Source organism: Pristiophorus japonicus, unplaced genomic scaffold (genome assembly GCF_044704955.1).
Source record: "Pristiophorus japonicus isolate sPriJap1 unplaced genomic scaffold, sPriJap1.hap1 HAP1_SCAFFOLD_622, whole genome shotgun sequence".
In the NCBI taxonomy this organism is placed as follows: Eukaryota; Metazoa; Chordata; class Chondrichthyes; family Pristiophoridae; genus Pristiophorus; species Pristiophorus japonicus.
In genome coordinates this window covers 115428-259606 of record NW_027254534.1, presented here as the reverse complement: position 1 = coordinate 259606, position 144179 = coordinate 115428, and the positions used below count along the sequence as shown (strand labels likewise).

The 144179-nt window shown below is 45.7% G+C and overlaps 2 protein-coding genes and 1 pseudogene across 3 annotated transcripts; 2 read left to right on the top strand and 1 right to left on the bottom strand.

Moving 5' to 3' along the window:
* The first annotated feature begins 41335 nt into the window (after positions 1 to 41335).
* LOC139255710 (zinc finger protein 420-like) lies at positions 41336 to 137782 on the top strand (annotated as a pseudogene).
* On the bottom strand, positions 69566 to 92896 carry LOC139255702 (zinc finger protein 239-like). Of its 2 annotated transcripts, none has more exons than XM_070873971.1 (2): positions 92709 to 92896; positions 69566 to 71577 (listed from the first exon to the last, which is right to left on the bottom strand). In XM_070873971.1, the coding sequence occupies exon 2, from the start codon at positions 71291 to 71293 to the stop codon at positions 70709 to 70711; it is 585 nt and encodes a 194-aa protein (XP_070730072.1). In that variant the 5' UTR covers positions 71294 to 71577; positions 92709 to 92896; the 3' UTR covers positions 69566 to 70708. The 2 variants fall into 2 exon arrangements, 1 of the variants encoding a protein (XP_070730072.1); XR_011592065.1 differs by lacking the exon at positions 69566 to 71577 and adding an exon at positions 72068 to 74040.
* A 4411-nt stretch (positions 137783 to 142193) lies between the features above and the next one.
* LOC139255707 (histone H4-like) lies at positions 142194 to 142505 on the top strand. The gene has a single exon (XM_070873976.1). It carries the CDS (start codon positions 142194 to 142196, stop codon positions 142503 to 142505), a length of 312 nt encoding a protein of 103 aa, XP_070730077.1.
* The last annotated feature ends 1674 nt before the right edge of the window (positions 142506 to 144179 follow it).

Sequence of the window (144179 nt, the reverse complement as noted above, 5' to 3'; positions counted from 1 at the left end):
TATTCTCTCCCTGGATCATAAAACTACTGAACTCGGTCTTTCCCTCCTGAGGTCTACAGGCTCTAAAACTGAAGCTTGCTGTCCCTCAGTCCCTACTCCTTGATTTACCTCCCCTTCGCTCCTCCCCTTTCCCCCTTGGTTGTATTCCACACTCTGGGCCCTGGCCCTTCCCTGGGGATTCTCAGTATGAACAGGGGGATGTGTGTTGAGACAGGATGTCCCAGCTCTCCACCTTTAAAGGGACAAGGAAAGGACCAGCTGGGCTGAATGGCCCTGCTTTATGACATCACTGCAGTGCCTAGCAACTAACCTCCCTGAGCCCTGCTCATTATGGGCTGGGTTTAGCTCAGTGCTGTTACAGGAAGGGAAACGGGAGCAGGATTCGACCTGTGTGGAGCCTTGGATTAATGGGGAGAGGTACACGATGAATTTATACCTTATTGAGTGAGAAATGTCATTCTCCCGGACACTCCCTGTCCCTCAGTATCTGTGTCGGGGAGAGACCGATGGGTTCACTCTGTATTTAACCCGTACTGTGTCCGACTGGAGAGTGTTTGATGCTGGCACGAGCTGCTCAGCTCGATGAGCACAACATTTAACCCAAAGGTGATCAGATAAACCCCAAAGATGATCAGATAAACCATCAGCTTCTCCCCTGGACACAGGTCCTGAAGGACAGGGAGTGTCTCTGATAATTTGGCCAGTGTCCTTGATCAAATTTAAACACCTCGCTCACATATTCTTTTTCTTTTATTCGTTCATGAAATGTTGTCATTGCCTCTCACCTCTCATTCATTCTTAAATCCAGAGCATACAGGCCTAGTCTGCTCAATCCTCATAGGATAACCTCCCCATCCCAGGAATCAGTCTGGTGAACCTTCATTGCACTCCCTCTGTGGCAAGTTTATCCTTCCTTGGGTAAGGAGACCAAAACTGTACACAATACTCCAGATGCAGTCTCAACAGGGTCCGATATAATTGCAATAAGATGTCCTTACTCTTGTACTTAAATCCTTTTGTAATAAAGGCCAACATATCCCTGTCTGGGTTCAGTTCTACACTCACTGGTTCCCCTCCCTCTCCTCCCCTGAAGGTGCTGACTCTGTCTGGGTTCAGTTCTACACTCCCTGGTTCCCCTCCCTCTCCTCCCCTGAAGGTGCTGACTCTGGCTGGGTTCAGTTCTACACTCACTGGTTGCCCTCCTTAAAGACGTCTTTACTCTTGTACTGCAATTATATAGGGCCCTGGTGAGACCACACCTGGAGTATTGTGTGCAGTTTAGGTCTCTTTACCTAAGGAAGGATAAACTTGCCATAGAGGGAATGCAACGAAGGTTCACCAGACTGATACCTGGGATGGGGGGATTGTCCTATGAGGGGCGATTGAATAGATTAGGCCTATATTCTCTAGAGTTTAGAAGAATGAGAGGTGATCTCATTGAAACATACAAAATTCTTAAAGGGCTTGACAGGGTTGATGCAGGGAGGATGTTTCCTCTGGCTGGGGAATCTAGAACCAGGGGTCACAGTCTCAGAATAAGGGGTCTGCCATTTAGGACTGAGATGAGGAGAAACATCTTAACTCAGTTGGTGGTGAATCTTTGGAATTCTCTACCCCAAAGGGCTGTAGATGCTCAATTGTTGAGTATTTTCAAGACAGACATCGATAGATTTTTGGACACCGGGGAATCAAGGGATATGGGGATAGTGCAGGAAAGTGGAGTTGAGGTAGAAGATCAGCCCTGAACTTATTTAATTGCGCAGCAGGCTCGAGGGACTGATTGGCCCACTCCTGCTTTTATTTCTCATACTGAAATCCTCTTGTAATAAAGGCCAACATACTATTTCCTTTCCTAATTGTTTGCTGTACCTGCAAGTTACCGTTCAGTGATTCGTTTACAGTGACACCCAGGTCCCTCTGAACACCAACATTTCCCAATTTCTCATCATTTTTCTATTTTTCCTACCAAAGTGGATAACTTCACATTTCCCTACATTATATTCCATTTTACATGTTCTTGTCCACTCACTTAGCCTGTCTATATCTCCTTGCAGCCTATTTGCATCCTCCTCACAATTTACATTCCCACCTAGTTTTATATCATTAGCAAGCATGGAAAAATTACATTTGGTCCCGTCATCCAAAACATTGATATAGATTGTAATTAGCTGAGGCCCAAGCACCAATCCTTCTGGTACCCCACTAGTTAAAGCCTGCCAACCCAAAAATAACCCGTTTCTTTCTACTTTCTGTTTTCTGTCCGTTAACCAATCCTAAATCCATGTCCAATCCCATGAGCCCTAATTTTGTTTAATAACCTCTTGTGTGGCACCTTATCGAATGCCTTCTGAAACTCCAAATACACCACATCCACTGGTTCCCCCTTTATCTATTCCACCAGTTACAACCTCAGAAAACGCTCACAGATTTATCAAATACGATTTCCCTTTCATAAATCCATGTTGACTCTGCCCAGTCCTATTATCACTTCCTAAGTGCCCTGTTACCATATCCTGAATAATAAATTCTAGCATTTTCCCTACTACTGATGTCAGGCTAACTGGTCTGTAGTTCCCATATTTTCTCTCTTCCTCCTTTCTTAAATAGTGGGGTTACATTGGCTACTGATGTCAGGACTAACCCTACAGCATGGGTTAGATACAGAGTAAATCTCCCTCTACCCTGTCCCAAACACTCCAGGCAGGTGTACCACATTTCCTCCATTGCAAATAGTAACTACACTTCAAAAGTACTTCATTGTTTCTAAAGTACTTTGAGAGGACCTGAAGGTGGTTCCTGCCTTCTTCACAGCACGGATTAGACACAGAGTAAAGCTTCCTCTATGTGGTTCCATTTAAAAACTCCCAGGGCAGGTACAGCCCGGGTTAGACACAGAGTAAAGTCCCCTCTACACTGTCCCATCAAACACACCCAGGACAGGTACAGCACAGGTTAGATACAGAGTAAAGTCCCCTCTACACTGTCCCATCAAACACACCCAGGACAGGTACAGCCCGGGTTAGATACACAGAGTAAAGTCCCCTCTACACTGTCCCATCAAACACACCCAGGGCTGGTGAACCACATTTCCTATATTACAATAGTAACTACACGTCAAAAGTTCTTCATTGATTGTGAAGCACTTTGAGAGGATCTGAAGGCAGGAAAGTCATTATAGAAATGCAAGTTCCTGCCGCCTTCACAGCATGGGTTAGATACAGAATAAAGCTCCCTCTATATTGTCCCATCAAAGAGTCACTGGGCAGGTACAGCATGGGTTAAATACAATGTAATTTCTCCCTCTACACTGTCCCATCAAACATTACCAGGGCAGGTTCAGCACAGGTTAGGTACGGAGTACATCTCCTTCTACACTGTCTTAAACAATCCCAGGGCAGGTACGGCAAGGGTTAGATACAGTGTAAAGTTCCGTCTACACTGCCCCAACATAGAAAATAGGTGCAGGAGTAGGCCACCGGCCCTTCAAGCCTGCACCACCATTCAATAAGATCATGGCTGATCATTCCTTCTGTACCCTGTTCCTGCTTTCTCTCCATACCCCTCTACACTGTCCCATCAAACACTCCCAGGACAGGTACAGCACAGATTAGATACAGAGTAAAGCTCCCTCTACGCTATCCCATCAAACACTCCCAGGCCAGGTATAGTACAAGTTAGGTACAGAGTAAAACTCCCTCTTGAATGTCCCATCAATCACTCCCAGGACAGGTTTAGCATGGTTCAGATTCAGAGTATATCTCCCTCTAGGAGGTAACCAGGAGGGTCGATGGGGGCAGTGTGTATGATGTTGTGTATATGGATTTTAGCAAAGCTTTTGATAAGGTCCCACGTGGCAGACTGGTCACAAAAGTAAAAGCCCATGGGGTCCAGCACAAAGTGGCAAGTTGGATCCAAAATTGGCTCAGAGGCAGGAAGCAAAGGGTAATGGTTGATGGGTGTTTTTGTGACTGGAAGGATGATTCCAGTGGGGTTCCGCAGGACTCTGTACTAGGTCGCTTGCTTTTTGTGATATACATTAATGATCTAGATTTGAATATAGGGGGTATGATTAAGAAGTTTGCAGAAGATACTAAAATCGGCTGTGTGGTTCATAATGAAGAAGAAAGCTGCGTAATGCAGCAAGGTATCAAACAAATTTTGCAGATGGAGTATAATGTGGATAAATGTGAGGTTATCCACTTTGGTGGTAAAAACAGAGAGACAGACTATTATCTGAATGGTGACAGATTAGGAAAAGGGGAGGTGCAACGAGATCTGGGTGTCATGGTACATCAGTCATTGAAGGTTGGCATGCAGGTACAGCAGGCGGTTAAGAAAGCAATGGTATGTTAGCCTTCATAGTGAGGGGATTTGAGTACAGGGGCAGGGAGGTGTTGCTACAGTTGTACAGGGCCTTGGTGAGGCCACATCTGGAGTATTGTGTACAGTTTTGGTCTCCTAACTTGAGGAAGGACATTCTTACTATTGAGGGAGTGCAGCGAAGGTTCACCAGACTGATTCCCGGGATGGCGGGACTGACATATCAAGAAAGACTGGATCAACTGGGCTTGTATTCACTGGAGTTCAGAAGAATGAGAGGGGATCTCATAGAAACGTTTAAAATTCTGACGGGGTTAGACAGGTTAGATGCAGGAAGAATGTTCCCAATGTTGGGGAAGTCCAGAACCAGGGGTCACAGTCTAAGGATAAGGGGTAAGCCATTTAGGACTGAGATAAGGAGAAAATTCTTCACCCAGAGAGTGGTGAACCTGTGGAATTCTCTACCACAGAAAGTTGTTGAGGCCAATTCACTAAATATATTCAAAAAGGAGTTAGATATAGTCCTTACTACTAGGGGGATCAAGGGGTATGGCGAGAAAGCAGGAATGGGGTACTACGGTTGCATGTTCAGCCATGAACTCATTGAATGGCGGTGCAGGCTCGAAGGGCCGAATGGCCTACTCCTGCACCTATTTTCTGTGTTTCTATGTTTCTACGCTATACCATCAAACAATCCCAGGGCAGGGAAAGTACGGGTTAGATACAGAGTAAAGCTCCCTCTACACTGTCCCATCAAACACTCCCAGGGCAGGTACAGCACAGGTTACAGGTTAAAGCTCCCTCTACGCTGTCCCACTCTATATTCCAAGGCCGGTACAGCACACCAGTAAGACAAAAGACCTCCACCAGCCTGTCCTCGCCGCACAGCACTGCCCCCCAGACATCAAGATCTACGACGCGGCCCTGGACAACGTGGACAACGTCCCTTATCTCGGGAGCCTCCTATCAACAAGAGCAGACATTGACGACGAGATCCAGCACCGCCTCCAGTACAGCCTTCGGCCGCCTGAGGAAAAGAGTGTTTGAAGACCACGCCCTCAAAACTGTCACCAAGCTCATGGTCTACAAGGCCCTCCTGTATGGCTCAGAGACATGGACCATGTACAGTAGACACCTCAAGTCGCTGGAGAAATACCACCAACGATGTCTCCGCAAGATCCTGCAAATCCCCTGGGAGGACAGACGCACAAACATTAGCCTTCTCGTCCAGGCCAACATCCCCAGCATTGAAGCACTGACCACACTTGATCAGCTCCACTGGGCAGGCCACCTAGTTCGCATGCCAGACACTAGATTCCCAAAGCAAGCGCTCTACTCGGAACTCGCCCATGGCAAACGAACCAATGGCGGGCAGAGGAAAGGTTACAAGGACACCCTCAAAGTCTCCCTGATAAAGTGCGATATCCCCACTGACACCTGGGTTTCCCTGACCAAAGACCACCCGAAGTGCATCCGGGAGGGTGTTGAGCTCCTCAAGTTTCGTAGCCGAGAGCATGCAGAAACCAAGCGCAGGCAGCGGAAGGAGTGTGCGGCAAACCAGGCTCCCTGCCCACTCTTCCCCTCAGCCACTGGCTGTCCCGCCTGTGACGGAGACTGTGGTTCTCTTATTGGACTGTACAGCCACCTAAGAACCCATGCTAAGAGTGGAAGCAAGTCTTCCTCGATTCCGAGGGACTGCCTATGATGATGATGATGACAGCACAAATTAAATACACAGTAAATCTCCCTCTACATTGCCCATTAAACAGTCCCAGGGCAGGTACAGCACGGGTTAGATCATCATGTCATCATCACAGGCAGTCCCTCAGAGTCGAGGATGAACTGCTTCCACACTAAAAATGAGTTCTCAGGTGACTGAAGCGTCCAATGCGGGACCTACAGTCTCTGTCACAGATGGGGCAGAGGGTGTTTGGGTGGTTGGGGTGCCTGGGTTGCCCTGCGCTCCTTCCAGTGTCGACACTTGGCTTCAGCTTGCTCTCGGCGAAGAAACTCGAGGTGTTCAGCTCCTTCCTGGATGCCAGGTACAGCGTGGGTTAGATACAGAGTAAAGCTCCCTCTACACTGTCCCATCAAACACTCCCAGGGCAGGTACAGCACGGGTTAGATACAGAGTAAAGCTCCCTCTACACTGTCCCATCAAACACTCCGAGGGCAGATACAGCATAATTTAGATAAAGGGTAAATCTCTCTCTAAACAGCCCAGTGAAGCGCTCCCGGGGGTTCCAACAGACATTCCCAGGCCAGGCACAACCTGAGTTAGATACAGAGTAAAGCACCCTCTACACTGTCCCATCCAACACTCCCAGGTACAGCAAGTGATCAGGAAGGCAAATGGAATGTTGGTCTTTATTGCAAAGGGGATAGAGTATAAAAGTAAGGAAGTCCTGCTACAACTGTACAGGGCGTTGGTAAGACCACTGATAATACTGCGTACAGTTTTGGTCTCTTTATTTAAGGAGGGATATACTTGCATTGGAGGCAGTTCAGAGAAGGCTAACAAGGTTGATTCCTGAGATGAAGGGGTTATATGAAGAAAGATTGAGCATGTTGAGCCTACACGCATTGGAGTTTAGAAGAATGAGAGGTGATCTTTTTGAAACGTGTAAGATTCTGAGAGTGGTCGACAGGGTAGAGCAGAGAGGATGTTTCCCCTCGTGGGGGAATCTAGAACTAGGGGGCGTAGTTTCAGAATAAGTGGTCGCCCTTTTAAGACGGAGATGAGGAGGAATTTCTTCTCTGAAGGTTGTAAATCTATGGTTAGAATTGAGGAATAAGAGAGATTCGAGTGGTGGGAGAAAACACAAGGTGTCTCTTTATACAGAGGGTATCCTTCTTACACATGATTCAGGTTCAAGGGCTGGAAGTGAACACAGGGAAGGGAACAAGCAACGGGACAATGGGAAGAAACCATAACTATCCCAAAGGTGGGACTAATCTCCCCAAACGGTCAGTCTGGACAGTTAGAAACTGCTCCTAGTGACTGTGTGCCTGCAGGACTCGGCTTCACTCCAGTGTTTAAAGGCACAGAGCGCTGGCCTCACACCCAGGGAGCAATGTGTGGGAATTCCAGGGGCAGTGCGGACACACCCGGAAATACCCCGGAGCAGTGAAAGCCCACTGGGCCCCAGCACATGCTCAGGGGAAAACCCCGGGAAAGGGCAAATTTAAACAGGTTTGCAGGCATGAAGCTCTATTCACACGTGGAAGGTGGGAGAGATTACAGAGAATTTACAGCACAGAAAGAGGCCATTCGGCCCATCTGGTCTATGCCAGTGTTTATGCTCCACACAAGCCTCCTCCCACCCCACTTCATCTAACCCTATCAGTATAACCTTTTATTCCTTTCTCCCTCTTGTGTTTATCTAGCTTCCCTTTAAACTATGCATCGATGCTACTCGCCTCAACTCCTCCACATTCTTAGCACTCTCTGGGTAAAGACATTTCTCCCGAGTGATAGGGGATTCGATTGTAAGGGGAATAGATAGGCGTTTCTGCGGCCGCAACCGAGACTCCAGGATGGTATGTTGCCTCCCTGGTGCAAGGGTCAAGGATGTCTCGGAGCGGGTGCAGGACATTCTGAAAAGGAAGGGTGAACAGCCAGTTGTCGTGGTGCAGATTGGTACCAACGATATAGGTAAAAAAAGGGATGAGGTCCTACGAGATGAATTTAAGGAGCTAGGAGCTAAATTAAAACGTAGGACCTCAAAAGTAGTAATCTCGGGATTGCTACCAGTGCCATGTGCTAGTCATAGTAGGAATCGCAGGACAGCTCAGATGAATACGTGGCTTGAGCAGTGGTGCAGCAGGGAGGGATTCAAATTCCTGGGACATTGGAACCGGTTCTAGGGGAGGTGGGACCAGTACAAACTGGACGGTCTGCACCTAGGCAGGACCGGAACCAATGTCCTAGGGGGAGTGTTTGCTAGTGCTGTTGGGGAGGAGTTAAACTAATATGGCAGGGGAATGGGAACCAATGCAGGGAGACAGAGGGAAACAAAAGCAAAAGACAGAAAGGAGATGAGTAAAAGTGGAGGGCAGAGAAACCCAAGGCAAAAAACAAATAGGGCCACTGAATATAAAGGGGCTGCAGGAGGGGTCAAAACTAAAAATCATGGATTAAAAACTAGTATTAAAACACTCTACCTAAACGCACGCAGCATTCGAAATAAAGTAAATGAGTTGACGGCACAAATCATTACAAATGGGTATGATTTGGTGGCCATTACAGAAACGTGGTTGCAGGGTGACCAAGACTGGGAATTAAACATACAGGGGTATCTAACAATTCAGAAAGATAGACAAGAAGAGAAAGGAAGTGGGGTAGCTCTGTTAATAAAGGATGATATCAGGGCAGTTGTGAGAGACGATATTGGCTCTAATGAACAAAATGTTGAATCATTGTGGGTGGAGATTAGGGATAGTAAGGGGAAAAAGTCACTGGTGGGCGTAGTTTATAGGCCCCCAAATAATAACTTCACGGTGGGGCGGGCAATAATCAAGGGAATAATGGAGGCATGTGAAAAAGGAACGGCAGTAGTCATGGGGGATTTTAACCTACATATCGATTGGTCAAATCAAATCGCACGGGGTAGCCTGGAGGAGGAATTCATAGAATGCATACGGGATTGTTTCTTAGAACAGTATGTTACAGAACCTACAAGGGAGCAAGCTATCTTAGATCTGGTTCTGTGTAATGAGACAGGAATAATAAACGATCTCCTAGTAAAAGATCCTCTCGGAATGAGTGACCACAGTATGGTTGAATTTGTAATGCAGATTGAGGATGAGGAAATAGTGTCTCAAACGAGCGTACTATGCTTAAACAAAGGGGACGACAGTGGGATGAGAGCAGAGTTGGCTAAAGTAGACTGGAAACACAGACTAAACGGTGGCACAATTGAGGAACAGTAGAGGACTTTTAAGGAGCTCTTTCATAGTGCTCAACAAAAATATATTCCAGTGAAAAGGAAGGACGGTAAGAGAAGGGATAACCAGCTGTGAATAACCAAGGAAATAAAGGAGAGTATCAAATTAAAAACCAATGCGTATAGAGTGGCCAAGGTTAGTGGGAAACTGGAAGATTGGGAACATTTTAAACGACAGCAAAGAATGACTAAGAAAGCAATAAAGAAAGAAAAGATAGATTACGAAAATAAACTTGCGCAAAACATAAAAACAGATAGTAAAAGCTTTTACAGATATATAAAACGGAAAAGAGTGACGAAAGTAAATGTTGGTCCCTTAGAAGATGAGAAGGGGGATTTAATAATGGGAAATGTGGAAATGGCTGAGACCTTAAACAATTATTTTGCTTCGGTCTTCACAGTGGAAGACACAAAAACCATGCCAAAAATTGCTGGTCACAGGAATGTGGGAAGGGAGGACCTTGAGACAACCACTATCACTAGGCGGGTAGTGCTGGACAGGCTAATGGGACTCAAGGTAGACAAGTCCCCTGGTCCTGATGAAATGCATCCCAGGTTATTAAAAGAGATGGCGGAAGTTATAGCAGATGCATTGGTTACAATCTACCAAAATTCTCTGGACTCTGGGGAGGTACCAGCGGATTGGAGAGCAGCTAATGTAACGCCTCTGTTTAAAAAATGGGGCAGGCAAAAGGCAGGTAACTATAGGCCGGTTAGTTTAACATCTGTAGTGGGGAAAATGCTTGAAACTATCATTAAGGAAGAAATAGTGGGACATCTGGATAGGAATAGTGCAATCAAGCAGACACAGCATGGATTCATGAAAGGGAAATCGTGTTTAACTAACTTACTGGAATTCTTTGAGGATATAACGAGCATGGTGGATAGAGGTGTACCGATGGATGTGGTGTATTTAGTTTTCCAAAAGGCATTTGATAAGGTGCCACACAAAAGGTTACTGCAGAAGATAAAGGTACGCGGAGTCAGAGGAAATGTATTAGCATGGATAGAGAATTGGCTGGCGAACAGAAAGCAGAGAGTCAGGTCCTTTTCCGATTGGAAATCAGTGGTTAGTGGTGTGCCGCAGGGATCAGTACTGGGACCACAACTGTTTACGATATACATAGATGACCTAGAAGAGGGGACAGAGTGTAGTGCAACAAAATTTGCAGATGACACAAAGATTCGTGGAAAAGCGGGTTGTGTAGAGGACACAGAGGCTGCAAAGAGATTTAGATAAGTTAAGCGAATGGGCTAAGGTTTGGCAGATGGAATACAATGTTGGAAAGTGTGAGGTCATCCACCTTGGGGAAAAAAAACAGTAAAAGGGAATATTATTTGAATGGGGAGAAATTACAACATGCTGCGGTGCAGAGGGACCTGGGGGTCCTTGTGCATGAATCCCAAAAAGTTAGTTTGCAGGTGCAGCAGGTAATCAGAAAGGTGAATGGAATGTTGGCCTTCATTGCGAGAGGGATGGAGTACAAAAGCAGGGATGTCCTGCTGCAACTGTATAGGGTATTGGTGAGGCTGTACCTGGAGTACTGCATGCAGTTTTGGTCACCTTACTTAAGGAAGGATATACTGGCTTTGGAGGGGGTACAGAGATGATTCACTCGGCTGATTCCGGAGATGAGGGGATTACCTTATGATGATAGATTGAGTAGACTGGGTCTTTACTCGTTGGAGTTCAGAAGGATGAGGGGTGATCTTATAGAAACATTTAAAATAATGAAAGGGATTGACAAGATAGAGGCAGAGAGGTTGTTTCCACTGGTCGTGGAGACTAGAACTAGGGGGCACAGCCTCAAAATACCGGGGAGCCAATTTAAAACTGAGTTGAGAAGGAATTTCTTCTCCCAGAGGGTTGTGAATCTATGGAATTCTCTGCCCAAGGAAGCAGTTGAGGCTAGCTCATTGAATGTATTCAAATCACAGATAGATAGACTTTTAACCAATAAGGGAATTAAGGGTTGCGGGGAGCGGGCGGGTAAGTGGAGCTGAGTCCACGGCCAGATCAGCCATGATCTTGTTGAATGGTGGAGCAGGCTCGAGGGGCTAGATGGCCTACTCCTGTTCCTAATTCTTATGTTCTTATTATGATCTTATGAGTTCCCTATTGGATTTATTCGTGACTATCTTATATTTATGACCCCTAGTTTTGGATTCCCCCACAAGTGGAAACATCTTCTCTACGTCTACCCTATCGAACCGCTTCATAATCTTAAAGATCTCCATCAGGTCACCCCTCAGCCGTCTCCCAGCTTGTTCAGGCTTTCCTGATTATAATCTCTCGGTTCCGGTATCATCCTTGTGAATCTTTTGTTGCACTTTCCCCACTGCCTCTCTTGCCTTTTTGTGATACGGAGACCAGAGCTGTGCACAGTGTATCTGCGCAGTGCCCTTTTAAAATCTCCCGAGAGCTGAGTTTGCCTCCAGGTGTTATCGAATTAGTCACTTTGTTTCCGGTGTGCTTGGGCAGATTGAGTGGATAAAACAGTGTTTGGCCTGTCGGTATTGCCGAGATTTTACAATGAACTGCAGGTGGAAGGAATGCGTCACAAGGCGAGCTTCTGCTTGTCAGGGGAGGGTTAACTCGAACTAGCAACTCACTAAAAGAAGCAGCGAAAGGGATGTGGGGCACATGCAAAGTCCAGTAACTGAAAGTGATTAACAGACTGGGTTTTGTGTTTAGTGATCCCGGGCGTGTTACCCATACCTTCCCTGGATACCAAAGCTCTGGAAGGTATGGGAAGCTAGGATTTGTCCATAAGAGTAACCGAAGGTATCAAAACTGAAATCGTCTAGAGCTAGAAAGGAGAAAATGCCCAAAAATGGAACCGACAGTAAGAGGACATTAATTAGTCTCCTCTTATCTCGTGTTTAAAGGAAAGCTGATTTATTTGCCATTTGAACAGAATATTAAACTAGCCCAGCTATAAAAGTTATTAACATCAGCAGAAACAAACTCCAACTGCCAGAATGAACATGGTTCAGTCCTGGATGTGGTTAACAGCAGAATCCAACCCCTGTAGTCACCTGTGAACTGCTGTATTAGAAGGCGGGATGATCGAGTGAATCCCTTCGCACACACTGAGCAGGTGAACGGCCTCTTCCCAGCGTGAACTCGCTGGTGGTTCCGCAGATCTTGTGACCTTTTAAAGTTCTTTTCACAGTCAGAACATTTAAACGGTCTATTATCACGGTGAACTCGCCTGTGTTCAGTGAGGTGGAATGACTGAGTGAATCCCTTCCGACACACACAGCAGGTGAACAGCCTCTCCCCAGTGTGAACTCACTGGTGTCAGCATCATCATAGGCGGTTCCTCAAAACAAGGATGACTTGCTTCCATGCCAAAAACAGGATGAGTTCACAGGTGTTTCAATGAAGCACCCGAACTACATCCTCAAGGGTGGAAGATGCCTGTGCGTGGATTTTTTTAACGTATGGTGGCTGTTACACACCAGCCACAACATGGGCTTGACAGAGTGACTAGGATTACCCAAGACGACTGGAGACCAGCTCTGCTGCACGGACCTCGTGTGTGCACGTATCGCAGTGTGGGCTGGCCCGCGCTGCCCCTGGCCCCGAACTCACCTCTCCCCTGGGCCCCGCTAACATCCCTCTACAGTCTCTCGCCGCTCCTTCGCCCCGACCTCACCGCTCCTGCTGTATCTGCCCACGCTGCAATCACTGACCTGGACCTTGATGACATCACTCTTCGCTGCCATCGCCCTCCTGTACCAGCTCGCGCTGCTCCCTGGAGTTGTATGCCTCCACTGGTGTACAATGAGGGTTGATGACTGCCTGAAGCTCTTCCCACAGTGCGAGCACCTGAATGATCTTTTATCAGTGTGAATAAGCTGGTGTTTACTCAGCTCATCTGAGCATTTAAAAGCTCTTTCCCCAGTGTGAACTCGCTTGTGTTTCCCCAGTGTGGATAACTGAGTAAAGCTCTTCTCACAGTCAGAGCATTTAAAAAGTCTCTTACCAGTGTGAAATCGCTGGTGTTCAGTGAGGTGGATAACTGAGTGAATCCCTTCTCACACACAGGGCAGGTGAACGGCCTCTTCCCAGTGTGAGTGTGTTGGTGTGCAAGCAGATTATTTCTGCTTTTAAAGCTCTTCTCACAGTGACAGCATTTAAAAAGTCTCTTATCAGTGTGAACTCGCTGGTGTTCAGTGAGGTGAAATGGCCGAGTGAATCCCTTCTCACACACTGGGCAGGTGAACAGCCTCTCCCCAGTGTGACTGCGTCAATGAATTTCCAGATCAGATGGATAATTGAATCCCTTCCCACATTCCCACGGATAAGGGGTAAGCCATTTAGGACCGAGATGAGGAGAAACTTCTTCACCCAGAGAGTGATGAACCTATGGAATTCTCTACCACAGAAAGTTGTTGAGGCCAATTCACTAAATATATTCAAAAAGGAGTTAGATGTCGTCCTTACTACTAGGGGGATCAAGGGGTATGGCGAGAAAGCAGGAATGGGGTACTGAAGTTGCATGTTCAGCCATGAACTCATTGAATGGCGGTGCAGGCTAGAAAGGCCGAATGGCCTACTGCACCTATTTTCTATGTTTCTATGTTTCTCCGTGGTGCGTGTGTCCTTGTGTCTCTCCAGGTTGGACGATCAGTTGAAGCCTCGTCCACACACAGAACAAGTGTATAGTGTCTCCCCGCTGTGAATGGAACAATGTTTTTTCAGGCTGTGCAACTAGTTAAAGCTCTTTCCACAGTCAATGCACTGGAAAACTCTCACTCAGGTGTGTGTGTGTGTCTCGGTGCTTTATCAGTCACACTGATGTTTGAAATCTTTTCCCACAGACAGAACAGACAATCAATTGTCCTTTCACATTCAAAGGCCGATGATATTCAGGTCCTGGTGAATCGAGTGACTGTCAGATGTTGATGTGATGTTTGGGTTAAGATTCCCGTCTAAATAGAAACATAGAAAATAGGTGCAGGAGTAGGCCATTCGGCCTTTCTAGCCTGCACCGCCATTCAATGAGTTCATGGCTGAACATGCAACTTCAGTACCCCATTCCTGCTTTCTCACCATACCCCTTGATCCTCTTAGTAGTAAGGACTACATCTAACTCTTTTTTGAATATATTTAGTGAATTGGCCTCAACAACTTTCTGTGGTAGAGAATTCCACAGGTTCACCACTCTCTGGGTGAAGAAATTCCTCCTCATCTCGGTCCTAAATGGCTTACCCCTTATCCTTAGACTGTGACCCCTGATTCTAGACTTCCTTAACATTGGGAACATTCTTCCTGCATCTAACCTGTCTAAACCCATCAGAATTTTAAACGTTTCTATGAGGTCCCCTCTCATTCTTCTGAACTCCAGTGAATATAAGCCCAGTTGATCCAGTCTTTCTTGATATGTCAGTCCCGCCATCCCGGGAATCAGTCTGGTGAACCTTCGCTGCACTCCCTCAATAGCAAGAATGTCCTTCCTCAGGTTAGGAGACCAAAACTGTACACAATACTCCAGGTGTGGCCTCACCAAGGCCCTGTCCAACTGTAGCAACACCTCCCTGCCCCTGAACTCAAATCCCCTCGCTATGAAGACCAACATGCCATTTGCTTTCTTAACTGCCTGCTGTACCTGCATGCCAACCTTCAATGACTGATGTACCATGACACCCAGGTCTCGTTGCACCTCCCCTTTTCCTAATCTGTCACCATTCAGATAATGGTCTGTCTCTCTGTTTTTACCACCAAAGTGGATAACCTCACATTTATCCACATTATACTTCATCTGCCATGCATTTGCCCACTCACCTAACCCATCCAAGTCGCTCTGCAGCCTCATAGCATCCTCCTCGCAGCTCACACTGCCACCCAACTTAGTGTCATCCGCAAATTTGGAGATACTACATTTAATCCCCTCGTCTAAATCATTAATGTACAATGTAAACAGCTGGGGCCCCAGCACAGAACCTTGCGCTACCCCACTAGTCACTGCCTGCCATTCTGAAAAGTACCCATTTACTCCTACTCTTTGCTTCCTGTCTGACAACCAGTTCTCAATCCATGTCAGCACACTACCCCCAATCCCTTGTGCTTTAACTTTGCACATTAATCTTTTGTGTGGGACCTTGTCAAAAGCCTTCTGAAAGTCCAAATATACCACATCAACTGGTTCTCCTTTGTCCACTCTACTGGAAACATCCTCAAAAAATTCCAGAAGATTTGTCAAGCATGATTACCCTTTCACAAATCCATGTTGACTTGGACCTATCATGTCACCTCTTTCCAAATGCGCTGCTATGACATCCTTAATAATTGATTCCATCATCTTACCCACTACCGATGTCAGGCTTACCCGGTCTATAATTCCCTGTTTTCTCTCTCCCTCCTTTTTTAAAAAGTGGGGTTACATTGGCTACCCTCCACTCGATAGGAACTTATCCAGAGTCAATGGAATGTTGGAAAATGACTGTCAATGCATCCGCTATTTCCAAGGCCACCTCTTTAAGTACTCTGGGATGCAGTCCATCAGGCCCTGGGGATTTATCGGCCTTCAATCCCATTAATTTCCCCAACACAATTTCCCGATTAATAAGGATTTCCCTCAGTTCCTCCTTACTAGACCCTCTGACTCCTCTTGTATCCGGAAGGTTGTTAGTGTCCTCCTTAGTGAATACCGAACCAAAGTACTTGTTCAATTGGTCCGCCATTTCTTTGTTCCCCGTTATGACTTCCCCTGATTCTGACTGCAGGGGACCTACATTTGTCTTTACTAACCTTTTTCTCTTTACATATCTATAGAAACTTTTGCAATCCGTCTTAATGTTCCCTGCAAGCTTCTTCTCGTACTCCATTTTCCCTGCCCTAATCCAATCCTTTGTCCTCCTCTGCTGAGTTCTAAATTTCTCCCAGTCTCCGGGTTCACTGCTATTTCTGGCCAATTTGTATGCCACTTCCTTGGCTTTAATACTATCCCTGATTTCCCTTGATAGCCACGGTTGATCCACCTTCCCTTATTTATTTTTACGACAGACAGGAATGTATAATTGTTGTAGTTCATCCATGCGGTCTCTAAATGTCTGCCATTGCCCATCCACAGTCAACCCCTTAAGTATCATTCGCCAATCAATCCTAGCTAATTCACGCCTCATACCTTCAAAGTTACCCTTTTTTAAGTTCTGGACCATGGTCTCTGAATTAACTGTTTCATTCTCCATCCTAATGCAGAATTCCATCATATTATGGTCACTCTTCCCCAAGGGGCGTCGCACAATGGTATTGCTAATTAATCCTCTCTCATTACACAACACCCAGTCTAAGATGGCCTCCCCTCCAGTTGGTTCCTCGACATATTGGTCTAGAAAACCATCCCTTATGCACTCCAGGAAATCCTCCTCCACTGTCTTGCTTCCAGTTTGGTTAGCCCAATCTATGCGCATATTAAAGTCACCCATTATAACTGCTGCACCCTTATTGCATGCACCCCTAATTTCCTGTTTGATGTCCTCCCCAACATTACTACTATTGTTTGGAGGTCTGTACACAACTCCCACTAACGTTTTTTTCCCTTTGGTGTTCTGCAGTTCTACCCATATAGATTCCACATCATCCAAGCTAATGTCCATAGTAACTACTGCATTAATCTCTTCTTTAACCAGCAATGCTACCCCACCTCCTTTTCCTTTTATTCTATCCTTCCTGAATGTTGAATACCCCTGGATGTTGAGTTCCCAGCCCTGATCATCCTGGAGCCACGTCTCCGTAATCCCAAATCCTCTCCTAACACCCTGTAAAAGGATTCTACAAAAATCAGCACTTTAAGTACAGGACAGAAATTCAGAACAGACAATTCTAGTTGCTATGGAACATTCTTTCCTCTCTTGTTCCCCTCAAGCTGTAAATCCCTGTCTCCCACACTCTCCCTCCTCCCTGTGCTGAAATCCAGACCCATCGCACATCTCCAACATTTCTTTCCTCCACTCCCAGCTTTCTCTCTCCCTCTGCTCTGGTTGGGTTCAGTTTTACACCCGCTGTGTGCAGAGTGAGAATAAAATCGATCAGTCAATGATTTTCTCTCCTGGTCACTGGGACCCTGAAGCCCCGCCCACTCTACTGCTCCTGCACCAAGATGGCCACGCATGCACCGTGCTGCACAGGGAATCATTCTATCTTTTCTCCACCAAGATGCCGGCGCGTAACCCGGGCCTTTCACCAAGAAAAGGCCTCACAGCCGCCGTCTGGCAGAACACAGATCGGGCCGCTGGATCACATTTGAGCCCTTAGGCCGTTCTCCGGCTTTATAAACTGCGGCGCGGCCTACCCGCAGTTTATTAATCTCCCAACCCTGCTCCCGCCAACCTTCTCTATTATAAATAAAAACAGGAAATACTCAGCAGGTCAGGCAGCATCTGTGGAGAGAAAATCAGATTTAATAGACAGATCTTGTCTAACCAACTTCTTAAACCTTCTTTTTAGATAATCCAAGTTAAATGGGGCATATCCCAAATTAAATGGAGCATTGTATCTGGACATCCAAAGGCCTTTGATAAAGTATTGCTTGAGAGACTTCTTTACAAACTAAGGTCAGTAGTTTTCACGGTGAAACATCATCTTGATTAATTACTGTCGATGTGAAGCTAGGTTGCAAAGGGAGAATACTGAGTGGGTTACCCCAGGGGTCCATGCTGGAAATCCCTCCCGGTCTTGGTCGACAAAAGTGACCTGGACTCATAATCATAATATAAAAGTTAAATTTGGAGACGACACCAAGCTAGGAAAGAATGTGAATTCAGATGAGGCAACTAGGATCTTACAAAGGAAGTTTTCAAAGAGTGAAATGGCAGATGAAACTCTATAGAAAAAGCTCATCAGGGAAAAATAGAAATGTGTGTGAAAGAACTCGACAAGTGGGAAGGGTGTTAGTTGAGTCACCACTCATCAATCCTAAAAGGTGTGGCTCATCAATAAACAAAGGAAGCAGCATGTTGGATCATATTGTCAAATCAGTTCAATTCCAATACCCAGAGGTAATGACGAAGCTGCCTGGTCACATTGCACTTGGTATGCTGCATGTAGTCCTGGTCACTGGGATATTCTGGGAGACATCCAGGTCTTACCGGCAATCCAGACGAAAGCAACAAGCTCCGATCCATGGTGTTAGAGGGAAGAGTTATGATGTACACAAGAGTGTAATCAGTCAAATACTGACATCGAGCCAAAGAAGGACAGGTGACCAAAAGCTTGGTCAAAGATCTAAGGGCCTCGGCAATTGAAGATACAGCCGGAAATGGTGGAGCGAGGGAAGTGGGAGTTGCACAAGAGGCCGGAGTTAGAGGAGCGCAGGGTCCCAGAGGGTTGCAAGGCTGGAGGATGAGAATTTTAAAGGCTGAAGCCACCAAAATAGAAAGCAGTCTCCCCAGAGAATGTGACTCACTATTAATAGGAAGGATGTTACTTTAACTACTAAAGGTGCAGAAAGGTGTGACATTGTCCATGTGTCAGTCTGTGGCTCAGTTGGTAGCACCCTCGCCGGAGTCAGAAGGGTTGTTGGTTTAAGTCCCACTCCAGAGATGTCAGCACAAAAATCTAGGCTGATACTCTTGTGCAATACTGAGGGAGCGCTGCACTGTCGGAGGTGCCGATAAGACGTTAAACTGAGGTCCCATGTGCTTGCTCAGGTGGATGTAAAAGATCTACTTCGAAGAAGAGCAGGTGAGTTATCAGAACATAAGAAATAAGAGCAGGAGTAGGCCGTATGGCCCCTCGGGCCTGCCCCACCATTCAACAAGATCATGTCTGATCCGATCATGGACTCGGCTCCACTTCCCTGCCCGCTCTCCATAACCCCTTATTCCCTTAACATTTAAGAAATTGTCTATTTCTGTCTTAAATTTATTCAATGTTCCAGCTTCCACAGCTCTCTGAGGCAGCGAATTCCACAGATCCACAACCCTCTGAGAGAAGAAATTTCTCCTCATTTCAGTTTTAAATGGGCGACCCCTTATTCTAAGATCATGCCCTCTAGTTCTAGTCTCCCCTATCAGTGGAAACATCCTCTCTGCACCCACCTTGTCAAGCCCCCTCATAATCTTATATGTTTCGATAAGATCACCTCTCATTCTTCTCAATTCCAGTGAGTAGAGACTCGACCTACTCAACCTTTCCTCATAAATCAACCCCCACATCTCTGGAATTAACCTAGTGAATCTTCTCTGAACTGCGTCCAAAGCAAGTATATCCCTGTGTCCTGGCCAAAACTTTGATTAGCCTGCTCCTATTTGTTATGTTTTTATGTTCTTATTCATCCATCAATCAAATCACTAAATAAACATTATCTGGCCATCATCACATTGCTGTTAATGGGATCTTGCTGTGCATAAAATGATTGCCGCGTTTCTTACATTACAACTGTGACTACACTTCAAAAAGTACTTCCTTGGCTGTAAAGCATTTGGGACGTCCAAATGGCCATGAAAGGTGCTCTATAAATGCAAGTCTTTTCTTCTCTAAATATCACAAACAGATGCATAGTGAGGGAAACCAATCTCTGTACCTTAAATTAACAGCAACATGGGACGAGGGAAATGAATGACCTTTAAACGCCTGGTCCACTTGGCATTGAGTGTCTGAAACTCAGAATAGGGACTCCAGGGAAACACAATGCAGAAAATGACGGATGCTCTTACCCAGAGTGCTCCGTACATTGGAATACGCCCTATCTCCATCAGCAGGGGGGCAACACGCAGGCGCGGGAAGGGCTGGTCCCCGGGGACCGCCTTCCTGCAGGGAGCATGCCTGGTGTGGCTCCGGGAGACTGAGCGGAGCGAACACGGCCTCAGCAACACCAAGTGCAGGTCTCAGACCCCGAGTCAGAGCCGGCGGACGTGTGGCCAGGGCCCCGATACCAGGAAACTCTGGGACAGCGAGAGCCTCCCCCACACAAGGACAACAACAACTTGCATTTATACAGCAGGCCCAGCAATTCCGGGCCGCCACTATCGGGGTGGGCGCTGGATGTGGAAGTTGGTCCCGGGCCTCCTGTGTGGGTCTGTTTGAGCTGGAGTGGGGATGGAGGAGAAGCTGCTGGGTTTAACCCCCAGTATTTCTGGGCCCAGTGGGACCAACAATTCCCCATGTGGGACTGTCGGGGTGTTGGGTTCTGGGGGAGATTAGATTGTTAAACAGACACTGTCCACACAATATAAAAGAGTATTGTTTTCGGAACAAGTATTTCTGTCGAGACCTTTAGTCCATTTTACATATATACAGATTTTTTTAATTCATTCGATGTGGGCATTGCTAGCAAGGCCAGCATATATTGCCAATTCCCAGTTTCCCGTTGAGAAGGTGATGGTGAGCCACCACCTCGAACCGCTGCAGTCCATGTGCTGAACGTGCTCCCACAATGAATTTTTCGAGGAGGGTAGGTGAGGGCAGTGCGTATAATATAGTGTATATGCATTTTAGCAAAGCTTTTGATAAGGTCCCACATGGCAGACTGGTCACGAAAGTAATAGCCCATGAGATCCAGGCAGACTGGTCACGAAAGTAATTGCCCATGGAATCCAGGGCGAAGTGGCAAGTTACGTCCAAAATTGGCTCAGAGGCAAGAAGCAAAGGATTATGGTTGATGGGTGTTTTTTTGACTGGACGGCTGTATCCAGTGGCGTTCCGCAGGGCTCAGTGCTGGGTCCCTTGCTTTTTATGGTATATATCAATGACTTGCACTTGAATGTTGGAGGTATGATTAAGAAGTTTGCAGATGACACAAAAATAGGCTGTGTGGTTGATAATGAAGAAGAAAGCTGAGGATTGCAGGAAGATATCAATGTACTGGTCGGGTGGGCGGAACAGGGACCAATGGAATTCAATCCAGATACATGTGAGGTAACGCATTTGGGGAGGTCTAACAAGGCAAGGGGATACACATTAAATGGTACGACACTGAAAAGTGTAAAGGAACAAAGGGACCTTGGAGTGCATGTCCACAGATTCCTGAAGGGAGCAGGCCAGGTAGATAAGGTGGTTAAAAAGGCATATGGAATACTTGCCTTTATTAGTCGAGGCATGGAATACAAGAACAAGGAGGTTATGCTTGAACTGTATAAAACACTGGTTAGGCTGCAGGTGAAGTACTGTGTGCAGTTCTGGTCACCACATTACAGGAAAGATGTAATTGCACTGGAAAGGTGCAGAGGAGATTTACAAGAATGTTGCCTGGACTGGAGAAATTTAGCTATGAGGAAAGATTGGAGATGCTGGGTCTGTTTTCTTTGGAACAAAGGAGGCTGAGGGGAGACCTGATTGAGGTGTATAAAATTAGGAGGGGCCTGGATAAAGTCAATAGGAAGGACCTGTTTCTCTTGGCAGAGAGGTCAACAACCAGGGGGCATAGATTTAAAGTAATTGGGGGGAGGTATAGAGGAGATACGAGAGCAAATTTCTTTACTGGGGTGGGGTGGGGGTGGTCTGGAACTCACTGCCTGAAAGGGTGGTAGAGGCAGAAACCTCACCACATTTAAAAAATAATTGGATGTGCACTTAAAGTGCCGTAACCTACAGGGCTATGGACCAAGAGTTGAAAGTGGGATTAGGCTGGATAGCTCTTGTTTGGCCAGCACGGACATGATGGGCCGAAATGGCCTCCTTCCCTGCTGTAAATTTCTATGATTCTATGAATGTCAGGAAAGGAGTTCCAGGACTTTCACCCAGTGAAGGAAAAACGATATATATCCATGTCAGGGTGATGTGAGACAGAGAGGGGAACTTGGTGGTGATGGTTTTTCCATGCACCTGCTGCCCTGGTCCATCCATCTGGAGGTTGCAGGTTTTGGAGGTTCTGTCAAAGTTCTGGTAAAGTTGCAGATGTATAAAATCCCTCAATGTTGCCCCGCCCACCTCACTCTCCCCTCCCATGGAGACCAGAGTCTTGTGTAGACCCAGATCGGGTGGTAGGTTCCCTTCCCTGAAGGACATTAGTGACCAATAGGGTATTAATGGCAATACAGCAGCTTTCATGGTCACTTTTTATTGATGCCAGCCGCACAAATAACCAGATTAGTTCAGCTCAATTTCACAACCTGCCTTTGTGTTTTTCTCTCTCACCCTCCCCTTTTCCTGTTTGTAATTCATTTTACAGTGTGTTAAAATGGGAGGATTTGTAGACTGGAAGCTCAAACCAAACATCACATCAAGATCTAATGGAGTCATTTGATTATTCAGGACCAGAATATCATCGGCATTTGAATATGGAAGCAGAAAGCACCGTTCACAGTGGGGGAAAACTGTACGTGTGTTCTGTGTGTGGACAAGGCTTCAGCCGATCTTTCAATCTCGAAATACACAAGCGCAGTCACACCACGGAGAGGCCGTTCACCTGCTCTGTGTGTGGGAAGGTATTCACTCAGTCATCCCAACTGCTGATACATCAGCGAGTTCACACTGGGGAGAGGCCGTTCACCTGCTCCATGTGTGGGAAGGGGTTCACTCAGTCATCCACCCTGCTGACACACCAGCGAGTTCACACTGGGGAGAGGCCGTTCACCTGCTCTGAGTGTGGAAAGGGATTCACTCAGTCTTCCACCCTGCTGAGACACCAGCGAGTTCATATTGGGGAGAGGCCGTTCACCTGCTCCAAGTGTGAGAAGGGATTCTCTAACTCATTCAACCTGCTAGTGCACCAGCGAGTTCACACTGATGAGAGGCCGTTCACCTGCTCTATGTGTGGGAAGGGATTCGCTCAGTCATTCACCTTGCTGAGACACCAGCGAGTTCACAAGTGATGCAAGGTTTGGATTCTGCTGTTATTGCTGCTGTTAATCACATCCCGGACTGAATCGTGTTCATTCTGGCAGTTGGAGTTCTTTTCTGCTGATGTTAATAACCCCTATAACTGGGCTGGAGTTTAGTATTTTGATATTTCAAATAACACAGTGTGGATATTTGATGTCTCCAAGATAAGAGGAGACTAATTGATGTCCTGTTACCGACTGCTCCATTTTTGGGCCTTTTCGAAGATCTCCTTAACCGATACTGTCTTTGACTCGAGTGTCCTCGACTCCATCCCGCAGCATGCTACCCCCCACCATCTCAGCAAAACCCCAGCCCTGCACGTGGTAGAAAAGGCCATGCACCAGCTCAAGGACAACAAGGCAACAGGAGCGGATGGAATCCCCAAGCGGCACTAAAGTATGGTGGAGAGGCACTATTGGCATGAATGCATGACTTCATCTCTCAAATCTGGAAGGAGGAGAGCATGCCGGGAGATCTTGGAGATGCAGTAATCGTGACCATCTTTAAAAAAAGGGGACAAGTCCGACTGCGGCAACTACTGAGGAATCTCCCTTTTATCAGCCACTGGGAAAGTTATCGCTAGAGTCCTCCTCAACCATCTTCTTCCTGTGGCTGAGGAGCTCCTCCCGGAGTCACAATGTGGATTTCATCCATTATGGAGTACAATGGACATGATCTTTATGGCGCGACAGCTGCAAGAAAAATGCAGGAAACAGCACCAACCTTTGTACATGTCCTTCTTTGACCTTACAAAAGCCTTTGACACTGTCAACTGCGAGGGACTATGGAGTGTCCTCCGTTTCGGCTGCCCCCAAAAGTTTGTCACCATCCTCCGCCTGCTCCACGACGACATGCAAACCGTGATCCTGACCAATGGATCCATTACAGACCCAATCCACGTCCAGACTGGGGGTCAAGTAGGGCTGTGACATTATGCCAACCCTCTTCTCAATCTTTCTCGTTGTCATGCTCCACCTCACACTCAACAAGCTCCCCGTTGGAGTGGAACTAAGCTACAGAACCAGTGGGAATCTGTTCAACCATCAGTGTCTCCAGGCCAGATCCCAGACCTTCCCAACCTCTGTCGTCGAACTATAGTACACGGACGATGCTTGCGTCTGGGCACATTCAGAGACTGAACGCCAAGTCATAGTCAACATCTTCACTGAGGCATACGACAGCATGGGCCTTACACTAAACATCTGTAAGACAAAGGTCCTCCACCAACCTGACCCCGCCACACAGCACTGCCCCCCAGCCATCAAGATCCACGGCGCGGATAACGTGGACCACTTTCCATACCTCGGGAGCCTATTATCAGCAAGGGCAGACATCAACGACGCGGTTCAACACCGCCTCCAGTGCGCCAGTGCAGCCTTCGGCCGCCTGAGAGAGTGTTCAAAGATCAGGCCTTCAAATCTGCCACCAAGCTCATGGTCTACAGGGCTGTAGTGATATCCGCCCTCCTGTATGGCTCAGCGACGTGGACCATATACAGTAGACACCTCAAATCACTGGAGAAATACCACCAAGTATGTCTCCGCAAGATCCTGCAAATCCCCTGTGAGGACAGATGCACCAACGTCAGCGTCCTCGATCAGGCCAACATTCCCAGCATCGAAGCACTAACCACACTCGACCAGCTCCGTTGGGTGGGCCACGTTGTTCGCATGCCTGACACAAGACTCCCAAAGCAAGCGCTCTACTCGGAACTCCTACACGGCAAGTGAGTCCCAGGTGGGCAGAGGAAATGTTTCAAGGGTACCCTCAAAGCCTCCTTGATAAAATGCAACATCCCCACCGACACCTGGGAGTCGCTGGCCAAAGACCACCCAAGGTGGAGGAAGAGCATCCGGGAGGGCGCTGAGTACCTCGAGTCTCATCACTGAGAGCATGCAGAAAGCAAACACAGGCAGCGGAAAGAGTGTGTGGCAAACCAGTCCCACCCACCCTTTCCTTCAACGACTGTCTGTCCCACCTGTGACAGAGACTGTAATTCCCATATTGGACTGTTCAGTCACCTAAGAACTCGCTTTTAGAGTGGAAGCAAGTCTTCCTCGATTTTGAGGGATTGCCTATGGGAGTGATGATGACCCTGTACAGTTATAGCAGGACTTCTCTTATACGCTATCCCTCTTGCAATAAAGGCAAAGATTCCATTTGCCTTCCTGATTACTTGCTGTACCTGCATACTAACTTTTTGTGTTTCATGCACAAGGACCCCCAGGTCCCTCTGTACTGAAGCACCTTGCAATTTTTCTCCATTTAAATTATAATTTGCTTTTCTATTTTTTCTGACAAAGTGGATAACCTCACATTTTCCTACATTATACTCCATCTGTCAATTTTTGCTCACTCACTTAGCCTGTCTATATCCCTTTGCTGATTTTTTGTGTCACAATTTGCTTTCCCACCCATCTTTGTGTCATCAGCAAACTTGGTAACATTACATTCGGTCCCTTCCTCCAAGTCATTAATATAGATTGTAAATAGTTGAGGTCCCAGCACCGATCCCTGTGGCACTCCACTAGTCACTGTTTGCCAACCGGAAAATGACCCATTTATCCTGATTCTCTGTTTTCTGTTAGTTAGCCAATCCTCTATCCATGCTAATATATTACCCCCAACCTGGTGAACTTTTATTTTGTGCAGTAACCTTTTATGTGGCACCTATCAATGCCTTCTGGAAATCCAAATACACCACATCCACTGGTTCTCCCTTATCCACCCTGCTCGCTACATCCTTGAAAAACTCCAGCAAATTTGTCAAACATGATTTCCCTTTCATAAAACCATGCTGACTCTGCTTGATTGAATGATGCTTTTCCAAATGTCCTGCTGCTGCTTTCTTAATAACAGACTCCAGCATTTTCCCAACGACAGATTTTAGGCTTACCAGTCTATAGTTTCTTGCTTTCTGTCTGCCTCCTTTTTTAAACAGGGGTGTTATATTTGTGGTTTTCCAATCCGCTGGGACCTCCCCAGAATCTAGGGAATTTTAGTAAATTACAACCAATGCATCCACTATCTCTGCAGCCACTTCTTTAAGGACCCTAGGATGCAAGCCATCAGGTCCAGGGGATTTGTCCGCTTTTAATCCCATTATTTTACTGAGTACTACTTCTTCAGTGATAGTGATTGTATTAAGTTCCTCCCTCCCTATAGCCCCTTGATTATCCACTATTGGGATGCTTCTAGTGTCTTGTACGTGAAGACCGATACAAAATATTTGTTCAAAATGTCTGCCATTTCCTTGTTCCCCATTATTAATTCCCCAGTCTCATCCTCTCGGGGACCAATGTTTACTGCTCATTTATCACATTGCTGATTGTTGGATATTGTGCCCAATATGGCTGCCGCATTTCCTACATTACAACAGTGACTACAGTTCAAAGAATTTCATTGGCTGTACAGCACTTTGGAACCTCTGAGGTGGTGAAAGGCGCTATAGAAATGCAACACTTTCCTTCCTTCTTATTGATGGATGAGATTTTTTTGGAATGATGTTCGAATGATGCATTTCCATGCCTAAGAAGGAGAAATATGACACACATGGAGAGAAACACACACACAGCAATGTGCTCCACACACAAATAATGGATTTGAAATGTTACTAATCAACAAAAGGGGCAGTCAGGTTTTTCACAAGGCAGTGAAATAAATGAGTTTGCGATGGTTGAGAGAATGGTGTTAATCGGGATGTGTGAATAAGTCCCTTTCCTTCCTCTAATGGTACCACAGAACCTTAGTAGTTCACTGCACAGAAAGAGGCCAATAGGCACATCATCCGTGCTGGATCTGTGCTGGAAGAAACTAAAGCTAATTGCACTGGTCCACTCTCTCCGAATAGCTCTGTATCATCCTTGCCTTGAATATATTGTTCCAATGGTTCCTTAAAAGATGCAATGGTCTATGTCACAAAACTGCAACCTAACTCACCTAACCTCTCTCCTCTCTCTGTCTCAGACAGTATCTAACTCACTTCATCTCTCCTCTCTCTCTCTCTAACTCACTTAAATCCTTCTATTTTCTGATCTCCCTCTTTGGGAGAAATAACAGTTTTACTTCCCCTCATTTCTCCCAGTGATAAACCCTCAGTCAGTCTCCCTCTTTAGTGAACGTGTGAAAACTCAAATATTCTTTAAAATGAGAATTGGGAACAGTCATATTGAAATGCTAAGTTCTTGGTGCTGTCAGGGTGAGGCCTGTGTGTGGGTCCTGGTGCTGTCAGGATGAAGCCTGTGTGTGGGTCTTGGTGCTGTCAGGGTAAAGCCTGTGTGTGGGTCTTGGTGCTGTCAGGGTGAGGCCTGTGTGTGGGTCCTGGTGCTGTCAGGGTGAAGCATGTGTGTGGGTCTTGGTGCTGTCAGGGTGAGGCCTGTGTGTGGGTCTTGGTGCTGTCAGGGTAAGGCCTGTGTGTGGGTCTTGGTGCTGTCAGGGTGAGGCCTGTGTGTGGGTCTTGGTGCTGTCAGGGTGAGGCCTGTGTGTGAGTCTTGGTGCTGTCAGGGTGAGGTCTGTGTGTGGGTCCTGGTGCTGTCAGGGTGAAGCCTGTGTATGGGTCTTGGTGCTGTCAGGGTGAAACCTGTGTGTGGGTCTTGGTGCTGTCAGGGTGAGGCCTGTGTGTGGGTCCTGGTGCTGTCAGGGTGAGGTCTGTGTGTGGGTCCTGGTGCTGTCAGGGTGAGGCCTGTGTGTGAGTCTTGGTGCTGTCAGGGTGAGGTCTGTGTGTGGGACCTGGTGCTGTCAGGGGGAGGCCTGTGTGTGGGTCCTGGTGCTGTCAGGGTGAGGCCTGTGTGTGGGTCCTGGTGCTGTCAGGGTGAGGTCTGTGTGTGGGTCCTGGTGCTGTCAGGGTGAGGCCTGTGTGTGAGTCTTGGTGCTGTCAGGGTGAGACCTGTGTGTGGGTCCTGGTGCTGTCAGGGTGAGGCCTGTGTGTGGGTCCTGGTGCTGTCAGGGTGAGACTGCCCTCACAGACAGGAAGCCTGTTCATGGCGATAACATCAAACTGACGCCTGCTATTTCATTCTCAGGCAACACAACTTCCTGCTGCCGGCTCCAAACTGCATCTATTTATGAAGCCCAGAAAGATGAAAAAGAATGAAATAAAGAGATTTAAAAGTGAAGGAAACACAAGGTGATGAGAGACAGAAAATAAATCCAGGGGCCACAATCTGCTGGAAACATCTGAGAAGGCGGCCTGTATCTGGCCACACATTGCGGTGACATTTGCAAATGAGTTTGTTGTTTGTGTTTGGAGTCTCCATTCCCGGACAGGACTGGCGCTGTGTGTGGATCAATCACTCAGCTCCCTCTGCTCTCTGAAGCCGGGAGATGGGAGTTTGCTCCCTGTCAGTTTATATGAGGATATTTATTTTACGCAGCAAGTTGTGATCTGGATTGCGCTGCCAGAAAGGGTGGTGGAAGCAGATTCAATAATAACTTTCAAAAGAGAATTGTATATATACTTGACTGAAAAATAACTGACAGTGCTATGGGGAATGATCAGGGCAGTGGGGTAATTGGATCGTCCTTTCACAGAACCAGTACAGGCAGGATGGGCCCAATGGCCTCCTTCTGTGATGTATCATTCTGTCTCTCAACACCTTGTGTCACCTTCCCTTTTAAGTCTCTTTCCCTATTTCACTCTCTTTCATCTTTCTGGGCTTCATAAATAGAGGCAGAGACTACAACATTGGACAGAATACTCCAGCTGGGCCTAACCTGTGAATTATAAAGCTTTAGCAATAACGTCCTTGCTTCAGTATGAAAACAGTGGGCAAAATAAACAGGTATTTACTCCCAGTAGAGTTTCTGTCCCTTCTGGAGAAGGCAATGAACCGTCTATTTTAACACCAGAACCTCCCTTTGTTGCAGTGACACTAAAAACCCAGGGAGTAATTTCCACCTTCACTCCCGGGCAGTAATCCTGCCCCAGGATCAATGACCTGTAATCTGCTAAAGGGTCCGGGGCCTTACTTAGGGCCTGAACAGGGCTCACGGCAACTTTCAGCTTTCAGTCCGCTTCAGCCCCTTTATTCTTACACCAGACCTCGCTTCTGTTGTTATAACTTCCCCATGTTATTCTTCAACCAGATCCCATTTCCACTCCTGGTTAGTTTTACACCAACCACACATCTATTGTATAGGAACAGGAAGAGCCTGTTCAGCCCATCGAGCCTGTTCCGTCAATCAATAAGATCATAGCTGATCTGTTTCATAACTCCATCTATCCTCCTTGGCTTCATATCCCTTAATCCCTTGGCTAGCAAAAATCTATCACTCTCAGATTTAAAATGATTGATTGAGTATCTATGGCTTTCTGTGAGGGAGTTGCACGCTTCTACTATATCATCATAGGCAGTCCCTCGGAATCGAGGAAGACTTACTTCCACTCTTAAAATGAGTCCTTAGGTGGCTGAACAGTCCAATACGAGAACCACAGTCCCTGTCACAGGTGGGACAGATAGCCGGTGAGGGAAAGGGTGGGTGGGACTGGTTTGCCGCACGCTCTTTCCGCTGCCTGCGCTTGTTTTCTGAATGCTCTCGGTGATGAGACTCAAGGTGCTCAGCGCCCTCCTGGATGCACTTCCTCCACTTAGGGTGGTCTTGGGCCAGGGATTCCCAGGTGTCAGTGGGGATGTTGACTTTATCAGGGAGGCTTTGAGGGGGTCCTTGTAACGTTTCCTTTGCCCACCTTTGGCTCGTTTGCCGTGGAGGAGTTCAGAGGTAGAACGCTTGCTTTGGGAGTCTCGTGTCTGGCATGCGGACGATGTGGCCTGCCCAGCAGAGCTGATCAAGTGTGGTCAGTGCATCAATGCTGGGGATGTTGGCCTGGTCGAGGACGCTAATGTTGGTGCGTCTGTCCTCCCAGTGGATTTGTAGGATCTTGCGGAGACATCGTTGGTGGTATTTCTCCAGCGACTTGAAGCTTCTACCACCCTTGGTATGAATAAGTGTTCCCTAACTTCTCCCCTGAATGACCAGGCTCTGATTTTAAGGCTATGTCCCCTTGTTCTAGACTTTCCCACCAACAGAAAAGGTTTCTCTCTTTCTGCCCTATCAATTCCTTTCAAAATGCTAAAAATCTCCGTCAAACCACCTTCTATATTCCAGAGAATACAAGCCAACCACACATCTATAGTTATTGGACAAACAGAAAGACTTGCATTTGTACAACACCTATCATAACCTCCGCACCTTTACAACTATTTTTGTTGTAAACATTAATCAAGTGACCCCTGATTAAAGGGGGGTAGGCACTAAAACCGACAAAATAAACCAATTGAACTTTGGATGGAAACTTAAATCAAATTAAAATTTGGTTGCCGGGGGTGATGATGCACTCCAGTGCCCACCTCTCATGGAAGCTGTAAGCATACCCGTGGACACCGCATGCTCCATCTCCAGGGACACCCTGGCTCGGATCTAACCACGGAAGAGAGGCTGAACGACCACCCGCTGCCTGGACCGGTTGATGGCCACCTTGGCCATGCCCAGCAGCAGTCCTATGAGGAGGCCCTCCGACCTACCCACTCCCCTCCGCACAGGGTGCCCAAAGATCAGGAATGTGGGACTGAAGTGCAACCAGAATTTGAGGAGCAGCCCCTTCAAATATTGGAAGAGGGGCTGCAACCTCACACATTGTACATTAACATGGAATGTCCGCACATTTATAGCCAGTGAAGTGAAGTCACTGTTGTAATGTAGAAACTTAGCAGATATTTTTTTTCCACAGTAAGATCATACAAAGGGCAATGTGAGATGACAAGATAATCAGTTTTTAGTTAATTTGGGTGCAGGGGAAATGTGGACGCAGACGGGGCCTTGGTTCAATACCTCATCGGAAAGACGACACTAGTGCAGCACTCCCTCAGCACTCAGGGAGTGTCGGCCTAGGTTATGGGCTCGGGTCTCTGGATGGGAATTGAACCCACGATCCTCTGACCCAGGGGCGAGAGTGCTACCACTGAGCCAAGGCTGACACAATCTGTTCCCTGTTCCCATTACACTAGACCGTGCCTGTGTTATTACACTAACCCCACCCATTCATACTGCAGTGGGCCTTCACTCTGTTATTAGACATTGGGTAAAGCATTTGCAGTTATAACAATAGGCCCTGATTTGCACGCACTATTAGATGAAACCCAATCTTTGTTCTGTTGCACTAGATACTGCCTGTGTGACCATCACACTAGATCCAGCATTGTGTTCAGTATAATACTCGAGTCTGCCTGTTATTCATCATAGGCGGTCCCTCGAACGAGGGTGACTTGCTTCCACAAGAGTTCACAGATGTTTGAATGAAGGACCCGATATTCCAGTCCTGAACTCCAATTGAAGGGTGGGATATGCCTGTGCATGGATTTTTTTAATGTGTGGTGACCATTGCACATCAGCTACCACACAGGCTTAACAGAGCTAAGCCTTTACACTAGACACGGCTTCTGCTTTGATTGTAAAATAACCTGCCCCTGTTATTCCAGTTCTAGTACATGCCTCTATTATTATAACTATTGTTATGTTCAGAATAATTCCACAAGACAGTATACTGTAAGCTCAAACTGGTGTGACCTTAGTCTCTAATAAAACTCCAGAGTGCCAAAGCAGCATGGCAGACAACCTTTTATACATGAGGTGTGCAGGTAATCCTTGGGTCTCCGACAGGTGCACCCTCTGGTGGCAAGTCTTACACAATTATAAAGTTTACATACATAACAATTATAGATCTTGTTTCAGTTGTATTCAATAGAGTAGGTTTCTGGTATTGCTAAAGCAGACCCGGCTTTTGTTAGTGTTTCATCTCTTTCTTTTATTATTGCACAAAATATTGTTTCTTTTATTATTACACCAAGACTGGTTTCTTCTTATTTTATGCCGAGCCCAGTCTCAGTTATTACTGCACTAGACCATTCCCAAAAATGTTGGAAGTAGTTGGGGAGGAAACAGTGAAGTTAGCAGTCAAGAAAAGAAAACTGGAGACAGAAATAGAGAAAATACTCTGGAGAGTAGCAAGTGTTTCATTCCTTTCTAAACAAAGGACATAATAAGTCAGAGAATTACAGATTTATTAACCTCACATCAGGTATAGGTACATTTTCATTTCTACCATCACTTGCACCAATCATCCCACACTGGAGGTAAATAAGAACATATGAACATAAGAAATAGGAGCAGGAGTAGGCCATACAGCCCCTCGAGCCTGCTCCGCCATTTAATACGATCATGGCTGATCCGATCATGGACTCCGGTTCACTTCCCTGCCCGCTCTCCATAACCCCTTATTCCCTTATCATTTAAGAAACTCTCTAATTCTGTTTTAAGTTTCTTCAATGTCCCAGCTTCCACAGCTCTCTGAGGCAGCGAATTCTACAGATCCACAACCCTCCGAGAGAAGAAATTTCTCCTCATCTCAGTTTTAAATGGGGGGACCCTTATTCTAAGATCATGCCCCCTAGTTCTAGTCTCCCCTGTCAGTGGAAACATCCTCTCTGCATCCACCTTGTCAAGCCCCCTCATAATCTTATATGTTTCGATAAGATCAGCTCTCATTCTTCTGAATTCCAATGAGCAGAGGCCCAACTTACTCAACCATCCCTCATAAGTCAACCCCCTCATCTCCGAAATCAACCTTGTGAAGCTTCTCCTTCTGCCTCCAAATCAAATATATCCTTTCGTAAATATGGAAACCAAAACTGCACGCAGTATTCCAGGTGTGGCCTCACCAATACCCTGTACAACTGCAGCAAGACTTCCCTGCTTTTATACTCCATCCCCTTTGCAATAAAGGCCAAGATTCCACTGGCCTTCCTGATCACTTGCTCTACCTGGATAATAACCTTTTGTGTTTAATGCACAAGTATCCCCAGGTCCCGCTGTACTGCGGCACTTTGCAATCTTTCTCCATTTAAATAATAATTTGCTCTTTGATTTTTTTCTGCCAAAGTGCATGACCTCACACTTTCCAACATTATACTCCATCTGCCAAATTTTTGCCCACTCACTTAGCCTGTCTATGTCCTTTTGCAGATTTTTTGTGTCCTCCTCACACATTGCTTTTTCTCCCATCTTTGTATCATCAGCAAACTTGGCTACGTTACACTTGGTCCTTTCTTCCAAGTCGTCAATATAGATTGTAAATAGTTGGGGTCCCAGCACTGATCCCTATGGCACCCCACTGGTTACTGCTTGCCAACCCGAGAATGAACCATTTATCCCTACTCTCTATTTTCTGTTCATTAGCCAATCCTCTATCCATGCTAATATATTACTCCCAACCCTCTGAACTTTTATCTTGTGGCACCTTGTTAAATGCCTTCTGGAAGTCCAAATATACCACATCCATTGGTTCCCCTAACAGACTCGAGGGACTGAATGGCTTCCTCCTGTTCCTTATGTAACAGGCTCGAGGGACTGAATGGCCTCCCCCTGTTCCTTATGTTACAGGCTCGAGGGACTGAATGGCCTCCCCCTGTTCCTTATGTAACAGACTCGAGGGACTGAATGGCCTCCTACTGTTCTAATGTAACAGGCTTGAGAGACTGAATGGCTTCCTCCTGTTCATTATGTAACAAGCTCGAGGGACTGAATGGCCTCCCCCTGTTCCACTGTAACAGGCTCGAGGACTGAATGGTCTCCCCCTGTTCCTTATGTAACAGACTCAAGGGACTGAATGGCCTCCCCCTGTTCCTTATGTAACAGACTCGAGGGACTGAATGGCCTCCTACTGTTCTAATGCAACAGGCTCGAGAGACTGAATGGCCTCCCCCTGTTCCTTATGTAACAGACTCAAGGGACTGAATGGCCTCCCCTTGTTCCTTATGTAACAGACTCGAGGGACTGAATGGCCTCCTACTGTTCTAATGCAACAGGCTCGAGAGACTGAATGGCCTCCCCCTGTTCCACTGTAACAGGCTCGAGGGACTAAACAGCCTCCCCCTGTTCCTTATGTAACAGGGTCGAGGGACTGAATGGCCTCCACCTGTTCCTTATGTAACAGGCTCGAAGGTCTGAATGGCCTCCTCCTGTTCCTTATGTAATAGGCTCGAGGGACTGATTGGCCTCCTCCTGTTCCTCATGTAACAGGCTCGAGGGACTGAATGGCCTCCTACTGTTCCAATATAACAGGCTCGAGGGACTGAATAACCTCCTGTTCCTTATGTAACAGACTCGAAGGAATGATTTGCTTCCAGGTTCCATGTGCTGAAAGTCCTCCTCAAGTTCCCAGATCCAGGGACTGTTCTTCCCCGTTGTTTTGGAAATAGCATCGGGCAGTAAACAGAAGCTCAATGCTTCTTGCCCGCCAGCTCTCTGATCGGGCTCCTCGCGCTGATTATGTTTTCTCATCTCGCTCAAACGTCCCAAAATGTTGCTTTCTTTTCCATCACCTCTAGAGTTATTAGCCAAGTTTGCATCGAGCAAATCGTGATCTCACCAGTAACAGCACTTTCCCGACAGTTATCCACGAGGCTGCTTCTGACATTTTCTTCTGTGTAAATGTTAACCACCGTAAGTAACTGAAAAGCTTCATTTCTACAGCAACAACAAACACTTGCATTTATGACAGATACAGAATGAATCCCTCACTCACTCATCATCATCATAGGCAGTCCCTCGGAATTGAGGAAGACTTGCTTCCATTCCTGAAGTGAGTTCTTTGGTGGCTGAACAGTCGAAACGAGAGCCACAGACTGTCACGGGTGGGACAGACAGTCGTTGAGGGAAGGGGTGGGTGGGACTGGTTTGCCGCACGCTCCTTCTGCTGCCTGCGCTTGACCTCTTCACGCTCTCGGCGTTGAGACTTGAAGTGCTCTACGCCCTCCCGATGAACTTTTTCCACTTAGGGTGATCTTTGGCCAGGGACTCCCAGGTGTCAGTGATGATGTCACACGTTATCAGGGAGGCTTTGAGGGTGTGCTTGTATTGTTTCCGCTGCCCACCTTTGGCTCATTTGCCGTGAAGGAGCTCCGTATGGAGCACTTGTTTTGGGAGTCCCGTGTCTGGCATGTGAACTATGTGGCCTGCCCAGCGAAGCTGATCGAGTGTGGTCAGTGCTTCAATGCTGGGGATGTTAGCCTGGACGAGGACACTGATGTTGGTGCATCTAGCCTCCCAGGGGATTTGCAGGATCTTGTGGCAACATCGTTGATGATATATCTCCAGCGACTTGATGTGTCTTCTGTACATCGTCCATGACTCTGAGCCATACAGGAGGGCAGGTATTACTACAGCCCAGTAGACCATGAGCTTGGTGGTAGGTTTGAGGGCTTGGTCTTCGAACACTCTTTTCCTCAGGTGGCCGAAGGCTGCACTGGCGCACTGGAGACGGTGTTGAATCTCCACATCAATGTCTGCTTTTGTTAATGAGAGGCTCCTGAGGTATGGGAAATGGTCTACGTTATCAAGATCCACTTAGATCCACTCACTCACTGTACCCCTGACTGACAGATACAGAATAAAACCCACACTCACATACCAGAAACTGACAGGTACAGAATAAATCCCGCACTCACTTACCCCAGAATGAGAGATACAGAATAAAACCCACACACTCATACCAGAAACTAACAGGTACAGAGGAAACACACACTCACTTACCCCAGAATGAGAGATACAGAATGAATTCCACATTCACATTGCACAAACTGACATATAAAGGTAAAAATCCACACTTGGATACCAGAAACTGACACCCCACACATCTGCCATAAACTGACAGGTACAGAAAAAAAACACAATCACATCCCAGAAACTGACAGGTTCATATTAATTCTGACACTCACACAGCAGTAACTGACAAGTACAGAATAAAACCCATATTCACATAGCAGAAACTGACAGGTACAGAATGCAATCCACACTTAGATACCAGAAAGTGACCGATTCAGATTAAAAATACAGTCACATATCAGAAACTGACAGGTGCCGATTAAACCCCATACTCCCATACCGGAATCTGACAGGTACAGAATAAAATCCATACTCCGATCCGAAAAACTGACAGATACTGGTCAATATCCAACACTCATACCAGAAGTTGATAATCTAGTTTAAAGTACACACTGATGTACCAGAAACTGACAGGTACAGAATAAAACCCACACTCACATATCAAAACTTGACAGGTACAAAATAAATCCCAACTCACATAGCAAAGACTGACAGGTACAGAATAAATCTCACATTCACTTCACAAAAACTGACAGGTAGAGTATGAAACCTGCACCCACGTATCTGAACAATAATATGCAAGTAAAACCCATACACTCCTGTCGGAAATACACATGCCAGAGACTGACGGAATGAGTAAAACAGTTTAGGCACTCGTACTCCAGTGTCAGGCTCACACAATCGTTTTTTCAGTTATTCGGATGATAACTAACATGTTCTCAATGTGGTCCATTTAATTAGTGATAAAAGCAACTTGTGAAACAATCCCATTTTTGCTAATTTAATTTGTGACAAAAAGATGGTCTGAGCATGCGCTAAATACACGCTGCTCCTCCCCTCCCCACACAGTGTTTAAACCGACGGGAAGGGCCCATGCGAGCTCCCCTCCCCCAGCTCTGTCAGTGGCTGTCGTTTCCTCTGTGCTGGGCTGATGATCGTTTAACTCATCAGGGAGTGCAGATATCCTGGGCCCGAGTAAGGGAGCAAACAGCAGCCTCCTTACAGCAGCTCATCGCATTAGCACTGTGTCCACAGATGGGCTTTGTGTCGGGGTAAGTTCAGCGGCAGTCAGGGGCTGTCTGTAAGAGGTGGAATGGAGCAGGAACTAGTTCTGGAACATGGAGTGAGTGGGGGAAGGGGGAGCCCATTCTCGGGCTGTGTGTGTACGGTGTAAGGTAACAGAGAAAGTAAATCACCTCGCTCTTTCAAATCATTGCTGCTTTCTTTCCCCAAATCAGTAATGAATATTCCTGATTCAGTTCCAATTTCACAGTGTCTGTTCTTGGACATTGAACAGTGGAAACACAGCCTGAGAGTGAGGATGTGAGGAGTTTCACAAAGTGCATCTATTGCAGGCACCAGAAGAGGAATGTGATAGGAGATATTTCAAAAATGGGTTATTTTGTTTTGGTGCGTTGAATTCTCCAGAATCATGTTGCTGGTGATCGAGAGATACATTGTCGCCCCCTCAGATACATCAGGATTCGGTCACTGTGACTTTCTGTTAATGACACAGGCCCTTAACTCGGTTCCAATAGACAGAGAATAATTGTTGTACAGCCCAGGTACCTGTGGTTATATTCCAGGGAGCAATTCAGAATTTTACATGTAATCCCATGGGAGTGGGAGATATAAACCTGGACTGTGCCAATCGGGTGTTCCCATTCATGGACCAGTGCTGGGTTTGGGTTGTGTCTGGATGCTGATAACTTACTATAGAACCGTCCTACACACCTGATGTGGTGAATCTGAGTGTCGCTGTACTGCAGTGAGGTCAGACAATGTCACTGTTTGTATCACGGATTCCTCTCTCCAGATACTTTATTATACACAAATACATTAATTATAACTTTATTTTTATATTCTCTCCATCACCTGTCCATATCATAACTAATAGTGTTCTCCTATTATTATTCTCAGAGCAAAATACTTCACCAAGCCAGAATAAATGTGATCTTTCCTCAACCCGGAACACAAGGAACAGTGCAGGCAGCTCCTTCTCACACACAGTAAGTACATTATCACTCACAGAGCGCAGAGATACAGAACTGATCTCAATCATATTGTCACAAGCAGCAGAAGCTGTCAGTCCCACATTAATCCAAATTTCCAGAGTTACATTATGAATCCCACAGTCACTTGGAGCAGTACAATAATGTGTTGTTTCAAAGTCCAATCATATTGCACTGAAAGGCAGATCCAATTTCACTCCCTTACTCACACACATGAACAGATAGACACTGACACAGTGTCAATCCATATTGATGTCTGTACACTGACTCTCAAACCCAACAGCTCACATACAAGAGCAGAGAAACGGAGGTAATGAACTGAACCAAACCTCCTTCTGAGACAGTCATCGATAATCGCAAACTATCATCTGCCTACAGCAGGTGGAGAAGGAACCAAATCCAACAGTCACACAGAGCAAGAATAGCTCAGTACAAGAGATTGTCAATTACATAATCAATCCCACATTCACATCACCAGTCTAACAGATACATAATCAATCCCACACTCACACACATCACCAGTCTAACAGATACATAATCAATCCCACACTCACACACATCACCAGTCTAACAGATACATAATCAATCTCACACTCTCAAACAGTACCAGTCTAACAAATACATAATCAATCCCACACTCTCACACATCACCAGTCTAACAGATACATAATCAATCTCACACTCACACACAGTACCAGAGACTAAGAGAAACATAATGATTCATACACTCAGACACATTGAATGACAGATTGAGAGAGAATCACAATCACCTCCAGTACCTGAGATTGACTGACTGACTGATAGTGAAATCCACATTCCCATACCAGGCCCTTACAGCTACAGACAAATACTCACACTCACATTCCAAAGCCCGATAGATAGAGTAATACCCACACTCACATATCAGAAAATGACAGGGACTGTGTAAATCTGACACTCACATACCAGAGAATGAAAGATACAGAATGAAACCCACACTCCTTACCAGTAATTGACAGCTACAGAATGAAAACCTCTCTTCCATACTATAAACTTACAGGTATAAAGGAAAAGCCACACTCGCTAACCAGAGACTGACAGATACAGAATAAATACTACACTCACTGGTGGGGGTAGTCTACAGACCCCCTAACACTAGCTACACTGTTGGATGGAGTATAAATCAAGAAATAATGGAGGCTTGTAAAAAAGGAACGGGAATAATCATGGGCAATTTTAATCTTCATATTGATTGAACAAATCAAATAGGCCAAGGTAGCCTTGAGGAAGAATCCATCGTGTGTATCCAGGATAGTTTCCTTGAACAGTACGTTGCGGAACCAACCAGGGAGCAGGCTTAGATCTGGTACTGTGTAATGAGAACATAAAAACATAAGAAGTAGGAGCAGGAGTAGGCCATTTAGTCAGCACATGTCTGATCTGATCATAGACTCACCTCCACTTCCCTGCCCGCTCCTCATAACCCTTTATTCCCTTATCGCTCAAATATCTGTCTATCTCCGCCTTAAATATATTTAATGACCCAGCCACCACAGGTTTCTGGGGCAGAGAATTCCACAGATTTACAACCACCTGAGAGAATAAATTCCTCCTCATCTCAGTTTTAAATGGGCGACCCCTTATTCTGAGACTATGTCCCAAAGTTCTAGTTTCCCCCTATGAGTGGAAATATCTTCATTGCATCTACCTTGTTGAGCCCCCTCATTATCTTTTATATTTCAATATGACCGCCTCTCATTCTTCTGAACTCCAATGAGTATATGCCGAACCTACTCAACCTATCTTCATAAGTCAACCTCCTCATCTCTGGAATCAACCAAGTGAACCTTCTCCGAACAGCCTCCAATTCAAGTATATTCTTCCTTAAATAAGGAGACCAAAACTGTATGCAGTACTCCAGGTGTGGTCTCAACAATACCCAGTACAGTTGTAGCAGGACTTCTCTGCTTTTATACTCCATCCCCCTTTGCAATAAACACCAATGTTCCATTTGCCTTCCTGATTACTTGCTGTACCTGCATACTAAGTTTTTGTGTTTCATGCACAAGGACACGCAGGTCCCTCTGTACTGCAGCACTTTGCAATTTTTCTCCATTTAAATAATCTGCTTTTTTATTTTTTTGCCAAAGTGGACAACCTCACACTCTCCCACATTATATTTTGGACGGACTCCACTTGGAACTTGCTGAGGCTAGGGTCCTGGTGAATCGAATAACTAGGGTTGCCGAGGGAGCTTTAACTAATCAGTTGCGGGGGTGGAGGGGGGGAGGGTTCAGGTGAGCAGAAACCTAAAAGCTCAAAGAACAAGATGAAGGCAATAGAGCAGGGTAGCATTGGGGGAAACAAAAACCAAAGCGTGACAGGAAAGGACATAAGAGTGTATCAGAAACTGGGGCCATAGCAGGAGAAAAACCATGCTGACTCTGCTTGATTGAATTATGCTTTTTCAAATGTCGTGCGACAGATGTTAGGCTAACTGGTCTTCTAACACTGTTGTGAAGCACCTTGGGATGTTGTACTACGTTAAAGGTACTATATAAATAACAGTTTATTTAATAATAATGGAAAGCTGCAGGGTTGTGCGCTGCCACCAAGATTCATCGAGATGTCGAGCGCATGTGTGGCCATCTTTGCAGAGGAGCAAAGTGTGGGCGGGGCTACAGGGTCCCAGTGAACCCAGCCAGAGTCAGCACCTTCAGGGGAGGGAGAGGGGAACCAGTGAGTGTAGCACTGAACCCAGCCAGAGTCAGCACCTTCAGGGGAGGGAGAGGGGAACCAATGAGTGTAGAACTGAACCCAGCCAGAGTCAGTACCTTCAGGGGAGGGAGAGGGGAACCAGTGAGTGTAGAACTGAACCCAGCCAGAGTCAGCACCTTCAGGGGAGGAGAGGGAGGGGAACCAGTGAGTGTAGAACTGAACCCAGCCAGAGTCAACACCTTCAGGGGAGGGAGAGGGGAACCAGTGAGTGTAGCACTGAACCCAGCCAGAGTCAGCACCTTCAGGGGAGGGAGAGGGGAACCAGTGAGTGTAGAACTGAACCCAGCCAGAGTCAGCACCTTCAGGAAAGTAGAAAGCGGTGAACCGGAGAGTGTAGAACCCTGACAAAGTAGATGGTGAAAACTGGGAGTGGAGGACAAGCTGTCTTCAGACGTGCGAGGTGTTTGAATTTCAGCACAGGGAGGACAGAGAGTGTATGAGACAGGAATTTACAGCTTTGGAGGAACAAGAGAGGCAAGAATGTTTCATAGAATCTAGAATTGTCTGTTCTGAATTTCTGTCCTGTAATTGCAGTAATGGTTTTTGTAAACTCCTTTTCCACGGTATTAGAATGGAAGGATTTGCAGACGGGAAACTCAAACCAATATTCGCATCAAGATCTGACCGAATCACTCGATTCCTCAGGACCTGAATATCATCGGCCTTTGAATGTGGAAGGAGAAATGTTTGTCTGTTCTGTCTGTGGGAACAGATTTCAAACATCAGTGTGATTGGAAAAGCACCGAGACACACACAGCCGAGTGAGAGTGTTCCAGTGCACTGACTGTGGAAAGAGCTTTAACCAGTTACACAGCCTGAAAAAACATCGCACCATTCACAGCGGGGAGAAACTGTATACGTGATCTGTTTGTGGACGAGGCTTCAACTGATCATCCAACCTGGAGAGACACAAGGACACCCGCACCACGGAGAAACCGTGGGAATGTGGGGACTGTGGGAAGAGATTCATTTGCCTGTCTGATCTGGAAGCTCATCGGCGCAGTCACACCGGGGAGAGGCCATTCACCTGCTCAGTGTGTGGGAAGGGATTCACTACCTCATCCGATCTGCTGGTACACCAGCGAGTTCATACCGGGGAGAGACCGTTCACCTGCTCTGAGTGTGGGAAGGGATTCACTACCTCATCCGACCTGCTGGTTCACCAGCGAGTTCACACTGGGGAGAGACCATTCACCTGCCCTGAGTGTGGGAAGGGATTCATTCGGTCATCCTTCTTGCTGGTACACCAGCGAGTTCACACCGGGGAGAGGCCGTTCACCTGCTCCATTTGTGGGAAGAGATTCACTCAGTTATCCCACCTGCTGAGACACCAGCGAGTTCACACTGGGGAGAGACCGTTCATCTGCTCTGAGTGTGGGAAGGGCTTCACTCAGTTATCCAATCTGTTGACACACCAGCGAGTACACACTGGGAAGAGATCATTCATCTGCTCTGAGTGTGGGAAGGGCTTCACTCAGTCATCCTACCTGCTGATACACCAGCGAGTTCACACTGGGGAGAGGCCATTCACCTGCTCTGAGTGTGGGAAGGGATTCACTGTGTCATCCCGCCTGCTGAGACACCAGCAAGTTCACACTGGAGAGAGGCCATTCACCTGCTCCGTGTGTGGGAAGGGATTCACTCAATCATCCAACCTGCTGAGACACCAGCGAGTTCACAAGTGACTGCAGTGTTTGGATTCTGCTGTTATCCTAGACTGAATCGTGTCCATTCCGACAGTTGGGGTTTCTTTCTGCAAATACTGATTACCCCTATAACTGGGCTGGAGTTTAATATTCTGGATATTTGACCAATTAATCAATGGGAAATGGGTCAGATAAAAATAATGCTGATTGTGTTTGCATCCTGTTTAACTGTTTAAACAGCTTTCTTCAAATACTGAAAGCTGCAACAATGGAGCTAAACTTTGTTGAACAATTGATGATAAAGTGAATTGAATCTGCTGGTTGGTTTTGAATTTCTCTGGGATGGAGCTGGACATGATGTGCCTTGAAATACCACCGGTGTCCAGTAGATGACACTGTCCCTCCAATTAACCTCGACTGAGAGGAGCGTGACTGCCCCCGAGAGCAGGAGGAATGAGGGCAGCTCAGCGTCAGACACTGAACATACTGCACCCCCACAGTAACATCACACACTGCCCCCTCCCTGGGGCAGCTCAGAGTCAGACACTGATCTCACTCTCCCCACAGGGACATCACACACTGCCCCCTCCCTGGGGCAGCTCAGGATCGGACACTGAACATACTGCATCCCACAGGGACATCACACATTGCCCCCTCCCTGGGGCAGCTCAGGATCAGACACTGAACATACTGCATCCCACAGGGACATCACACACTGTCCTCTCCCTGGGGCAGCTCAGGATCAGATATTGAACATACTGCATCCCACAGGGACATCACACACTGCCCTCTCCCTGGGGCAGCTCAGGATCAGACACTGAACATACTGAACCCCACAGGGACATCACACACTGCCCTCTCCCTGGGGCAGATCAGAGTCAGAACTTGGAGGGGAGGATCCAGTTTTTGTGGACGATGTAGGAACCCACAACATAGGTAGGACTAGAAATGAGGTTCTGCTCAAAGAATTGGAGGAATTTGGGTCTAAATGAAAACACTGAACCTCAAAGGTAATAATCTCTGAATTGTTACCTAAGCCACATGCCAAATGGTGTAGGGATAAGCAGATTAGAAAGTAAATGCGTGGCTCAAAGAGTGGTGTGGGAGGCATGGGTTTGCTTTATGGGCACTGGCACCAGCACTGGGCAAAGAGGGAGCTGTTCCACTAGGATGGGCTTGACATGAACTGGGCAGGAACCAGTGTCCTGGCGAATCGAATAACTAGGGCAGTAAACAGGGCTTTAAACTAATGAAGGTGGGGCAGGGAGATCCAGGAAAGTACAGCACGGTTTAGATCGAGAAAAAGCAACAAAAGACATGCCAAGACTCAAGAGCAGAGCAGAGTTTTGGGTAAAAACAAACAGAGTGGGTCAGGAATGGACAGAGAGACATTACTGACTGAGGAGACATCAGAGAAAAATAGAAAAAAGCCAAAACTAAAGGCACTATATCTGAATGTACAAAGCATTCACAACAGAATAGATGAATTAATAGCGCTGATAAAAATTAATAGGTTTAATCTAATGCCATTATGGAGACGTGGTTGCAAAGTGACCACAGTTGGAAACTAAATATTCCAGGATATGGAACTTTTAGAAGAAATGGAAAAGGAGGAGGGGTAGCCCTGATAATACAGGATGGGCTAAAGACAGTAGAGGAAAATGATCTTAGCTCATAAAATCAAGAAGTAGAATCAGTTTGGGTGAAGCTAAGAAACAGCAAGGGGCAGAAAACATTGGTGGGAGTTGTTTATAGGCCCCCAAACCACAGTGGTAATGTAGGGCACAGTATAAATCAGGAAATTAGAGGTGCATGTAACAAAGGTAATACAATAATCATGGGGGACTTTAATCTGCATATAGACTGGGCAAACCTGTTATATATGTAGACTATAGATATACTCTCTGTGTAGTCACTGTATAGTTGCATAAGTTGGAGACTTTACCTGATGTACTGTCAATAAGGTTTACACTGTGTACATACTATGCTGGCACCACTAGAGGGTGCAACTGGTGGAGACCGGGGTTTCCTGCCCTGGTGGCAGGGGCTGTATAAAAGCAGAGCCACCATGCAACTGCCTCACTCTGCAGTTTGGAATAAAGGACCAACGTCACTACAGTTTGAGTACAACACATTGCCTCGTGGAGTCATTCATAAGTGCATTACAAACATAATAACTGATGACGAGTATACAGACTTTCATGCAATTATGGCTATCTTTGGCACACTGAGAGACTTCACAGAGGGTGATGATTGAGATGCCTTCACGGAAAGGCTCGAGCATTATTTCGTGGCAAACGACCTGGCAGGGGAGATGTACTCATTGGCGGGGAAGCGCAAGGCTATACTGCTGACCAGTTGTGGGCCCGAGGTCTCCCGCCTCGTCAGGGACTTGCTGGCACCCACGAAGGTCAAGGATAAGACATACGATGAGCTGAGTGAACTAATTCGTGACCAACTAAAACCAAAAGAGAGCATCCTCACGGCCATACACAGATTCTACTCTCACCACAGACCTGAGGGCCAGGAGATTGCAAAATATGCTGCAGACCTCAGGAGACTTGCGGCACCATGTGATTTTAGCATGCATCTCAACGAAGCATTGCGAGACATCTTCGTTATGGGAATTGGCCACGAGGGCCTCCTTCAAAAGCTATTATCGGCCGACACCACAGTAGACCTGCAGAGGGCCATCAGCATCAGTCAGGCGTTCATGACCTCGACCTGCAGCACCAAGCAAATTATTCATCCTGTGGACTCAAACCCGACAAGTACTGTACACAGAATTGCGCCTTTCACAGGCAAGACTGTAGAATGTGGCTCTGCCCAGGGCAGAGAGCACAGACCTCAGGGTTGCAGAACTCAGAGTCCGCCAAGGGGTGCTAATCGAGTAGCACCATGCTGGCATTGCGGAGGAAACCATAGGGCTAACCAGTGTCGGTTTGCTGAGTACGTATGCAAAGCCTGTATCACAAAGGGCCACCTCCAGTGTATGTGTAAAAGAAATACGACTTACCCAGTGGGCATATGATAATTTGGCCAGAGTGGCAGCTCAACCCCAAGAAGAAGTGTATGAAGTGTATACCTGCACCACCAATTGTCCTCCAGTGAAAATAGAAGTCGAGATGAATGGCGTTCCAGTCTTCGGAGCAAGCCAGTCAGTGATGAGCCAGGATGCCTTTGAGAGTTATGGAACAAAAAACGACCCGAGCTGGTTTCATTACAGGAAAAGTTGCGCACCTACACCAAGGAGCTGATCCCAGTCCTTGGTAGTGCGGTTGTAAAGGTAATCCATAATGGCGTGGTGCACAAGTTACCTCTGTGGATTGTTGCAGGTGATGGTCCAATACTACTCAAAAGAAGGTGGATGGGGAAGATACAGTGGAAATGGGAAGACCTCTTCACTCCGGCAATCGATGTCCCCCATGCTCAGAGGCAGAGCAAAACCTCACTGTCGCTCGGGTCAGGCACCAGAGAACAGACCAGCACAGCGTCTGAGGCACAGACCATCCATCAAGACTGCGTGACAATGATCCGACCAGAATTATCTAAAAGCACTTTCCCGGCTCCAGTGGCAGGACTCCTGGGGAGGAAGATCGAATTTACAGGCACTCTTCCAGCTTTTGTGGCAGAATCGCGGGAGAGAAGGATCAAGGCAGTCGACCTTGAGGACAGAGGCAAGATGGCATCCCTGCTGCAGTGAGGTGCAGCATGGCTGAAAAAAAAGAAGGCCATGGCCATACCACGAGGACTTGATTGGGGTAAAGACAGCAGGGTTCTCTTAAAGGAGACCTGCAACCAACTGAACTTAAAGAGACATTGCATGCATGGTAATCAATGTAACGAACTGATTAAGATTTTGAACAAAATGTTGCAAAATATCGGGAATAGAGTGTCCCCAAAAGTAGCAAACGAGCGAATTCGGGAGGGTAAAGGTGCTGATCCTGATACCCTGCCCCAGGTCTATCCCATGCTGTAGGCACCCCGAATGGCACTATTCGCCACGGACCTGGAAACGGAAATGGCGCCAATACGCGCAGTCAGCCGCCATTGCCCACCACTCGGGTGGAGACGGCGCAGCCCCCAGACCCAGTCGCTACCTCGGCCATGTCCGGGAGCGAAAGGTCAGAACCAACGAGTTCCCCGAATGGGAACTGGAACAGCCAGGTTCAAAACACCATTAGAGAGCAGGCAGAAGATTCTGCAGCCCTCAAAGGAGGACAGGAAGGCCACACACATCTGTGGCTCTGCCCACCATTAGGCAATGGCAAAGGCCCAGAGTCCTGGCAAAGTGAGCGAACCAAGCCCACCCCAGTAGCAGGGGGTGCAGCGCCGCCATCAGACGACCAGGACCCCGTCCAGTTTCTCTGGAACCAGCGTCCTTGCATACCTGTACTGCTACCTGAGTACTGACCATGACTGAACCATGAATGCAATCTACCCAATCCTGGCGCATGACCGTAAAACGTAACAAATGTAAGTCCCTGAACCAATTAAAAAACTTGTCTGTAAAAACCTTTCTTTGTACTTTCACTGTGTCTAATCCTATATGTTAATGTAATGGGCCAGCTGCATGATCTCGCTGTGGGGGGCAGGGGGGGGTGCGGCGGGGGGGGGAATGGATGTTTGGACACACACATGGATCACACACACAACCCACTGGAATCACCACTGCATCATCGGACCATCCAAACTGGTAACCACTACCCAAAGTTGTGGCAAAAGGACTTGGGGGGTAACAGGGCGAGAGCCAAGCCAAAGCACAGCCAAGGTGCAAGGGCTACTGGCACTTAAGTCTGGGGAGAGCTAAGCCAGAGCACACAGTGCAAAGGTAATTGGCAGAAAGGACTTGAGGGAGAATGATGTTATATATGCAGACTATAGATTTACTCTCTGTGTAGTCACTGTATAGTTGCATAAGATGGAGACTTGTTTACCTGATGTACTGTCAATAAGGTTTACAATGTGTACATACTATGCTGGCACCACTAGAGGGTGCAACTGGTGGAGACTGGGGTTTCCTACTCTGGTGGCAGGGGCCGTATAAAAGCAGAGTGACCATGCGGCTGCCTCACTCTGAAGTTTGGAATAAAGGACCAAGATCACTACAGTTTGAGTACAACACGTTGCCTCGTGGAGTCATTCATAAGTGCATTACAAATTTGCAGTAATATTGTGGAGGACGAATTCATGAAAGGTATACAAGATGGTTTTCTAGATCAATATGTTGAGGAACCAACTAGAGAACTGGTTATTTTAGATCTAGTATTGAGCAAGAAGAAAGGGTTAATTAACCTTATAGTAAATGGGCCCTTAGGGAAGAGTGACCATAATATGACAGAATTTTACATTAAGTTTGAAAGTGATTTAGTTAAATCTGAAACTAGGGTCTTAAATCTGAGGGGAGAGTTGGTTAAGGTAAATTGGGAAACTACATTAAAAGGTATGACGGTAGAAAAACAATGGCTAGCATTTTAAAAATTAATACATAATTTACAACATACATTCATTTAGGGCACAAAAACCCCACAGGAATTGTGATCCAACCATGGCCAACAAGAGAAGTTAAAGACGGTATTAGGTCAAAGAAAGATTCTTATAATGTTGCCAAAAAGAGCAGTAAGCCTGGGGATTGGGAAGATTTTAGAATTCAGCAAAGGATGACCAAGAAATTGATAAAGAAAGGGTAAATAGAATATGAGAGTAAACTAGCAAGAGACAAAATAACAGACTGCAAAAGCTTCTATAGGTATATAAAAAGGAAAAGATTAGCAAAAGTAAATGTGGGTCCCCTACAGGCTGAGACAGGAGATATAATGGGGAACAATGAAATTGCAGGGAAATTAACGCATACTTTTTGTCTATCTTCACAGATAAAATGCAAAAAACTTGCCGGAACTACTGAAGAACCAAGGGTCTAGCGAGAATGAGGAACTAAAAAAATTAGTATTAGTAAAAAAATGGTACTGGAGAAATTAATGGGACTGAAAGCCAATAAATCTCCTGGACCTGATGGCCTACATCCTAGGGTATTGAAAAGGGTAACTGTAGAAATAGTGGATGCATTAATTGCCATCTTGCAAAATTCCATAGATTCTAGAATGGTTCCCGTGGATTGGAAGATAGCAAATGTAACTGGGCTATCTAAGAACAGAGGGAGAGAGAAAATGGGGAACTACAGATCAGTTAGCCTGACATCAGTCATAGGGAAAATGCTAGATTTCATTATTAAGGACATGGTAACAGGCACATAGAAAATAATAAGATTAGGCAGAGTCAATACGGCTTTAGGAAAGGGAAATCATGTTTGACAAATCTGTTAAGAGTTTTTTGAGGTTGTAACTAACAGAATAGATAAGGGGAAACCAGTGGATGTGTATTTGGAGTTTCAGAAGGCATTCGATCAGGTGCCACATGCGATAATTAAATTATGGCTCATGGGATTGGGGGTAATGTACTAGCATGGATTGCGGATTGGTTAACGGACAGAAAACAGAGAGTAGGAATAAATGGTTCATTTTCAGGTTGGCTGGCTGTATCTAGTGGGGTACCAATTGTGCTTGAGCCTCAGCAATTCACAATATATATCAATGATTTGGATGAGAGGACTAAATGTTATATATCCAAATTTGCTGATTATAGAAAGCTAGGTGGGACCGCAAGTTGTGAGGAGGATGCAAAGAGGCTTCAAGGGGATATACAGGCAGGCTAAGTGAGTGGGCAAGAACATGGTAAATGGAATATAATGTAGGTAACTGTGAAGATACTCACTTTGGTAGGAAAAATAGAAAAGCAGAGTATTTTTTAAATGCTGAGAGAAGTTGGTGTTCAGAGGGACCTGGGTGCCCTCATACAAAAATCACTGTAAGTTAACTTGCAGGTATAGCAATCAATTAAGAGAGCAAATGGTATGTTGGCCTTAATTACAAAATGATTTAAGTATAAGAGTAAACGCGTCAGTGTAATTATATAGGATCCTTGTGAGACCACATCTGGAATATTGTGTACAATTTTGATCTCCTTACCTGAGGAAGGATGTACTTGCCATAGAGTGAGTGCAATGAAGGTTCACCAGAATGGTTCTTGGGATGGGAGAATTGCCCCATGAGGAGAGATTGAGTAGTCTACAGTTTAGAAAAGTGAGAGTCAATCTCTTTGAAACATGCAAAATTCTTACAGGGCTTGATAGGGTAAATGCAGGGAGGATATTTCTCCAGGCTAGGGAGTCTAGAATAAGGGATCAGCAATTTAGGACTGAGATGAGGAGAAATTTCTTCACTCTGATGGTGGTGAATCTTTGGAATTCTCTGTCCCAGGGGGCAATGGAAGTTCAGTCTTTGTGTATATTCAAGACAGACATCGGTACATTTCGATGCTGATGTCGATGGCGGACTGGATCATTGGAGACGTCCAGCTGTGTCATAAGAACATATGAGCAGGATTAGGCCATTTGGCCCATCGAGCCTGCTCCGCCATTTAATAAGATCATGGCTGATCTGATCATGGACTCAGTTCACTTCCCTGCCCGCTAAGGGAATCAAAGGATATGGTAATAATGCAGGGAAGTGGAGTTGAGGTAGAAGATCAGCCATGATCTCATTGAATAGCGGAGCAGGCTCGCGGGGCCAAATGGCCTACTCCTGCTCCTAGTTCTATGTTCTTATGGTGACAGTAAGTAACAGGATAGGTCAAGCCGAACTGCAGGTGTACAGGTACAACCAAGGGGTCAATCTACCCAGTGACCAGAGGACACATGACTTATGAAGATGGGTTGAGTAGGTTGGGCCTATACACATTGGAGTTCAGAAGAATGAGAGGTGATCTTATCTAAACCTATAAGATAATGAGGGGTCTCAACAAGGTGGGTGCAGAAAGGATATTTTCACTGATAGGGGAAACTAAAACTAGGGGACATAGTCTCAGAATAAGGGGCCACCCATTTAAAACTGAGATGAGGAGGAGTTTCTTCTCTGTGAGGGTTGTAAATCTATGGAATTCTCTGCCACAGAGAGTTGTGGAGGCTGGGTCATTGACTATATTTAAGGCGGAGATAGGCAGATTTTTGAGCTATAAGGGTGTATAGGGAAGTGGAGCTGAGTCCATGATCAGATCAGCCATAATCTTATTGAACGGCAGAGCAGGCTCCTATTTCTTATGTTCTTATTACACAGCTGGACATCTCCAATGATCCAGTCCGCCATCGACGTCAGCATCGCGTTGGATCAATTGCTAAAAATGGTTCCTCGTTGGTTAACTGACAAAAATGGAAAACAAATGCTATAGCTCATTATGAAATAGTCTGTGTCCGGTTCTATGCTGAGATGCAGCTCCCCACCTCCCATTATATGAAGAGAGTTCGACGTGATCTAACCGAGCATTTTGAACCTCATTGATGCCAAGATAGAAACAGTCTATAATTTATCGAGAGCCGAAATGTGGAAGGAGAAAGATCTGGCTATTGCTATTTATCTGTGTGTCTTCCATCTCTTTTGTCACCTCTCCTCAACCACTCTGCCCCCTTCTCCCTCTCTATCTCTTTGTCTCTTTGAGGGGGGGGGGGGGTTGTTCCTTTTTCTGATCAGCCAGCTCTCTCTGTGACAGTCATCCACTTTCTATCCGTCTGTCCCTCTCTACCTTTCCTCCTTTCTCTCTATGGTCTCTCCCTGGCGTGTGGCCACTCCCTCTCAAACGCAGCCATACCAGGCCACAGTCCCTCAAAAAGGCAAAGTCAGGGCCGTGAGGGATCTTCTTATTCGTTAATGGAATAAGGACATCGCTGGCAAGGCCAACATTCATTGCCCATCCCTAATTGCCCATGAGAAGATGTTGGTGAGCTACCTCCTTGAACAGCTGCAGTCCGTTTAGTGAATATACTCCCACAATGCTGTTAGATAGGGAGATACAGGATTGTGAACCAGCGACATGAAGGAACGGTGATATATTTCCCAGTCAGGGCGGTGTGTAACTTGGAGGGGAACTTGGAGGTGATGGTGTTCCTATGCGCCTGCTGCTCTTGACCTTCTATTTGCTGGAAGCCTTGGCGAGTTTCTGCAACTTGTAGATGGTACACACTGCAGCCACGGTGCGCCGGTGGAATGTCACCAAATAGACAAAAACAGGGTTGTTAAAACATATAAACAGCAACCAACAGCAATCCCAGCCGCTCAGATCAGGTGTAACTGCCGTGTACTCTGGGTTGTAACGGTCCACATTAAAGACACAAATGAGATAATAACAAGGCATTGTTGTGTGTATTGTACCACATTGTAATGCCAGAGTCCAGGAGAGTTTGGAGGGAACATGATGAATGGTCTGAGAATAATTGTATTATGGGCAGGAGGTTAAGACTGACCAATGGCTATGCTCCTGGAAGTGCAAATACGACCCGCTCATACAGCTGTGTGGGGCAGAAATAGAATGACACTTTCCAATCTGCTGTCCATTCTATTACAACCACGGACCGCGACCTCTGCTGCAGACCCAGGATCACAGGATGGGGAAAATAGCAACCATCGCAAAGAAATGAAGGGACACCTGATCAGTGGACTCCTGGTAAACGAGGGGAGTGAGTAGGAGCTGGAACTCCAAATAGAGACATACCACTGATTAAAAAGGGTTAGATTCCAGAACTTACTTTTCATAGAGTTAAACATGTGAGGCTAAAGACACAGGAGTTAAACTGTGAGTAAATCCTTGATGGTTGTGACTGCTCCCGTGAGACCCGCAGTGGATCCCAGCAGAGGATCCGGCTGTAGATCCCCACAGACCATGTAGGGAGTGCAAGGTACTGAAGGATTCTATCAAGGCTCTTTAAAGAGAGGAAACATCCCCGATAAACCATTATACACAAAGGGATAGTCCCAGAGATTCAGAACACATGGAACAGCTCTTGTAGTCTGTCCACAAGTGAATGGGACCTTGAGGTCCGGTATCGATTGATAGAAATTCAGCGCCAGGATCAATTGCTCTGAGACCCTCTTCCCCGAGTTCACTGATCTCCGGTCACTCTGAGCAAAGCCGAGCCTCTCCCCGCCATGGCCGGTGATTCCGGCAGGAGATAGTTTGTAAAGTTAGCTTATACCTCACCTGGGAGTGCGTGATCCTTACATGTACCGGGATTTCTGTCCTGTATTCATACCATGCTGTACATTGTGTGTTTCATTTGATGATGTCAGAGGAGCTGCAGGCTGCTTTGGCCACTTGCTGTGTATCTGAGTTCGTTCTGCTTGATGAACGACTACACAGTGAGATTTACACTGTATCTAACTCCTGTCTATCTGCTCTGGAAGATTTTGATGTGACTGTGTTGAGCGAGCTTGACTCTGTATCTGAAACGTGCTGTTTCTGTCCTGGGAGTGTTTTATGGGGCAGTGTAGAGGCAGCTTTTCGCTGTATCTAGCCTATGCTGTACCTGCCCTGGGAGTGTTTTATGGGGCAGTGTCGAGGGAGCTTTACTCTGTATCTGAAACGTGCTGTTTCTCACCTGGGAGTGTTTGATGAGGCAGTGTAGAGGGAGCTTTACTCTGTATCTGAAACGTGCTGTTTTTCACCTGGGAGTGTTTTATGAGGCAGTGTAGAGGGAGCTTTTCGCTGTATCTAGTCCGTGCTGTGCATGCTCTGGGAGTGTTTGTTAGGAGTTTGTAGAGGGACCTTTACCTGACCTGGGAGGGTATCACGGGATAGATTAGGGGGAGCTTTACTCAATATCTATCTCGACTTGACGTGTGAGTGTTTTATGGCCACTTTAAACATGCTTTACACTGTATCTAATACATACTGTATCTGACCTGGGAGTGTTTGCTGGGTAGTTTAAATATGCTTTACACTGTATGTAAGCCAAGCTGTACGTGACCTGGCTGTGTTTGAAGGGACAGTGCAGATCAGTGATGGGCAAAATACGGCCCGTGGACAATATCCGGCCCGCTGGATGGGACAGAAATTGAACGCGAGCCGGAGCTCGAGCTGTACATTCGTCTATCCATTTTCATTTCTCATGGATCAGAGAACCGAACTGCAGCCAAGGAAAAACAATAGTAATACTTCATTCAAATTAATAATTCGCAAAATCGATTCTCCCCAGCACGATTAAAAGGATCCGTTCCGTGAGCCTGGGCCCCAATGGCGGACGTGCCTACCCAGAATGCACTGCATACTAGAATATGCCCTATACATTTTAGAGTGCAGTCATGGCTGCTCATCTCCACAGATCTTTTACCGAAGAAAGTGACCGGCGCTGCATCTTTCCTCTCCCTGTATCCAGAGTATGACGGCAGGGGAGTTCTCATCTGTCACCAATTGGGCCGGCATTAGTAATCTTTGCAGAGGGACATAAAGATGACTGAGGTGGGGAATTGAAGCTGATATAGGCTCTAAAGAGGCTACAGTTCTATTGCACAGCACTGATTTACAGAGACCAGAACATACCACAACATTTTCAAATTTTTATCTTTGATTCATTTCTAGGCGGTATCGAATTCATGTTGTGTATCTAAGATAGCATCTGACTATTATCTGAATTTATGTTTATGCAATGTTCTTGTTTATCAAATATTCCATCGAATTCTTTTCCGCACACGGTCTCTTTAAATTTGCTGCTCGGCCACTAGGCTGCCGCACATGCGCAGTGTCTCTTCCAGCGGCAGGAGCTGGGGAGCAGCCTGCGCGGGACCGCGCGATTGTTGCTGACCGTGCGGCCACGCGCCTTAGCGCCAACATTGGTGGGCGAACCTCAACAGCTCAACAAAACTTGTTAAGTGGCTCTCCAGCCCATATAATTGCCCACCCCATATAATTGCCCACCCCAGAAGCGGGAGTCGAGAGAGGCAGCGGCCTATAAAAGGCTCAGCAGTCCGGGGAGCGTCGAGAGAGGCGGGAGTCGAGAGAGGCAGCGGCCTATAAAAGGCTCAGCAGTCCGGGGAGCGTCGAGAGAGGCGGGAGTCGAGAGAGGCAGCGGCCTATAAAAGGCTCAGCAGTCCGGGGAGCGTCGAGAGAGGCGGGAGTCGAGAGAGGCAGCGGCCTATAAAAGGCTCAGCAGTCCGGGGAGCGTCGAGAGAGGCGGGAGTCGAGAGAGGCAGCGGCCTATAAAAGGCTCAGCAGTCCGGGGAGCGTCGAGAGAGGCGGGAGTCGAGAGAGGCAGCGGCCTATAAAAGGCTCAGCAGTCCGGGGAGCGTCGAGAGAGGCGGGAGTCGAGAGAGGCGTACCGGTGCAGCTCCAGCTGAGAGAAGTCAAAAAAGAAGTAGAAAGAAATCAAAAGGTGACGTCACAGCCAACGTGGTAAGTGATTGGCTGCTGATTGGTGAGTAGTTTTTCTTTTTCTTTATTAGTCAGTAACTTTTAACATTGTTGTCGGCAATTTAAGTGTATCTAAGGGTTAAGTCATGGCAGGACAGCTCGGTCACGTGATATGCTCCTCCTGTACCATGTGGGAACACGGGGACAACACCAGTGTCCCTGACGACTACATGTGCGGGAAGTGTGTCCACCTCCGGCTACTGACGGTCCGCGTTGCGGAGTTGGAGCTGAAGGTGGATTCACTCTGGAGCATCCACGATGCTGAGAATGACGTGAGTATCACGTGTAGCGAGTTGGTCTTACCGCAGGAGAAGGGTCCACAGCCAGCGAGGGAATGGAAGACCAGCAGGAAGAGTAGTGCAAGGAAGGTAGTGCAGGGGTCCCCTGTGGTCATCCCACTGCAAAACAGATACACTGCTTTGAGTGCTGTTGAGGGGGATGACTCATCAGGAGTGGGCAGCAGCAGCCAAGTTCATGGCACCGTGGCTGGCTCTGTTGCACAGGAGGGCAGGAAAAAGAGTGGGCGAGCGATAGTGATAGGGGATTCAATTGTAAGGGGAATAGATAGGCGTTTCTGCGGCCGCAACCGAGACTCCAGGATGGTATGTTGCCTCCCTGGTGCAAGGGTCAAGGATGTCTCGGAGCGGGTGCAGGACATTCTAAAAAGGGAGGGAGAACAGCCAGTTGTCGTGGTGCACGTTGGTACCAATGACATAGGTAAAAAAAGGGATGAGTTCCTACGAAATGAATTTAAGGAGCTAGAAGCTAAATTAAAAAGTAGGACCTCAAAAGTAGTAATCTCGGGATTGCTACCAGTGCCACGTGCTAGTCAGAGTAGGAATTGCAGGATAGCTCAGATGAATACGTGGCTTGAGCAGTGGTGCAGCAGGGAGGGATTCAAATTCCTGGGGCATTGGAACCGGTTCTGGGGGAGGTGGGAACAGTACAATCCGGACGGTCTGCACCTGGGCAGAATCGGAACCAATGTCCTCGGGGGAGTGTTTGCTAGTGCTGTTGGGGAGGAGTTAAACTAATATGGCAGGGGGATGGGAACCAATGCAGGGAGATAGAGGGAAACAAAAAGGAGGCAAAAACAAAAGACAGAAAGGAGATGAGGAAAAGTGGAGGGCAGAGAAACCCAAGGCAAAGAACAAAAAGGGCCATTGTACAGCAACATTCTAAAAGGACAGAGGGTGTTAAAAAAAACAAGCCTAAAGGCTTTGTGTCTTAATGCAAGGAGTATCCGCAATAAGGTGGATGAATTAACTGTGCAAATAGATGTTAACAAATATGATGTGATTGGGATTACGGAGACGTGGCTCCAGGATGAGCAGGGCTGGGAACTCAACATCCAGGGGTATTCAACATTCAGGAAGGATAGAATAAAAGGAAAAGGAGGTGGGGTGGCATTGCTGGTTAAGGAGGAGATTAAGGCAATAGTTAGGAAGGACATTAGCTTGGATGATGTGGAATCTATATGGGTAGAGCTGCAGAACACCAAAGGGCAAAAAACGTTAGTGGGAGTTGTGTACAGACCTCCAAACAGTAGTAGTGATGTTGGGGAGGGCATCAAACAGGAAATTAGGGGTGCGTGCAATAAAGGTGCAGCAGTTATAATGGGTGACTTTAATATGCACATAGATTGGGCTAACCAAACTGGAAGCAATACGGTGGAGGAGGATTTTCTGGAGTGCATAAGGGATGGTTTTTTAGACCAATATGTCGAGGAACCAACTAGGGGGGAGGCCATCTTAGACTGGGTGTTATGTAATGAGAAAGGATTAATTAGCAATCTCGTTGTGCGAGGCCCCTTGGGGAAGAGTGACCATAATATGGTGGAATTCTGCATTAGGATGGAGAATGAAACAGTTAATTCAGAGACCATGGTCCAGAACTTAAAGAAGGCTAACTTTGAAGGTATGAGGCGTGAATTGGCTGAGATGGATTGGCGAATGATACTTAAGGGGTTGACTGTGGATGGGCAATGGCAGACATTTAGAGACCGCATGGATGAACTACAACAATTGTACATTCCTGTCTGGCATAGAAATAAAAAAGGGAAGGTGGCTCAACCGTGGCTATCAAGGGAAATCAGGGATAGTATTAAAGCCAAGGAAGTGGCATACAAATTGGCCAGAAATAGCAGCGAACCTGGGGACTGGGAGAAACTTAGAACTCAGCAGAGGAGGACAAAGGGTTTGATTAGGGCAGGGAAAATGGAGTATGAGAAGAAGCTTGCAGGGAACATTAAGACGGATTGCAAAAGTTTCTATAGATATGTAAAGAGAAAAAGGTTAGTAAAGACAAACGTAGGTCCCCTGCAGTCAGAATCAGGGGAAGTCATAACGGGGAACAAAGAAATGGCGGACCAATTGAACAAGTACTTTGGTTCGGTATTCACGAAGGAGGACACGAACAACCTTCCGGTTATAAAAGGGGTCGGGGGGTCTAGTAAGGAGGAGGAACTGAGGGAAATCCTTATTAGCCGGGAAATTGTGTTGGGGAAATTGATGGGATTGAAGGCCGATAAATCCCCAGGGCCTGATGGACTGCATCCCAGAGTACTTAAGGAGGTGGCCTTGGAAATAGTGGATGCGTTGACAGTCATTTTCCAACATTCCATTGACTCTGGATCAGTTCCTATGGAGTGGAGGGTAGCCAATGTAACCCCACTTTTTAAAAAAGGAGGGAGAGAGAAAACAGGGAATTATAGACCGGTCAGCCTGACATCGGTAGTGGGTAAAATGATGGAATCAATTATTAAGGATGTCATAGCAGTGCATTTGGAAAGAGGTGACATGATAGGTCCAAGTCAGCATGGATTTGTGAAAGGGAAATCATGCTTGACAAATCTTCTGGAATTTTTTGAGGATGTTTCCAGTAGAGTGGATAAGGGAGAACCAGTTGATGTGGTATATTTGGACTTTCAGAAGGCGTTCGACAAGGTCCCACACAAGTGATTGATGTGCAAAGTTAGAGCACATGGGATTGGGGGTAGTGTACTGACATGGATTGAGAACTGGTTGTCAGACAGGAAGCAAAGAGTAGGAGTAAATGGGTACTTTTCAGAATGGCAGGCAGTGACTAGTGGGGTACCGCAAGGTTCTGTGCTGGGGCCCCAGCTGTTTACACTGTACATTAATGATTTAGATGAGGGGATTAAATGTAGTATCTCCAAATTTGCGGATGACACTAAGTTGGGTGGCAGTGTGAGCTGCGAGAAGGATGCTGTGAGGCCGCAGAGCGACTTGGATAGGTTAGGTGAGTGGGCAAATGCATGGCAGATGAAGTATAATGTGGATAAATGTGAGGTTATCCACTTTGGTGGTAAAAACAGAGAGACAGACTATTATCTGAATGGTGACAGATTAGGAAAAGGGGAGGTGCAAAGAGACCTGGGTGTCATGGTACATCAGTCATTGAAGGTTGGCATGCAGGTGCAGCAGGCGGTTAAGAAAGCAAATGGCATGTTGGCCTTCATAGCAAGGGGATTTGAGTACAGGGGCAGGGAGGTGTTGCTACAGTTGTACAGGGCATTGGTGAGGCCACACCTGGAGTATTGTGTACAGTTTTGGTCTCCTAACCTGAGGAAGGACATTCTTGCTATTGAGGGAGTGCAGCGAAGGTTCACCAGACTGATTCCCGGGATGGCGGGACTGACCTATCAAGAAAGACTGGATCAACTGGGCTTGTATTCACTGGAGTTCAGAAGAATGAGAGGGGACCTCATAGAAACATATAAAATTCTGACGGGGTTGGACAGGTTAGATGCAGGAAGAATGTTCCCAATGTTGGGGAAGTCCAGAACCAGGGGTCACAGTCTAAGGATAAGGGGTAAGCCATTTAGGACCGAGATGCGGAGGAACTTCTTCACCCAGAGAGTGGTGAACCTGTGGAATTCTCTACCACAGAAAGTTGTTGAGGCCAATTCACTAAATATATTCAAAAAGGAGTTAGATGAGGTCCTTACTGCTAGGGGGATCAAGGGGTATGGCGAGAAAGCAGGAATGGGGTACTGAAGTTGAATGTTCAGCCATGAACTCATTGAATGGCGGTGCAGGCTAGAAGGGCCGAATGGCCTACTCCTGCACCTATTTTCTATGTTTCTATGTTTCTATGCGCCTTAGCGCCAACATTGGTGGGCGGCCCTCAACAGCTCAACAAAACTTGTTAAGTGGCTCTCCAGCCCATATAATTGCCCACCCCATATAATTGCCCACCCCAGGTCTAGGTGATGGAAGCCATGGCAAGTTGCTGCATCTTGTAGATGGTACACACTGCAGCCACGGTGTACCAGTGCAATGTTAACAAATATAAACAGCAATTCCAGCCGCCCAGATCAGGTATAACTGCCGTCTATTCTGGGTTGTAACGGTCCACATTAAGGACACACATGAGATAATAACAAGGCATTGTTGTGTGTATTGTACCACATTGTAATGCCAGAGTCCCGGAGAGTTTAGGGGGAACTTGATGAATGGTCTGAGAATAATTGTGTTATCGGCAGGAGGGTAACACTGACCAATGGCTGTGCTCCTAGAAGTGTAAATACATCCCGCTCTTACAGCTGTGCGGTGCAGGGGAAACGGGCAGAAGGGCGGTTATAGAATGTCAGACTTTCCAATCTGGTGTCCATTCCATTATAACCATGGACCGCGACCTCTGCTGCAGACCCGGGGATCACAGGATGGGAAAATAACAACCATCGCAAAGAAATGAAGGCACACCTGATCAGTGAACTCCTGGTAAACTAGGGGAGTGAGTAGGAGCTGGAACTCCAAATAGAGAAATACCACTGATTAAAAAGGGTTAGGTTCCAGAACTTACTGATCATAGACTTAAACCTGTGGGGCTGAGGGCTCAGGAGTAAAACTGTGAGTGATGCCTTGCTGGTGTGACTACTCCCGTGAGATAACGCACTGGATCCCAGCAGAGGATCCGGCTGTAGATCCCCACAGACCATGTAGGGAGTGCAAGGCACTGAAGGATTCTATCACGGCTCTTTAAAGAGAGGAAACATTCCCGACAGACCATTATACACAATAGTCCCAGAGATTCGGAACACATGGGAACATGAGGTTGGGTGTCCTGTGTTGCTGTGTGAATGTGAGGCTTCAATGTGAGAGGAACCGGATTTCCTCAGACACTGCTGTGGCCCAGAAAGTTTCACAAACAAAATGCTGCATTGCCCATGTAATTGCTGCAGTGATTGCACCGCCAGATTCCCCGCCCCATCCCCATCCCCACCCAAGGCAGGATCCCAATATCGGGCGGTAACTGGTCCGTGTGCTTACGCCACATATTGGAGTCGGGGAAACCCGGAGAAAACTCTGCTGGCATCACGATGGGGTCACACAGCAGGGCGGAAGTCTAATCACAGTGCACACTGGATGTCTATGAGCCAAAGGATGAAATCCAGCCCCTGGGACTAATGTTTGTCTTTCCATATTTGGGAGTAAAGTAGCGCCTATACAGAGCGCAGAGCAAAACAGGTTGAGCAGGATCCGAATGGAGCAACGGAACTCGTCCAATGTTCCCTCCGTTCATTGTTCTCTCTCTGCACCGCACAGGCCCTATAAGGGTTGATCCGCCCTCGGGCTCTTTCCCCACCAGAGCGTCACTGTACATAGAAACATAGAAAATAGGTGTCGGAGTCGGCCCTTCGAGCCTGCACCACCATTCAATAAGATCATGGCTGATCATTCCTTCAGTACCTCTTTCCTGCTTTCTCTCCATACCTCTTGATCCCTTTAGCCGTAAGGGTCATATCTAACTCCCTCTTGAATATATCCAATGAACTGGCATCAACAACTCTCTGCGGCAGGGAATTCCACAGGTTAACAACTCTCTGGGTGAAGAAGTTTCTCCTCATCTCAGTCCTAAATGGCCTGCCCCTTATCCTAAGACTGTGTCCCCTGCTTTTGGACTTGCCCAACATCGGGAACCTTCTTCCCGTATCTAACTTGTCCAGTCGTGTCAGAATCTTATATGTTTCTATGTGATCCCCTCTCATCTTTCTAAACTCGTGTATAAAGGCCCAGTTGATCCAGTCTCTCCTCATATGTCAGTCCAGCCATCCCTGCAGGCGTGGCTCTCTGGCACCCTCCCCTGGCCCGCTGTATATTGTAAGATTGGTCTTTCCCCACCGGTGGGTCTCTGTACTGGCCTCGGGCAGGCGGGGCTCAATGAGATTATGAGAGGACTTGACAAGGTGGATGCAGAGGATGTTTCCACTGACAGGGGAGACTAGAACTAGAGGGCATAGACTTAAAATAAGGGGCCACCCATTAAAAACTGAGATGAGGAGAAATTTCTTCTCTCAGGGTGTTGTAAATCTGTGGAATTCGCTGCCTCAGAGAGCTGTGGAAGCTGTGACATTGAATAAATTTAAGACAAAAATAAAGAATTTCTTAAACGATAAGGGAATAAAGGGTAATGGGGAGCAGGCAATGAAGTGGACCTGAGTCCATGATCGAATTAAATGGCGGAGCAAGCTCCAGAGGCTGTATGGCCTACTCCTGTTCCTATTTCTTACGTTATGTAAGATTGATCTTTCCCCACCGCTGGGTCTCTGTACCTGCCTCAGACTGGCACGGCTCTCTCACACCCTCTCCTGGCCCGCTGTATAATGTACAATTGCTGGTTGAGGGCCTTTCTTTAATCTGCTCACCACATCCTCCCAACCTGACAGCCACCGACTCAATGCCCATTTTATTATATTGTTTGGATTGCCGGAAAGCACACAATGGTTTGTTCTGAGTTTTATGGATTCACTGAACATTGGACCCTTCCGGTTCGCGTGAATGACTTGAACAGGTTTCATCATGACATGTAATCGACCAATAAAACTGGAGCTGATGGGTTTTTTTAAACTCATTACCTCACACTTCTCCAGATTGAATTCCATTTGCCACTGTTCTGCCCACCAGACCAATCCCTTGCTATCTTCTTGCAGTCTGCAGATTTCTTCTTCTTTGTAACTGCACAGTCACTTTTTATAACACCTGCAATCTTTTTAATCATACCCCCGCCATTCACATCTAAGTCATTGAGATAAAACTCAACAGGCAAGGGACCTAGTTCTGGGAGGATCATAGTTGATGTTTTACTCACTGACTGTACCAAGTGTGCATCCAGAGGGAACAGTGGACAGTTTTACCACCAAGCAACCAAGTGGCAACAAGTTGAAGCTTAAGTGCTCCAGCCTGTGGGCGGAGCAGTCAGCCATGTATTACTGTGGCTGTAGTCTGCACAGTGAGTTCAAGAGATAGAGGGGCTCGACACAAACCCCAGAGGGTACCTGTGGGACATAAAATCTCATGGTGCCTCGTCCTGTTGGCTTTATTCTGCAGAGCAAATGGATATAAAAGTGAGAAATTAGATTTTTTTTTAAAAAAGGCAATGGAAAAGGTGCAAAGAATGATTAAGTTAGATGTAGAGAAGAACAATAGAATGAAAGGAAGATAGAAAGATCAATAGAAAGAATAAAAAGGAAGAACAATTGAAATAAATAAATTAAGATAGAAAGAATGATATAAGGAAAGAAGGCAGAGAAAAAAGGATAGAAAGAATGAAAGAAAGACAGAAAGGAAGAAAGAAAGAACAAATGAAAGAAGAAAGGGAGAAAGAATGTAAGAAACAAGGGAAGAATGATAGAAAGGAGGAGGCCATTCAGTTCCCTTGAGTCTGTTACTTAGGAACAGGAAAAGCCCATTAAGCCCCCTTGGGACCATATGCACAGGAACCAGAGGAGGCCCATTCAGCCCCTCAAGTCTGTCACCCGGGAACAGGAGGAGGCCCATTCAGCCCCTCGAGTCTGTTACATAGAAATAGGAGAAGGCCCATTCAGCCCCTCAAGTCTGTCACCCGGGAACAGGAGGAGGCCCATTCAGCCCCTCGAGTCTGTTACATAGAAATAGGAGAAGGCCCATTCAGCCCCTCGAGCCTGTTACATAGGAACAAGAGGAGGTTATTCAGCCCCTCAAACCTGCTCTGCCAGCCATTGAGATCATGGTTGACGTGTTGATCTTCATTCTATCTGACCGCATTTGCACCATATTCCTTGATACCCTTACCAAACAAATATCTGTCAATCTCAGTCTCAAAGGCTCCAACTAACCCCAGCCTGAACAGACTGTTGAAGGAGAGTGTTCCATATTTACACTACCATTGTGTGAAGAAGTGTTTTTTGATGCAGCGCCTGAATGACCTAACTCTAATTTTAAGGTTATGCCCTCTTCCACTGGACCAGAAGTAGTAGTTTCTCTCTATCTACCCTATCAACTTATTTTAACATTAAAAAACTCAGTCAGTTCACCATAGAATCTTCTATACTTAAGGTAATATAGGCCAGGTTTTTGAAATCTGTCCTCATAATTTAACCGAGCCCCAGGTATTAGTCTGATGAATCTGCCCTGCACCCCCTCCAAGTCTATTACATCTTTCCTGAGATGTGCTGTCCAGAACTCAGTACTCTAGATGGAGGCTAACTAAGGCTCCATATGCCACAAGCAAAACATCTTGCCCATTGTATTCCAGATTCCTTGAGATAAAGGACAACATTCCTTTAGCCTGTTTGGTTCCTTTTTTCCCTGTTTACCAGCATTTAGTAATTTATTTACCTGAGCACTTAAAAGCCCTTCCTCCTCCACAGTTCCTAGCTTCCCACTATTTAGAAAATACTCTGATCTATCTTTATTAGGTCCAAAGTGGATGACCTCACTCTTGCCCACATTAAATTCCTCCTTCTGTGGTTTTGACCGCTCACTTAATCACTCTATGTTTCCTTCGCTGCAATATGTCTTAATGCAATTATATAGGGCTCTGGTGAGATCACACCTGGAGCATTGTGGACAGTTTTGGTCTCCTTACTCAAGGAAAGACATACTTAAGAACATAAGAATTAGGAACAGGAGTAGGCCATTCGAACCCTCGATCCTGCTCCACCATTCAATGAGATCATGGCTGATTTTCTATCTCAACTCCATTTTCCTGCATTGTCCCCATATCCCTTGATTCCCTTAATATTCAAAAATATATCGATCTCTATCTTGAAGGTACTAAAAGACAGAGCCTCCACAGCTCTGGGATAGAGAATTCCAAAGATTCACCATCCTGAGTAAAGAAGTTTCTCCTCATCTCAGTCCTGATTGGAAGACCCCTTATCCTGAGACTGTGACCCCTGGTTCTAGACTCCCCAGCCAGAAGAAACATCCTCCTTGCATCTACCCTGTCAAGCCCTGTAAAAATGTTGTATGCTTCAATAAGATCAGCTCTCATTCTTCTAAACTATAGAGAATATAGGCCTAGTCTACTCAATCACTCCTCAGAGGACAATCCACTCATGCCAGGAATCAGTCTGGTGCATTCCCTCTATGTTAAGTATACCCTTCCTTCGGTAAGACAAAAACTGTACACAATACTCCAGGTGCAGTCTCACCAGGGCCCTATAAAGTTGCAATAAGAGGTCTTTACTCTTGTACGCAAATCCTCTTGCAATAAAGACCAACATACTATTTCCTTTCTTAATTGTACCTGCATGTTAACTTTCAGTGATTCATGTACAAGGACACCCAGGTCCCTCTGAACACCAACATTTTCTAATCTCTCGCCATTTAAAATATACTCTGCTTTTCTATTTTTCCTACAAAAATGAATGACTTCACATTTCTCTGCATTATATTCCATTTGCCATGTTCTTGTCCATTCACGTAGCCTGTCTATATCCCCTTGAAGCCTCTTTGTACCCTCCTCACAACTTGCATTCCCACCTAACTTTGTATCATCAGCAAACTTGGATATATAACATTTAGTCCTCTCATCTAAACCACTGATATATATTGTGAATAGCTGTGGCCCAAGCATCGATCCTTGTGGTACCCCACTAGTTATAGCCTGACAACCTGAAAATGACCCGTTTATTCCTACTCTCTGTTTTATGTCCATTTACCAATCCTCAATCCATGCTAGTATGTTATCCCCAATCCCATGAGCCCTAATTTTGTTTCATAACCTTGTGTGGCACCTTATCGAAAGTCATTGCTTTTCTACCATCATACCTTTTAATGGAGTTTCCCAATCTACCTTAACCAACTCCCCCCTCATACCTACATAGTTCCCTTGGTTTAGATTTTAGACCCTAGTTTCAGATTTAACTAAGTCACTTTCAAATTTAATGTAAAATTCTATCATATTATGGTCACTCTTGCCTATGGGCCCCTTTACTACAAGGTTATTAATTAACCCTTTCTTATTGCACAATACTAGATCTAAAATAAACTGTTCTCTAGTTTGTTCCTCAACATACTGATCTAGAAAACCACCTTGTATACTGTCCATTAATTCGTCCTCCACACTATTACTGCAAATTTGGTTTGCCCAATCTATATGCAGATTAAAGTCCCCCATGATTATTGTATTACCTTTGTTACAAGCACCTCTAATTTCCTGATTCATACTGTGCCCTACAGTACCACTACGGTTTGGGGGCCTATAAACAACTCCCACCAATGTTTTCAGCCCCTTGCTGTTTCTTAGCTCCACCCAAACTGATTCTACTTCTGGATTTCCCGAGCCAAGATCCTTTCCCTCTGCTGTCTTTATCCCATCCTTTATTATCAGGGCTACCCCTCCTTTTCCATTTGGCTATCTCTTCTAAAAGTTGCATATCCTGGAATATTTAGTTCCCAACTGTGGTCACTTTGCTACCATGTCTCTGTAATGGCTATTAAATCAAACCTATTAATTTCTATCTGTGCTATTAATTCATCTATTCCGTTGTGAATACTTCAAGCATTCAGATATATAGTGTCTTTAGATTCAACCTTTTTCTATTTTTCTCCGATGTCACCTTAGTAAGTAATGCCCTATTACCTTTGTTACTCTCTCTGTCCCTTCCTGACCCACTCGGCTTATTGCTACCCAAAACTCTGCTCTGCACTAGAGCCTTGACATTTCTCTTGCTGCCTTTTCTCTGTATCTAAACCATGCTATATACTTTCCTGAATTCTCCACCCACCCACTTCATTAGCTTAAAGCTCTGTGTAATGCCCTAGTTATTCGATTTGCCAGGACACTGGTTCCAGCCCAGATCAAGTGGAGCCCATCCTAACGGAACAGCTCCCTCTTTGCCCAGTAGTGGTGCCAGTGCTCCATAAAGCAACACCTCTGCCTCCCACACCACTCTTTGAGCCACACATTTAACATTCTAATCTGCTTATCCCTGTAACAATTGGTGTGTGGCTCAGGTAACAATCCAGAGATTATTACCTTTGAGGTTCAGTTTTTTCATTTGGACTCCAACTCCTCAAACTCTTTCAGCAGAACCCCATTCCTAGTTTTATCTATGTCATTCATTCCTACATAGCCCATGAAAACTGGATCCTCTCCTTCCCATTCTGTTGGGGCTCAAATTTCCATATTGCCGATTTTTAGCGGTGGTGAAGAGTTACGGCTGAGTTTTTTGTGCCCGATTACGACAAAAAAAAGTTGCAACTTTTGTCATTTTAAATTTTGAATTTGGCGCGATGCAGATTGTCCTAAAGCTCTGTCGGTGGAGCCTAAGATCTGAGCTGAAAAATGGAGGCAGTCTTCTGTACATGCACCAAATACAAATCCCCTTTTCCACATGACGAGTGTGCCTGCACTTACACAGTACACTTCCTGGTCTGCATTCAGCTGTTTTTAAACAGACAGTTGTGTGTGAGAACTTGCTTGTGAGGAGAAAAATCAGAGCTGCAATATGGGATCAGGGGACAAGGACCAAGAATTTCCTACCAGTAGAAGTCGCAGCCTTGGTTTCTGTCATTGTGGGTCGATGGCACGAGCTTCAGAACAAAGGTCAAGTTAAAATAAAGCCAAAAGAAATGAACAAATGCTGGGACAAAGTTGCAGAAGATTTCTGTGGAACAGTGACCACCCTGATGACCAGCTGGCAGTGCAGAAAGTGACAGGACCTTGGCCAAGCAATTGGTGTAAGTAATATTTTCATTTATGCACTGGAATTACAATTGTAAGCGTGACCATGTGTGTGTGCCACCCACCACAGCAGACAGACCTCTCTCTAAAAAGTTATTTTTGTCTTTGTAGAGGAAGGTGGCACATAACAGAGAGCAAAATCGAACTGGAGGAGGTCCGGCAAATCTGCACCCACTGACACCCCTGGAAGCGAGGGACGCTGGTATGATTGGTGCTGGCTCTAGAAGGTCAACAAGCTGGGCCCAGACACCAGAGAGAGGGTAAGTCCTGCAAATTCCACAGTCTGGCTTGGTGAAATGTTGAGTACTGCACGGGTTAGCCATGCTTCAGTTCATGGAATATACTCTCGGTCAGCAACGCTTCAGTTTATGCAATATGCTTTCATTCATCGTGCTCCTTCAAATGAGCCTGCGCTGTGTGACCCTACTCATGCCACCCTGCCCTCTCTCCTGCTACTAACCCATTGTCTTGTCTGTTATATTTTGCAGAAGTTGCGCCCATCCCTGAGGAAGCACAACCTGATGCCGCAGATCATTCAGACACAGAGGACCCTGAACATGATCATGTCTTTCATGCCTAGCTTCCAGAGGAAGAGCAGGACGAGAATGAGCAGTGGGGTGAGGGGGGAGGGGGAAGCCCCCAATCGTGACACTGTCACACTGAATCTGGAGGAGGTAGTACCACCCATTGATGTGCCAGCCCCTTTCCAGACTGCTACGAGTGATGTGACATTTCATGGTGTCCCACATTGAGAGGTTGTGGGTCCCAGTGAGTTACAACAAGCCACACCCAGGATGAGGAGGGGAAGGAGAGCTCGACAGTGCTCTCCTGAAACGCAGGATGCAACAGACATGGTTCAGCTCATGGCAATGAGTAGGGAGTGCATTGATATTACCCGATCACGCCTGGAAACCATCAGTGGGGTGGGTGATGAGATAGTGGGACTGTCGGCAGAAGTAATAGCACTCTAGCGCGAAATGGGAACACTGTCGGGGCACATTAGGGAGGGAATGTCGCAGGTAGTTGATACGCTTTTGAGGCGGATTAGGGAGGGGATATCGGAGGTAGCTGCTGCAGTAAGGGAACACACCCAGGCTGTCATTGCCCCGCGGCAATTGACAGAATCAACTGCTGCCACTCCCATTCCAAACTCCAGACCAACCTCAGGCAGTGTGTCGGTTCATCCACAGGCCAAGGAAGAGCTGAAGAGACCCAAGTCGGGCCTTCCACATTGCTGTCTGTCCATCCCCACCAACAGGAAATGCACATTCCCCAAGATGCTCGAAAAAAGCAGCTTGGTACCGGCGGGAGAATGCCTGCACCACCACCTCCAGCCAAGGGTGGAGTCAACAAGGGCAAGTCTTAGAATAAGGGGGAGGAGAGATGGCTGCAGCTAAAGTTTGTTTGCTGCTGTTGTTTTTATGTTATTGTTATTTAACTGATCTCAATTGAAAAGTTTTTTCTAAGTGATGTAAATTTACAAGTGATCTTAACTGAAAAGTTTAAAATTTGATACAAAAATATTTTTATTAAAGTTAAGTACAAGTGTAAACATTTTTAACGAATGTAATTCTTTTTTCAATTAAAGCAGAATCACTAACATTACTTCTTCAATTAACACAACACAACATTATGGAACATGTCCAAACAGTAAACATGGTCAATTATGAAATGTGCTGCTGAGCCTTCTTGTAGCAAAGGGTTCAAGGATTAGCTGCTGACGGAAGGTTCGAGCAATAGTAAAAGGTGCACGGTACCCACCCCCACCGTCATCCTGGGGGTTGAGGTACTTGCATGGTTTCCTCCACCTCCTCCTCGTATCAGCCTGTTCGTCATCATCCTCATCCCCTCTCGCCTGAGGTGGCTCTTCTACTTCCAGTTGCTGTTGCCTCATGATGGCCAAGTTGTGCAGCATGCAGCACATGACAGTGAACTGACCGACAGTCTCAGGGGCATATTACAGGTAACCTCCAGTGATCCAGGCATCGGAAACGCTGCTTCAGTATGCCAATGGTCCTCTCAATGATGCTGCACGTTGTTATGTGGGACATGTAGTGACGCTCGGCTTCTGTCCGGGTTACGCATGGGGTGGTGGGGTGAGGGTGATCAGGCAGGTGACGAGGCCGTACCCTTTGCCCCCAGCAGCCAGCTCTGCCCTTGTGGCTGCTGCTGAAAAATGGCAGATATAGCGCTCTCACACAGCAGGAAGCTGCCCCCTGGGCATCTGGGCAACTGCCATGATGAGCTGGGTGTTCAGTGAGTGGAACCCTTTTCTGTTCCTGTACATCACGGAATCATCCAAAGGTGCTCGCAAGACGATGTGTACAGTCAATGTAACCCTGTACCTTGGGGAAACCAGCAATCCTGGAGAAGCCCACAGCCCTGTCACGCATTGCCTGGGCGGTCATGGGAAACTTGATGTAGTCGTTCCTGCAGGCATACAGTGCAGCAGTCACCTGCTGAATGCAGATGTGTTGGATGTTGAGAGATGGAGCATACATTCCCAGTTGATGCCAGAGCCAGAGACATAGAAGGCAAGTGCTGCAGTAACCTTCACTTCGACAGGCTTCGAGGCTGCAGGTTTGCCTTGATTAATTCGCAGATCTGTTATGACCTTCCTGTTGAAAATGCAGCCTTCTGATGCAGTCTGCCTCACTCAGGTGCAGGTATGAACGCCTCTCTCTCTCTCTCTATACCCGATTTGGGTAAGGCCTCCTGGCCATCATCCGCCGTGCTCTCTGGTTCCTGATGTGATGCCGTCGTATCAATTGTCTCTTCTGCATCACCATGATGCAGAAGGCTATTTCTCAGTAAGGCATTATTAATATTGCCCACATTATTTGTTTGAAATGCAATGAAAATAGTAGCAGAAAGCACTCACACCTTCTTCCCTCTAAGATTGATGCCCTAGTCATGGGCCACACCCTGGTCTGCGCATGCACAACACGAGGCTCGGTTTCTACGGCGATGCAACGCTCACAAGGCAGACATTTGGGACACAAAATATACATTATAATAATGACTGGGGGCAATATTTAATATTTTTCATTGTTGCTGTGCAAAGAAATGTTTCTGTGCCATCTCCGATGCTCACCGGGCTCGAGGCACACAGGGTCGGAACATCGGCCAGCAGCATCGATCCCTTGGTCGGACACAGGAGCTTAGGGCTCGGCTTCTACCCCTTGGGCTTCTTTTGAAGCCGAGTGCCAAGCTCCTGTGTCCAGCCAAGGGAGCGATGCTGCCGGCTGGCACTCTGACCCTCGAGCCCGGTGAGAAGAGGTTCAGTGGTGAGGTGGAACTTGGTCAAAAGTCACAATTTCCATTTAGACATTCAAATAAATGTAGTTTCTCCCTTTTCACTCTCCAAAAATGAACATGTATCATGCATTCATTTTGTGTAATTAATGCCTCCTTCACTCCCTCCAAAACCTCGGCTAAAAACAATGGCGTCTTATCTGCGCCGATTTTGTTATGTGACTGATTTTGTTAAAAGCCCAGAAGGTTTTTCAGCGCGGTCCACTACACCATCTTAAAAGAAATCGTGGTTGGCCAAACTCGCTTAAATGGCAAGAAATGGTACAGCCGGCAGGTTACGCCCCCAGTAACATCAAAAAATCGTAGCATTAAAAAAAAATCGTACCCAAGTGATTTACGATGGCGCAGAAACTTTGAGGAAACTTGAAGATTTTAGTTTGCTCAAAAAAAACAGGGGACGCCAAAAAAACAGCACAGAATGGTGGGGAAAATTGAGCCTCAAGTTCTGACTCTGAGCTGCCCCAGGGAGGGGGCCATGTGCGATGTCCCTGTGGGGGGCAGTATGTTCAGTATCTGGCCCTGAGCTGCCCCAGGGAGGGGGGCAGTGTGTGATGTCTCTGTGGGGGGGCAGTATGTTCAGTGTCTGACCCTGAGCTGCCCTCATTCCTCCTGCTCCAGGGGGCAGTCACTCTCCTCTCAGTCAGTTAGTTGGAGAGACAGCGCCATCTACTGGACACCGGCGGTATTTCAAGGCACATCATCTCCAGCTCCATCCCAGAGAAATCCCAAACCAATCTGCAGATTGAATTCATTTTATCAATGGTTCAAGAAAGTTTAGCTCCATTTGTTGCAGTTTTCAGTATTTGAAGAAAACCGTTTAAACAGTGAAATATGGATGCAAACAAAATCAACATGATTTTATCTGATCCTTTTCCCGTTGATTAATTGGTCAAATATCCAGAATATTAAACTCCAGTCCAGTTATAGGGGGAATCAGTATTTGCAGAAAGAAACCCCAACTGTCAGAATGGATATGATTCAGGCTGGAATAAAAGTAGAATCCAATCCTTCCAGTCACTTGTGAACTCGCTGGTGTGTCAGCAGGTTGGATGAGGTTGTGAATCCCTTCCCACACACTGAGCAGGTGAATGGTCTCTCCCCAGTGTGAACTCGCTGGTGTGCCAGCAGGTTAGATGACACAGTGAATCCCTTCCCACACATGGAACAGGTGAATGGTCTCTCCCCAGTGTGAACTCGCTGGTGAGTTAGAAGGTTGGATGAACAAGCAAATCCCTTCCCACACTCAGAACAAGTGAATGGCCTCTCCCCGGTGTGAACTCGCTGGTGTATCAGCTGGTTGGATGAACAAGTGAAGCCCTTCCCACACTTGGAGCAAGTGAACGGTCTCTCCCCAGTGTGAACTCGCTGGTGTGTCAGCAGGTTGCATTTCAAAGTGAATCCCTTCCCACATACTGAGCAGGTGAACGGCCTCTCCCCGGTGTGACTGCGCCGATGAACTTCCAGATCAGACGGGTAATTGAATCTCTTTCCACAGTCCCCACATTCCCACGGTTTATCTGTGGTGCGAGTGTTCTTGTGTCTCTCCAGGTTGGATGATAAGTTGAAGCCTCGTCCACACACAACACATGAATGCACCATTCACAACGGGGAGAAACCAATGTTTTTTCAGTCTGTGTAACTGGTTAAAGCTCTTTCCACAGGCAGTGCACTGGAACACTCTCACTCGGGTGTGTGTGTCTTGGTGCTTTTCCAGTCACACTGATGTTTGAAATCTGTTCCCACAGACAGAACAGACAAACATTTCTCCTTCAATATTCAAAGGCCGATGATATTCAGGTCCTGATGAATCGAATGATTCAGTCAGATCTTGACGTGATGTTTGGTTTGAGTTTCCTGTCTGCAAATGCTGCCCTTCTAATACCCTGGAAAAGGAGTTTACAAAAATAATTACGTCAAGTACAGGACAGAAATTCAGAACAGACAATTCTAGATTCCATGGAACATTCTTTCCTGTCTTGTTCCTCCAGAGCTGTAAATCCCTGTCCCATACACTCTCCGTACTCACTGTTCTGAAATTCAAACACATCGCACGTCTGAAGACAGCTCCACTTCCAGTTTTCACTACCAACTCTGTCTGGGTTCAGTTCTACACTCACTGGTTCCCCTCCTTCCCCTGAAGGTGCTGACTCTGTCTGGGTTCAGTTCTACACTCACTGGTTCCCCTCCCTCCCCTGAAGGTGCTGACTCTGGCTGGGTTCAGTTCTACACTCACTGGTTCCGCCCCCCTCCCCTGAAGTCGGCATCTCAATGCCCGGCCCACAATTGTGACTGAATTACTGCCGATAAAAGGGAATTATTGATCTACATCACCATTAATCTATACCTATATATCCGACCACAGTGAAGGAGGAATAGGAGGCAGCCACTGCTGACGGGGTGATTTGGAGATTAGATTTAAAGGGAGGGAGTGCGAGTGAGATTGAGCCGAGCGAGGTGGCGACTGGAGTCCAGCACGGCCGGAGAGAGGGCGTTAAAGCCCCGAAGCTGCAAACACCGGTAGTTCAGGTTATTATTCCCGGTTTGCGGCGTACACCAATTGTTTATGAAGCCTCCCTGTCCATCTGTCGGACTGCAAGAGCAAGATTGATTATCAAAGATGTTATCTGGCTATTATGTAGGCCTTGAGCTGGCTAAACAGAAGGTATGCTTAAAACTGCACATACGCATACAGCCACAAGATGACCACTCATTGAAGGTATGCTTAAAACTGCACGTACACAAGATGATCACTCGTTGACCTCACGCTCAAGGGTGCAAGATAATCTAAGGTGAGTGACACTTGGAAGGAGGGAACAAATGGGTATTTGATCATGCGTTGGTACAATCAATCACGTCACTGTTAAGGTCTGTCCATGTGCTAATGTTAATTCCTGGATTCTTTTACTTCAATCTGGTTCAGTAAAATTACTGAGTCGAATACCTCTTGTGCTTTGAACAAAGCAGTCTTTATTACCGGCCAGTAAGACCTATCAGACAGAAGATATACTCTCTGGATAGAGCGTACACACTCCCTACGGATAGGTGAAGTTACATCGTAAAGCGTTAACAGTTATACAGTTTTGAAATCAGATAACAAAATACAAATGGATTGACAGTCTAACTCAGTCACTCATTAGTCAATCTATATGAGATGTTCTTCTTGAAAGCTTAAGTATTGCCTCCAAATGTTTCAATCTAATGGTGTGACTATTTATTTACTGAGACCTTGCAATTCTGCAGATGTATTTCATGTTACAATTATATATTATTGGCAGGATTAGTGACTTGAAACCTTGAGACAGACTGTTAGCTAAGCTGATGTTGCGCTATTTGCAATCTGACATTCTCCCAGCTATTCTTCCATGGCTTATACATTTTCATATATCCCGTTTACTTTACTGTCCTTAATTCCATATATTCCGTTCAGATATCCACATCCCCCCTTTTATCATTCTATGATAACATTTAGGATCATTCTATGAGTATTGCATTGTTGAGTAGTTCTCTAGTTTGTTGGATCATAACCCGGGAACCCTTGACCACAAGAGGGTCTGCTAACCTTGTCATTGCTTTACAGCAGAGGTTAAGGCAACCAACAATCAAACAGCAGGTAATTATTATGATGAGAACAATTGCGCCATGTATTAGATAGGATCTCCAAGATCCACCCAGAAACCAATCAAACCTGCTAAGTTCTTTTGCTGGTGTGGATAACTTTTTCACCTCCCTCCTTATGTGATCGGCAAGGTGGGTTATGTTTTCTGAACTATCAGGAATGTAAGTGCAACATTCAGATCCTATCAGGGCACACGTTCCCCCTTTCTCAGCTAACAGGTAATCGAGGGCCATTCGGTTTTGTAATGCTATGGTCCTTATCGCTACCATTTCAGCTGTGATGCCCTCCAGAGCCTCAGCAGTGCGGTTAGCTACCTGTTCCAATATCGTTTCTTTGAATCCATCTAACAGTCTCAGTTAGGGTCAGGGGAACGGTGCGCAAAGGAATTCCCCCTTTGGAATGTATAGGGATATGTGAACACACCCAGCATCTAGTGAAGTGCCCTTTTTCCGCATAAACGTAAGACATAAACAAAAAGGTGTTTACATGGAGCTCTCGCCTTTGTCTTCCTTCCCGTGCACCAAAACTGTCATATATCAACACTATTATGCAGACAGTAGCATACAGACACAGTCTCATCTTATAAATAGTCCCATTATTTAGCTGATAAAAAGAGTTCTGTTTTCACGTTTCCCTTCAGGTCTCAGTCAGTGTATTTGGCTGTCTGACAGGTAAGAGTTCAAACTGATCCTCCTTCAACTGCCTTGTTCAGCTATAGGGAGGAGGAGATCTGGAACAGAAACAGGAATTAGACTAACCAGCAAAATTTGTTTAAATGGTGATGAGCTTGCAGTGGTGCAGGTGAACCCAGGCACTTTTCCCCTCAACCTTGGCTGCAGTGGGGGTAGTGAGTGACACCTGAAAAGGCCCCTCCCATTGTGGCTCTAATCCCTTCCGAATCCATACTTCCCTGGTGCCACGAGGGACAATTCGGGTAAAACTGGGAGGTCGAGGTGAGCATCTTGAACCTGGTTGTGAACTAGTCGCAGAGCCTGAGTCAGAGAAAGAACATAGGTGGTCATCAGTCTAGCTGAGATCTCATATCTAGGAACAATTTCCCTCATTAACACCTTAACAACAGTCTGAGTCTTATCGTCCAGGTTAGGGTAGGCTTCAATCCATCTGCTAAACACATCTACTATTACTAACACATATCTGTAACACTGAACTTTTTGCAACTCAATGTAGTCCAACTGAAATATCTCAAAGGGACCTTCGGGTAGGGGCGTTTTACCCCAATCACAGGGGACTCCCTTCCCTGGAATATGTTGCTGGCCAACCAGGCAACGACTACTGATGTTCTGGGTGAGCGCCTGGAGTTTAGGGTGCCACCAAGTAGCCAAAAGCGTATCACTTGTTGCCCTTGCTCCACAATGAGTAGCAAAATGCAGACATTCTATAACCCATGAAGCCAACTCGTCAGACATGCAAGTCTGTTCCGCGGGAGTGGTCCAGAGTTTAGAAACATTGTCATAAGTACATGCATAATATTTCCACAACAGTTTATCTTTTTCAGGAGCGTCCCCCTGTGCTTTTATAACATCTTGGATGGTTGGCATTGGTTTTTCCGAGGCTAACTTATCCTTCGCAGGATTTTTAGTCTGACTCATAATTTTGGGCACTACCATCTGTTGGTCATGAGAGGCCTGTTTGGCCTCTTGGTACAATGGCAATGCGTTTGGGGAACATGAGGGCTTGCAACAAATCAGATACTAGCTGTTTGAGATATCTCATTCCCCTGTGAGGTTAGGAATCCCCTATTTTTCCATAATTGTCCGAAATCATGCGCCACCCCAAAGGCATACCTAGAGTCGGTATAGATACTGACTTTGAGATCGTTGGCCAAGATACAGGCTTGGGTGAGGGCGAATAGTTCAGCTTGTTGAGCAGAATAGGCGGTTTCAAAGCAGCAGATTCCAAGACCTGATTCTCCTGGTTTACTATGGCGTATCCTGAGATTCGTGTATCTTCTGGATTAATAGAAGTACTTCCGTCAACAAACATAAACAATCATGACTGGGTTCTTCCTCATCTTGGGGTGGCTCAGTAAGAATACAGTCTGGATCTTCCATCAACTAAATCTTCCCTGACTGATGTGGCCTCTTAAATTAAAGATAAGCAATCATGACTGGGTTCTTCCTCATCTTGGGGTGGCTCAGTAAGAAAACAGGCCGGATTAATTGCAGTACAGTGCCGAAAAGTCAGTTTAGGATTGCCTGTGATTTCAGTGGGTTCTGTCGGATAGAGGGCCAGTCCACATTGCCCTGCACTGGGATCTCAATTAATGGGAGTATAACCCACTTCGGAGGGGTCCTCTGCCCACACATGAGGATCCACATAGTCAGGTATGTCCAAGCCAGTATGATGCCATAGAGTTGTTAATACTTTCTCGGGGTCCCCATTAAATTGGACTGTTCGGCCATGATTTATTTGCACATCCCGGCTGGTAGGGTCAGCCTCATCTATGGCCTTGCGTACCATAACTCCCAAATCCTTAGCATGGTGAGGGGCTAATACTTCACGAGCAATATGCGGTGCCATTGTTAGGGGCTGTTTCCACAGATTCTTATCCACTTCCACAAAATCTGCCTCTCTTTCCAGTCCAGTCACTCTAGCCCTTAATAGAATTCCCTTCACTTCCCCTTCGTGATCCTGATAAAAGTTCTGCAGGTCCTGATTCTTTCCACTGGGATCGTATGCTAGGGTCACGTGACAGGGTGCCTGCGGCAGGTCCAGAGACCACCACTGAGGGGTTCTAGTGGTATAATACTGCCGCTTAAGGGTTTCCTGTTTTACAATAATCCCATTATCTCCACACTCCAAATGCAACTGGAATTTGCAAAGGAGGTCTCTAGCCATCAAGTTACAGTCCAGATTGGTTGTGATAACAACTCGATGTTCCACCGATTCTTCCTGGTAACCCATTTTAACCGGTTCTGACACTGGGAATGTCGAGATTTGTCCCAGGAATCCTGAAAGTTCCTGTGTTTCAGTAGAAGCAGGGAGTTTAAGCTTTGATTGTACAGAAGACATGAAGGCTCCCGTATCTATCAAAAAGGGTTGCCACTCATTCAGAATGGGTTCGTCGTCCGGGGAGGATCCCTGCACAATCAAGCTGCGTAGTCAATCGGGGGACAATTGACCAAAGGGGTTGTTCTGGGAGAAGTTAGTGTAAGATCTTCCTCTCCCCCCTTGCCCCCCTCCTCTTCCTCCTCTTCCTTTTCCATGCTGACGGTAGGGGCAATTTTTATTCCAATGTCCTTCCTGCCCACAATTAAAACAGTCAATCCCTCTTACCCAGTCCCGGCCTCTTCCCATACCATGCCGGGGACAATAGGGAGGTTTATTAGCAGGGCTCGGGCCGTTTGGTTGTTTAGTATAACCGTATCCTTGCTTATCCATCCAATCCTGTATGCAACACTGCGGTTCTATTGATCCTTCCTCCCGAGATGGCTCTTCCTTTCTAGTCACGTATTCAGTTTTGACCCGGGTTGGGGGCGCACCTCCCCCCTCCCCTTTCTTTTTCTGCCAATAATATTTAACTGCCCTTTCCATCTGTCCGGATAGCGTGAGCAATCAAATAGTTGTTTGAAGATCACAGACATCTATAGAGAGGTGGTCTGCAGCTTGTTGTGCATCAGGGTTTGGCATTGGTCTGACAGGGAATTGGTGTCGGGACTTTGGGATCTTGGAAATCATTTCCAGGCCGGAGGATGTTTCAGAGCTGTCTGACTGCTTGACAGTTCTGCGTCTCGATCGGCGGGGGTGTTTGCTATGTCTTTCACAACTTGGACTGGTAGGTTGACTAGAAGATTTACGGGACTGTTTGTGATGTTGAGATATAGTTCTGCCCTTTCGAGTGTGAGATCTGGTCCTTTCGGCTGTATTGCTTGTAAACTGGGGATCCGAATCGCTATCAGAGGATGAGGAGTCAGTTTGGGTTTGTTGCTTTGGTGATATGTGGTTGTTCCTAACTCTTTTTACCGGAGTGTTAGGTGGAGGGTGTTGGGAAGAGGACTGGAGCAAGAGGCCAGGGGGTGCGGGAGGCGCCGTTGGGCGCTGAGTCAGTGGCCACTCATCAATTTCATCATCAGCCTCGGTTAACACAAAGCCAGCCATTTTAACTTGTAGTTGATCAATACCTTTCTCAGAGGTCCCAGAGGATCTCTTAGCAAGTTTCTCGTGCGCACATTCATTCTTTTTTTTTTAAAGACGTCTACAGTTTTAACATGTGTTCCCTCTGTCAATGCAAGTCCTAATTTAATAGCATTGTTTGCCAACTCGATAGAAGTGATGCATCTTTTAATTTCTGACAATAATGTCGCCAGGTTGCAATTAAATTTTTTTATCCCCTTTTCCTCGTCCCCTTCTCCAAATTAATCCCTGTGCTTTTTTTTTACCTCTACGCTTCTAGTGTGACCTAGAGGCCACTGGTCATCTCCTAATAATTTGTTCAGGGCTCCTGATAATTTTCTAAAGTCTTCAGCTCTTTCAGGGAATTCCTCACATAACTTTTGTAGCGGACTACCCGCATCCGTGGTTTTATCTAACTGATTTCCCATTTTCACACTGCCCCTCGTATTACTGTGTCGCTACGCGTTCGTGTCGTCGTGCAATTTAAACAAACTTACAAATAGACACAGACTTTACAGAACTAACACGGACTTTAACTAACTCCAAATCTAACACTTACCCGCATCACCGCACGGTCCGCGTCGCCGCACGATCTTAATACTAAACTACCACGTCGCCTCGCAGTTCACGTCGCCTCGCAATCCGCGTTGCCTCGCAGTTCACGTCGCCTCGCAATCCGCGTTGCCTCGCAGTTCACGTCGCCGCGCAATCCGCGTCGACCCGTGGCTCGCGTCGCCGCGCGAGTTAAGATACTTTAACTTTACTTCAAACACTTACCCGCATCGCCGCACGGTCCGCATAGCCGCGCGATCTACAAAATAGACAAAGACTTCTAACACTTACCCGCATCACCGCACGGTCCGCATAGCCGCACGATCTACAAAATTACCCGCATCACCGCACGGTCCGCATAGCCGCGCGATCTTAATACTAAACTTAAAACTCTAAACACTTTAAGACTTACAGACTTACTGCCATTAGCACTGACTTTCGCGATTCGCGTTGCTGCGCCTCTGCGTCACTACGCGTCGGCGTCACTGCGCGTTTACGTCACCGCGCGTCTACGTCACTGCGCGTTGACGTCACTGCGCGTTCGCTTCACTGCGCGTTTACGTCGCTGCGCGTTCGCTTCGGCCCTTCTCTCTCTCGGCCGCGCGTTCGCGTCGGCCCTACCTTCCGAGTTGCTGCGGGGTTTTTTTTTAAAATTCAATCAGAGCCTAGACGGGCCAAGTGATATTCAAGGTCCCTTCGTCGTACCTGAGTTGAACACCTATCCTCTATTTAAATCCCCATTTTATTCCCTGTGAGCCTAATTTTCTAATTTTGATTTCTTATGAGCCTCAATTAATTTCTTTTAGTCTCCAAATTTCCCTATCCTTTGACGTTACTGCGCAGTTTAAATTCAATCAGTCAATGAAAGCCCTAATTTAATGGAGTTTTTCTGCCAACTGGACAGGAGTGATTTTATATTTTTCATAATTTAAAATCTCAGAACATTTTTTTTTTTCTTTCAGCACCTATTTAGTACGTTACTTTTTTTTTTATAACTAGAGAGCACGTAGGCTGTGGACTGCTTTTCGTTATCTCAATTGTTCCAGCCTCAAGGTCGTGTTATTTAATATAATTTTTTTTTAAATCCTTTTAAATCCATCTCAGTTGTTTTGCTGTGCCTTCTCTGAATGTTTTCTTTCAACAAGTTTTTCTTTTTTTTTTAACCACCGGGACCATGTAATTTTTTCTCTTTTTAACAAATCTATCCTTTGGGCATTTCCTGGATCCGCAACTTATCATCCGAATATACGTAATTCAATAAGGTTCACACTCTTAAACTTCCCACATACAGGACAACACTACGAAGGGTTAAAACAAACTTTCATTCTGTTTGAGATAAAACAAACCACAACTCCCCGGCTTTTTTTTTTTTTACAGTAAAAGTCACAGAAGCATTTCTCATTTAAACAGAAATTCATAAGAGTCTCTTTTCTTTCCTATTAATTTTTTTTGGATCCATGATTGATCATCTATCCCTATCTAGCTCTAACTATCTTTCCAAGTCGCCGCTTGGTTTGCATCATCGCACAATTTCCCTATCTCTATCCCTATTCTAAGTTTGAAAGGTATTCACCAGATTGTCCTGGATCTCGTTCAGACACTACCTGAGAACCAGCGAGTGGCTAAACTTTCCTCAGACTTTTGAAACCGGGGGAAACTGGAGCAGTATTGAAATCATACTCACTCCAGTGGCCATTTTCCCCTCGTCTCGTCCAAGGCTAGTCTGGCTCTTAATTCGCAAGTTTTCGGCAGTCGTCCGTTGAGATCCCACTTCTGACACCAAATGTTAATTCCTGGATTCTTTTACTTCAATCTGGTTCAGTAAAATTACTGAGTCGAATACCTCTTGTGCTTTGAACAAAGCAGTCTTTATTACCGGCCAGTAAGACCTATCAGACAGAAGATATACTCTCTGGATAGAGCGTACACACTCCCTACGGATAGGTGAAGTTACATCGTAAAGCGTTAACAGTTATACAGTTTTGAAATCAGATAACAAAATACAAATGGATTGACAGTCTAACTCAGTCACTCATTAGTCAATCTATATGAGATGTTCTTCTTGAAAGCTTAAGTATTGCCTCCAAATGTTTCAATCTAATGGTGTGACTATTTATTTACTGAGACCTTGCAATTCTGCAGATGTATTTCATGTTACAATTATATATTATTGGCAGGATTAGTGACTTGAAACCTTGAGACAGACTGTTAGCTAAGCTGATGTTGCGCTATTTGCAATCTGACATTCTCCCAGCTATTCTTCCATGGCTTATACATTTTCATATATCCCGTTTACTTTACTGTCCTTAATTCCATATATTCCGTTCAGATATCCACACTAAACCCTGTATAATTAAGGTGCAATTTGAACAGCTCGTTGGAGATCCTTTCTCAGGGGCTGAGAAGTGAGATGCTCCCCCTTCACATGTTGGAATTAAAGTAATTGAAACTTATCCAAGGTGTTCGTCTGTTGAATCCAGGCTTGTTGAGAGGAGAAGGGCGATTCTCCCCATCAACTGGCGTATTCGGCAGGATACAGTCTTGCTAGCCCGAAAATGATGTGGCAGCTGTTGGAGTGAGTACGTTTTCAATACCACCTACAAGTTAGAGCTGTTACACTCTTTACGGGAAAGGAGGAAACCTGTAGAAAGAACAAATAAACGAGCCACGGGGAGGACGAAGACCAAGGAATAAGTATGACTTGGGGTATGAGTAGACTCTAACACGGTCACAACTGGGGTGCGGTACTAACGAACAAGTATTGGTCAGGAGACATGATGGAGGTACAAGAGTAGCCCACTAAGAGAAAGGTAGCCCCTTAGCAATCTTAGAAATGGCCGGTAAATATGACTGGGGACCCGAGGGATCTATAGGGAAAATGCTAGCAGATAAAAACATGAAACTAATTGAGGGAATGATGAAAAAGGGATGGCAACGAGACGACTCACCGGAGAGGCAGGCAAAATGGTGGGAGTGCCAGCCAAGAAATAAAGGGGACCGGGCTCATACGGTAGTATTAGCTGCTATCGGGAACAAAATAAAGAGATGGAACGAAAGGGTCAGGTAATATAGGAAAGATGTGATTGCACTGGAAAGGGTGCAGAGGAGATTTACAAGAATGTTGCCTGGACTGGAGAATTTTGGCTGTGCAGAAAGATTCGAGAGGCTGGGTCTCTTTTCTTTGGAATAGAGGAGGCCTGAGGGGAGACTTTATTGAGGTGTATAAAATTAGGTGGGGCCTAGATAGAGTGATAGGAAGATCCTGTTTCCTTGGGAAGAGAGGTCAACAACCAGAGAGCATAGGTTTAAAGTAACTGAAGGGAGGTTTAGAGGAGATGTGATAGGGATCAGAAATTGAAAATTGATTTAAGGAATAATGGATAAATAGTTATGACTGAATCAAAAGGAGAAAAGGGAAGATCATGTTTCTTTCTTACTGTTCGTGTTTTCCTTTGATGTTTCAGTAAAGTTTTAGGAAACATGTGCGATTGTTCCTTTGTTTGGCTGTGGCCCCTCCCCCTTTTCAAAGTGGCATTGGGAAGTTTAATATTGGAGTTACTGAGGTTAATTAACCTATTAAAAACCAGACTTTTATTATGGCCATGATCAAATTCTGGTTGATGTAACTTGTGTGAAGAGTCTTTAGTTCTGGACATAAGGCATTTCACATTAATGATTGGTATGGTTTTAAAAAAATTCTGACCAATGTGTAACTGGGGAGAAAAGGATGAAATACTATTGTGTAAAGATGTTTTTCTGAATGTTTATTTTGAGAATAAAAATGCAGAGACTTTACAAAAGTAACATTCTTAACTGGAGAGTTTAAACTGAAAAAGGCTGCAGGCTGAAGTCGACAATGATTAATGGTGTCTGTGTTTGTCAGCTTTCGAAACAAAGGAAGTTAACTCTTTCACAGGCAGCTGTGAACTGTTTTAACTCAGTGGGTGACACCTTTTGAATATTGGAAATCTTAATTTGAAGAGAATCACCAGAGATTCTGTGCGTTATTTTGTTTTAAGTAGATGACCATCGGAAAGAAGCGATGTTGTTTAAAGGGGTTAGTGGATTATTCCTGAGGGGTCAGGAAGGCACACCACTGTAACCGACTACATCTGAGAATAAATCTCAGAAGTGGGATTCGTCCTCTCCAGGGGAATGAGGAAGAAGGGGTGCCTAATGGGATACCTCCACCTAATCAGGTACAGTATGATCCAAAGGGAAGTGGACAGGACACGGGAGCTGGAAAAATCTCCTCGGGTCCCAGATTTGGAACTACCTCCTGTCCACAGACATACCTCGCAAACCCCGCCACTCTCACAAAGTAGTAAGAGACATATCGTGAATGGTAGAAGTAAGGACAGACGAGGGTATAGGATAGGGGTACATTTACAGTGGCATGGTAATCATACCACTATAACCGTCCATTATATCAAGGACGGGAGCGCAGTTGTACAAGCAGTAGAGTTTTAAAAAAGACTCATCCAAAGGCTCCTTCTCCAACGAATAAACAGATTTGTGGGAAAAGCGAATTGTTCGTCATAAACACATCCCAGGGCCAACGGTAATCTCAACTCAGGTGATATTGTACCATGATGTGCATCACAAAGTGGTACCTGTAATATTGAATCTTTGAACCCAGACCTATTGTTGAGTGTTAATTTTAAATACTCCATACAATAGGCGTCACGAATAGGATCTGAAGCGGGCGGCGGACACCAGATGATGGAAGCCATGTCAAAGGCGTGAATACGTTTAAATTACCATGCAGTTAGGACAAAGGGCAGAAATCTGTCTGATGTCAGTTGCCTGAGAGATCCGAATCTGCAGGTCTGGCCGAGACTTCAAGTAGTTAGCGGAAGATCCCAGGTGAAACAATTGCGATCGGTTATATAGAAGCGTGTCTGTGTAACGTTACGATTGATAATTGATAAGTTTGCAAGTAACGGTCTCACTCGTGAGGAATAAGTAAGGGACGTACTGCTGACAACCTATAGCCATGGGAAGTGAGAAACACGAGTGGGGACCAGGGATCCCTGACACGTTACCTGACACGTTACCTAGCAGACAAAAATTGAAAACTTATTGAAATAATGATTAAACAAAATTGGAACCAGATGACCCACCCGCTGAACAAAGAAAATGGTGGGAGTCGGAAAAGAAACAAAAAGGAGGAAACCCTCATTTTAATCACTCACACGTATTATCAATTAAGTAAATGGACCAGGCTATTGACGGAGAAAATGATGAAATAAACTGATAGTAGATGTGATGAAGACAGCATCCATCAGGACACATAAAAAGGAACAACTGCCAGCAGTCCCCATCAATTAGAAACAGTGGGGTACACCCGAAGTCTGTTATAACTGCAACAGACTGACAAACATGGTGGAAATGTAGAGAGAGGCTCTTTGTAATGCAAGAAATGAGGGGTCGAAGTTAGTTGCTCCGGTGACTTTTTTTTTAAAAAGCAGGAAGCAATTCTAAAAGGAGATATTTAGTGGGAATCCAAACCATGAAGTGTAGGCATATAGCAACAAAAAGTGCTAAAAACTACAGAGGCAACAGATTATAAAACAAACATTAAATGGTACGACACTGAAAAGTGTAGAGGAACAAAGGGGCCTTGGAGTATAGGTCCACAAACCCCTGAAGCAAGCAGGCTAGGTAGATAAGGTGATTAAAGAAGGCATATGGAATACTTGCCTTTATTAGTCGAGGTATGGAATACAGGAGCAGAGACGTCAGACTTGAACTGTAGAAAACTCTAGTTGGGTTACCACATTACAGGAAAGGGATGGGTAGATATGCCGCCCCGGATTTTAATGAAATTAAGGGCGACCCCAAACCAGACCACCGGACTCACGCCATTCAAACTAATGACAAGAAGGGCAATGAGATTACCTGAGGTTCTAGTGACGGGGAGTGATGGCGTCGGACCCTACCGGGACCCAGTAAGGAGATTTGTGATGGAATTATGTAAACAATTACATGATCTGAAGGCACATGCCAGGGATCAGCAAGTGATCAAGGACTTGGAAACTGGCACCAAGGAACAAAAGGCTCAGATACTACAGGTTGGGAGCAAGGTAATGGTAAAAATAAACCCCAAAAAGCCAGGATTCTCACCAAAATGGACAGGCCCTCACCAGGTAATAATGGTAAGCGATGTGTGCGTGGCAATAGATGGAACCGGACGGTGGAAACATTGGACAGTTAGAACATTGTGTAACATGAGACCCTAACTGACCGGTGACATGTTGTGTTTTATCGGACCTTAGTCCTAGTAGGAGGAATAATGGGTAACCCCATCTTATACCACGACCCAGCAGTAAGTTGCCCAGACAGCTATCAAGGAAATATTTCCACTACAAACTCAATCTTTTGCGGAAAATGCCAAAGGGGGCGACTTGAAGTGGAATGGACAAGCCTGGATAAAGGACACTCATGGCAGAACCAATCATGGACATGCATGAATAGCATGAATGCAAGGAAATCCATGCAAGTGTGTGTGGGTAAGATGTAACCTCACCAGGGAGGCAGAGGGGACTACCCCCATACCCATCAGGGAATCACAATGCGGTAATGGTTCCTTATAGGGAATGTTCGTGTGTAAGATAGAGATCCCAACCACCACAAAAGCCCCAACCACAACGACCCCAGAACCCCCAAGATGCCCAAACATGACACGGGGCAAGCGGAGGGTTAGTAATAAAAAGAACTAAAGACAAAATCCATTTCAGGGTACGCCAAAGGGTAATTACGGTATTATTAAATCTAACGAACATAACTGTTCCATTGTTTTGCGGTAAGAAAACTATAAGCTTATATAAAAACCTAACCCCCCATGAGCCCTCGAGGGGCCCGAATCCAAGTTATGAAGTTCAGCATAAAAAAGCTGAACAAAAACGGGAAAGGCGGGAGGAGAAAGAGGGGAATATTAGAAATGGTGGGAGCAGGATATGCGGTGGGTGTTGCGACAGTTAATACAATAGATCTTCAAACAATAGAAGAGCAGGTCATCACCCTCACACAGACCTTAAAAGGACTGCTGGAAAGGGGAGATGATAAGAAAATGCAGGCCCAGTTAGGGGATGGGGTGGAATGGGAAATGCGACAGGTTGCCCATACATTGCGGGACCATGCAAAAACAATAAATTTGGTAAACCAGGCTGGACAAACTATGAGTAAAAGAATGGCAGCCGAGATAGTTTGTGCAGGATATGGGGCTTGAATGCTCAATGCGGTAGAACATAACCTAGAACAACTCCAGAATGGAGGAGTGCCGGATTGGATAATCAATGATGTATTTGCTGAATGGGCAAGAATGATACCCAAGCCTGTGAGGCCCGGAGGAATAGCCATGCCTGGGTCCCTTAGAACAGGTGTGTAACCTGACATCAGAATATAATAGGGTTTGTGTTATCAATACCACAATACGACGTGACAAAGGGAAACACATTGTACCAAGTAAACAATGTAGGAGAAATAAGGAATCAGACCCGTGTGAGGTATCACAAATTGCACCAGTACATAATTAAAAAGGGAAACAATACCAAAGGTATCTATATTAATGATTGTTATAAGAATAATCAAGTTGTTTTATGCTGAGAGCACCCAGACCTCGATAACAACGACTGTGGATATGGCCAAACAGAAGGATGTGTGTTGAGTGTCACACCGCTAACACTGGACTCAAACGACCTCAGCCTCACTAGAAAAGAGAGGATGGTGTGTGAGCACCACGGCAGTCAACATGACTGTGGGGGGAGTTACCCACTGCCCTATCACGACCACCGACTTCTGTTTTGTGCCAAAATTCGTCGTCGTTATTCAGGGAGATATCATATATCCGGAATTGAAAGGAGAGTCCGTCAATGGGACGGCGGTGGACACTATCAAAGCAGGGTATAAAGGTTTCGAGGAACCACAAGGACGACATATACCCAGACTTAGTGAAGAACAAACTAAGTTGGAACAGGACATCCATGAACAACGGCAGAAGTACATCATCCTGATGAAGAAGATTGACAAACTCCAGAAGGACACTAAAGAAATGTTGGCAAACCAACCCTGGTATGCCAGGCTTTGGAACTTTGGACTAAACGTGCAGGTACACCCCTGGATAAGAATAATATCCCATGTATTGGTGATTGTGCAATGTGTGGTTTTAATGGTTGAATTATGTTGGAGATGTAAACGACTGGCGAGGAAAGCTATAAGCTCAGGCCCCCATAAAAGCCTTAGAAGAAACTAAACCTTTATTATCTAAGGAAAAATCTGTAAAACAGGTAAGTGGTGTGTAAAGGAAGAGATACGAGAAGCCATCCGTAAGCAAGGGCTTGGCCACCCAGACGGACGGATTAAGCTGACAATATCACTTCCCCTTTGGATGAAATAATGAGGGGATGGCACATTGGCCTATCTTGGAGTATATAGCCAAGGGCCAAAAAGGGGGATTGCAAGAGCAAGATTGATTATCAAAGATGTTTTCTGGCTATTATGTAGGCCCTGAGCTGGCTAAACAGAAGGTATGCTTAAAACTGCACATACATGTAGAGCCACAAGATGACCACTTGTTGAAGGTATGCTTAAAACTGCACATACACAAGATGGCCACTCGTTGGCCTCGGGCTCAAGGGAGCAATATAATATAAGGCGAGTGACACTTGGAAGGAGGGAACAAATGGGTATTTGATCATGCGTTGGTACAACCAATCACGTCACTGTTAAGGTCTGTCCATGTGCTAAACCCTGCATAATTAAGGTGCAATTTGAACAACTCATTGGAGATCCTTTCTCAGGGGCTGAGAAGTGAGATGCTCCCCCTTCACATGTTGGAATTAAAGTCATTGAAACTTATCCAAGGTGTTCGTATGTTGAATCCGGGCTTGTTAAGAGAGAAGAAGGGCGATTCTCCCCATCACGGACCATTAGTGCCCTCTGCTCCACCGGCCCGCAACCACCTCTCCTGCTACAGATAATCCACCGACAGCAACTCAAATATTCATTTCAAAACTAAAATCCGAGGTTCCTATTTGTTTCATGCTGTCTTGTAGCTAATTACATCTGGAGAGAGCAGAGTGGGAAGGCTGAAGGGATTTGCAGTGATCAGGATCAAACTGCAACCGGAGCGAGTGTGTGCCGGTGTAAACAATAAATTGAGTAGAAAAGGACCTGTTTGATGGGACAATGTAGAGGGAGCTTACCTCTGTATTTGAAACTGAAACTATATAGAAATTATATCTCTAAGTTGAAACTGGCACAGGACAAAATGTGGAGAGCTCCAGTTCATACAATCACAGGACAGAGAGTGGAGAGCACCAGTTCATACAATCACAGGACAGAGAGTGGAGAGCACCAGTTCATACAATCACAGGACAGAGAGTGGAGCACCAGTTCATACAATCACAGGACAGAGAGTGGGGAGCATCAGTTCATACAATCACAGGACAGAAGTTGGATCAATGGTCTTTGGAATGATTACTTCTCATTGTGTCTTTTGATCTACCCGAGAATTGATTTACTGATTTAATGAGACAGCTCGAGACTGATTTAACTTTTCAATTATTCAAATTCTGATTTTAAGTTTACTTATAATTAATCTATATATTAATCAATTTTGTTTCAATATAATTGATCTTGATTATACTGATTGTACTATTGTAGAATCCCTATTGTAGTATTCCCTATTCACTGTGTAAACTGAGTTTTTTCCCCCAGTGACTAATTGCTGCCATTTTGGCTGCCGCTTTGGACCCGAGCCATTCCCTTCTATTTCCACTTCCTTCTCCTGCCACCGTCCCAGGCTCGACTCCCTTTGAGACAAGCCTGCAGCTTCCCTCTGTGCTCCTCTTGGCATCTGCCGAAGGGCCCACCGAGGCACTCGTCGCTGTCTCCTCACGAGCAACAACCCCAACTGTCCCATCCTCCTCTCACCGACCTTGCCCCAGCTTGCCTGGGGGGGGGGGGGGGGGTAGGGGCTAACCTTGCCAATCTCCTCCCATCCAACTCATCCCTCCAATCCCTGACCCTGTGGATGCTGGCAGTGGGTCAGCCATCATCGATCCTCTCTGCATCTCCTTGCAGAATGTCCGTTCACTTGCGGACAAGGCCCTTGCCATCCATGAGCTTATTGTGGGTGATAGACATCATGGCCCTGACGGAAAGTTGGCTGAGGGATGATGGCACATTACCTTTAAAGGAAGCCGCCCCTCCCGGCTATACCTTCCATCACTTGCCCCGCCCAGACCACCGTGGTGGTGGTGTGGTTCATCATCAAATCATACCTTGGTGTGTCCCCCTACTCCTCCGGCACTTTCTCCTCCTTTGAACATCTCACCTTATTTAAAATTCTTGTTCTCCACCACCATCCCAAGTATGATTAAAATGTTATCGCGGATATATCCTCACTGCTCTCCTCCCTCAGCCTCTGCACCGAGTGACTTCTCATCCTCGGTGATTTCAACATCCATCTCAATTCATCAAGCTCTCTCTCCTCTGAGTTCACTACCCTCCTGTCCTCCCTTAATCTCTCCCTCCATGTGAACTCCTCAACCCATACTCACGGCCTCCCCCTTGACCTTGCCATTTCTCGTGGCCTCGATATTCCTACTGTGTCAATTACAGATAAGGCCATCTCTGACCTTTACCTTGTATCGCTCTCCACCCACATCCCCCTTCCCCCACCCAAATCTACTTCCTTCTGCATCCTCCCCTGGAAAAAAACTCTCTCCAAACTCTCTTATAGCTGCACTTATCAACTCCAAACTGTCCAGCCTTTGGCCCTCCTTTCACCATGACATTTCTGCAGCCATCAATCTGCTCACCCACACCTCACTACCATCTTTGATGCCCTAGTCCCTATTATTACTCTCTCTCACCCCGGCCGTTCCCCCCGGTACAGTCCTTATCTTCACTCCCTCAAGTCCAAGGGGCACAGACCTGAACGGATGTGGTGGACAAGTGGTTTAGTCATTCACCTCCAGATCTGGCTCGACCACAAAGCATTATCGGGTCCTACTCTTGTCTGTAAAAACTGCTCACTGTTTTAGGATCATTCTGAAATGCAGCGCTAATCCCCGGCTACTATTCTCTGCTGCTAACCGTCTCCTTAAACCCCTCTCTCCTGTCTCCACCACACTCACCTCCAACAATTGTGAGGAGCTCATGGACCTATTTGCCTCAAAGATTGAGACCATCCGATCGTCTGCCTCTTCCAGTTGTTCCCTTCCTTCCCCGAGCCCACGGGGGCAAAGTTCCTGCCTTAGTTCTAAACTCGCATCTTTCTCTAGTTTCTCTCTGATCTCCCCTCTTGACCTCTCCACGCTCATCTTGTCCATGAGACCCACTTCCTGCTCCCTTGACCCCATTCCCAATAAACTGCTGCCCACACAACTTCCTTTTCTAGCTCCCATGTTATCTGACATTGTTAACGGTTCTCTCTCCTCAGGTACTGTCCCCTTCATGGTCGACAGAGCAGTAGTGAAAGCCATCCTCCTATATGCTTTAGAGACAGACAGCAGCACCTCAAGGCACTGGAGAAATACCAACGTTGCCTGCGCAAGATCCTGCAAATCCATTGGCAGGAAAGACGCACTAACGTCAGTGTTCTCACTCAGGCCAACATCCCCAGCATCGAGGCATTGACCACACTCAATCAGCTCCGATGGATGAGCCACATTGTCCGCATGGCCGATACTGGACTCCGAAACAAGCGCTCTACTCAGAGCTTCGACACGGCAAGCGAGCCCCAGGTGGGCAGAGGAAACACTGCAAGGGCACCCTCAAAACTTCCTTGAAAAAGTGCAACATCCCCACTGACAACTGGGAATCCCTAGCCGAAGACCGCTCAAAGTGGAGGAGAAGCATCCGGGAAGGCGCCGAACACAGAGTCTCTTCTCCCAGAGCACACAGAAGACAAGCGCAAACAGCAGAAGGAGCGCACGGCAACCCAAGCAATCCACCCACCCGTCCCTTTAGCCAACGTCCATTCAACCACCATCTGTCCCACCTGTGACAGAGACTGTAGGTCCCGCATTGGACTATCAGTCACCCGAGAACTCATTAATGTGGAAGCAAGTCATCCTCGACTCCGAGGGACTGCCAAAGAACTGTCCACCTCTCCTTCAAATCTGCAGTCATCACCCCTCTCTTCAAAAACAACCTGACTCCACTGTGCTGGTTAGCTACCGCCCCATCTCTAACTCCCTTTCTTCAAAGTCGTTGAATGTGTTGTCTCCTCCCAAATTCATGCCCATCTTTCCCAGAACTCCTCGTTTGAATCCCTTCAATCTGATTTCCGCCCTTGCCACAGTACTGAAACTGCTCTAATCAAAGTCACAAATGACAGTCTTTGTGACTGTGACAAAGGTAAATTATCCCTCCTCATCCTGTCTGCAGCCTTTGACACAGTTGACCACTCCATCCTCCTCCAACATCGTCCAGCTGGGTGTGACTGCACTCGACTGGTTCTATTCCTATCTATCTAATCATAACCAGAAAATCTCCTGCAATGGCTTCTCTTCCCGCCCCCGCATCAGTACCTCTGGTGTCCCCCAAGGATCTATCCTTGGTCCCTCCTATTTCTCATCTATATGCTGCCCCTTGGTGATGTCATCTGAAAACAGAGTCAGGTTCCACGTGTACGCTGATGACACCCAGCTCTACCTCTCCACCACTTCTCTCGACCCCTCCATGGTCTCTAAATTGTCAGACTGCTTGTCCAACATCCAGTACTGGATGAGCAGAAATGTTCTTCAATTAAATATTGTGAAGACCGAAGCCATTGTCTATGGTCCACACCATAAACTGCGTTCCCCAGCCACCGACACCATCCCTCTCCCTAGCATCTGCCTGAGGCTAAACCAGACTGTTCGCATCCTAGGCATCATATTTGACCTTGAAATTAGCTTCTGGCAACATATCTGCAGCATATTTAAATCCATCTATTTCCACCTCTAATATTGCCTGCATCTGCCCTGGTCTCAGCTCATCTGCTGCTGAAACCCTCATCCATGCCTTCGTTACCTCTAGACTGGACTACTCCAACGCACTCCTGAATGGTCTCCCACATTCTACCCTACGTAATCTTGAGGTAATCCACAACTCGACTGCCCGTGTTTTAATTTGTATCAAGTCTCCGATCACTCATCACCTCTTTGCTCATGACCGACATTGGTTAAGCAATGTCTCGATTTCAAAATTCTCATCCTTGTTTAAAAATCCCTCCATGGCCTCATCCTTCCCTATCTCTAATCTCTTTCAGCCTCACAACACCATTCCTCAAAATCTGCCCTCTTGAGCATTCCTGATTAGAACTGTTCAACCATCGGCGGACATGCCTTCAGCTGCCTGGGCCCTAAGTTCTGGAACTCCCTCCCTAAACCTCTCCATCTCTAGACATTGCTTATCTCCTTTAAGACTCTCCATAAAACCTCCCTCTTTGACCAAGCTTTTAGTCATCTGCTGTAATTTGTTGTTATGTGGCTCAGTGCCAAATTAATTTTTGTCTTATATCACAATTGTGAAGCACCTTGGGACATTTTACTACATTAAAAGCACTATATAAATAAAAGTTGTTGTTGTTGATAGCAATGGGAGCTCGTACAACCGGAGCTCCAATTATTATCAATGCGAATACTAGATGTTCATTGATGGTCCAGGCCCACATGATCCCAGGATACGAATACATACCTGGAAGAAATGTTCCTGTACGCTGCACTGCGAAACTAGGACTCCGACCACAATCCTATGTTCCTCCAGGACCACCAGGTAATTTTGTTAAAAAAATTCCTGTCGGGGGCGTTCACCCGAAGGAAGCCTCCAACCACAATTTACGCCCCAAAGAATGTGTTTAATTTCTCTGCCATTTCTTTATTCCCCAATATAATTTCTTCTGCCTCAGCCTGTAGGGGACCCACATTTACTTTTGTTAATCTTTTCCTTTTAAACATACATATAGAAGCTTTTACAGTCTGTTTTTATGTCTGTCGCTAGTTTACTCTTATATTCTATTTTCCCTTTATCAGTTTCTTGGTCCTCCTTTGCTGAATTCTAAAATGCTCCCAATCCCCAGGCTTACTGCTCTTTTGGCAACATTATAACCCTGTTCCTTTGATCTAAAACTATCTTTAACTTCTCTCGTTAGCCACGATTGACCACCTTTCCTGTGGGGTTTGTGTGCCTCAAAGAAATGAATGTTTGTTGTAAATTATGTATTAATTCTTTAATGCGCACCATTGCTTATCTACCTTCATGCCTTTTAATGTAGTTTCCCAATCTACCTTAACCAACTCGCCACTCATACCTAAAAAGATTGTTTGCTTAAATTTAAGATCCCAGTTTTGGATTTAACGAAATCACTTTCAAACTTAATGTAACATTCCATCATATTATGGTCATTCTTCCGTTACCAGCACGTCCCATGTACAAATAAACAAAATAAACAAGACTCACTGTTAAAAGTTGTTGCTGTTAATAATCACAAATCACTTTTTACAAATCACTCCAGGGCCTCGCCCCTCCCGATCTCTGGAATCTGTTGCAGCCCACAAGATGTCTGCACTCCTCAAATTCTGCCCTTCTGACCATCCCCGATTATAATCGCTCCACCATCGGTGTCCGGCCCTTCAGCTGCCTGGGCCCCGAGCTCTGGAACTCCCTCCCTAAACCTCTCCGCCTCTTTCCTACTTTCAGACCCTCCTTAAAACCTACCTCTTTGACGCAGCTTTTGGTCATCTGCCGCAATTTCTGCTTCTGTGGCTCGGTGACAAATGTATGTGTTGTGTCCTGTAACACTGCTGTGAAGCGCCTTGGGACGTTTAAGACGCTCTATAAAGAAAAATTATTAATAATACTGTCGGAGTGAGGGATTGACTGAGCTGCGAGTCCGGCGAGCAGTCCCGCCCCTCAGCACCGACGCAATTTGTGACGTCACAGGCGATGTGGGCGGGGCTATGACGTTTCCTGGTAACGGTTGAACGGCCGGAATTTTTGAAATCAGGAGCCACGTGACCCACGAGCTGCCCAGCGCTCCTTCATCACAGTGGGCGGGGCTCTGCGGTGCTGCCGGCTCCTATTAGTGAGAGTGGTTGGCAATCCGTTTCGTGCAGCCAATAGACGGCCGGGAATTCGCTGAAGGTCATTAATTTATGCAGGAAGTCGCCCTGTCGCCGCAGTGCGCATGCTCGGTGCAGTCCTCCCCACCCCCAATCTCCGGATGCCGCGCAGTTTGCTGGAACCAGCAGTTGGACAATGTAGGGAACCGGGGGCAGAAGGGAACCGGACTGATGGTGGGCGGCTGGGGCCGGGGAGCGTGCGGTGAATCTATGAGGGAAAACACCGAACTGAACACACAGCCCCGGAACTCAGGGTTTGGGGACATGCGGGAGATAGACTGAAACTTCCAGTGAGCTCAGACAGTGTGTAACCCGGGGGCCCAGTGAGATCAGACAGTGTGTAACCCGGGGGCCCAGTGAGATCAGACAGTGTGTAACCCGGGGGCCCAGTGAGATCAGACAGTGTGTAACCCGAGGGCCCAGTGAGATCAGACAGTGTGTAACCCGGGGGCCCAGTGAGATCAGACAGTGTGTAACCCGGGGGGCCAGTGAGATCAGACAGTGTGTAACCCGGGGGCCCAGTGAGATCAGACAGTGTGTAACCCGGGGCCCCAGTGAGATCAGACAGTGTGTAACCCGGGGCCCAGTGAGATCAGACAGTGTGTAACCCGGGGGCCCAGTGAGATCAGACAGTGTGTAACCTGGGGGCCCAGTGAGATCAGACAGTGTGTAACCTGGGGGCCCAGTGAGATCAGACAGCGTATAACCCGGGGGCCCAGTGAGATCAGACAGTGTGTAACCCGGGGAAAATTCTGGTGATTTTCTGTAAGTCCAGATGGGCGGGACAGGAATCTTGAGGAATAGGATAAAATCAAACAGAAATACTGGACATATACTTTTCTGAAACATTGGAAAAACACTTTACATTCCACTTCACAACATTAATATTCTTCTAATTTTCTGCCCTGCCATAATTAGATCTCCCGGTGAATGGCGGAGTGATTGAGAAAGTTCCACAGCTGGAAGGAAACAGGGATTGTGGACTGAGGAACAACAGCAGGTGAACCAGCACAGGATTGTGAGATCACCAACCAGGGAGCCCCTTCCAATTGAAAGTGCTTCAATAGATCGACTGGGGAGAAAGGTAAGAGAAATGCCATTTACTCAGATACACACCGGTCCTGTAGACAGTACACACAGGTTATAAGGTTGTGAATGTTTAAAAATGTATAGAGACATTGAAGTTGAGAACGTGGGAATTGTATAGGGACAGTATAAGCTAACAAACAATTCATGGAGGAATAGCCATGACATCTCAGACTCGAGACTGCGAAATGTTACAACACTAACACATATTGAAACAAAAGCCACAGCTTGCAGAAAAACCTCAAGGTCTTATTAAATCATGTTATTAACCTGAAACATTGACAGAAGGTCTTTGTTTAAAATCGGACCATGCTTGGGTCGGCTTATGAGTGGACAAAGGGAAGGAGGGATCAAAAGAGATGGGCTGAGCTGGGATGTCACTCTAGCCCTATCTTGTTATCTTTTGCCGAAAATGTATAACCATCATGCCTTGACAATGTAACGTCACTTATCCGTAGGGAGTGTGTACGCTCGATCGAGAATGTATATCCTCTGTCTGATAAGTCTTGCCGGCCGGTAAAATAAAGACTGCTTTGTTCAAAGCACAAGAGGTATTCGACTCAGTAATTTTACTGAACCAGATTGAGAGAAAAGAATCTACATTTACAGGAAATGAGACTGGGAGAGTCTGATCACCGAGCACAATTATCCAGCATGAGGCCGTGCAATGGGATGTGAAGTGAGATCACTTTCTGTCTCTAAACACAGTCACAGTGAATCTTGTGTGTGTTTTAGAGTAAAGGGCTTTGATCTAAGAGGTGACTCCAGTTTGAGGCAGAGCCCAGCAGATGGACCTGTCTCTGTACATTCGGTGGGGCTGAACTCACACCGACACCATCAGATCTCAATGTTCAAATATTTCCCTGGTGAGAAAGCCAATGGAAAGATTGAACCGGAAGCATCATAGTCAATTCATTGATCACGATGCACAAACCAATCTGAAATACCAGCACGGCTTAATATCGACAGAATCAATTATTCAATCATGAATATTTGGAATTAACAGAAAATATATTGATAAGTACTACTCTTGAAGCATTGATCACTCGAGATATGTAGTATTCGAATAAACAAACACAGATATGGAGAGTTGCAATTTATTGATTGGCGTCGTACTTGACCCTGAGATGAGCTTCCGAACCCATATTCCCTCAATCACCAAGTACGTTTACTTCCAGCTCCATAACATCGCCGGTCTCTGCCCCTTCCTCAGCTCATCTGCTCAAACCCTCATCCATGTCTCTGTTACCACTACATTGGACTATTCCATTGCTCTCCTGATCGGCCTCACACCTCGCAAGCTTAAGCTTATCAAAAACAATCCTTACTCAAGAACACAAATAGCAGCAGGTGTAGGCCATATGGCCCTCCCGTCTGCTCCACCATTCAGTAAGATCTCTATTTGATAGAGAATTTCAAAGATTCACAACTCTTAAGTGAAGAAATATCTCATCTCAGTCTTAAATGGCCAATCTCTTATCCTAATACTAGGACCCCTAGCTCTAGACTATCCAGCCTGTGTCAATTCTATGTTTCAATGATATCACCTTCCATTCTTCGAAACTCCAGAAAATATTGGCCTATTCGAATCAATCTGTCCTCAGCCCCCTCATCCCAACTTGTACCAATTTCCATTCACCCATCACCCCTGTGCTCACTGAACTACATTGGCTCCTGCTCCATCGATTTCAAAATGCTCATCCTTGTTTTGAAATCCGTCCAGGACCTTGCCCCTCCCAATTGCTGTAACCTCCTCTAGCCCTACAACCCTCAGAGATCTTTGCATTCCTCCAACTCTGGCCTCTTGAGCAGCCCCAATTTTCATCCCTCCAATATTGGTGGCCATACCTTCAGCTGCTGAGACCATAAGCTCTGGAATTCCCTCCTTAAACTTCTCCAGCTTCAAAATGCTCCTTAATACCTACCCTTTTGAACAAGCTTTTAATCCTGTGCTAATATTTCGTTACGTGACTGGGTGTCAAATTCTGTTTGCTAACAGTCCTGTGAAGTGCCTTGGGACATTTTACTATGTTTAAGATGTGATATAAATGCAATTTGTTGCTGATAACTGAAGATATTTTAAATTGTAATATAACGAAACTACAGGCATGGGAAATTGCAATAGATTGATAACTGCAGAGGAAGAGGATTGTTTTGTATTGCTAACAGCGTGAATTATTTTAACGTGAGGTGGCCCTTGCACATTAGCTACCACACGGGCTTGGCAAAGCAAGGTCTTGGTCCAATGGCAAGGGGATCCAAGACGACTGGACACCAGGCTCTGCTTCATGATTCCTCTGGCACTGACTCTCACTGGGGTACAGTTTCCTCTGGCACTGACAATCACTGGGGTACAGTTTCTTCTGGCACTGACTCTCACTGGGGTACAGTTTCCTCTGGCACTGACAATCACTGGGGTACAGTTTCCTCTGGCACTGACTCTCACTGGAGTACAGTTTCCTCTGGCACTGACTCTCACTGGGGTACAGTTTCCTCTGGCATTGACTCTCACTGGGGTACAGTTTCCTCTGGCACTGTCTCTCACTGGGGTACAGTTTCCTCTGGCACTGACTCACTGGGGTACAGTTTCCTCTGGCACTGATCCTCACTGGAATACAGTTTCCTCTGGCACTGACTCTCAATGGGATACAGTTTCCTCTGGCACTGACTCTCACTGGGGTACAGTTTCCTCTGGCACTGTCTCTCACTGGGGTACAGTTTCCTCTGGCACTGACTCACTGGGGTACAGTTTCCTCTGGCACTGATCCTCACTGGGATACAGTTTCCTCTGGCACTGACTCTCACTGGGATGCAGTTTCCTCTGACACAGATTACTGTGTATCTAATTCGTGCTGTCACTGCCCTGGGAGTGCTTGATGGGACAGTATAAAGGGAGCTTCGCTCTTTACTGAACCCGTGTTGTACCTGTCCTGTGATTGTTTGTTGGGACAGTATAGAGGGAGCTTTGCTCTATCTAACCCGTGCTCTGCCTGCCCTGTGAGCTTTGATGGGTCGCTGTCGGGGAAGCTTTTCTCTGAATCTAACCTGTATTCTACCTGCCCGAGTTGTATCTGATGGGACAGTGTAGAGAGAGGTTTACTCTGTATCTCATCATAATCATTGGCAGGCCCTTGAAACATAGAAAATAGGTGCAGGAGTAGGCCATTCGGCCCTTCGAGCCTGCACCACCATTCAATATGATCATGGCTGATCATGCAACTTCAGTACCCCATTCCTGCTTTCTCTCCATACCCCTTGATCTCTTTAGCCATAAGGGTCACATCTAACTCCCTTTTGAATATATCGAACGAACTGGCTTCAACAACTTTTTGTGGTGAAGAATTCCACAGGTTCACAATTCACTGAGTGAAGAAGTTCCTCCTCATCTCGGTCCTAAATGGCTTATCCTTCGACTGTGACCCCTGGTTCTGGACTTCTCCAACATCGGGAACATTCTTCTTGCATCTAATCTGTCCAATCCTATTAGAATGTTATATTTTTCTGTGAGATCCCCTCTCATTCTTCTAAATTCCAGTGAATATAAGCCTAGTCGATCCAGTCTTTCTTCATATGTCAGTCCTGCCATCCCGGGAATCAGTCTGGTGAACCTTCACTGCACTCCCTCAAGAGCAAGAATGTCCTTCCTCAGATTAGGATACCAAAACTGTACACAATATTCAAGGTGTTGCCTCACCAAGGCCCTGTACAACTGCAGTAAGGCCTCCCTGCTTCTATACTCAAATCCTCTCGTTATGAAGGCCAACATGCCATTTACCTTCTTCACCGCCTGCTGTGCTTGTATGCCACCTTTCAATGACTGATGTACCATGACACCCAGGTCTCGTTGCACCTTCCCTTTTCCTAATCTGTTACCATTCAGATAATATTCTGCTTTCCTGTTTTTGCTACCAAAGTGGATAACCTCACATTTGTCTACATTATACTGCAATCTGCCATGCATTTGCCCACTCACCTAACCTGTCCAAGTCACCCTGCAGCCTCTTAGCGTCCTCCTCACAGCTCACACTGCCACCCAGCTTAGTGTCATCTGCAAACGAGAATGGCTTGCTTCCACGACAAAAAAGGATGAGTTCACAGGTTTTTCAATGAAGGACCTAATATTCCAGGTCCTGAACTACATCCTGAAGGGTGGAAGATGCCTGTGCGTGGCTTTTTTTAACGTATGGTGGCCGTTGCACGACAGCCACCACATGGGAAACTCAGTATCTAATCTGTGCTGTGCCTGTCCTGGCATTGTTTGATGGGATAATATAGAGGGAGTTTTACTCTGTATTTAACCCAAGCTGTACCTGCCCTGGGAGTGTCTGATAGGACAGTGTAGATGGAGGTTTACTCTGTATCTAACCTGTACTGTAACTGCCTTGGGAGTGTTTGACGAGACAGTATAAATTGGCTTTATGCTGTATCTAATGTGTACTGTACCCGCCTTGGAAGTATTTGATGGGACAGTGTAGAGGGAACTTTACGCTGTATCCAATCTGTGCTATACCAGTCCTGTGAGTGTTTGATGGGACAGTGTAGAGGGAGCTTTACTCTGTATCTAACCCGTGCTGTACCTGCCCTGCGAGTGTTTGAATAGACAGTGTAGAGGGAGCTTTGCTGTATATCTAACCAGTCCTGTACCTGCTCTGGGAGTGTTTTTGGGACAGTGAAGAGGGAGCTTTACTCTGCACCTAACCCGTGCTGTACCTGCACTGGGAGTGTTTGATGGGATAATGTAGAGAGAGGTTTACTGTGTATCTAACCTGTGCTAACCTAGCAAGTTGTGAGGAGGACGCAAAGAATCTACAAATGAATATAGATAGGCTAAGTGAGTGGGCAAAGCTTTGGCAGATGGAGTATAATGTGGGAAAATGTGAGGGTATCCATGTTAGTAGGAGTAATAAAAAAGCAAATTATTATTTAAATTGTGAGAGATTACAAAATGCGGTGGTACAGAGGGATCTGGGGGTCCTTGTACATGAAACACAAACATTTAGCATGCAGTTACTGCAATTAATTAGGAAGGCAAATGGAATGTTGGTCTTTATTGCAAGGGGGATGGAGTATAAAAGTAGGGAAGTCCTGCTGCAACTGTACATGGCGTTGGTAAGACCACAACTGGAGTACTGAATACAGTTTTGGTCTCCTTATTTCAGGAAGGATATACTTGCACTGGAGGCAGTTCAGAGAAGGTTCACGAGGTTGATTGCTGAGATGAAGGGGTTGTCATTATGAGAAAGGTTGAGCAGGTTGGGACTGTACTCATTGGAGTTTAGAAAACGTAGAGGTGATCTTATTGAAACGTATAAGATTGTGAGGGGGCTTGACAGGGTAGATACAGAGAGGATGTTTCCCCACGTGGGGGAATCTAACACTAGGGGGCATAGTTTCAGAATAAGGGGTCGGTCATTTAAAAGGGAAATGAGGAGGGATTTCTTCTCTGAGGGTTGTGAATCTTTGGAATTCGTTACCTTAGAGAGCTGTGGGGGCTGGGTCATTGAATGTATTTAACATGGGGATAGACAGATTTTTGAAAGATAAGGATTATGGGGAGTGGGCGGGGAAGTGGAGTTAAGGCCTGGATTTGATCAGCCATGATCTTATTGAATGGCGGAGCAGGCTCGAGGGGCCAAATGGCCTACTCTGCTCCTATTTCTTATGTTCCATACCTGCCCTTGGAGTATTTGATGGGATAGTGTAGAGGGAGACTTACTCTGTATCTAACCCATGCTGTACCTGCCCTGGGAATGTTTAATTGGACAGTGTACAGAGAGCTTTATGCTGTATCTAATCAGTGCTGTACCTGCCCTGGTAGTGTCTGATGGGACAGTGTAGAGAGAACTTTACTCTCTGCATAACCCGTGCTGTACCTGCCTTGTAAGTGATTGATGGGACACTGCAGAGGGAGCTTTGCTCTGTATCTAACCCATGCTCTACCTACCCTGTGAGCTTTGATGGGTTGGTATAGGGGGAGCTTTCCTCTGTGTCTAACTCGTACTCTACCTGCCCTAGTTGTGTTTGATGGGACAGTGTAGAGGGAGCTTTAGGCTGTATATAATCCGTGCTGTACCTATCCTGGGAGTGTTTGTTGGGACAGTGTAGAATGAGGTTTACTCTGTATCTAACCCGTGCTTTATCTGCCCTGTGAGTGTTTGATGGGACATTGTAGAGGGAGATTTACTCTGTATCCAACCAGTACTGTACCTGCCCTTGGGAGTGTCTGATGGGACAATATAGAGGGAGGTTTATTCTATTTAATCCGTGCTGTACCTGCCCTGCAAATTTTTGGTGGGACAGTGTAGACGAAGCCTTACTCTGTTTCTGACCTGTGCTGTACCTGCTCTGGGAGTGTTTGATGGGACAGTGTAGAGGGAACTATACTCTGTATCTGACCCATGCTATACATGCCCTGCGAGTGTTTGATGGGACAGTGTAGATAGAGGTTTATTCTGTATCTAACACAGGCTATATCTGCCTGGCATTGTTTGATGGGACAGTGTAGAGGGAGCTTTAATCGGTACCTAACCCGTGCTGTAGCTGCCCTGAGAGTATTTGATGTGACAGTGTAGAGGCAACTTTACAATGTATCTAATCCATGCTGTACCTGTCCTGGGCGTGTTTGATGGGCTAATGTAGACAGAGATTTGCCGTGTACTGAACCTGTGCTAACCTAGGAAGTTGTGAGAAGGACACAAAGAATCTACAAAGGGATATAGATGGGCTAAGTGAGTGGGCAAAAAATTGGCAGATGGAGTATAATGTGGGAAAATGTGAGGTTATCCACTTTGGTAGGAAAAATAAAAAAGCAAATTATTATTTAAATGGGGAGAGATTACAAAATGCAGTGGTACAGAGGGATCTGGGGGTCCTTGTACATTAAACACAAAAAGTTAGCATGCAGTTACAGCAAGTAATTAGGAACGCAAATGGAATGTTGTCCTTTAATGCAAGGGGGATGGAGTATAAAAGTAAGAAAGTCCTTCTACAACTGTACAGGTCGTTGGTAAGACCACACCTGGAGAACTGCGTGCAGTTTTGGTCTCCGTATTTAAGGAGGGGTATACTTGCACTGGAGGCAGTTCAGAGAGGTTCACGAGGGGTTGATTACTGAGATGAAGGGATTGTCATATGAAGGAAGGTAAAGCAGATTGGGCCTATACACATTGGAGTTTAGAAGACTTAGAGGTGATCTAATTGAAATGTATAAAATTTTAAGGGGGCTTGACATTGTAGATGCAGAGAGGATGTTTCCCCTCTTGGGGGAATGTAGAAATAGGGGGCATAGTTTCAGAATAAGAGGTCACCTGTTTAAAACTGAAATGAGGAGGAATTTCTTATCTGAGTGTCGTGAATTTTTGGAATTCTCTACCTCAGAGAGCTGTGGAGGCTGGGTCATTGAATGATTGAATGTACTTAAGGCGGGGATAGAGACATTTTTGAATGATAAGAGAGTCAAGGGTTATGGAGAGCGGGAGGGGAAGTGGAGTTGAGGCCAGGATCAGATCAGCCATGAGCTTATTGAATGGCGGAGCAGGCTCGAGGGGCCAAATGGCCTACTCCTGCTCCTATTTCTTATGTTCTGTATCCATCCTTTGAGGTTTTGATGGGACAGTGGAGAGAGAGATTTGCTCTGTATCTAATCTGTGCTGTACCTGCCCTGGGAGTGTTTGATGGGACAGTGTCGAGGGAGCTTGACTCTCTGCCTAACCCATTGCTGTACCTGCCTTGTGAGTGTTTGATGAGACAGTGTAGTGGGAGCTTTCCGCTATATCTAATCCGCACTGTACCTGCCCTAGGAATGTTTGATGAGGCAGTTTAGAGGGAGATTTGTTCTGCATCTAACCCGTGCTGTACCTGCCCTGCCATTGTTTGATAGGGAAGTATAGAGGAAGCTTTACCCTCTGCCTAACCCATGCTTTACCTGCCCTTGGAATGTTTGTTGGCCGGTGTAGAGGGATTTTTACTTTGCATCTAACCTGTGCTGTGCCAGCCCTGGGAGTATTTGATAGGACAGTGTAGAGGGATTTTTACTTTGCATCTAACCTGTGCTGTGCCGGCCCTGGGAGTATTTGATAGGACAGTGTAGAGGGAGCTTTACTGTGTATTAAGACCTGAGGTTGCAAGCCATCAGGTCCAAGGGACTTTTCCACCTTTCGTCCCATTATTTTACTGAGCACTTTTTCTTTAGTGATTGCTTTAAGTTTCCCCCTCGCTATAGCCCCTTGATTATCTATTATTGGGGTGTTTTTAGTGTCTTCTACCGTGAAGACTGATATAAAATATTTGTTCAAAGTCTCTGCCATTTCCCTGTTCCCCATTATTAATTCCCCAGTCTCATCCTCTAAGGACCAACATTTACTTTAGCTACCCTATCCTTTTTACATACCTGCAGAAGCTCTTTTTATATTGCTTGCTAGTTTACTCTCATAATCTATCTTCCCTTTCTTTATTATTTCTTAAGTCATCATTTGCTGTTTTTAAAAACATTTGCCAATGCTCTGGCTTCCCACTAACCTTGGCCACTTTGTATGCCATTGTTTTCAATTTGATCCCATCCTTTACTTCCTTCATTAACCGCGGATAGTTCCCTCGTCGCTTAAAGTCTTTCCTTCTCACCAAAATATATTTGCTTGTGGCTCGGGTCGTAATCCAGAGATTATTGCCTTTGTGATTCTGCTTTTTAATTTAGACCCTAGCTGCTCAAAATCCTCAGCAGAACCCCTTCTTGATCTGCCTATGTCATTGGTACCTACGTGGACCACGACAATTGGATCTTCCCCCTCCTACTCCAATCCCTCTCCAGCCCAGAGGAGATGTCCTTAACCTTGGCACTTCGCAGGCATCACAGCCTTCAGGACTCACGCACTCGGCTGCAGAGAACAGTATCTATCTCTGAAACTATACTGTTCCTAACACTGCAACATTTCTTTTTACTCCCCCCACTTGAATGTCCTCCTGTACCACGGCGCTGTGGTCAGTTTGCTCATCCTCCCTGCAGTCCCTGCCCTCATCCAAACAGGGAGCAAAAATCTCGTACCTGTTGGACAATTGCAAGGACTGAGGCTCCTCCATCACTACCTCCTGGGTCCCCACAGCTGCCTCGCTCGTTGTCACACCATCCTGTCCCTGACCATGGGCCAAAGTTGAATTGATGAATCTAAGGGGTGTGATGCCTCCTGGAACACAAGGTCCAGGTAACTCTTCCCCCTCCCTGATGTGTCGCAGTGTCTGCAGCTCGGACTCCAGCTCATCAACGTGGAGCCGAAGTTCCTCGAGCAGCCAACACTTACTGCAGATGTGGTCGCGTTGGACCTCAATGGGGTCAACCAGCTCCCACATGCAGCAGCAGTAACACATCGCCTGCCCTGCCATCTCGAATGTATTCAATTAATTACGTTTTTACATTTTGAAAGTTTAGATTTTTAATCCCAGCTCTTAATTTAAACCAATGCCCAAGAAAATAGAAAAACTGACCAACCAATCACTTGCCTGCTTTTCTGTGATGTCACACTTTGAATCTTTTTACTTCTTATCCTCCCAGGTCACGTGGTGCTGTTTCGGCTGTCTGCTTGGCTGACTCACGCCCTTTGTAGGCTTACCGCTGCTCCCACTCTCGTGCCCTTTCCGAAGGGATGGGCGCAAGTAGGGTTTTCCCCTCATATTGGTTCTCTCAGCACCTGCTGCAGGCCCAGTCTCGTAGCTATGTCCTTCAGCACTCGGCCAGCTCGGTCAGTAGTGGTGCTACCGAGCCAGTCTTGATGGACATTGAAGTCCCCCACCCAGAGTACATTCGGTGCACCTTGCTACTCTCAGTGCTTCTTCTGAGTGATGTTCAACATGGAGGAGCACTGATTCATCAGCTGAAGGAGGGCGGTGGGTGGTCATCAGCAGGAGGTTTCCTTATCCATGCTTGACCTGAAGCCTCGAGACTTCATGGGGTCCGGAGTCGGTGTTGAGGACTCCCAGGGTCACACCCTCCCGACTGTATACTACTGTGCCGCCACCGGTGGGACAGGACATACCCAGGGATGGTGATGGAGGAGTCTGGGACATTGGCTGAAAGGTATGATTCTGTGAGTATGACGATGTCAGGCTGTTGCTTGACTAGTCTGGGACATCTCTTCCAATTTTGGCACAAGTCCCCAGATGTTGGTGAGAAAGACTGGGCTGGGTGGGCCGTTGTCGGGTCCGTAGCCGGTGCGGAGGTCGATGCCGAGTGGTCCGTCCGGTTTTATTCTTATTATTGTTTTTCGTAGCGGTGGATCAATTGATGAATCAATATGATCTTATTGAATGGTGGAGCAGGCTCGAGGGGCCAAAGGGCCTACTCCTGCTTCTAATTCTTATGTGCTTATTCCCTAGCCCAGACCCTGTCTCTATATTAAGAGCAATGGTCCCCACACTGACCCTGGGGACACCACTGTTTACATCCCTCCAGTCTGAAGAACATCCATTAACCACTACTCTCTGTTTTCTGCCCTTTACCCAACTTCCTCTCCACACTGCCCCACTCCCTTTAATACCATGAGCCTTAATTTGATCAACAAGCCTCCTGTCCGGCACTTAATCAAACACCTTTTGACAATCCATCCACTGCATTCACTACATCCATTGCATTTCCTTTCTCACTGCACTGTGTTATTTCCTGCAATAATCCCTGCTGTCTGTCCTGAATGAATCCATTTCACTACCAAATGTTGAGACGTTTACTTCTGTAACCAGAATCCCCCGCGCAGGGGTAAAGCGCTCTACCAATGACACCAGGAGCCCAGACGTGGGACCGGGCTGTGCTCTGAGCAGGCGCAGTGCCAGTGGTGGAGGTGGTCTGAGGCGGAAGAGACGTTCCGCGAGTCAGTAGGAGCTTGTGGGCTCAGCGGAGGAATTGGACCCCTGGGTGGGCTGGGCAGCTTCATAAACACCTGGTGTAGGCCTCAGGCACCTAATATGAACCGGCAGGACACATGTTTGACCCGCGGTGATGGACCCGACCGCTCGGGGCAACTAGCCGAATTCTTAGACACGATCAGCGTACCTGCGTGGCCATCTTGGTACAGGAGCAGAGGGCGGGCGGGGCTTTAGGGTCCCAGTGATCTGGAGAGACAATCATTTCCTCATTTATTCTCAGTCTGCACAGACAGGATGTAGAACTGAACCCAACCAGAGAAGAGGGAGTGAGAAAACTGCAGATGGAAGAAAGAAATGATGGAGGTGGTGCGATGAGTTTGGATTTCAGCACAGGGTGGAGGGAGAGTGTGTGGGACGGGAATTTACAGCTTTGGAGAACAAGAGAGGAAAGAATGTTCCAGAAAAAGTAGGATTGTCTGTCCTCAATTTCTATCCTGCACTTCCAGTGCTGACTTTTGTAAACACCTTTTACAGGATATTAGAAAAGGAGGATTTACAGACGGGAAACTAGAACCAATCATATCAAGATCTGACAGAGTCACTCGATTCACTTGAATATCATCAGCCTTTGAATGTGAAAGGAGAAATGTTTGTCTGTTCTGTCTGTGGGAAAAGATTTAAAACATCAGTGTGACTGGAAAAGTACCGAGACACACACCCGAGTGAGAGTGTTCCAGTGCACTGACTGTGGAAAGAGCTTTGACCAGTTACACAGCCTGAAAAAACATCACACCATTCACAGCGGGGAGAAACCGTACACGTGTTCTGTGTGTGGACGAGGCTTCAACTGATCGTCCAACCTGGAGAGACACATGGACACCCGCACCATGGAGAAACCGTGGAAATGTGGGGACTGTGGGAAGGGATTCAATTGTCCCTCTGCGCTGGAAACTCATCGACGCAGTCACACCGGGGAGAGGCCATTCACCTGCCCTGGGTGTGGGAAGGGATTCACTCGTACATCCCACCTCACTGAACACCAGCGAGTTCACACTGGGGAGAGGCCGTTCACCTGCACTGTGTGTGGGAAGGGATTCACTCGTTCATCCAGCCTGCTGGCACACCAGCGAATTCACACTGGGGAGAGACCGTTCACCTGCTCCGTGTGTGAGAAAGGATTCACTTGTTCATCCAGCCTGATGAGACACCAGCGTGTTCACACTGGGGAGAGGCCGTTTACCTGTCCCGTATGTGGGAAGAAATTCACTGCATCTTCACACCTCATTAAACACAAGCGAGTTCACACTGGGGAGAGACCGTTCATCTGTCCCGTATGTGGGAAACGGTTTGCTAAATCATCTCATCATCTGAGTCACCAGCGAGCTCACACAGGAGAGAGGCTGTTCATCTGCTCTGTGTGTGGAAAGGGATTCACTAATTCATTCGAGCTTCATGCTCACCAGCGTATGCATACCAGGGAGAGACCTTTTACCTGTTCTGTGTGTGGGAAGGCATTCACTCATTCATCCCACTTCACTGAACACCAACTTGTTCACACCAGTAAGAGACCGTTTAAATGTTCTGACTGTGAAAGGAGCTATAAAAGCAGAAATGATCTGATGAAACACCAACGCACTCACACTGGGGAGAGGCCGTTCATCTGCTCCGAGTGTGGGAAGGGCTTCACTCGTTTATCCAACCTTCAGTTACACCAGCGAGTTCACAAGTGACTGCAGGGGTTGGATTCTGCTTTTATTGTTGCCGTTAATCACATCCAGGACTGAACCCTGTTCACTTGGACAGTTGGAGTTTGTTGCTGCTGGTGTAATTAATCCCTATAACTGGGCTGGATTTTAATTTTCTGGATATCATAGAATGGTTACAGCACAGAAGGAGGCCTTTCGGACCGTCGAGTCCGTGCCGGCTCTCTGCAAGTCCCACTCCCCACCCTTTCCCCGTGGCCCTGCAAATGTTTTATTTCCGGTACTTATCCAATGCCCTTTTTGAAAGCCACGATTGAATCTGCCTCCACCAGCCTTTCAGGCCGTGCATTCCAGATCCTAACCACTCGCTGCTTAAAACAAAGTTTTTTCTCATGTCGCCTTTGGTTCTTTTGCCAATCACCTTGAATCTGTGTCCTCTGGTTCTCGACCCTTCCGCCAATGGGAATATTTTCTCTCTACTCTGTCCAGACCCCTCATGATTTTCGAGCACCTCTATCAAATTCCTCTCAACCTTCTCTGTTCTAAGAAGAACAACCCCAGCTTCACCAGTCTATCCATGTAACTGAAGTCCCTCATCCCTGGAATCATTCTTGTAAATCTTTTCTGCACCCTCTGTCAAACAACAATCAAATAAATCAGCTTTGTTTCCTACATACACTGAGTCGATTCCTTGATTTCTCCAAGAGGAGACTAATTGATGTCCTGTTATCGACTGTTCCTTTTCTCCTTTGTATTTATAAAGTGCCATTCACGGCCTCTGTTTTAGTGATGTTGGTTGAGGGATAAATGTTAGCCAGGACACCAGAGAGATTTCTTCGAAATAACGTCATGGAATCTTTTATGCCCACTTGAGAGGTCAGATGGTTCTGATTCTCAGAAGATCAAGATGTAGAATCAGTTTGGGTGGAGATAAGAAATAATAAGAGAAATAAGTCACTGGTGGGAGCAGCCTATCAGGACAGCATATAAATCAAGAAATAATGGAGGCTTATAAGAAAGGTACTGCAATAAGCATAGACGATTTAAATCTTTATATTGATTGGATATATCAATATAAAGATTAGGTAGCCTTGAGGAAGAGTTCATAGAGTGTATTCGGGATGTTTTCTTAGAACAATGCGCTGTGGAACCAACCAGGGAGCAGACTATTTTAGAATTGGTAATGTGTAATGCGACTGGGATTAATTCATGATCTCATAGTAAAGGATCCTCTTGGGAAGAGTGATCATAGCATGGTTGAATTCCAAATTCGGTTTGAGGGTGAGAAACTTGGGTCTCAAAATAGTACCCTGAAAAATAAAGGCAATTACAAAGGAAGGGTAAGACAGTAGATAAGGAGTGGCAGACATTTAAGGAGCTATTTCATAACTCAGCAAAGATATATTCCAATGAGAAAGAAAGACTCTAAGAAGGATGAACCATCCATGGCTAACTAAGAAGTAAAGGGTGGTATCAAATTGAAAACAAAGGCATACAATGTTGCGAAGATTAATGAAAGGCCAGAAGATTGGGAACTTTTTAGAAAATAGCAAAGGACAACGAGAAAAAAAAAGTGAATAGATTGAGAGTAAACTAGCAAGAAATATAAAAACAGACAGTAAGAGCTTCTACAGATATATAAAAAGGAAGAGAGTAGCTAAGTTGGTCCCTTAGAAGAGGAGACTGGGGAATTAATAATGGGAAACAAGGAAATGGCAGAGAATTTAAATAAATATTTTGTATCGGTCTTCGCTGTAAAAGACACTGAAAGCATCTCAATAATTGATAATCAAGGGGCTATTGGGAGGGGAGAACTTAAAACAATCACTATTGCTAGGGAAAAAAGGTACTAGGCAAACTAATGGGACTAAAGGTGGACAAGTCCCCTGGTCCTAATAGCCTGCATCCTAGGGTCTTAAAAGAAATGGCTGCAGAGATGGTGGCCACATTGGTTGTAATCTACCAAAAATCCCTGGATTCTGGAGAGGTCCCAGCAGATTGGAAAATAGCAAATTGAATTCCCCTATTTAAGAATGGAGGGAGACAGAAAGCGGGAAACTGTAGACCAGTTAGACTAACATGTCATTGGGAAAATGCTGGAGTCCATTATTTAGAAAATCATAATGCAGTCAAGCAGAGTCAGCATGGTTTTATGAAAGGGAAATCATGTTTGACAAATTTGATGGAGTTCTTTGAGGATATAATGAACAGGGTGGATAAAGGGGAACCAGTAGATGTCGTGTATTTGGATTTTCAGAAGGCATTCGATAAGGTGCCACATAAAAGATTACTGCACAAGATAAAAGCTCACGGGATTGGGGGTAATATATTAGCATGGATAGAGGATTGGCTAACAAACAGAAAACAGAGAGTAGGGATAAATGGGTCATTTTCAGGCTGGCAAACTGTAACAAGTGGGGTGCCACAGTGATCAGTGCTGGGGCCTCAACTATTTACAATCTATATTAATGACTTGGATGAAGGGACCGATTGAATGTAGCTAAACATGCTGATGATACAAAGATAAGTGGGAAAGCAAGTTGTGAGGAAGACGCAAATAATCTACAATGGGACATAGATCAGCTCAGTGAGTGGGCAAAAGTTTGGCAGATGGAGTATAATGTGGGAAAATGTGAGGAAAAATAAAAAAGCAAATTATTATTTAAATGGGGAGAGATTAGAAAATGCTGCAATACAGAGGGGTCCTTGTACATGATACACAAAAAGTTAGCATGCAGATACAGCGTAATTAAGAAGGCAAATGGAATGTTGGCCTTTATTGCAAGGGGGATGGAGTATAAAAGTAGGGAAGTCCTGCTACAACGACACTGTTGGTGAGACCACACCTGGAGTACTGCGTACAGTTTTGATCATCTTATTTAAGGAAGGATATACTTGCATTGGGGGCAGTTCAGAGGAGGTTCACGAGGTTGATTCCTGAGATGAAAGGGTTGTCATGAAGAAAGATTGAGCAGGTAGGGCCTATATTCATTGGAGTTTAGAAGAATGAGAGGTGATCTTATTGAAACATATAAGATTCTGAGAGGGCTTGACAGGATAGACGCAGAGAGGATGTTTCCCCCTGTGGAGGAATCTAACACTAGGGGGCATAGTTTCAGAATAAGGGGTCGCTCATTTAAAAGGGAAATCAGGAGCAATTTCTTCTGAATCTTTGGAATTCGCTACCTCAGAGAGCTGTAGAAGCTGGGTCATTAAATATGTTTAAGGTGGAGATAGACAGATTTTTGAACGATAAGGAAGTCGAGGGTTATGAGGAGTGGGCAGGGAAGTGGAGTTGAAGGCAAGATCAGATCAGATCAGCCATGATCATTAAATGATGGAGCAGATTCGAGGGGCCAAATGGCCTACTCCTGCTCCTATTTCTTATGCTCTTATGGGGCCTCATGTGAAAGACGGCACCCCTGACAGTGCAGCGCTCCCTCTGCACTGCATTGGAATGTCGGCTTTGATTTTATGCTCCATACTCTGGGAGTGGACTTGAACCCACAACCTACTGACTCGGAGACTACCACTGAGCCACAACTAACACCGCATTGCTCGGGATTATTTGAGTTCTCTTGCCGTCTGTTACTCCCACGGACAAGTCCGAGCTCCCCATACCTTCAAGAGCGCCTCTCCTAGCCTTGCGATCAGAGAATCATAGAAATTTACAGCACAGAAGGAGGCCATTCAGCCCATCATGTCCGTGCTTGCTGACAAAGAGCTTTCCAGCCTGATCCCACTTTCCAGCTCTTGGATCGTAGCCTTGTAGGTTACGGCACTTCAAGTGCATATCCAAGTACTTTTTAAATGCTATGAGGGTTTCTGCCTCTTCCATTCTTTCAGGCAGTGAGTTTCAGACCCCCACCAACCTTGGTGAAAATATTTCTCCTCAAATCCCCACTAAACCTCCGACCACTTACTTTAAATCTATGCCCCCTGGTTATTCAACCCTCTGCTGAGGGAAATAGGTCTCTCCTATCTGCTCTATCTAGGCCCCTCATAATTTTATACACCTCAATTAGGTCTCCTAAGCCTCCTCTGTTCCAAAGAAAACAACCCCAGCCTATCCAATCTTTCCTCATAGCTAAAATTCTCCAGTCCAGGCAACATCCTCGTAAATTTCCTCTACCCTCTCTGGGGTAGTCACATCTTTCCTGTATTGTGGTGACCAGAACTGCACGCAGTACTCTTAACTGTGGCCTAAGTAGTTTTTTATACAGTTCAAGCATAACCTCCCTAATCTTCTATTCTATGCCTCGGCTAATAAAGGCAAGTATCCCGTATGCCTTCTTAACCACCTTATCTACCTGTCCTGCTACCTTCTAGAATCTGTGGACATGCACTCCAAGGTCCCTTTGTCCCTCTACATTTCTCACTGTCCTACCATTTATTGTGCATTCGATTTCCTTGATAGCCCTCCCCAAATGCATTACCTCACACTTCTCCGGATTGAGTTCCATTTGACACTGTTCTGTCCACCTGACCAGTCCATTGATACCTTCCTGCAGTCTACCGCTTCTTCATTATCAAGAACAGGGCCAATTTTTGTATCATCTGCAAACTTCTTAATCATACCTCCTACATTCAAGTCCAAATCATTGATTTTATATATATATAACAAAAAGCAAGGGACCAAGTACTGAGCCCTGCGGAAGCCCACTGGAAACTGCCCTGGGAGGGTGTAGAAGGAGATTTCCTCTATATCTAAACCAGGCTATATATGACCTGGAAATGTTTGATGGGACAGTGCAGAGGGAGCATTACTCTGTCACTAACCCGTGTTGTCTATGCCCTGGGAGTGTTTGAAGGGTCAGTGTGAAGGGAACTTTACTCTGTATCTAATCCGTGCTGTACTACATGTCTTATTACATTAATATACTTACAGAATTGGCATATAATGAATTTCAACACTGATAAATGTGAGGTATTGCATTTTGGTAACAGAAATAAGGAGGTCACATATTAGTTGGAAAACCAGAATCTAAATGGGGCAGAAGAGCAAAATGATCTCGGAATACAAATGCAAAAATAATCAAAAGTAGCGACGTAGGTTAATAAGGCTGTTAAAAAGAGTAAACCAAGCACTCTGGTTTATTTCCAGGGGGATTGAATTGAAAAGTAGCTAAGTTATGCTAAACTTATATCGAACCTTGGTTAGACCACATTTGGAGTACTGTGTACAATTGTGATCTTTATATTATAAAAAGGATACAGAGGAATAGGCGAGGGTGGAAATTAGATTTACAATTATGATACCAGAAATGCGAGGTTATGCCTATTAGGAAAGGATGAACAGGCTGGGTCTCTTCCTCTTGAAAAGAGAAGGTGACTTTAAAAAAAGATTTGTTCATGGGATGTGGGCTTCGCTGGCAAGGCCAGCATTTATTACCCATCTCTAATTGCCCTTGAGAAGATGGTTGTGAGCCACCTTCTTGAACCGCTGCAGTCCGTGTGATGGAGCGGCGAGGTCAGGGCGAAGGAGCAGCGAGAGATTGTAGAGGGATATGACCGGGGCCCAGGAGAGGCGTGAGTTTGGGGACCAGAAGAGGCGAGGGCCCAGGGGCAGCACGGGCCATCCACACTGTGATATATGTGCGCATTAGGTCCGTGCAGCAGAGCTGGTCTCCAGTCGTTTTGGTTAATCCTTGCCACTGGACCAAGACCTAGCTCTGTCAAGCCCGTGTGGTGGCTGGTGTGCAACGGTCTCCACACGTTTAAAAAAAATCCACATACAGGCATCTTCCACCCTTCAACATGTAGTACGGGACCTGGAATTTTAGGTCCTTCATTGAAACACCTGTGAACTTTTTGACGTGGAAGAAAGTCATCCTCGATTCGAGGGACTGCCTATGATGATGATGATGATGAGGGAGGGAGTGCCAGGATTTTGACCCAGCCACGAAGGAACGGTGATATTCTTACATATCAGGATGGTGTGTGACTTGGAGGGGAACGTGCTGGTGGTGGTGTTCCCATGTGCTTGCTGCCCTTGTCCTTCTAGATGGTAGAGGTCGAGGGTTTGTGAGGGGCTGCCGAAGAAGCACTCTCATATCTCCACCTGTTTCTTTCTCAATTTCTCTCTTCCCCCCCCCCCCCACCTTGTTCTCTCTCTCTCTCGCTCTCTCTCTCTCTCTCTCTCTCTCTCTAATTCACATTTGCTCTATTAAGAACATAAGAAATAGGAGCAGGAGTAGGCCATTTTGCCCCTTGAGCCGGCTCCGCCATTCAATAAGATCTCTACCTCTCTCATTTCTCTCTGCCTCACTGTCTCTCACTCTTTCCACCTTTCTCTTCTCTGCTTCTCTGTTCCTCTTTCTGCTATGCTCTCAGTCTACCTCTCTCCGCCTCTTTCGCCCCTCTCTCTTCTCTCTGCCCCATTCTCTTCTCCCTTGCCATCCCAGCCAATACCTTCTCTTTCTTTCCTTTCTTTCTCTGCCTCATTCTGTCTCTCCCACTCCCCCTTTTGGATTTAAGTCTCACTCTGTCTCACTTACTTTGCTGTCTGTTTGATCTCACTCTGTCCAGCTCTCTCTCCCTTCCGTGCCAATCTTCGTCTCACTCATTCGCGCTCTCTCCCTTCGTGCGGATTGGAAGGTACCAAATATAACCCCACCATTTAAGAAAGGAGGGAGAGAAAAAACAAGGAATCACAGACCAGTTAGTCTGACATCAGTAGTAAGGAAAATGCTAGAATCTGTTATAAGGATGTGGTAACAGGGCACTATTAAAAATAATAACAGGATTGGGCAGAGTCAATACGGATTTATAAAACTGAAATCATGTTTGACAAATCTGTTAGCATTTTTTGAGGTGGTAACTAACAGAACAGATAAGGGGGGAACTAGTGGATGTGGTGTATTTAGATTTTCAGAAGGCATTCGACAAGAGATAATTAAACAAAATTAGAGCTCATAAGATTGGGGGTACTATACTCGCATGGATTGAGGATTGGTTATAAAATCATAAAATAGTACAGGACAATATAAGCTTAAACCAGAGTGAGTAATAGAATAGGTTAGATTATAATGTGTGATGTTTATACCTATAATTATGAAACTATAAGAAATAACAACTAACAGCAGGCAGGGGAGTTTAGGGATAATCGGAAAATTGCTGAAGAATAGTAACTGCTGGGAACCAGGGAAAGTGTCCTTGTAAATCACAAATTAGAGAAGTTCCAGCTGTCTTTTCCCAGCTTCCTGCCAAAACCCAGCAGAGAAGACAAAGAAGAGTCAGGTGCCAGAGGTGGATCACTGCAGGGTATAAAAGTGAGGGGAGACTGATGTAAGGGGGCAGTCGGGACTGGAGACACCGGAGATCAAGCTCAGGGTGTCCGAGGTTCCATCCAGCGGGCTGACCTTGTGTCATTTACTGTGGACACGAGCATGGATTGAGGATTGGTTAATGGACAGAAAACAGAGTCGGAATAAACGGATAATTTTCGGGTTGGCAGGCTGTAACTAGTGGAGTGGTACCGTAAGGATCAGGGCTTGGGCCCCAGCTATTCACAATCTATATCAATGATTTGGATGATATCCAAGTTTGCTGATGATACAAAGCTAGGTGGGAATGTAAGTTGTGAGGATGATGCAAAATGCAAAGAAACTTCAAAGGGATATAGATGGGCTAAGTGAGGTGGGCAAGAAGATGGAAAATGGAATATAATGTGAAGTTATCCTACTTTGGTAGGAAAAATAGAAAAGCAGAGTAGTTTGTAAATGCTGAAAGATTGGAAAATGCTGTTGTTCAGAGGGTCCTGGGTGTCCATGTATATGAATCACTGAAAGTTAACATGCAGGTACAGGAAGCAATTAAGAAAGCAAATGGTATGTTGACCTTTATTAGAAAAGGATTTGAATATAAGTACTGCAATTACATACTACCCTGGTGAGACCACATTTGAAGTATTGTGTACAGTTTTGATCTCCTTGCCAAAGAAAGGATATACTTGCCATTGAGGAATGGAGGTTCACCAGACTGATTCCTGGGATGGGGGGATTGTCCTATGAGGAGAGATTGAGTAGATTAGGCCTATATTCTCTGTAGTTTAGAAGAATGAGAGGTGATCTAATTGAAACATACACAATTCTTAAAGGGCTTGACAGGGTAGATGCAGGAAGGATATTTCCTCTGGCTGGGAGTCTGGAACCAGGAGTCACAATCTCATTTAGGACTGAGATGAAGATAAATTTCTTCACTCAGAGCATGGTGAATCTTTGGAAGTCTCTCCCCCAAAGGGCTATGGATGCTCAGTGTTTGAGTATATTCAAGGCAGCTGGATACATTTTTGAATATTAAGGGGTGAAGGGATATGAGGAAAGTGGAGTTGAGGTAGAAGATCAGCTACGATATTATTGAATGGTGGATCAGGCTCGAGGGGCCGAATGGCCTGCTCCTATTTTTTGTGTTCTTATAACATAAGTGGATTGGAGTCACTGTTAATCTAGTGGAAAATTTGCTTTAGGTTCTAACCTCTGCTGCACCTCTGACACAGTTGACTACTCCATCCTCCTCCAACGCCTCTCCACCAATGTCCAGCTAGGTGGGACTGCACTCGCCTGGTTCCATTCTTGCCTATCTAATCGTAGCCAGAAAATATCGTGCAATGGCTTCTCTTCCCACTCCTGCATTGTTACCTCTGGTGTCCCCCAAGGATCTGTCCTTGTTTCCCCCTTATTTCTCATCTATATGCTGCCCCTTGGCGATATCATCTGAAAACACGGAGTCAGTTTCTACATGTACGCTGACGATACCCAGCTCTACCTCTCCACCACTTGTCTCGACCCATGCTTGGTATCTAAATTGTCAGACTGCTTGTCCGACATCCAGTACTGGATGAGCAGAAATTTTCTCCAATTAACTATTGGGAAGACCGAAGCCATTATCTTTGGTCCCCGCCACAAACTGCGTTCCCTAACCACTGACTCCATCCCTCTCCTCAGCATCAATCTGAGGGTGAACAAGACTGTTCACAACCTAGGTGTCATATTTGACCCTGAAATGAGTTTCCAGCCACATATCCGTGGCATAACTAAAACCGCCTTTTTCCACCTCCATAACATTACCCACCTCCGCTCCTGCCTCAGCTCTTGTGCTGCTGAAACCCTCATCCATGCCTTTGTTACCTCTAGACTCGACTACTCCAATTCACTCCTGGCCGGTCTCCCACATTCCTCACTACGTAAACTTGAAGTCATCCAAATCTCAGCCCCCCATGTACTAACCCGCCGCATCAAGTCAAGATCACCCATCACTCTGTGTTTTCTGACCTACATTGGCTCCCAGTTAAACAAAGCCTCGATTTCAAAATTCTCATCCTTGTTTACAAATCATTCCATGGTCTCGCTCTTCCCTATCGCTGTAATCTTTTTCAGCCTCACAACCCCACAAGATGTCTTGCTCCTCAAATTCTGGCCTCTTGAACATCCCTCATTATAACTGCTCAACCACCATTTTCCAATCCTCTCTGGCTTTAGATATGGTGCTGGAGGACTACTAATGTGGTACTTTTGTTTAAGAAGGGAGAAAGGGATAGACTGAGTAATTACAAACCAGTCAGCCCAACCTCAGTGGTAGGAAAATTATTGGAAAAAATCCTGAAGGACAGGATAAACCTTCACTTAGAAAGACACGGCTTAATCAAGGACAGTCAGCACGGATTTGTTAAGGGAAGGTCGTGTCTAACTAATTTGATTGAATTTTTCGAGGAGGTAACCAGGAGGGTGGATGAGGGCCAAACGTATGATGTAGTGTATATGGATTTTAGCAATGCTTTTGATAATGTCCCACATAGCAGATTGGTCACGAAAGTAAAAGCCCATGAGATCCAGGGCAAAGTGGCAAGTTGGATCCAAAATTGGCTCAGAGGCAGGACGCAAAGGGTAATGGTTGATGGATGTTTTTGTGACTGGAAGGATGTTTCCAGTGGGGTTCCGCAGAGCTCAGTACTAGGCCCCTTACTTTTTGTGATATACTTCAATATAGACTTGAATATAGGGGGTATGATTAGGAATTTTGCAGATGATACTAAAATCGGCTGTGTGGTTGATAATGAAGAAAGCTGAGGACTGCAGAAAGATATCAATCAACTGGTCAAAACAGTGGCAAATGGAATTTAATCCAGAGAAGTGTGAGGTAATGCATGTGGGGAGGGCTAACAAGGAAAGGGAATACACATTAAATGGTAGGACACTGAGAAGTGTAGAGGAACAAAGGGACCTTGGAGTGCATGTCCACAGATCCCTGAAAGTAGCAGTACAGGTAGATAAGGTGGTTAAGAATGCATACGGAATGCTTGCCTTTATTAGCCGAGGCACAGAATACAAGAGCAGGGGGTTATGCTTGAACTGTTTTTTTAAAAAAGCTGAGTACTGCGTGCAGTTGTGGTCACCACATTAAAGGAAGGACATGATTGCACTGGAGAGGGTACAGAGGAGATTTATGAGGCTGTTGCCGGGAGTGGAGAATCTTGGCTATGAGGACAGATTGGATAGGCTGGATTTGTTTTCCTTGGAACAGAGGAGGCTGAGAGGAGACCTCATTGAGGTGTATAAAATTATGAGGGCCTAGATATAGTGGATAGAAAGGACCTATTTCCCTTAGCAGAGGGTTCAACAACCAGTGGGCATAAATTAAAATAATTGGTAGAAGATTTAGAAGGGATTTGAGGGGAAATTTATTCACGCAGAGGGTTGTGGGATTCTGGAACTCACTGCCTGAAAGGGTGGTAGAGGCAGAAACCCTCACCCACATTAAAAAATACTTGGATGTGCACTTGAAGTGTCGTAACCTGCAGGGTTACAGCTGGATAGCCTCTTGTTGGCCGGCATAATGTGCCAAAATGGCCTCCTTCTGTGCTGTAAACTTCTATGATTCTACTTCCAATATAAATATCTGTGACGTGGTGCATTTTGGTAGGTGGAATAAGGAGGCCAGGTACTCAGCTGTGTCAGCTGTGGCTCAGTGAGTAGCACCCTCACCTTTGAGTTATAAGATTGTGGGTACAATTCCCACACCAGGGATTTGAGCACAAAAATCTAGGCTGACAATCCAGTGCAGTGCTGAGGGAGTGCTGCACTATCAGGTGCCGTCTTTCAGAAGCGACGTTAAACCACAGCCCCGTCTGCTCCCTCAGGTGCATGTGAAAGGTCCCATGACACTATTTCGAGGAAGCGCAGAGGAGTTATTCCCGGTCTCCTGGCCAGTATTTATCCTTCAACATTACAAAAACAGATTGTCTGGTCGTTATCCCCTAGAGGATGAGATGGGGAATTAATAATGAAGAACAGGGAAATCGCAGAGACGTTGAACAAATATTTTGCATCGGTCTTCATGGTAGAAGGCATTAAAAACATCCCAATAGTGGATAATCAAAGGACTGTATGGAGGGAGGAACTTAACACTATCACTAATGAAGTAGTACTCGGTAAAATAATGGGACTTAAAGGCAGACAAGTCCCCAGGACCTGATGGCTTACATCTTTGGGTCTTAAAAGTGGCTGCAGAGATAGTGGATGCATTGGTTGTAATCTACCAAAATTCCCTGGATTCTGGGGCGGTCCCAGTGGATTGGAAAACCGCAAATGTAACGCCCCTATTTAAAAAAAAAAAAGGAGGCAGACAAAAAGCAGGAAACTATAGACCAGTTAGCCTAACATCTGTCGTTGGGAAAATGCTAGAGTCCATTATTAAGGAAGCAGTAGCAGGACACTTGGAAAAGCACAATTCAATCAAGCAGAGTCAGCATGGTTTTATGAAAGGGAAATCATGTTTGACAAATTTGCTGGAGCTCTTTGAGGATGTAACGAGTAGGGTGGATAAGGGGGAACCAGTGGATGTGGTTTAATTGGATTTCCAGAAGGCATTCGATAAGGTGCCACATAAAAGGTGACTGCATAAGATAAACGTTCACAGGATAGGGGGCAATATATTTGCATGGGTAGAGGATTGGCTAACTAACAGAAAACAGAGAGTCGGGATAAATGGATCATTTTCCGGTTGGCCAACAGTGAATGGTGGGGTGTCGCAGGGTGCTAGGTCCTCAACTATTTACAATCTATATTAATGACTTGGATGAAGGGACCGAGTGTAATGTAGCCAAGTTTGCTGATGATATAAAGATGGGTGGGAAAGCAAGTTGTGAGGAGGACACACAAAATCTGTAGGGGATATAGATAGACTAAGTGAGTGGGCAAACATTTGGCAGATGGAGTATAATGTGGGAAAGTGTGAGGTTGTCCACTTTCGCAGAAAGAATTAAAAAGCAAATTATTATTTAAATGGAGCAAAATTGCAAAGTGCTACAGTACCGAGGGACCTGGGCATCCTTGTGCATGAAACACAAAAAGTTAGTATGGGGTACAGCACGTAATCAGGAAGGCAAATGGAATGTTGGCCTTTATTGCAAGGGGGATAGAGTATAAAAGCAGAGAAGTTCTGCTACAACTGTACAGGGTATTGGTGAGGCCACACCTGGAGTACTGCGTACAGTTTTGGTCTCTGTATTTAAGGAAGGATATACTTGCATTAGAGGCTGTTCAGAGAAGGTTCATTAGGTTGACGTATGAAGATGGGTTGAGTAGATTGGGCCTATACACATTGGAGTTCAGAAGAATGAGAGGTGATCATATCGAAACATACAAGATAATGAGGGGGCTCGACAAGGTGGATGCACAAAGGATATTTCCACTCATAGGGGAAGTAAAACTAGGGGACATCGTCTCAGAATAAGGGGCCCATTTAAAACTGAGATGAGGAGGAACTTCTTCTCTGAGGGTTGTAAATCTGTGGCATTCTGTGCCCCAGAGAGCTGTGGAGGCTGGGTGTTTGAATATCTTTAAGGTGGAGATAGACAGATTTTTGAGTGATAAGGGAATACAGGGTTACAGGGAGCGGGCAGGGAAGTGGAGCTGAGTCCATGATCAGAACAGCCATGATCTTATTGAATGGCAGAGCAGGCTCAATGGGCCGAATGGCCTACTCCTGCTCCTATTTCTTATGTTCTCATCACATTGCTGTTTGTGGGAGCTTGCTGTGTGCAAATTGGTGCTGCGTTTCTCACATTACAACAATGACTACGCTCCAAAAGTACTTCATTTGCTTTAAAGCTTTGTTTTGAGATGTGTGGTGGTGGTGAAAGGTGCAATATAAATGCAAGTACTCCATTTTCAGGAAAAAAGTATCTAAATGGTGTTGAGGAGCAAAGATATCTCGGGCAGGGTGGGCAATTATTTGGGCTGGAGGGCCACTTAACAAAGTTTTGGTGAGCTGTTGAGTGCCGCCCACCAATATTCCACTAATCGCTGGGTCCCGCACAGACTGATCCCCAGCTCCTGCCACTGGAAGAGACACTGCGCATGTGCAGTTGCATCGTGCCCGGCTGTGCAGCAAATTTAAAGGGACCGTGCGCAAAAAAATTAAAACATTGCATAAACATAATTTCATGTAGTAGTCAGATGCTATCTTACATACACAACTTGTATCCGGTACTGCTTATAAATGAAACATAGAAACATAGAAAATAGGTGCAGGAGTAGGCTGTTCGGCCCTTCGAGCCTGCACCACCATTCAATATGATCATGGTTGATCATGCACTTCAGTACCCCATTCCTGCTTTCTCTCCATACCCCTTGATCCATTTAGCCGTAAGGGCCACATCTCACTCCCTTTTGAATATATCTAACGAACTGGCCTCAACAACTTTCTGTGGTAGAGAATTCCACATGCTCACAACTCTCTGAGTGAAGAAGTTTCTTCTCATCTCGGTCCTAAATGGCTTACCCCTTATCCTTAGACTATGACCCCTGGTTCTGAACTTCCCTAACATTGGGAACATTCTTCCTACATCAAACCTGTCCAATCCCGTCAGAATTTTATATGTTTCTATAAGATCCCCTATCATTCTTCTAAATTTCATTGAATATAAGCCTAGTCGATCCAGTCTTTCTTCATATGTCAGTCCTATCAGCCCAGGAATCAGTCTGGTGAACCTTCGCTGCACTCCCTCAATAGCAAGAATGTCTTTCCTCAGATTAGGAGAATAAAACTGTATACAATATTCAAGGTGTGGCCTCACCAAGGCCCTGAACAACTATAGTAAGACCTCCCTGCTTCTATACACAAATCCTCTCGCTATGAAGGCCAACATGCCATTTGCCTTCTTCACCGCCTGCTGTACGTGTATGCCAACTTTCAATGACTGATGTACCATGAAACCCAGGTCTCGTTGCACCTCCCCTTTTACTAACCTGTCATAATTCAGATAATCTGCCGCCTTGTTTTTACCACCAAACATTTATCTACATTATATCGCATCTGCCATGTATTTGCCCACTCACCTTGTTGATACGGATTCTTTTCCCTTCAATCTGTTTCAGCGAATTCACTGACACAAGAACACTTTTAGTCTTCGCAACATAAGACCTTTATTAGAGATTCTCCGGCCGGGACCTGTTAAGATAAAGGGAACACCCTCGATTTGAGCCTGTTCACCTCTCTCTTGACAAGTCTCGTAACAGTACAAAAGCTCAATATTTATACATTGTTACAGCAGAACATATTTGAGTGACACTCAGTTTATACAATCATTGGTCGGCTTCCCCCATAGCATACCCAATTGCAGGCTAACAACTCTCCAAATAGGGCAGGCTCCAGGGATGTGTTTACAGTTTCGTTTTACATTGCATTTCCCTATTTTACGGCTGGTTATAGCAGTCTTTCGTCTGACTCATGCCTGACTTTGCTTTTTCGCGTAACTCGTGTTTGACCACAACTCTGAGTAACCCCTTTTTGTGTCGACATTGCAAATATCGCAGCTTGACATTTTCTTTTAGCTATCTTCCCATGATCCTCTTCAACTGACACATTCACAACTTCTTCATGCACATTCACAACCTAAAATGTCCAAGTCACCCTGCAGCCTCTTAGCATCCTCCTCATAGCTCACACTGCCACCCAGCTTAGTGCCATCTGCAAACTTGGAGATGTTACATTCAATTCCTTCGTCTAAATCATTAATGTATATTGTAAATAGCTGGGGTCCCAGCACTGAACCTTGTGGTACCCCACTAGTCACTGCCTGCCATTCTGAAAAGAACCTATTTATTCCCACTCTTTGCTTCCTGTCTGCCAACCACGTCAGTACATTACCCCCAATACCATGTGCTTTAATTTTGCACACTAACCTCTTGAGTGGGACCTTGTCAAAAGCCTTTTGAAAGTCTAAATACACCACATCCACTGGCTCCCTCTTGTCCACTCTACTAGTTACATCCTCAAACAATTCTCGAAGATTTGTCAAGCATGATTTCCCTTTCATAAATCCATGCTGACTTGGACCGAATCAAAGATAAAAGTTGAAAATGTTGTGGTATCTTCTGGTCTCTGTAAATCAGTGCTATGAAATAGAACTGTACCCCCTTTAGAGCCTGTGTCAGCATCATTTTCCCACCTCAGTCATCATTATGTCCCTCTGCAAAGATTACTAATGCCGTCCCAATTGGTGCCAGCTGAGAACTCCCCTGCCATTGTATCGGGAGACGAGAGATGCAGCGCCAGTCACTTTCTTCGGTAAAAGATTTGTGGAGATGAGCAGCCATGACTCCACTCTAAATTGGATAGGGCATATTCTAGTACGCAGTGCATTCTGGGTACTGATGTCTGCCATTGGCGCCGAGAATTACTCAACGGATCCTTTTAAGATCAGGCCAGAGAGAATCGCTTTGGCGAATTATTAATTTAAATGAAGTATTACTATGTTTTTTCCTTGGCTGCAGTTCAGGTCTGTCTCTGACTCATGAGAAGTGAAAGTGGATAGACGAATGTGCAGCTCGAGATCTGGCTTGCGTTCTATTTCTGTCCCATCCAGCGGGACGGATAGAATGTCTTGGCGAGCCAGATATGGCCCATGGGCTGTATTTTGCCCACCAGTGATCTAGGGGAACAGATGCACAAATCATTAAAAGCAGGTTAACAAGGCAATGGAAATGTAAATAAAGCACTGGGTCTCATTTCTAGAGTAAGAGAATTGCAAAGCAGAGAAGTTTTGTGGAACATATATAGAACCTTGTTTAGACCACACTTGGAATACTGTGTTCAGTTTTGGTCTCCATATTATGAAAAAGATATACAGGCACTGTGGCTGTTGCAAAAAAGATTTCCAAGGATGACACCAGAAGTGAGAGGTTATAAGTATCCAGAATGGCTGAACATGCTGGGGCTCGTTCTCTAGAAAAGAGAAGGCTCATAGAGATCTTTATAATTATGTAGCTGTTTGTTAGGGTAGATGTAGAGAAGATGTTACCACTTGTGAGGAGTCCAAAACTAGGAACTAAATATAAGATAGTCACTAATAAATCCAATAAGGAATTCAGGAGAAACCTCTTTACCCAGAGAGTGGTTAGATTGTAGAGCTTGCTAGCACATGGAGTTAAGGTGAATAGCTGAGCGCCTTTAAGGTGAAGCTAGATACGTACATGAGAGAGAAAGGAATAGAGGATATGATAGGGTGAGGCGAACTAAGGTGAGAGAATGCTCGTGTGGAGCATAAACATCGTCATGGACATGTTGGGCAGAATGGCCTGTTTCTCTGAAGTGAATACTATGTAATTCTATAGTGAATTCTGAAAAGACATGGTACAGCACTCGAAACAATCTTCAGCAATGGGCTGGGTGTCACAGAGGGTCAAAATACTGACCTTTCACCCCTACCAATCTGAAGGACTTGTGTAAAATGAATGTGGTGAGTTCAAACAGAGTCCTTGGTGAGAGGTCAGATTTGTACCAAACCAGGCCCGAAATCGGCAGACGGACTGACGAACAAGTGCCTTTAAAAGTCTGCTTAATCCCTTTCAGTCCACCTACACCCTTAACCCATGTGTGTGTTTCAGCATGTCTGTGTGTGTGTGTGTGTGTGTGTTTGTCTTTGAGTGTCAATATACAGACACAGAACCCAACCTAACAAAAATCAGTTAGTCTGAGTCTTGAATGTTTCAGTTGAGCTCCAGCTTTTTGGGGGAGAGATTTCCAGATTGCGACTGACCTGTGTGTGAAGAAGTGCATCCTGGCCTCACTCCTGAACGGCCTAGCTTTAACTTTTAAGTTTATTCCCCTTGTTCTGGACTCTCCCACCAGATGAAATAGTATCTCTCTATCATCTAAAACATGTCAATGATATCATCCTTCATTTTCTATCTTCAAGGAAGTAAAAGACTTGTCTATGCCATCTGTCCTCATAATTTAACCCTTTTAGCCCCGGTATCAACCTGCTGAATCTGTGCTGCACCCCCGCCAAAGCTAATACATAATTCGTGAGGTCCAGAACTGAACACAATTCTCTCGATGGGCTCTTCCTTTGCATGGTTTAGTTTGCGCGGATGCAATTCATCCAGTCCTGAGGATTTATCGTTTCTACATTTTCCTAGTTTATAAATTCAGGAACAGAAATGGTCTGGAGTAGGGCTGGGGACAGAGTGACAGTAGTAATGACAAGGTAATGTAGAGGGTGCTCAGTATTGTATGTGCCCTGGAAGTGCTTGATAGTGACACTGGAGATAAAGTGGAGGAAGGAACATCGGAACAGGAACAGGCCATTCAGCTCCTCGAGCTTGTTCCCCCATTCAGTGAGATCAGGGCTGATCTGTCTCTTAACTTCTTCCACCTGCTTTACCTCTGTATTCTTTTATACGCCTGCCCCGAAAAATCTCTGCTCATCCACAGCTCCGAGCTTCTCGCCAGTTAGAGAAGTGTATGTGTGTCAATCTTTGTGGCTGTGTATGTGTTTATGTATATATTTTGATATATGAATGTGTACGTGCTTGTGTATGTGCTTCTGTGGGTATGTCTCTACGTGTGTGTATGTGTCTGTGTGAGATTGTCTCTTCCTCCTTGTTCTGTTGCTCACTAAATACAGTTCAGTATCAATGTGTCTCGGCCATTCACCTCCCCAGAAAGTGCTGAATTTTCTGTTTCAATTGGTGCATTCTGATCAATTTGATTCTGGTATCTAACAGCAGAAAACAACTGCTGCAGAGTCTTGGCAAATAAATCTCTATTTGGATTATTTCACCAGTCCTGGCAACTGCTCCATAGGAACAGGAGTAGGCCATTGAGCCCCTCGAACCTGTTCCCCCATTCAATGAGATCCTGGCTGATCTGCGACCTTACTCCATATACCCACCTTTGACCAGATCCTTTAATACCTTTAGTTAACAAACAGCTATCAATCTCCGATTTAAAATTAACAACTGACCTAGCATCAATTGGTGTTTGAGGAAGCGAGTTCCAAACTTCTACCACCTATTATGTATAAATGTGTTCCCTCATTTCACTGCTAAAAGTTCTGGCTCTAATTTTTAGACTATGCCCCGAGTCCTAGAATCCCCAACCAGCGGAAATAGTTTCTCTCTCTCTACCCCATCTGTTCCGCTTAATATCTTAAACTTCGATCAGATCAGCCCTTAACCTAAATTCTAGGGGATACAGCCCTAATTTGTGTAATTTTTCCTCATACCTTAAATCTTGGAGTCCGAGTATCATTGTGGTAAATCTACGCTGCACTCGCTCCAAGGCCAATATAACCTTCCTAAGGCATGGTGCACAGAACTGCTCATAGTGCTCCAGGTGTTGGCTAACCAGGGCTTTGTATAGCTGCAGCATAACCTCTACCCCCTAGTATTCTAGTGCTCTAGATGTAAAAACCAGCATTCCATCAGCCTTTCTGATTATTTTCTGTACTTGTTCATGACATTTTAATGATCTCTGTACCTGGACTCCCAAGTCTCTGTGGACTTCCACTGTTTTTAGCTTTTTACCATTTAGAAAGTACCCTCTTGTATCCTTTTTAGGTCCAAAGTGGATGACCTCACATTTGTCTACATTGAAATCGATTTGGCGCAGCTTTGCTCATTAACTTAATTTATCGCTATCCCTTTGTAATTTGATTCTTTCAACTACACTGCCTGCAATGCCATCTTTCTTTTGTGTTCAGTGGCAAATTTAGATATATGACTTTCTATGCCATCAACTAAGTCATTAATAAATACTAGGGATAGTTGAATCCCCAACACAGATCCCTGTGGGACACCACATCCTGCCAACTTGAGAACCAACCTTTGTCCCTACCCTCTGTCTCCGACAGCTCAGTCAATTTCCTAACCAGGTCAATAATTTGCAATGAATTCGTACTATCACCAAATTCCTCCACCCTGCTTGCGATCCACTTATCTGTGATGTTACAAGAAAAAGATAAATACCAATCTGGTGATTATTTACCTTACTCATCGAATACCTACCAGTGAATTCGTACTATCACCAAATGAATCCAGTCGGCTTATGTGAACGATCCAGTGATGGATTCCCACCAGCCCGAGCTCTCTCTCTAAATCTACTGGGACTTGTTTTCCATTATTTTTGACAGCTTGTGTCTGTTTTTGAAGCAGTTTGGTCATTTTGTGCATTTATCTGAAACGTTTGAATAATCGGCAAGCGATTCGTACTGATCTGCTGAGTTTATTTCCAGAGGACACCTATGCCACGAGGGAGCAGGTTTCATAGCCAGGTTAAAATAGAATAAACCTAAACTCACATTCCAGAGATTGACAGGTACAAAAAAAACCTACACTCACATATTAGAAACTGACAGGTACAGAATTAAACCCACATTCCCATAGCAGAGACTAACAGGTAAGGAATAAAACCCAAACTCACACATTAGGAACTGACAGGTACAGAGTAAAATGCACACTTTCACAACATAGACTGACAGCTACAGAATAAAACCCACACTCCCACCATAAACTGAGGATAAAAACCCACACTCTCATACTAGAAGCTGACAGGTAGAGTAAAACCCATTTTTGCATAGCAGAGACTGACGAGTCCAGAATGAAACCGACATTCCCATAGCATAAACTGATAGGAACAGAATTAAACCCACACTCACATAGCAGAGACTGACAGGTACAGAATAAAACTCACATTCCCATAGCAGAGACTGACAGGTACAGAATAAAACCCATCAGAACAATAATATGCAGCAAGTAAAACCCATAGTCCCCTAGGAGCTAAATTAAAAAGTAGGACCTCAAAAGTAGTAATCTCGGGATTGCTACCAGTGCCACGTGCTAGTCAGAGTAGGAATCGCAGGATAGCTCAGATGAATACGTGGCTTGAGCAATGGTGCAGCAGGGAGGGATTCAAATTCCTGGGGCATTGGAACCGGTTCTGGGGGAGGTGGGACCAGTACAATCCGGACGGTCTGCACCTGGGCAGAATCGGAACCAATGTCCTCGGGGGAGTGTTTGCTCGTGCTGTTGGGGAGGAGTTAAACTAATATGGCAGGGGGATGGGAACCAATGCAGGGAGATAGAGGGAAACAAAAAGGAGGCAAAAGCAAAAGACAGAAAGGAGATGAGGAAAAGTGGAGGGCAGAGAAACCCAAGGCAAAGAACAAAAAGGGCCATTGTACAGCAAAATTCTAAAAGGACAGAGGGTGTTAAAAAAACAAGCCTAAAGGCTTTGTGTCTTAATGCAAGGAGTATCCGTAATAAGGTGGATGAATTAACTGTGCAAATAGATGTTAACAAATATGATGTGATTGGGATTACGGAGACGTGGCTCCAGGATGATCAGGGCTGGGAACTCAACATCCAGGGGTATTCAACATTCAGGAAGGATAGAATAAAAGGAAAAGGAGGTGGGGTAGCATTGCTGGTTAAGGAGGAGATTAAGGCAATAGTTAGGAAGGACATTAGCTTGGATGATGTGGAATCTATATGGGTAGAGCTGCAGAACACCAAAGGGCAAAAAACGTTAGTGGGAGTTGTGTACAGACCTCCAAACAGTAGTAGTGATGTTCGGGAGGGCATCAAACAGGAAATTAGGGGTGCATGCAATAAAGGTGCAGCAGTTATAATGGGTGACTTTAATATGCACATAGATTGGGCTAACCAAACTGGAAGCAATACAGTGGAGGAGGATTTCCTGGAGTGCATAAGGGATGGTTTTTTAGACCAATATGTCGAGGAACCAACTAGGGGGGAGGCCATCTTAGACTGGGTGTTATGTAATGAGAGAGGATTAATTAGCAATCTCGTTGTGCGAGGCCCCTTGGGGAAGAGTGACCATAATATGGTGGAATTCTGCATTAGGATGGAGAATGAAACAGTTAATTCAGAGACCATGGTCCAGAACTTAAAGAAGGCTAACTTTGAAGGTATGAGGCGTGAATTGGCTGGGATGGATTGGCGAATGATACTTAAGGGGTTGACTGTGGATGGGCAATGGCAGACATTTAGAGACCGCATGGATGAACTACAACAATTGTACATTCCTGTCTGGCATAAAAATAAAAAAGGGAAGGTGGCTCAACCGTGGCTATCAAGGGAAATCAGGGATAGTATTAAAGCCAAGGAAGTGGCATACAAATTGGCCAGAAATAGCAGCGAACCTGGGGACTGGGAGAAATTTAGAACTCAGCAGAGGAGGACAAAGGGTTTGATTAGGGCAGGGAAAATGGAGTATGAGAAGAAGCTTGCAGGGAACATTAAGACAGATTGCAAAACTTTCTATAGATATGTAAAGAGAAAAAGGTTAGTAAAGACAAACGTAGGTCCCCTGCAGTCAGAATCAGGGGAAGTCATAATGGGGAACAAAGAAATGGCGGACCAATTGAACAAGTACTTTGGTTCGGTATTCACAAAGGAGGACACAAGCAACCTTCCGGTTATAAAAGGGGTCGGGGGGTCTAGTAAGGAGTAGGAACTGAGGGAAATCCTTATTAGCCGGGAAATTGTGTTGGGGAAATTGATGGGATTGAAGGCCGATAAATCCCCAGGGCCTGATGGACTGCATCCCAGAGTACTGAAGGAGGTGGCCTTGGAAAAAGTGGATGCATTGACAGTCATTTTCCAACATTCCATTGACTCTGGATCAGTTCCTATAGAGTGGAGGGTAGCCAATGTAACCCCACTTTTTAAAAAAGGAGGGAGACAGAAAACAGGGAATTATAGACCGGTCAGCCTGACATCGGTAGTGGGTAAAATGATGGAATCAATTATTAAGGATGTCATAGCAGTGCATTTGGAAAGAGGTGACATAGGTCCAAGTCAGCATGGATTTGTGAAAGGGAAATCATGCTTGACAAATCTTCTGGAATTTTTTGAGGATGTTTCCAGTAGAGTGGACAAGGGAGAACCAGTTGATGTGGTATATTTGGACTTTCAGAAGGCGTTCGACAAGGTCCCACACAAGAGATTGATGTGCAAAGTTAGAGCACATGGGATTGGGGGTAGTGTGCTGACATGGATTGAGAACTGGTTGTCAGACAGGAAGCAAAGAGTAGGAGTAAATGGGTACTTTTCAGAATGGCAGGCAGTGACTAGTGGGGTACCGCAAGGTTCTGTGCTGGGGCCCCAGCTGTTTACACTGTACATTAATGATTTAGATGAGGGGATTAAATGTAGTATCTCCAAATTTGCGGATGACACTAAGTTGGGTGGCAGTGTGAGCTGCGAGGAGGATGCTGTGAGGCTGCAGAGCGACTTGGATAGGTTAGGTGAGTGGGCAAATGCATGGCAGATGAAGTATAATGTGGATAAATGTGAGGTTATCCACTTTGGTGGTAAAAACAGAGAGAGAGACTATTATGTGAATGGTGACAGATTAGGAAAAGGGGAGGTGCAAAGAGACCTGGGTGTCATGGTACATCAGTCATTGAAGGTTGGCATGCAGGTGCAGCAGGCGGTTAAGAAAGTAAATGGCATGTTGGCCTTCATAGCAAGGGGATTTGAGTACAGGGGCAGGGAGGTGTTGCTACAGTTGTACAGGGCATTGGTGAGGCCACACCTGGAGTATTGTGTACAGTTTTGGTCTCCTAACCTGAGGAAGGACATTCTTGTTATTGAGGGAGTGCAGCGAAGGTTCACCAGACTGATTCCCGGGATGGCGGGACTGACCTATCAAGAAAGACTGGATCAACTGGGCTTGTATTCACTGGAGTTCAGAAGAATGAGAGGGGACCTCATAGAAACATTTAAAATTCTGACCGGGTTAGACAGGTTAGATGCAGGAAGAATGTTCCCAATGTTGGGGAAGTCCAGAACCAGAGGTCACAGTCTAAGGATAAGGGGTAAGCCATTTAGGACCGAGATGCGGAGGAACTTCTTCACCCAGAGAGTGGTGAACCTGTGGAATTCTCTACCACAGAAAGTTGTTGAGGCCAATTCACTAAATATATTCAAAAAGGAGTTAGATGAGGTCCTTACTACTAGGGGGATCAAGGGGTATGGCGAGAAAGCAGGAATGGGGTACTGAAGTTGAATGTTCAGCCATGAACTCATTGAATGGCGGTGCAGGCTAGAAGGGCTGAATGGCCTACTCCTGCACCTATTTTCTATGTTTCTATCAGAAATGGCAGGGACACACTCACACACCAGAGACTGACGGAAAGAGTAAAACTCTCTAGGAAATCCCACTCCAGTGTCCGGCTCACCGAATCATTTTGTTGGTAATTCGGATTATAATTAAAATTCTCTCAATGTGGCCCATTTAATTAGTGATAAAAGCAACTTGTGAAACAATCCCATTTTTGTTGATTTAAATAGTGACAAAAAGATGGTCTGAGCATGCACTAAATACAAGCTGCTCCCCCCTCTCACCGCCTAGTGTTTAAACCGACGGGAAGGGCCCATGTGAGCTCCCCTCCCCCAGCTCTGTCAGCGGCTGCCGTTTCCTCTGTGCTGGGCTGATGATCGTTGAACACATCACGGAGCGGAGATATCCCGGGCCCAAGTAAGGGAGCAAACAGCAGCCTCCTTACAGCAGCTCATCACATTAGCACTGTGTCCACAGATGGGCTTTGAGTCGGGGTAAGTTCAGCGGCAGTCGGGGGCTGTCTGTAATAGGTGGAGTGGAGCAGGAACTAGTTCTGGAACATGGAGTGAGTGGGGGAAGGGAGAGGCCATTCTCGGGCTGTGTGTGTACGGTGTAAGGTAACAGAGAAAGTAAATCACCTCGCTCTTTCAAATCAGTGCTGCTTTCTTTCCCCAAATCAGTAGTGAATGTTCCTGATTCAATTCCAATCTCAGTGTCTGTTGTTCTTGGACATTGAACAGTGGAAACACAGCCTGACTGAGAAGTGTCACGAAGTGCATCTATTGCAGGCACCAGGAGAGGAGTGTGAAAGGAGACATTTCAATAATCGGTTATTTTGTTTCGGTGTGTTGAATTCTCTAGAACCGTGTTGCAGGAGATCGAGAGATACATTGTCGCTCCCTCAGATACATCTGTGACATTCTGTTAACTGTACAGACTCTCAGCTCTGTTCATTAGACTGAAAACAATTGTTGTACAGCCCAGGTACCTGTGGTTATAATCCAGGAAGCGATTCAGAACTTTACAGATTGTCCCATGGAAGTGGGAGATATAAACCTGGACTCTGCCAGTCGGGTGTTCCCATTCATGGACCAGTGCTGGGTTTGGGTTGTGTCTGGATGCTGATAACTTACTATCGAACCGTCTGACACAGCTGGTGTGGGGAATCTGATCACTCACCACACCTCCGCCACGACCGTCCCGCTCCTCTGCTCATGGTCGTGGCGGAGGTGCGGTGAGTGATCGAGGCGGAGGGGCATGGAGGGATCATGGCTGAGATTCGGTGGGTGATCGTGGCGGAGGTGTGGCGAATGTTTGTGGCGGAGGTGCGGCGAGTGTTTTGTGGTGGAGGAGCGCTGAGAGATCGTGGCGGAGGTGTGGCGAATGAGGGTACAGGGCCCAGAAGAGCCGATGGCCCAGGGGCAGCACAGGCCAGCACACACTGGGTCTGTGCGCACTAGGTCCGTGCAGCCGAGCAGGTCTCCAGTCCTGGTCAACCCTTGCCACTGGTTAAAGTCCTAGTTCTGTCATGTACATGTGGTGGCTGATGTGTAATGGTCACCACACGTTAAAAAAATCCACGCACAGGCATCTTCCACCCTTTCAATTGGAGTTCAGGACTGGAATATCAGGTCCTTCATTGAAACATCTGTGAACTCACGTGGAAGCAAGTCATCCTGGTTCGAGGGACCGCCTATGATGATGATGATGATGATAAGAGAATCTGAGTGCCGCTGTACTGCAGTGAGGTCAGACAATGTCACTGTTTGTATCACGCATGCCTCTCTCCAGATACTTTACTTTATTATAAAGAAACACATTAATTATAACTTTATCGTTATAGTCTATGGGCACCTGTCCATGACTTGTACCTAATATTTTACTCATATTATTATTCTCAGAGCAAAATACTTCACCCCCAGAATAAATGTGATCTTTCCGCCACCTGGAACACAAGGAACAGTGCAGGCAGCTCCTTCTCACACACAGTAAGTACATTATCACTCACAGAGCGCAGAGACACAGAACTGACCTCAATCATATTGTCACAGGTAGCAGAAGCTGTCAGTCCCACAGTGATCCGAATCCCAGAGTTACATTATGAATCCCACAGTCACTTGGAACAGTACAATAAGATGTTGTTTCAAAGTCCAAACATATCGCTCTGAGAGGCAGATCCATTTTCACTCACTTGCTCACACACAAGGACTGACTGACACGGTGTCAATCCACACTGGTGTCGGTACACTGACTCTCAAACCCAGCAACTAACATACAAGAGCAGAGAAACGGAGGTAATGGACTGAACCAAACCTCCTCCTGAGACAATCACGGATAATCTCAAACTAGCATAGGCCTAAAGAAGGAACAGAATCCAACAGTCACACAGCAAGAATAGCTGACAACAAGAGACTGTCAATTACATAATAACTCTCGCACTCACACACATCACTATTCTAACAGACATAGTGAACCCCACACCCACAAACAGTGCCAGGGACTGAGACATAGAATGGACCCCACACCCACAAACAGTGCCAGGGATTGAGAGACACAGAATGGACCCCACACCCACAAACAGTGCCAGGGATTGAGAGACACAGAATGGACCCCACACCTACAAACAGTGCCAGGGATTGAGAGACACAGAATGGACCCCACACCTACACACAGTGCCAGGGACTGAGAGACACAGAATGGACCCCACACCCACAAACAGTGTCAGGGACTGAGACACAGAATGGACCCCACACCTACACACAGTGCCAGGGATTGAGAGACACAGAATGGACCCCACACCTACACACAGTGCCAGGGACTGAGACACAGAATGGATCCCACACCTACAAACAGTGCCAGGGACTGAGAGAGACAGAATGATACATACTCTCGGGCACAGTGAATGACGGATTGAGATTGAATCACAATCACATATGGTAACACACTGACTGACTGGCAGATATAGGTTAAAATCCACACTCACATATCGGAAAGTGACTGGTGCAGAGTAAAATGGATATTCACATAACTTTTATTCTGTACCTCTCAGTTTTTGTTAATACATTCTGTAAACCAGCAGATACAGAATAAAATACACTTGCATCCCAGAGTCAGACAGTTATAAAGTAAAACACACACTCACATACCAGAGACTGGAAGATATGACTAATATCCACACTCCGGTACAAGAAACTGGCAGGTACTGATTAAAATACACAATCACATCCTGGAAACTAACAATTGGAGAGTAACAACAACAGACAAATACCAGAAATTGACAGATAAAGATTAAAACCATACTCACATTCCAAAGACTGACAGATACAGAGTAAAGCCCACACTCACACCACAGAGAGTGACACATACAGTCTATAACACACTCACACATGAGAAAATGACACCTACAGAATCAAACCCACATTCACATCCCAGAGAGTGACAGCTACAGAGCAAAATCAACAGCCACATAAAAGATACTGATCGATGCAGAGTCAAACACATGCTCACATCCCACAGCCTAACAGGTACAGATTAAAACAGACTCACACATCAGAAACTGACAGATACAGCACAAAAGCAGCACTATCACAGCAGAAAATGACAGGTACAGAATAAAACCCCACTCACATACCAGAGTCTGAATGATAAAGTGTAAAATCACACTCGCATAGCAGAGAAAGACAGCTATAGAATAAAACCCACTCACATACCAAAGACGTGACTGATACAGAGTAAAACGCACACTCACATCCCAGAGACTGAGAACTACATAGTTTTATCTACATTCCGATACTGGAAACAGACAGGTACAGACAAAAAATGACACTCACATCCCAGAAACTGGCAGGTACAGAGGAAAACCCATGTTACAAATTCAGAAAATAACAGGTACAGAATAAAACTCACATAACAGAAACTGATAAGTACAGAATAAATTCCCAATCACATATGAGAAACTGACAGGTACAGGGTAATACCCACATTGACATACCAGAGACCGACAGGTACAGAGTAAAATCCACACTCACATCCCGGAGACAGGCAAAAACAGAGTGGAACTCGCAGTCACATTCCAGAAGCTGACATGGTGTATAATAAAACCCACTTTTGCCCACCAAAAACTGAAGAAAGAACAACACTCATGTACCAGATACTGACAGCTATAAGAGAATAAGAAATAGCAGGCGGTAAGGCCGCTCGAGCCTGCTCCGCAATTCATTACATTCATGGCTGAACTTCACCCTGAACTCCTGCCTGATACCCATTTCCCTTGATTCCCTTTGTTCTCTGTCTTGAATATACTCAATGAATGAGTGTCTCAGACCTATGTGTATAGAATTCCAAAGATTCACATCCCTCTGAGTGAACACATTGCTCCTCATCTCAGTCCTAAGTGTCCGATCCCTTATCCTGAGATTATGACCCCTAGATCTAGACTATCCAGCAAAGGGAAACATCCTCACAGCATCTACCCTGCCAAGACTTCTAAGATTCTTTTTAGGTTTCAATGAGCTCAGCTCTCATTCTTCTAAACTCCAGAGTGTATAGGTGCATTTCACTCAATCTCCCTATCCCAGGATTCAATGTTGCACCCCCTCTAATATCCTTCATTAGGCAATGAGACCAAAACTGTGCCCAGTAATCCAGGTGTGGTCTCACCAAAGCCCTACATAATTGCAGCCACATTTCTTTACTCTTCTACTCCAAACCCCTTGTAATAAAGGCCAACATATCCTTTACCTTCCTAATTGCTTGCAGTAGCTGCAAGTTAACTATATGTGATTCGTGCACAATGACACTCAAATCCCCCTGAATAACTACATTTACAAGTCTCTCCTCTTTTAAACATTCTGCTTTTTGATTCATATAAAATTTAACACACACTCACATCCCATAGTCTGAACTATACAGTGTAAAACACACACACATCCCATAGTCTGAACAATACAGTGTAAAACACACACTCAAATCCCATAGTCTGAACTATATAGTGTAAAAATCCCATAGTCTGAACGAAACAGTGTAAAACACACACTCACATCCCATAGTCTGAACTATACAGTGTAAAACACACACTCACATCCCATAGTCTGAACAATACAGTGTAAAACCCACACTCACATCCCATAGTCTGAACAATACAGGGTGACAGATTGGGCAGAGACAGCGGCCTCTGAGCTTCCAGATTCACCTCCAAGCTTCACGCTCCAGCATTGAAATACTTGCCTGCTCCCCCCCCCAACACCGCCCCCCACCCCCCACTTGTCTCCCGCCCAGTATTTAAACTGACAGGAAGGGCACATGCGAGCTCCCCTTCCCCAGCTCTGCCAGTGGCTGCCATTTCCTCTGTGCTGGGCTGATGATCGTTGAACACATCAGGGAGCGGAGATATTCCAGGCCAGAGTAAGGGAGCAAACAGCAGACTCCTTACAGCAGCTCATCGCATTGAGACTGTTTCCGCAAATGGGCTTTGTGTCGGGGAATCGGGGGCTGCTTGTAAGAGGCAGAATGGAGCAGGAAGTAGTTTGGGAACATGGAGTGAGTGGGGGGAAGGGAGCGGGGATATCCCGGGCTGTGTGTGTACAGTGTAAGGTAACAGAGAAAGTTAATCACCACACTCTTTCAAATCATTGCTGGTTTCTGTCACCAAACCAGTAGTGAATGTTCCTGATTCAGTCCCAATCTCACCGTGTCTGCCCTTCTTGGACATTGAACAGTGGAAACACAGCCTGACAGTGAGGATGTGAGGAGTGTCACAAAGTGTATCTATTGCAGGCACCAGGACAGAAAGTAGACATTTCAAATTTGGTAATTTTGTTTCGTTGCATTGAGTTCTCCAGATCCGTGTTGAAGGTGATCGAGAGATACATTGTCGCTCCCTCAGATACATCATGATCCGGGCTCTGTGACATTCTGTTGTCTGCACAGGCACTTAACTCGGTTCCAATAGACTGAGAACAATTGTTGTACATCCCAGGTACCTGTGGTTATAATCCAGAAAGCGATTCAGAATTTTACAGGTAGTCCTATGGGAGTGGAGGATATAAACCTCGATTGTATTAATCGGGTGATCCCATTCATGGACCAGTGCTGGGTTTGAGTTGTGTCTAGATGCTGATAACTTTCTATAGAACCGTCCTACACACCTGGTGTGGAAAATCTGAGTGCTGCTGTACTGCAGTGAGGTCAGACAAGAACACTGTTTGTATCACGGTTTCCTCTCTCCAGATACTTTACTTTATTATAAACATATACATTCATTACAACTTTATTTTATATTTTCCCCATCAGTTGTCCATATCATAACTAATATTTTTCTGGTATTATTATTCTCAAAGCAAAATACTTCATTGAGCCAGTATAAATATGATATTTCTTCCACCCAGCACACAAGAAAAAATGCAGGCAGCTCCTTCTCGCATACAGTAAGTACATTATCACTCAGAGCGCAGAGACACAGAACTGACCTCAATCCTGTTATCACAGGCAGCAGAAGCTGTCAGTCCAACAGTGATCTGAAGTGGCTGAGTTTCATTGTGAATCTTACAGCCACACAGAGCGGTAGGATCAAATGCTGTTTCACTATTGAAACATATCACATTCATATACCAGATACTGAAATATACAGAATAAAACCCACACTTGCACACCAGAAACTGATGGGTATAGATTAAACCCCACACATAGACCAGAAACTGACAGATACAGATTAAACCACACACTTTTTACCAGAAACTGATGGTTACAGATTAAACCCCACACATAGACCAGAAACTGACAGCTATGGGATAAAACCAACACTCAAATACCAGAAACTGACAGGTACAGATTAATCCCCACTTTCACATATCAAAGACTGAAAGGTACATCTTAAAACCACTCTCTCATACCAGAAACAGACAGGTACAGAATATCACCCACACTCACATACCAGAAACTAATGGGTACAGATTAAAGCCCACAATAATAGACCAGAAATTGATAGGTACAGATTAACCCCACACTCATATACCAGAAACTGATACGTACAGATTAAACCCACACTCACATACCAGAAACTGACAGGTACAGGTTAAACCCCACATTCGCATACCAGAGATTGAAATGTATAGAATAAAATACACACTCACGTATAAACTGACAGTTACAGAAAAAATGCACAGTCACATACCAGAGACTGACAGGTACAGAATATCACCCACACTCACATACCAGAGACTGACAGGTACAGATTAATCCCACAGTCATATACCAGAACCGAGAGGTACAGAATAAACCCACACTCACATAGCAGCTGACAGGTGCAGATTAACCCACACTAACATACCAGAGACAAATGGATACAGAATAAACACCACACTCAAATACTAGAGAGTGACAGGTACAGATTAAAACCCACAATCACATAACCGAAACTGAGAGGTAGAGAGTAACCCCAACAATCATATACCAGTAACTGACAGGTACAGATTAAACGCCACACTCATATACCAAAGATAGACAGGTACAGAATAAAATACACACTCTCATAATATAATCTGACACCATCAGTTCCGGTGAGATCCAGACCGCCGTGCGCCTGCTGCTGCCCGGGGAGCTGGCCAAGCACGCCGTGTCGGAAGGGACAAAGGCGGTGACCAAGTACACCAGCTCCAAGTAAAACTCTCCACGCTGTCCTGAGGGAACACCCCAAACACTGGCTCTTTTAAGAGCCACCCACAACCTCTCTGAAAGACCTAAAGCGCATCACCCTTTAGACTCAATTTACTGTAATTATTTCCTGAACAAGTGTGTTTGGGAACCTTTGCAGTTCCAGCTGTGGAGTTAGTTTTGAATTCTCATAAGCAGCTTCACTGTCTGGTTCGACGTTAGGACCGCTGTTGAATTTCCCGCCATTCATGCTACAAACACGATTCCTTGTCGCTCGTTCCCATTTACAGCGCCTGCCGAGGAATTAAGAGCTTGTTTAGGGAATGAGGCTCAGATTTCATAGAAACATAGAAACATAGAAAATAGGTGCAGGAGTAGGCCATTCGGCCCTTCTAGCCTGCACCGCCATTCAATGAGTTCATGGCTGAACATTCAACTTCAGTACCCCATTCCTGCTTTCTCGCCATACCCCTTGATTCCCCCTAATAGTAAGGACCTCATCTAACTCCTTTTTGAATATATTTAGTGAATTGGCCTCAACAACTTTCTGTGGTAGAGAATTCCACAGGTTCACCACTCTCTGGGTGAAGAAGTTCTTCCGCATCTCGGTCCTAAATGGCTTACCCCTTATCCTTAGACTGTGACCTCTGGTTCTGGACTTCCCCAACATTGGGAACATTCTTCCTGCATCTAACCTGTCTAACCCCGTCAGAATTTTAAATGTTTCTGAGGTCCCCTCTCATTCTTCTGAACTCCAGTGAATACAAGCCCAGTTGATCCAGTCTTTCTTGATAGGTCAGTCCCGCCATCCCGGGAATCAGTCTGGTGAACCTTCGCTGCACTCCCTCAATAGCAAGAATGTCCTTCCTCAGGTTAGGAGACCAAAACTGTACACAATACTCCAGGTGTGGCCTCACCAAGGCCCTGTCCAACTGTAGCAACACCTCCCTGCCCCTGTACTCAAATCCCCTTGCTATGAAGGCCAACATGCCATTTGCTTTCTTAACCGCCTGCTGCACCCGCATGCCAACCTTCAATGACTGATGTACCATGACACCCAGGTCTCTTTGCACCTCCCCTTTTCCTAATCTGTCACCATTCACATAATAGTCTGTCTCTGTTTTTACCACCAAAGTGGATAACCTCACATTTATCCACATTATACTTAATCTGCCATGCATTTGCCCACTCACCTAACCTATCCAAGTCGCTCTGCAGCCTCACAGCATCCTCCTCGCAGCTCACACTGCCACCCAACTTAGTGTCATCCGCAAATTTGGAGATACTACATTTAATCCCCTCATCTAAATCATTAATGTACAGTGTAAACAGCTGGGGCCCCAGCACAGAACCTTGCGGTACCCCACTAGTCACTGCCTGCCATTCTGAAAAGTACCCATTTACTCCTACTCTTTGCTTCCTGTCTGACAACCAGTTCTCAATCCATGTCAGCACACTACCCCCAATCCCATGTGCTTTAACTTTGCACATCAATCTCTTGTGTGGGACCTTGACGAAAGCCTTCTGAAAGTCCAAATATACCACATCAACTGGTTCTCCTTTGTCCACTCTACTGGAAACATCCTCAAAAAATTCCAGAAGATTTGTCAAGCATGATTTCCCTTTCACAAATCCATGCTGATCTGGACCTATCATGTCACCTCTTTCCAAATGAACTGCTATGACATCCTTAATAATTGATTCCATCATTTTACCCACTACCGATGTCAGGCTGACCGGTCTATAATTCCCTGTTTTCTCTCTCCCTCCTTTTTTAAAAAGTGGGGTTACATTGGCTACCCTCCACTCTATAGGAACTGATCCAGAGTCAATGGAATGTTGGAAAATGACTGTCAATGCATCCACTATTTCCAAGGCCACCTCCTTAAGTACTCTGGGATGCAGTCCATCAGGCCCTGGGGATTTATCGGCCTTCAATCCCATCAATTTCCCCAACACAATTTCCCGGCTAATAAGGATTTCCCTCAGTTCCTCCTCCTTACTCGACCCCCCGACCCCTTTTATAACCGGAAGGTTGTTTGTGTCCTCCTTCGTGAATACCGAACCAAAGTACTTGTTCAATTGGTCTGCCATTTCTTTGTTCCCCGTTATGACTTCCCCTGATTCTGACTGCAGCGGACCTACGTTTGTCTTTACTAACCTTTTTCTCTTTACATATCTATAGAAGCTTTTGCAGTCTGTTTCAATGTTCCCTGCAAGCTTCCTCTCGTACTCTATTTTCCCTGCCCTCATCAAACCCTTTGTCCTCCTCTGCTGAGTTCTAAATTTCTCCCAGTCCCCAGGTTCGCTGCTATTTCTGGCCAATTTGTATGCCACTTCCTTGGCTTTAATACTATCTCTGATTTCCCTTGATAGCCACGGTTGAGCCACCTTCCCTTTTTTATTTTTATGCCAGACAGGAATGTACAATTGTTGTAGTTCATCCATGCGGTCTCTAAATGTCTGCCATTGCCCATCCACAGTCAACCCCTTAAGTATCATTCGCCAATCCATCCCAGCCAATTCACGCCTCATACCTTCAAAGTTAGCCTTCTTTAAGTTCTGGACCATGGTCTCTGAATTAACTGTTTCATTCTCCATCCTAATGCAGAATTCCACCATATTATGGTCACTCTTCCCCAAGGGGCCTCGCACAACGAGATTGCTAATTAATCCTCTCTCATTACATAACACCCAGTCTAAGATGGCCTCCCCCCTAGTTGGTTCCTCGACATATTGGTCTAAAAAACCATCCCTTATGCACTCCAGGAAATCCTCCTCCACTGTATTGCTTCCAGTTTGGTTAGCCCAATCTATGTGCATATTAAAGTCACCCATTATAACTGCTGCACCTTTATTGCATGCACCCCTAATTTCCTGTTTGATGCCCTCCCGAACATCACTACCACTGTTTGGAGGTCTGTACACAACTCCCACTAACGTTTTTTGCCCTTTGGTGTTCTGCAGCTCTACCCATATAGATTCCATATCATCCAAGCTAATGTCCTTCCTAACTATTGCCTTAATCTCCTCCTTAACCAGCAATGCTACCCCACCTCCTTTTCCTTTTATTCTATCCTTCCTGAATGTTGAATACCCCTGAATGTTGAATACCCCTGGATGTTGAGTTCCCAGCCCTGATCATCCTGGAGCCACGTCTCTGTAATCCCAATCACATCATATTTGTTAACATCTATTTGCACAGTTAATTCATCCACCTTATTGCGGATACTCCTTGCATTAAGACACAAAGCCTTTAGGCTTGTTTTTTTAACACCCTCTGTCCTTTTAGAATTTTGCTGTACAATGGTCCTTTTTGTTCTTTGCCTTGGGTTTCTCTGCCCTCCACTTTTCCTCATCTCCTTTCTGTCTTTTGCTTTTGCCTCCTTTATGTTTCCCTATATCTCCCTGCATTGGTTCCCATCCCCCTGCCATATTAGTTTAACTCCTCCCCAACAGCACGAGCAAACACTCCCCCGAGGACATTGGTTCCGATTCTGCCCAGGTGCAAACCGTCCGGATTGTACTGGTCCCACCTCCCCCAGAACCGGTTCCAATGACCCAGGAATTTGAATCCCTCCCTGCTGCACCATTGCTCAAGCCACGTATTCATCTGAGCTATCCTGCGATTCCTACTCTGACTAGCACGTGGCACTGGTAGCAATCCCGAGATTACTACTTTTGAGGTCCTACTTTTTAATTTAGCTCCTAGCTCCTTAAATTCATTTCGTAGGACCTCATCCCTTTTTTTTACCTATGTCGTTGGTACCAACGTGCACCACGACAACTGGCTGTTCTCCCTCCCTTTTTAGAATGTCCTGCACCTCATTCTCTCGCAAGCCCTTTATAAGTTTATTTTTCAATTCCTGTTACGGTCAATCTGTTTATTAACCCGGGACTCCCTGCAGTGTAAAAACCCAGAATGGGAGTTTGTACAGAGACCAGAATGGGAGCAGTGTGAACACTCTATCCCTCTTCCCTTTTCACAGAAGGGCTCCCAGTTCTGGTCTCACTCCCGCCTGTGCGGAAGATCAATCCATGATTTGTGATTCCCAACATTGACACAGTTTGAGCTGGAATGTGCCCTGTTACAGAATCAGTGGGGATTGATTGCCGTCCGTTACAGACAGATTGACAGTGAACGCAAATTTAATTTTGATTGTAACAGCCTGGAATTAGTAAGGGAAATATGGAATAAAATAAAAGGAAGTAAAACCTGTTTGTAAACCTTTGGCTAATGGTGCATTTATTAACATAATCCGCACTTTAAAAAATTATTGGCGGTATTTTTGAAATTAAAAATCTTTCGAGGTGTGACTGTTGAGGACAGGAATTTCCACCCTCGTTTCATTGGTGATCTCAACAGACAATGGGTAAGGCGAGAGATTAACATTCAGCGGCGATTTCAGTAAAGAATCATCATGACTGGAGGAGGTAAAGGAGGCAAAGGACTGGGTAAAGGCAGAGCCAAACGGCACCATAAAGTGCTCCGTAATAACATCCAGGGCATCACCAAACCAGCCATCTGCCACCTGGCTCGCCGTGGCCGTGTCAAGCGGATCTCGGGCCTGATCTACGAGGAGACCCGCGGGGTGCTGAAGGTTTTCCTGGAGAATGTGATCAGGGATGCGGTCATCTACACTGAACACGCCAATCGCAAGACGGTCACTGCCATGGATGTGGTGTACGCTCTGAAACAGCAGAGCCGCACTCTCTATGGATTCGGCGGCTGAATAACATGACCCTTTTCCCCCAAACACAACACAAAGGCTCTTCTCAGACCCATCCACCTCCTCACAGAGAGAGCAGTGACCTGGGGAACGGGGGCGAGATAGTTGCTTTACACTTTGTTCTGTATAGATATGTTTTTTGCCAAGATCTATATTGTGGTGTTAGGTGTTTTAAATCAGCATATACACGGTGGACAGAATGTCCTTTTAGTTTTCAAATCATAGACATTTACGGGGCATTCCAGCTGAAGGTAATACTGAAAAAACGAATGTAGTTAGAACATAAAAACATAAGAAATAGGAGCAAATGTAGGCCATACGGCCCCTCGAGCCTGCTCCGCCATTTAATACGATCATGGACTCTGGTCTACTTCCCTGCCCCATATTCCCTTATTCCCTTATCATGAAGAAACTGTCTGTTTCTGTCTTAAATTTATTCAATGTCCCAGCTCTCTGAGGCAGCGAATTCCACAGATTCACAATCCTCAGAGAAGAAATTTCTCCTCATCTCAGTTTTAAATGGGCGGCCTCTTATTCTAAGATTAAGCCCTCTAGTTCTAGTTTCCCCTAGCAGTGGAAACATCCTCTCTGCATCCACCTTGTTAAGCCCCCTCATAATCTTAGTTTCGATAAGATCACCTCTCATTCTTCTGAATTCCAATGAGTAAAGGCCCAACCTACTCAACCTTTCCTCAAGTCAACCCCCTCATTCCGGAATCAACCTTGTGAAACTTCTCTGAACTGCCTCCAAAGCAAGTATATCCTTTTGTAAATATGGAAACCAAAACTGCATGCAGTATTCCAGGTGTGGCCTCACCAATACCCTGTACAACTGTAGCAAGACTTCCCTGCTTTTATACTCCATCCCCTTTGCAATAAAGGCCAGATTCCATTGGCCTTCCTGATCACTTGCTGTACCTGCATACTAACCTTTTGTGTTTCATGCACAAGTACCCCCAGGTCCCGCTGCATTGCAGCACTTTGCAATCTTTCACCATTGAAATAATAACTTGCTCTTTGATTTTTTTCTGCCAAAGTGCATGACCTCACACTTTCCAATATTATACTCCATCTGCCAAATCCTTGCTCACTCACTTAGCCTGTCTATGTCCTTTTGCAGAATTTTAGTGTCCTCCTCACCCATTGCTTTTCCTCCCATCTTTGTATCGTCAGCAAACTTGGCTGCATTACACTCGGTCCCTTCTTCCAAGTCGTTAATATAGATCATAAATAGTTGGGGTCCTAGCACTGATCCCTGTGGCATCCCATTGGTTACTGATTGCCAACCCGGGAATGAACCATTTATCCCCACTCTCTGGTTTCTGTTTGTTAGCCAATCTGCTATCCATGCTACTATATTACCCCCAACCCCGTGAACTTTTATCTTGTGCAGTCAGTAACCTTTTATGTGGCACTTTGTCAAATGCGTTCTGGAAGTCCAAATATACCACATCCACGGCTTCCCCATTATCCACCCTGTTCATGACATCCTCAAAGAATTCCAGCAAATTTGTCAAACATGACTCCCCTTCATAAATCCATGCTGTTACATCCATGTTACAGCAGTGACAGATAAGAAAGGTGTTGAATTAAACGATGGGATGAAGGCAGCATCAGGGCGGAAGGACAGTGAGGGTCCCTTGCCCTCATAGAAGGACTCCCAAGTCCTGATCAGAA

Coding starts and splice junctions, on each gene's coding strand:
- LOC139255702 (XM_070873971.1), bottom strand. CDS start 71,293: ATGGTGCATTCATGTGTTGTGTGTGGACGAGGCTTCAACTTATCATCC.
- LOC139255707 (XM_070873976.1), top strand. CDS start 142,194: ATGACTGGAGGAGGTAAAGGAGGCAAAGGACTGGGTAAAGGCAGAGCC.